Source organism: Hyperolius riggenbachi, chromosome 10, assembly GCF_040937935.1.
Source record: "Hyperolius riggenbachi isolate aHypRig1 chromosome 10, aHypRig1.pri, whole genome shotgun sequence".
Taxonomy (NCBI): domain Eukaryota; kingdom Metazoa; phylum Chordata; class Amphibia; order Anura; family Hyperoliidae; genus Hyperolius; species Hyperolius riggenbachi.
Window position 1 is genome coordinate 235,372,484 of NC_090655.1, and position 122,120 is coordinate 235,494,603.

General features: G+C 44.3%; 5 protein-coding genes across 12 annotated transcripts; all 5 read right to left on the bottom strand.

Annotated features, from left to right (window-relative positions):
* Positions 1–7,552: 7,552 nt before the first annotated feature.
* LOC137536443 (zinc finger protein ZFP2-like) lies at positions 7,553–21,373 on the bottom strand. Its single transcript, XM_068258645.1, has 8 exons — positions 21,336–21,373; positions 17,047–17,164; positions 15,735–15,869; positions 15,046–15,123; positions 14,791–14,953; positions 13,208–13,305; positions 12,963–13,101; positions 7,553–10,062 (listed from the first exon to the last, which is right to left on the bottom strand). The coding sequence occupies exons 2-8, from the start codon at positions 17,140–17,142 to the stop codon at positions 8,666–8,668; spliced, it is 2,106 nt and encodes a 701-aa protein (XP_068114746.1). The 5' UTR covers positions 17,143–17,164; positions 21,336–21,373; the 3' UTR covers positions 7,553–8,665.
* Positions 21,374–28,451: 7,078 nt separating this feature from the next.
* On the bottom strand, positions 28,452–42,673 carry LOC137534884 (oocyte zinc finger protein XlCOF6-like). 5 transcript variants are annotated; one of them, XM_068256563.1, is made up of 8 exons: positions 41,325–42,673; positions 39,499–39,604; positions 38,545–38,679; positions 37,749–37,841; positions 33,576–33,717; positions 33,362–33,459; positions 33,096–33,240; positions 28,452–30,427 (listed from the first exon to the last, which is right to left on the bottom strand). In XM_068256563.1, exons 2-8 carry the CDS (start codon positions 39,574–39,576, stop codon positions 28,656–28,658), a joined length of 2,463 nt encoding a protein of 820 aa, XP_068112664.1. In that variant the 5' UTR covers positions 39,577–39,604; positions 41,325–42,673; the 3' UTR covers positions 28,452–28,655. The 5 variants fall into 5 exon arrangements, with proteins under 5 accessions (XP_068112664.1, XP_068112666.1, XP_068112667.1 ...); XM_068256565.1 differs by having other exon boundaries at positions 38,554–38,679; positions 39,499–42,673; XM_068256566.1 differs by having other exon boundaries at positions 28,452–30,325; positions 39,499–42,673.
* A 2,637-nt stretch (positions 42,674–45,310) lies between these two features.
* LOC137536940 (zinc finger protein 271-like) lies at positions 45,311–79,813 on the bottom strand. Its single transcript, XM_068259111.1, has 10 exons — positions 79,782–79,813; positions 75,471–75,593; positions 75,120–75,300; positions 57,578–57,682; positions 56,396–56,530; positions 54,890–54,958; positions 54,642–54,795; positions 53,881–53,978; positions 53,579–53,792; positions 45,311–48,444 (listed from the first exon to the last, which is right to left on the bottom strand). The coding sequence occupies exons 1-10, from the start codon at positions 79,811–79,813 to the stop codon at positions 46,601–46,603; spliced, it is 2,955 nt and encodes a 984-aa protein (XP_068115212.1). The 3' UTR covers positions 45,311–46,600.
* A 2,554-nt stretch (positions 79,814–82,367) lies between these two features.
* On the bottom strand, positions 82,368–108,795 carry LOC137534891 (oocyte zinc finger protein XlCOF6-like). 3 transcript variants are annotated; one of them, XM_068256578.1, is made up of 5 exons: positions 108,723–108,795; positions 92,288–92,407; positions 89,099–89,233; positions 87,499–87,709; positions 82,368–84,263 (listed from the first exon to the last, which is right to left on the bottom strand). In XM_068256578.1, the coding sequence occupies exons 2-5, from the start codon at positions 92,363–92,365 to the stop codon at positions 82,723–82,725; spliced, it is 1,965 nt and encodes a 654-aa protein (XP_068112679.1). In that variant the 5' UTR covers positions 92,366–92,407; positions 108,723–108,795; the 3' UTR covers positions 82,368–82,722. The 3 variants fall into 3 exon arrangements, with proteins under 3 accessions (XP_068112679.1, XP_068112680.1, XP_068112678.1); XM_068256579.1 differs by lacking the exon at positions 108,723–108,795 and adding an exon at positions 100,640–101,133; XM_068256577.1 differs by lacking the exon at positions 108,723–108,795 and adding an exon at positions 93,841–94,490.
* Positions 106,793–120,151, bottom strand: LOC137534892 (gastrula zinc finger protein XlCGF26.1-like). 2 transcript variants are annotated; one of them, XM_068256580.1, is made up of 8 exons: positions 120,065–120,151; positions 118,886–118,992; positions 118,246–118,377; positions 113,722–113,805; positions 113,473–113,626; positions 111,927–112,024; positions 111,679–111,817; positions 106,793–108,875 (listed from the first exon to the last, which is right to left on the bottom strand). In XM_068256580.1, the coding sequence occupies exons 2-8, from the start codon at positions 118,961–118,963 to the stop codon at positions 107,611–107,613; spliced, it is 1,950 nt and encodes a 649-aa protein (XP_068112681.1). In that variant the 5' UTR covers positions 118,964–118,992; positions 120,065–120,151; the 3' UTR covers positions 106,793–107,610. The 2 variants fall into 2 exon arrangements, with proteins under 2 accessions (XP_068112681.1, XP_068112682.1); XM_068256581.1 differs by lacking the exon at positions 118,246–118,377.
* Positions 120,152–122,120: the final 1,969 nt, after the last annotated feature.

A 122,120-nucleotide genomic window follows, 5' to 3' on the forward strand; every position in this document is an offset into this window, starting at 1 on the left:
AAGCCTTGAGTCAATTTCTAACTAGTTTGCACCATTAGGCCATCCTAGAAGCATTATAAACAACAAAATATACACTTACCAAGTGTAATTTTCTGTCCCTTCTGTGCACAGCCCCATAATGTGTTGACTTTCTGTTTCTCAACTCTTATAGCACTAATATTGTATAAAATCTTGGGGTGAATTGGCAGCAGGTGTTTTCCAATCTATCAATCTACAGGCGAAAGATCCACCCCTAACGTGATGCTCCAGGGGAATTCTGGCAGGTAAGCATTAGGCCTCCTGCACACTACATGCAATTCTGATTCCGACTTGCGATTTTTACACGATTTTACATGCAATTCTGATTTTTAATCGGTACTGCATACTGAGTTTTTTCTGCATTTTTCTTCTTGTTTTGATAGCATCCAAACAAATCTGATTTGCAGTGCTCAGGGGGCCTTAAACTTGCTTCTTCCTCCCACATAGCTTTCTAGTGGCCCCATGGATCTCCTCCTGATCCCAAAGTGTGTCTGTTTCCAGAAGGCAGAAAACTGAGATAATGTCAAGGGGAGGAGGCAGCACTTTTTATTTAATTGATGGGGTCACACTTATTTGATGGTCAGGGAGGGTTGGCTATGGTAGCTTCCATTCATATGAGAGGGGAGTTGTCCTGCCCATATTTATTATGGTGGTGGGTCAACTGTGGCAGAAGTTGCTATGGGAGGGATCTATGGAGGGTTTAAGGTGGCCACCCTTCTAATAGAGGGGAAGGGGGGGGGGGGGGGGGTGTTATGACCACTTAGAGGTGGAAAGGGATAAAATGTAGGCAGAGGAGCCCCACAAAAAGTCTTAGTGTGGGAACCCATGCTTTGTAGTCAGGGATGGATTTTCCATAAGGCACTGCAGGCGCATGCCTACAAGCACCTGCTGATGGAGAGGCGGCTCCCTCCTCTCCCCGTGTGCCTCCTTCTCTGTGCAGAGTTCTGAGCGGAGCATAAGTAATAGGTTACTCTGGATTCCTAATACTAAGGGACACCTGAGGCTACCTATGTCGGGCAGGGGAAGTAGGAAAGAGGTGACAGTTGGGCCAGCCTGTACAGTTGTGGTTCAGGTGGGATTTGTGGGTCCGAGGAGGGTGAAGTCTAGGGTGCCAGAACATCTGTGCCTATAGGCTTATATAATGTAAAACCAGGCCTGTTTGTAGTCATTACACCCCTGTTCCACAGAGAGAGTACCTGCTCTGAAAATTGTGGAGCATGCCCTGCATCACATGATCTCCATCTTGTAAGGATGTCATAAATCAATCAATGGATAGCTGGTTGGGAAGTGCTGCTTAACTAACAGGTTCACCATGTGGGCCAGGCAAGATACATTTGTGAACTTTCCCAGGCACAGGGATGCTGGTAGGTTTGCCTCACTGTCATGGTTGTGTCTAGTGTAAGTTTGTGAAGGGTCAGCTTTGTCATCCTGAGCCTGCAGAGCCGCCAGTAGCCTCATCATTTCTCTGTGACTATAGTTGCCTAGGCAGACAAGCTTAGGCACAGCATAGCACTGAGTTAGATGATATGTGGGACTTAAGAGGTCCTGATGGTGGTGCTGACAATGTAGAGGAGTTGTCTCTGGAAAAGGAGAAGCACAAGAAAAAGAAGACAGCTGCAGTAACCGGGAAATGTTCACATGGTCATGCAAGACAGAGGTGTTTTTTGGGGGAACATAGTGGTACTGAGGGAAAGCACAGGAACAAAGTGACAGAAATGAGCTGTGTGCACCAATTGGCTGGACAGTAGTTGCATACAAAACTAGCAATGAGGCACTGGGGTAGGGGGTAGTTAATGAGAGAGCTTGTTCCAGCTCCTTGGCATGGATGGATGGTTGAAGAACAGCAATATAAGATATACGAGGAAGATTGATGGTTCCACTTCCAGTTTCTCACCCCTGGCTCTGCCCCTCATCACTACTAGGCAGAGAAAGGAAGGGTCCTACTAAACCCTCCAGGCACACCTGACCCCTGAGTAGAAGCAACAGAAGCTACTTCTGTAGCATGAGTAGGAAGAAGCAGCGGCAGAGGGGGAAGGGACAGCCAGCTACTCTGTCCTCTAGACCTAGTGGGTCCTCCAGTGAACTAAATCTCTTTTCGTTTCAAGGGTGTTTATTGAGAAAAATATTTCACATGACAAAACAAGTAACAGCAACTATTCCCCACATGTGGGGAGTTTCACATAATGGCTTATCACATGAACAAACAAAAAGCAGATCAGAAGATACAATATGGAAACATATATTGGTAGATCCTTATGCTGATCGTATATTGCAAATGTTTATATCATTTTAAAAATAGGGGAAGGGAAAAAGGATAGGGGTAAAAGAAGGTAAAGATAGGAAAAGGGAATGGGACTCATGGACATGCCCAGGGTGGAATATCCACATCATGCCAAAGGTAGCATCCAGGGGAAAAAGAAGGGAAAGTAGGGGAAGGGAAGAGAACGAGTTGAAATGGCATATGGAAACAACAAGAAGAAATCAGCCATATCGTTATCTCTTAAAGGGAAGGTTCAGGGAGGGGATTAAAAAAATAAAAATAAATTTCCACTTACCTGGGGCTTCCTCCAGCCCGTGGCAGGCAGGAGGTGCCCTCGCCGCCGCTCCGCAGGCTCCCGGTGGTCTCCGGTGCCCGACCCGACCTGGCCGGCTGCCAGGTCGGGCTCTTCTGCGCTCCATTTCCTGGGACTTCTGCGTCCCACGCCGGCGCGCTGACGTCATCGGACGTCCGCCGGGCTGTACTGCGCATGCGCAGAACTATTGCGCATGCGCAGTACAGCCCGGCGGACGTCCGATGACGTCAGCGCGCCGGCGTGGGACGCAGAAGTCCCAGGAAATGGAGCACAGAAGAGCCCGACCTGGCAGCCGGCCTGGCCAGGTCGGGTCGGGCACCGGAGACCACTGGGAGCCTGCGGAGCGGCGGCGAGGGCACCTCCTGCCTGCCACGGGCTGGAGGAAGCCCCAGGTAAGTGGAAATTTATTTTAATCCCCTCCCTGAACCTTCCCTTTAAGTCAAAACAGTAACTCAAGATCACACAGTGCCCTGAATCTGGGGGTAAGAACCATTTTGATAATGAGGTTGTAGGCCAGAGAGCTAAAAAGTGTGTAATACATGAGAGAGACCTAAGTTGTCTTGCCAATCAATCCAGGGATCCCAGACTTTATAAAAGTTATCCAAACTATCAAAAATTTTGTCCCGAATGTGCTCCGATGCCATAGTGCTATTGAGGTCCCTAAAGACTGCTTCAATCGAAAGAGTTTCTTTCCTCCAATTTCTTGCTAAATGTCTCTTGGCTTGTGCCATAACATATTGGATAAATTTATGTGTGGGGTATTTTAATGATGTGGGCCTATTTCCTAGTAATATGACTGAGGAATCTAGATCATTTTGCAATTTCATTATCAGTTTAGTCTTAGTCCAGACTCCGTTCCAGAATGTTTGTGCTTTCGGGAAAGCCCACCATATATGCCATAGGTCACCAATTTGGTTGCAATTGCGGAAACAGAGATCAATGGAGGAGGGATTGATGAGATTCAATTTCTGAGGAGTCAAGTACACTCTGTGAAGCAGCTTTAGGGAGGTCTCAATTGATGAGTAGAACAGGGAACCTCTTGTCAATGATGTGCAGCAATGGGCCCATTTGGTGTCTGTTATCTCAAAACCGCAATCTCTCTCCCAGTCAATCTGAGCTTTAATTTTGCCGTCAATTGAGGGGTGAGAGAGAATGGCGTATACCTCTCATATAAATCCCCTATCTATAGGACGGTTTTTGCACCTGATTTCAAATGGTGAGTAGGTGAGAATTGTCCTACTGGGGTCTAGGCTGCCCAGGAATTTGAATATTTCATCAAGTCTACCCATCTCCCCCCTCGGAACATTGTGTTTTTCGCAAAAGTGTCTGGGGGTGCTGATTTTGAAGGCTAACAAGAATTTACCCACTCGTGTTAACCCATTTTGAATCCACCATTTAAATTGGGCAGTCTTTAGACCCAAGGGGAAGTCAGGGTTACGAAAAATATGTGTGCGTATGGCTACCTTTATTGGTGGTCTTTCTTATTGTTATTCAAGCATCAGATTGTAAACAACATAGTTGAGTCCAAACAGCAGTGTGCCGTAATTCAGATGAGGATGTCTTGTTGTAGGTGCTAAGTGATGGCCCTTTAGTTATGTGTAGAGATGGCCTGAACGGTTCTGAATGGCCGGCGAAGTTCGGTTCACCCCCATAGTGCATCATTAAGGTCAACTTTGACCCTCTACATCACAGTCAGCAGGCCCATTGTAGCCAATCAGGCTACACTATCTCCTGGAGCCACCCCCCCCCCCCTTATATAAGGAAGGCAGCGCCAGCCATTATAGTCATTCGTGTACCTGTAGTAATTAGTGAAGGGAAAACTGCTGGCAGGCTCTCATAGGGAAAGATTAGTTAGGCTCTTGTAAGCTTGCTCCTGACTGATTCTTATTCCTAAAATAGCACCCCACAACAGCTCTTTTGAGAGCTGATCTTGTTTTTGTGCTTTTTTTCCACCCTTCCTCCCTCCTCTCTTGTCTTCTAGGTATCTTGTCTTCCAGGGATTTATAGGATGTCAAAAGCCAGCTCACATACATTGGCCAAGAATCGAACCCAGGTCAACTGCTTTGAAAGCAGCTTTGCTCACCACTATACCACCAACACTATATGCCGAAGCCAGCCTAGCATGTACCATTGTGATATACCCAAGAGAAAAATTAGCTTGCTTAGGGATTTGTAGGATGTCAGAAGCAACCTCACATACATTGTCCAGGAATCGAACCCAGGTCAACTGCTTTGAAAGCAGCTATGCTCACCACTATACCACCAACACTACATGCTGAAGCCAGCCTAGCATGTACCATTGTGATATACCGAAGAGAAAAATAAACTTGCTTAGGGATTTGTAGGATGTCAAAAGCAACCTCACATACATTGGCCAGGAGTCGAACCCAGGTCAACTACTTTGAAGGCAGCTATGCTCACCACTATACCACCAACACTACATGCTGAAGCCAGCCTAGCATGTACCATTGCAATATACCCAAGAGAAAAATAAGCTTGATTAGGGATTTGTAGGATGTCAAAAGCAACCTCACATACATTGGCCAGGAATCGAACCCAGGTCAACTGCTTTGAAGGCAGCTATGCTCACCACTATACCACCAACACGACATGCTGAAGCCAGCCTAGCATGTACCATTGCGATATACCCAAGAGAAAAATGAGCTTGCTTAGGGATTTGTAGGATGTCAAAAGCAACCTCACATACATTGGCCAGGAATCGAACCCAGGTCAACTGCTGTGAAGGCAGCTATGCTCACTACTATACCACCAACGCTACAGGCTAAAACTTCTTGGAGCAGACTTACTTCCTTCCTCCAAAAGACACACATACATCTCCATAAAATAATTCAACAGCAACTGCATGCATAGTCTCTGTGGCACAATCGGTTAGCGCATTCAGCTGTTAACCGAAAGGTTGATGGTTCAAACCCACCTAGGGACAGCCTTGCCTTTTGCATTCAACAGTTGTCCAAAGAGAACCCCAGATAGCCATGTAGAATCATCACTTTCTCTCTCTGGGCTTGAACCACCAACCTTTCGGTTAACAGTCGAACACGCTAACTGATTGCACCACAGAGACTGTGCACACAGTTGTTGCTAAACGATTTTATGTGGATGCATGTGTGTCTTGTTGAGGGAGGAAAAAAGTCTGCTCCAAGAAGTTTAACACCACTTTAATCAAAACCTGTATATATCAAATTTCTACATATATTTCTATGATCCTTTCATGATGACAAAGGCCAGAAAGAAGTAGGCAAAGGAGTGCCTATTTTTCCGTACGGCTAAGCGGTCGCACTCACTTTTTCCTACAACGAAGCATCTGCTGTACAGCAGCAGAGTGGCGCAGCGGAAGCGTGCTGAGCCCATAACCCAGAGGTCGATGGATCGAAACCATCCTCTACTAGGTGTACTTTGATTTTTACACCTTGCTTTACCACATGGGCCAATCGGTGGCCATAGCCCCGTAAGAGAAAGTGTCATTAGGACCTTGCTGTAACTATTTCAACTAATGTACCCTTCTTAAACCTGAAGGTTATATACAAATGTAAGCAGAGTGGTGCAGCGGAAGCGTGCTGGGCCCATAACCCAGAGGTTGATGGATCGAAACCATCCTCTGCTAGGCATAATTACATTTTTGCACCTCGCTTTATCGCATGGGCAAAACGGTTTCCATAGCACTGTAACTGTTCGCGCAAACCAAACTTTCGCGGTAGGTTCACGAACTGTGTTCGCGAACCTAAAATCAGAGGTTCGGGCCATCTCTAGTTATGGACACCCTCTCCCAGGGTGTTGCTGCTATACAACTTTTTTTTCTTCATTTTTTCTGCCTGTCACTTTGGTGGTCTGTGTCTTCAACCCTTGCTGTGTCAAACAAGTCATCATCCACCCCCTTCTCCATCTGACAGGACTGAAGACCTCAGTATGCACAGAGTGGTGGCTTACCTCTTTCTGAGTGCTTGTAGCACATTTCTTGGGCATGACCTGTAGAGGGCAGAATTACAGCACTGACAAACCCAGGTTCTTTATCTCTTGGCTGGTCCTCCACCTCTCAGGAAAGTATATTGAGTTGATACAATACCCAGGTAGCTCATGGTGACCTAGAACCACTATGAAAGTATAAAGGGCCAAAATACATAGAAAAGTCATCTTACTAAAAAAGCAACACTGAATATAACTTTGCCTTGTTAACACAGAAGGTATTTGCGATAATTCAGCTTTAAGTGAGCAACGGTGGTTTCCCATTGTGTATCACTCCCGAATATGGAAATTGTCTCTTTATGGCCCTGAAAGCCATGTACACACCCAGAACCGGTGTTTAGTGTGCCTATAGTGAATACATTTTACAGAGTCACATCAATCCAACAAGCACACAGCCTGTTTCAGCCATTCTGGTCCTCATCAGTGCCTGGCATGGATTGATATGGCTCTATGAGGACCAGAAAGTCTAAAACAGGCTGTATGTATGTCAGATTGATGTGACTGTAAAATTTTAAGCTATAAACTTGCTATATACCAGTGTATACCTCCAACCCCTAGTTTCACATCCCAAGGCCCTACACAGCCCTCTCACATCACCACACCCCCTTCTTATGCTGTCTCACTTGCCTAAACCAGAATTCACTGCTTGTCAGAGAGGAGAGTGATCTGTGGCTATAACAGCCTTGCCTCCCCTCCAATCAGAAGCAAAGGGAGGGGACAAGTGTGCCATACCCCTTCCACACAAGGCAGAAGGAGGCTGGACTGCTGCCCTAGTGCGGTGGCCTCCAGGAGAACAGCAATCCACAGCCGATTGGGAGAAATGGGAAGGAGAGGGTCTAAGAAAGTGTAAATAAGAAAGCGTAGATAGCAACAACAAAAAATTGGTGTGGAAAAAAAAAGAAGAAGATAAAAATAAAAATTATTTTAAACATTATAAAAGCAAACATATACTGTAAATAGATAACGAAAAAACACAACGTACTTTTATTATTTAAATAGGATATAAATATGTTTCTGGTTTAAATAAACACAAAATGTTTCTTTTCCCATAAGACAAGGACGTAATGCAGGAAGTAAAAGATGACCTGTCGCATCTCTAAGGCCCTGGGAAACTCTGTGCTTCATGTATGGTATGTATCAGGTGGTGAAAGCTTCCTTATCTTGAAGAAGGTTGAAACTCAAATGTCATCTACGGTCTATAGGATTAAACACAGCATAAAACTAATAACTAAAAACATGAGTGGTTTCCACGTAACTGAAAGGGTTAAGCATTGAAACGTTTACCTCATTGAGAAGCTAATTGGCAAGATTTCCATTGGGTTCCAAAATGTTTTGATTGCGTTGGGCTGTATTGAGCTGAGTAAACGAAGCAGAAAAGCTTCTGCTGTATCCAGGGGGGAAAGGAAAGGGGGGCAGATAGCTCTCTATGGTTTGCCATTCAGCAATACGTACGAGGCACGTCACCAGAGAGGGATCAGAACTTGAGGTTGTAAAGGCGCATTCTGCCGCTATGTGAATGGGGAGGAGAGCCGATGGAGCGGTGCACATGGAGTGTCACAGAGTAGGCAGGGTGAGTGTGCTGAACAATGCCCTCAGCTGAGTAAATCCACTAGGTGGATCACATGCCGACTCATTTGGGGACATGCAGGCACACATGCTAGACTAGGCAAAGGCAAGTTTAAGCTAGCGTGTGTATGTAGTTTAACTACAAGGCAATCTGATCATTTGTCCTGCAAGCAGCAATGTTATCAATTAGCTTCAGTGTAGTGTAACTGTGCCTTCCAATGACATTACACCAGCCCTTTTCTGTTTTCTATTAGTTTTTTGCTGTGTTTAATGTTTTAGAGCAAAAATGCAATTTTGGGTTTCATTACACTTTCATTATACTATTGGAAGACAAAACAGTCCATATTGTTAAGCCTTGGTTTGCACTAATACAGATGCACTGTGTATCCCACAAACCCAAACAGGTAGTTAAAAAAGATGTGTGATTGGGTCCTTAGGAAAGCATGGGGTCTGCTCAGCATGTCTGTTGGGCAACGGTATGGCAACAGAACTAGTGTGAACCGACTCTAAGATGTTTGCCAGCAGCATCATGCATGTAATTGCTGTTGAGCAATTTGGCTTTCTTCCATCTTTGCCACATTCTGAATATAAAAGGAAGCCTCGCTGGTGTGGCTCCTTTGGTGTCTAAGAAGGGCTTTTTTCCCAGAGAACCCTATCCCACACTCTGAACACTTAAAAGGACGCTCGCCTGTGTGGGTTCTCTGGTGCTTCAGAAGGTCTCCTTTCTTGATGCAAGATTTTCCACACTCAGCACAGGAGTAGGGCCGCTCACCAGTGTGACTTCTATGGTGCATCAAAAGAGTTCCTTTGTCAGCAAAACATTTCCCACACTCGGAACACAGAAAAGGACGCTCGCCTGTGTGAGTCCTCTGGTGTATTAGAAGACCTCCTTTCTGACTGAAGCGTTTTCCACATTCAGAACAGGCAAAAGGACGCTCGCCAGTGTGGATGCGCTGGTGCCTCCGCAGGTGTTCTTTCTGATTAAAACATTTCCCACACTCTAAGCATGAAATATAACGCACAGAGGTGTGGGTCCTCTCATGCTTCAAGAGGCCTCCTTTCTGAGTGAAACCTTTCCCACACTCTGAACATATAAAAGGCCGCTTGGCAAGATGGATTCTTTGGTGTATACGGAGCGTTCCTTTCCGAGGGAAACACTTCCCACAATCTAAACATGAAAAAAAATGCACAGGAATGTCACTCTGCTGACGTTCAAACTCTTCCTTTTCAATGGAAAGTTTCTGACACTTTGAACATTGAAAAGGGTGCTCATCGGTGGAACCGGACTGGTCATCTTCCTTACTGAAACTCTTCCCACACTCTGAACACACGTTGGGGTGGATTCGCTGGTGCACAACAAGGTTTTCTTTTCTGGTAAACTGTACACCACACTGCGGACAGGAAAATGGTTTCTCGCTGCTGTGCTCCTTCATGTGGGCCGTGAGGCTTTCTGCATCTGAAAACCACCGGCTGCATACTGAACAGGAAACAGTATTTTTGCCGGTGAGAATGTTCTGGGGTCCCGAAAAATGTAACCCTATCGTCAAGGATTTCCCACCCTCTGAAAACAGACCTTCAACTTTGTTGGTCCTTCGAGGATCAGTAAGAGATGAGTTCAAGGCAAAAGTCTGATTAAGTTTGAGGTAAGGAACTATATTATTGTTCCCAAGTGTGACCTTAGCCACCATAGCCGAATTGTCTGCTGATCTGTCCTGACACTGATGATCGATATCTGTGAGAGCAGTATCACAGGATTCCTCTGGATTACATGGATCTGATGATCTATTTGTAGCAGAAGATATGTATGGCTCATGTTGACTGATGGTAACTTCTGTAAAACATTGTGTGACATCACTTTCTTCAGTGGCATCCTCTGGCTGTGACATGTGGTGACCCTCCAAAGTGTTTTTGACGTACTGTCCATCTGTTAGGAATAACAGTCTTATTAAAAGCATCCATTGTTTTAATATGAGCTCAGACATTACCTATATTGGATTAGTAGATACCAGTTTCACTGAAAACTTTCATAGACCTCAGCTGCTGAAACCATTCTGAAAAATGAAGATGGACCTTTCATATGGTGTAAGGTATCTCCTCATCATTTGTTGGTGCTATGATATTATACTGAGGAATGGAGATGAACCTTTCATATGGTGTACATTATATCCTCCTCATTTGTTGGTAGTGTGATGTTATACTGAGGAATGGATATTGTGTACAGTATCTCCTTCTCATTTGTTGGAGCTATGATGTTATACTGAGGAATTGAGATGGACCTTTCATATGGTGTACAGTATCTCCTCCTCATTTGTTGGTACTATGATGTTATACTGAGGGATGGCGATGGGCCTTTCATATGGTGTACAGTATCTTCTTCTCATTTGTTGGAGCTATGATGTTATATTGTGGAATTGAGATGGACCTTTCATATGGTGTACAGTATATCCACCTCATTTGTTGGTACTATGATGTTATACTGAGGAATGGAGATGGGCATTTCATATGGTGTACAGTATCTCCTCCTCATTTGTTGGTACTATGATGTAATACTGAGGGATGGCGATGGGCCTTTCATATGGTGTACAGTATCTCCTCCTCATTTGTTGGTACTATGATGTTATACTGAGGGATGGCGATGGGCCTTTCATATGGTGTACAGTATCTTCTTCTCATTTGTTGGAGCTATGATGTTATATTGTGGAATTGAGATGGACCTTTCATATGGTGTACAGTATATCCACCTCATTTGTTGGTACTATGATGTTATACTGAGGAATGGAGATGGGCATTTCATATGGTGTACAGTATCTCCTCCTCATTTGTTGGTACTATGATGTTATACTGAGGGATGGCGATGGGCCTTTCATATGGTGTACAGTATCTCCTCCTCATTTGTTGGTACTATGATGTTATACTGAGGGATGGCGATGGGCCTTTCATATGGTGTACAGTATCTTCTTCTCATTTGTTGGAGCTATGATGTTATATTGTGGAATTGAGATGGACCTTTCATATGGTGTACAGTATATCCACCTCATTTGTTGGTACTATGATGTTATACTGAGGAATGGAGATGGGCCTTTCATATGGTGTACAGTATCTCCTCCTCATGTGTTGGTACTATGATGTTATACTGAGGAATGGAGATGGGCCTTTCATATGGTGTACAGTATCTCATCCTCATGTGTTGGTACTATGATGTTATACTGAGGAATAGAGATGGACCTTTCATATAGTGTACAGTATCTCCTCCTCATGTGTTGGTACTATGATGTTATACTGAGGAATGGAGAGAGGCATGTCATATGGTGTACAGTATCTCCTCCTCATTTGTTGGTACTATGATGTTATACTGAGGAATGGAGATGGGCCTCTCATATGGTGTACAGTATCTCCTTCTCATTTGTTGGTACTATGATGTTATACTGAGGAATGGAGATGGACCTTTAATATGGTGTACAGTATCTCCTTCTCATTTGTTGGTACTATGATGTTATACTGAGGAATGGAGATGGAACTTTCATATGGTGTACAGTATCTTCCCCTCATTTGTTGGTACTATGATGTTATACTGAGGAATGGAGATAGGCCTTTAATATGGTGTACAGTATCTCCTTCTCATTTGTTGGTACTATGATGTTATACTGAGGAATGGAGATGGAACTTTCATATGGTGTACAGCATCTCCTTCTCATTTGTTGGTGCTCTGGTGTTACACTGGGGAATGAAGATGGTCCTTTCATATGGTATGTTTCTAGTCACAGGATGGTGAATACCACATGAAATTGTGAGAGTGAAACCCATAATCACTTCAGATTAGAATAGACAGAAAATTTGCAAACCAAAACACTATAATGATTTATGTATAATTCAGCTGTTACATTTGTTTTAATGCTAAGAGATATTTTTAAAGTAAAAAGGAAATCTCAAGTGTAAAAAAACAAACAAAATAGTTTAACTTACCTGTGGCTTCTTGCAGCCCGCTGGAGTCATCCTGTGCCTGCACCATCCTTCCAAGCCCTTCCGGCAAGCAGCGGTGACCCCCGAAAAGCTAGTCCACCACATGCCTCCTCACCACACTCCTGATGCTGGGGGCAGTTTGCGCATGCGCAGTAGACAAAAATCAAGAGCGCAATCAGGGTCCATGCAGCTCTGGGCCATGCATGCACAGTAGCCGCCGATTGGCCAGTTTTGCGGGGGGCGCCGCTGCTCAATGGAGGGGCTCGAAAGGACGGTGAGGGCACAGGATGACATCAGGGGGCTGCAAGTAGCCCCAGGTACATCAAACTGACTTTTTTTTGTATTCTAGTAACCCTTTAAAGAAAACTTGTAACTAAAAAAAGTTAACCTGGGGGGTACTCCCCTCCAGTGGGGGAAGCCTCCAGATCCTATTAAGGCTTCCCCCGTCCTCCTCGGTCCCACGGCGGCGGCGATAAAGCTCCCCGAACAGCGCGGATGTAAATATTTACTTTCCCGGCTTAAGCGCAGGTGCAGTATCGGCTGGAGCCAGGAAAGGTAAATAAATCAGCGCTTATCAGGCTTGTCGAGGGAGGATTCTAGGACACTTCGGGGGAGCCAGCGCTGGACTGCCTGCAGCTACAGGGGAGGGGGAAGCCTCAGTGGGACCCTGAGACTTCCCCCTCCCGAGGTGAGTACCCCTAGGGGAACTTTTTTTTGTTACAGGTTCTTTTTAAGTCAGCAATTAAAACTGGATTCATGTTGCAGTTCTTTGTATGAAAATATTATTAAATCTTCACCACTTTCTATAATTTAGCATAATTGGAACTTGGGGAATCATTTCCAGATTTACTGTTTATTACATACCTATACCGATATCCAGAGAAAATTCCTTCGCTTCCATTTCCTCCATCACGTAACACTCTTTCATTGGCCGCTGATCTTCCTTCTCATGTCTTTCCTCTTTTTCTTTAAACCGAGTTCTCATATGGCCAAGTTTTTCACCCTAAGTCCATAAGTTCGTGATAACATTTTAATCATATTAATAATGAATTTTCAATACAGAGCAGAAATTCATTTCATAAAGGTGTAGATCCCTCAGTTCAGCCTACCTGAGAAGACCGAGCATAGCTGTGATCTTCCTTTGGACACCCCTGGGGATGAAGAGGACCTTCAGGCCCCTCTGGTGGGTTCCTGTTACTGGATCCATCTGTAGGAAATGCACACTGACTGAATACATTGTCTCTAGGGGGTTGATTCATTAAGCTGCGCTGCTAAAGCAGTGCAGCTTAATGACAGCTGAGTGAGGTAAAAAACTCCAGAGCACGCTATGCTGCGGTAGTGCAGCATAGAGTGTGCTGCTAACATAACAAGTGATCCATTAACTTAATGTGCGCTCAAAGATGTTTGCACTTTGATTGGCCCAAAAGGCTGCCCTATTGTGCCAATCAATGTGCAGGAATCTAGTCCTTTGAAGCCACTGGACCCGCTGGGGCTCAGGGCGGGTTAAGTGGAGCTCTTCTTAAGTGAACGGAGTGCTCATTAAGTTAATGGAGCGCTTGTTAAAGTGAACCTCCGGACTAAAAATCTACTCAGCAGAACTGAAAAGGCTTGGTGTTTCTTTAACAGTTTCACAGCATCAGAACTTTGTTTTTCTTACCAAAGCATCATTTTTAGCTGCATTTTTATCTAAGCTCCACCCATCAAAGAAAAAAAGCCCGGGCTTTTTTCCCCTGATGCTGTGCAGAGCATGATGGGATTTCCTATGTTGTTATTCACGTTGCCTAGCAACTGGGAGAGGTGATCAGCACACAGGACAGTTGGAACTGTGTCTCATGCTCCCTGTCACCCCCTTTCAACCAAAAAGATGTATGCCATCATGAAATCAAACATTTGCCTGTTTTTTTTTAAAACAGGGTGGATGAGAGATTATATTACCTATCTATTTTAACTAACATAACTAATGTAACTTAATGACAGTATGTTTGTTTAGGCTGGAGTTCCTCTTTAAGTTAATGTACTACCGCAGCATAGCGTGAGCAGGACATTTTTACCTTGCGCTGCTGTTATGCGCAGCTTAAAGAGAACCCGAGGTGGGTTTGTGAAAGCATATTAGGACACAGAGGCATATTGTGTGTACTGTGACCAGCCTCTGTGTCCTGCTATAGTGCTTCCAGCCCCCTGCGCTCTGCTGTCCCCCTTATAAAGTGTCAGGCTAGCGACATGCAGATTGTCGCTAGCCTGGTATTTACCTTTAGGCTGCCACTCACCGCTGCTCCCCCGCCTCCTGTATAGAGCGGCTCCCCGCCTGTGTACCTTGCCTCCCCGCTTCCGTAAGCTTCCTCCAATTAGCTTACAGAGGCAGGGAGGGAAGGGACACAGGCGGGGAGCCGCGCTATAAAGGAGGCGGGGGAGTGGCGGAGAGTGTCAACCTGAAGTTAAATACCAATCTGCGTGTCGCTAGCCTGGCACTTTTTATAACGGAGGACAGCAGAGTGCAGGGGGGGCTGGAGGCACTATAGAAGGACACAGAGGCTGGTCACAGTACACACAATATGCCTGTGTCCTAATATGATTTCACAAACCCATGAATGAATGAACCCCTATGTTTTTATCAGTTGATTGGGTGGGGAAAGGGGGGGGGCAATCTTGGTGGAGTGTCCATACTTTACAGTAAATAAAAGTCTCCTTTTACCCGGTGATGTGAGGGGCGGCTGAGTCACCGTCATGGTGTCCTTGTACCATGGATGGCTCTTTTGTTCTTCTAAATCTTGACACGCCTCTATCTGAATTTCCTCTTCTTCAAGCTTTATCTCCTCCTTGATTATTATATTATTAGCATCAGTCAGACTTTCACTCTGAAAGTATAAGCGATAATTAATTGTGGCAACAAGGAAGCTATTGTGTAGATCATAACAAAGCCAGTACTGATTATCCATGGAGCTTCAACCTTAGGGTTGGGTTGGATCTTCTGATCTTCCATTAAAATTTTGTCCTGATTCATTTGTCCATCCAAATGCTCCTCCTCCTGCAATATAGGAAGGTTAGCATGGTGAGACACAAATCAGAAGGATATTATATAGAGTAAACTGTAAAATAAGTCAGTTTAAGGTCGCACTTTACAAAAAACACTTTAACTCTGCCCACTATCTATCACGATTACATATTTCTCAGAATTACTGTCAGACCACCAGAAGGAGATACTTTAACCAATATACTCAAAGTTGTTTGTATAGCCACATAGAGGCAGAGCTAATGGGGTCTCACCTAATGGTCTTCTAATCTGAATAGCCTAATGTGTTTATAAGATGAAAAATTAAATCATGGACCTCAAAGGGTAAGGATCTACTTCTAGCATTGGCTGCATTCACCCTTCTTGTCCTGTCATTATTCAGGACCTCACTAGAAGCTTTTATTTAACCAGACATTCAAGTTGTTGGTGTATGTCCTCCTCATCTGGAGGCTTCATCCCATCATCTACAGCCTCATTATCTACACAAAGCTTCTACCACCTTCATTATCTCTTCAATAGAGGAACAGACACTCTCCAAGCCATTACAGGAAACCAACACACCCCGATCACTAGACACTTCCCTTCCTGTTACTCGACAATTTCCCATAATTCACAGCACTACTCACCTCTCCTGTCAGCAGTTCCATCATCTTTCTCATGACTTCCAGAATCTTCTGCTTGAGATATCTCTTGCATACAATGGAGTGAGGTGGAGACACTGTGATGGTTACATGGTCACCAGACTTCACCGGAGGAAAACTCTGTATGGAAACAGCAACAATGATGTCATGTAACATTCCCAGGATCACCTTCAGCTTTCAAGTGAGGTGTGTGTTTTATTAAAAGAGATGAGAGTGACATTATGTGGCCTCCCAGAATCCTTCTCAACTCTCTGGTCAGGCATGAGCTTTATAAATAGAAGTAAGGCAATATCATGTGACTTCCCAGAATTAGGGCTGCACGATTTTAGGGAAAGATCGAAATTGCGATTTTTCTCTCAGAAATTGCAATTTAGATTTTTCCCCAAATTTTTTCAAATCCTGGGGGGGGGGGTCCGCACTGCCCGGTCCGCTGTCTGTAATACCTTGCTTCTGGCCCCGCTGTGCGCGGATTGGCCAGAAGCAGTGAATATGTATGAGTGTTAATGAGCGGGGGGCGGATCCACTCGAGCAAGCGGCCGGGCACTTACAGCATTACCAATCACTGGCTAGCGATGGAATGACGGCAGCGGTAGGCGGAGCTGTATGCTCTGTACAGCTCCGCCTACCACTGCCGTCATTCCATCGCTAGCCAGTGATTGGTAATGCTGCTGTATGTGCACGGCCGCTCGCTCGAGTGGATCCGCTCCCCGCTCATTAACACTTATACATATTCACTGCTTCTGGCCAATCCGCGCACAGCTGGGCCAGAAGCAAGGTATTACAGACAGCGGACCGGATTGGCCAGAAGCAGTGAATATAGATAAGTGTTAATGAGCAGGGGGTGGATCCACTCGAGCGAGCGGCCAGGCACATACAGCAGCATTACCAATCACTGGCTAGCGATGGAATGACGGCAGTGGTAGGCGGAGCTGTACAGAGCATACAGCTCCGCCTACTGCTGCCGTCATTCCATCGCTAGCCAGTGATTGGTAATGCTGTATGTGCCCGGCCGCTCGCTGGAGTGGATCCGCCCCCGCTCATTAACACTTATACATATTCACTGCTTCTGGCCAATCCGCGTACAGCGGGGCCAGAAGCAAGGTATTACAGACAGCGAACCGAAAAACCGAAGGTACTGACGATCAGCAGATCGTCTTGCCACGAACCGCGGTTTCGGTTTTAAACCGAAAAACCGTGCAGCCCTACCCAGAATCCTCCTCACCTTTCCAGTTACATATGTAAGTTTTATTATTAGAGATAAGTGTGAGGTCATGTGATCTCCCAGAATCCTCCTCACCTCTCCAGTCAGCAGGCAGAATATCTCCAAATTCAGGTCTAATATCCTCTCAGTCAGGTGACTCCAGTCCTCCTCCATCCTCGGTGATGTAGGCATGTGATCAGCTGAGGATGCTCTTCTGTGTACAGGAGGGATAAAGTGAAAATTATTTAGATGTTAGAAATTTAATTTAAGGAAAATTACTTGCTAAACAAAAAGAGGCAGACGTAATAAAGTTGTTCAAAAGATTGGATAAAGGGGAAATAGGCGCCCAGAGAAGATAAAATGCGTTAAAAACAAATAAAATGAAAAAAAGTGAGGTGGATTACCTCAATGAAGACAAATTCACGTATTAATAGAATTTTATTGCACTGGCAACGCGTTTTGTGGGTGCATACCCACTTCCTCAGGCCAAATAGCAGTGCCTAATAGTGCTTGTAGCCACAAATAAGGCAACGGCTACAAGCACTATTAGGCACTGCTATTTGGCCTGAGGAAGTGGGTATGCACCCACAAAACATGTTGCCAGTACAATACAATTCTATTAATACGTGAATTTGTCTTCATTGAGGTAAGCCACCTCACTTTTTTCATTTTATTTGTTTTTAACGCATTTTATCTTCTCTGGGCGCCTCTTTCCCCTCTATCTTGTGCCTTCACCCTCCTTTTGTAAGGGGCATCAACCCTCTTTGACCAATTTAGGTCATCTGAGGTTTGCTTTTTATCAAGAGTGTGACCATCACCAGCTCTGTCTGGTCACCCGAGTGGGGTCGGGGTTATACATCTCCACCTGCTTCTAGTGGTCGGTTGCCCTTCTGCAACCCACCTTTGTGAGTATAATACATCACCGTATTTTACATACTTCTGGTACTGCGACATACTGCACCATTTGGGCTCCTGTTGTCTCTGTGTTTTCTTTCTGCAGGGTGCAATTTTTATTTTCTCTACTTTTCATCTGTTCAAAAGATTAGTGATCTCTGTACTGAATTGTATATGCAATGTAAGCCATATAAGTATACAACAATATCGTGGCTGTGATTAGAGTGTAAGCTCCTCTGGTGCAGAGACTAATGGGAAGGGATCAGTGATCTCTGTACAGCGCTGTGGAATATGACATAGAGGTACTTATCCGTTAGCCGGGCGCATCCTCTAGGTGGCGACAAAACTCCACCAGAGTTACATCTTTCCCTACTATCCATGTCGGCCTGGAGAGGGAATAGTAATTAGCGCCACCTGCCGGATGCGCCCGGCTAACGGATAAGTACCGACATAGATATAGAAATGTATAATAACATTAGTAAAATTAATAATAATAGTGTAACTAATATTATAATAATATTAGTGTTTGTTACTGTATGTCCCATCCCACCTGACTGTACACGAACCAACTGCATGTTACGAGAATTGCCTGTATATGTCCCTTATTAACAGCCTTAACCATATTTATCAACTGCTGAGTTGCATACAGTGATTTTCACTAATAACGGTGACTTGTATTTGTGGCATTCACTTGCTTCACAATTATTATTTAGTGGCTTTACTGTAGCTAATTTCTAACAGCATCTGTTAGCCTTACACCCAGACTAATATGCATGAGCCTTGTAGAGATCACTCCCCACTGCTTAATATGCTAATTCACTCAGCTGAGTAGGCCAGCCTGATTTACTCTGGCTGTGTATATAAGAAGGCCTGGAGTCAGTTCGGCTGTGTATATAAGAAGGCCTGGAGTCAGTTCACGGCTGACGTCAGTTCGTGTTCAAGGGTAACATTGTAAGGGTGAAGCAATCAAATCAAATTTACCAGAATTTAGAAAAAAACCTTTTGAGATGAACAATGAGGCAGGTATGTCTTGATTGAATACAAATTAGTTTAGAAAAATACAAAACTTTAATATTAACTTGCAAAGAGAAACTACATATAAAATCATGCATAACAGCGGATACCCTGGTTCCCACTCCACCCACAGTAACCCCTGCCTACTAAATATGTCCCAGGACCAATGCTTACTAAACACATGTGCACATGGGTCTAAAACTAGCTACGCAGCCTCAAAACCAAAACAAAAAAAATCAAAATCCATGTATATAATCCATGTCAAACCAAGGTCAGCCAGCAACTTCAGCCTCAGTGTCCCACACCTAGACTGATCAGGTGGATGAAACTGTCCCTTTAAAAGGAATCACTGCATGGGAAATATAGCACTAATGTTGGTTAATGTATTGCCCAGAACATATTCAGCAGCTGTCCATACAACCAGCCAGGTACTCTTCAGCATATAGACATATTCCCATTAAACAGTGAGTAATGGCAGCACTAGCATGGATAAATTTAAATAATGTTCATGCAGTAAACAAGCACACTTTGACAGTGATGTAGCAGTTCATGTAGTAAGCAAGCATGGATGTGCTCAGCAACCGTCCATACGATTTGCAATAATATATTCAGCATATAGACATTGTGCACATAGACTTGAAGCACATGGCAATGTAGGCATAGATAAGCGTAAAGCCGTGTTCATGCAGGAAAATAAGCACAGTTCAGCTGAGCAGCAGAGCAAGCGTTGGATAAGTGCATGAATTAGCTTGCAGTAATGAAAAGCACGTCTGTCAACATAGCAACTGCATGGCAGGATCAACCCTGTCAAATACCAGATAGCGGTGCTGCGTATACTGGAACTCGTGTCTATGCAGTGGTGAACTGAAGAGAGTGCCCAGTTGGGCTCTTACTGTCCAATGAGCTGGTAACCCCGCTGTCCTGGGGGATAATGGCTGGAGGAGACGGCAAGGGGTCACTGCTGTGAGGCAAGGCCTGGGCAGAGCGCTGCCATGCACGAGGACGGCGTCCTCGATCGATTTCGCCGGCAACTGCCGGCTTCTTCAGGAGGCGTGTCCTTACTCTTCTAGCACGCTCCCTATATGCCAGCCGCCGGCCAATCCGGCCGCGATACAGACCAGAATTTACCATCAATTCTCCACAATTCGACAACTTACACCAAGGTAATTTCATCTCAGCCTCCTCCCTCTGGATTGTAAGCCTTCGGCCGGGCCCCCAAACCCCCCCCCCCCCCCCCCCCTTCTTGTGTATCTGTGCACTCTGCTCACAGAGTAATGTGTACCTGTGTAATGTGTATGGCATTGTGTACCTAATTTCTTATTGTTTGTTGTGTGTTGACCGTCACCCCTATTATCAATGTCCGTAACCTTATTTATTGTACAGCTCTCCATAATATGTTAAGCCCCCTCTACACCATTCAATTCCAGGCGTGATCGTTCAAATTTGATTGGATCCAATGCTATTAGATCAATTAAATCCGTCATGTCCGATCGGGATTCTATCGATGGTGTGATGGATTTTGGCTAGTTTTCAATGCAAACTGATCACACGATTGATCGAATCCCGATCAGACATGTCGGATTTAATCGATCGAATTAGATCGTGCCTGGAACTGAATAGTGTAGAGGGCTTTAGTGCTATATAAATCCAATGAATAATAATAATGTGTGACTGTGGTGAGGACATTAGAGTGTAAGCTCCTCTGGAGTAGCGACTAATGGGGATAGATCAGTGATCTCTGTACAGTACTGAGGAATGTGTCAGCGCTATATAAATGTATAATAATAATAGTGTGTGACTGTGGTGAGGATATTAAAGTGTAAGCCTCTGTGGTGCAGAGATATGATGGGATTGGATCAGGGATATTTGTACAGCACTGGTGAATATGTCAGAGCTATATAAATGTATAATAATAATAGTGTATGACTGTGGTGAGGACATTAGAGTGTAAGCCTCTGTGGTGCAGCGATATGATGGGATTGGATCAGGGATATTTGTACAGCACTGGTGAATAGGTCAGAGCTATATAATTGTATAATAATAGTAAGTTTGTAACTGTGTTGAAGACATTAGAGTGAAAGCTCCTATGGTGCAGGGACTTATGGGAATGGATCAGATTCAGTGATGATCTCTGTACAATGTTGTGGAATATATAAGAGCTATATGTATAATAGTGTGTGAGTTTGGTGAGGACATTAGAGTGTAAGCTCTTGTGATGCAGAAATGTTTGGGAATGGATAAGTGATCTCTGTACAATGCTGTATATCAGAGCTATATAAATGTATAATAATAATAATAATAGTGTGTGACTGTGGTGAGGAGGACATTAGAATGTAAGCTCCTCTGGTGCAGAGACTGATGAGAATGGACCAGAGATCTCTGTACAGCAACATAGAATATGTCAACACAATATAAATGTATAATAATAATATAGAATTTCAAATAAAAATACATAATATAATGTCTTCTCTTCATACCTCCTCTGCTGCCCTTCCCAACAATGTCTTCTCTGAATTTCCTCTTTCTACACCTATATTCTGGCACTTCCTGAATGTAGAATTCTGTGTATACATGTGATCGCCATCTTGTGGAGAATAGAGGAATGTCAGGCCTTAGCCAAATATAAATGTATAAACGTCATGTTCACTTACAGTGTTGCTATTATTATTGTCATTAGTATGCATTTACTGCTGACACTTTCTGTGAGGGTGGATTCTATGGATTCTGAGATGAGTAAATCAGAGGTAGGGTAACAATCCGACTGCATCTTACAAGTATTGCCTGTGAACAGAGCCGGGACAAGGTCCTCCAGCACCCAAGGCTGAGACACCAAAGTGCACCCCTCTATCCTTCCCACTGTCACACACTAAATACTATTAGAATAATAGGCGCCCCAGGGCCCCCAAACACCTTCATCTCTAGTTTTCTGGCTTGCAGTCAAAGCCATGCATCCCCTTTTTTTATTTCTCTCTGCCTCAAACACAATAGGGGAATGACAGCTGAGTGAGTTAGTGTACCCTCCTACACTGCGCCCTGAGGCCGGAGCCTCTCTTGCCTCTGCCTCGGCCCGTGAATATCATATTTCATGTGATGTGATCTGCCTTCACCTATTGCAGGATTGCATATAGTGATTTTTATTACTGCGGTTTGTATTTCTGGCCTCACTTGTTTTACACCTATTACCTGGTGCCTTATGCGTAACTTCAAACAGGGTCTGTGAGCCGTACATCCTGATTGATTTGCATTTGTAGCGACCACCCCCCCTGCTGGTTAATATCCTAATCCACTCTCAGCTGAGGAGGTCTTCCTTTTTAGACATTGCTCTGGCTAACTATATAAGAAAGGCCTCTAGTTAGCTTTGTGTGATGTGTCAGCTGGGTGCTCTTTTTAAAGGGAAACGTTTTTAAGGATGGAACAATCGATTCAATTGACCAGAATTTACCAGCAAATTAACACAATTCTACAACACACCAAAGGTAATTTCCTCTGTTTTGATAACTTCAGTTTGATTGCTGAACACCATTGCAGGCTTGATAGACCATCATGGAATCTTGATGCAGCCCCCTCCTATTATGTCACCACGCCCTCCCTTTAGACTGTAAGCCTTTAGCAGGGTGTCTCCCCCCCCCCCCCACCTCGTGTATTGTACCTGATCGTGCATCTTGCTCATAGATTAACATGAACTAGTATTATTGGAACCACTACTCCAGCGCATGATCTGGCATTGTGTGTCTTATTGCTTATAACCTGCATTGTGTTGTCCGTCACCCCTATTATCAATGTCTGTAACCTTAATTTATTGTACGGCCCTGCGTAATATGTTGGCGCTATATAAATTCAATTAATAATAATAATAACGTTCAGAGTGTGTATACATACTAATCCTGACTATCTCCCGACATTCTGAGCCTTCCTGCTTCTGTGCATTTTGGGGCTTACCTAAATTCCTAGCAGCGGTGCCCTGATCCTGCTACAGCTATACATATTCATGCTTCGTTATTTCCTATTTGTGTCTAGCTAGGTAGAAGGTAGTGCAGCACACCATCTTTCCGCAAGCTGAGGTTGGCTGACAGACTCAGGTAACGTGAATTAATATACTGTATGCTGCGCCACATCACCCAAGGTTCAATATAGTCCCAGCATGTGGGAAGCTGGAACATCTCCGTAAGATGGAAGGGCAAGCGGTGTCTTTACTTACAAGTGCAAGGGCCAAACAGTCATACTTCTCCTCCCTTATCTCCTTACAGTCCTACAACCTGAAACAGCTCATTTCTAGCTTCCACCCCTTCCTACCACCTATACCACCTACACCCCAACCTCCTGCTTGTTGCATTTCAGCTAAAGGCTTCAATGACAAAATAAGCAACATCAGGAACAGCTTCACATGGCAGCCTAGTCTTTACACACAGATCCCAAATCTCACAGCCTATTTGACCATCTTGTCTCCTCTAACTGAAAACACTTTCTCCTCTCTAAATGGTGTCCCAGTGCCTGCCCCCTTAATCCTCTTACCTCTACACTTCACCTTCATTATTCACCTTTCCTTTTTCAACATACTTGCCTCAGACTCTCTCTTCAACCTTTCTCCATGTACTTTTCCAACCACATTCAAGCAAACCCTAATAACACCTATACTCCAGAAACATGCTTTGGACCTTACCACCCTCAACCACCACCGACCTATCTCTCTCCTCTATTTCTACTAAACTACTTGAACAACTTAAAGGTTTCTATTCTCACCCTTTTTCAACTGTCTTCAGCTTTTGACACAGTGGACCATCCCCTGCGTCTCCAAATCGTCTCCTTTCTGTGAATTTGGATTGTTGCTCTTCTGGTTTTCCTATCTCACAGATAAGAGGTGCACATTCCAGAACCACCTCATCCCCATGCCCCCTCACTGTTGGAGTACCGGAAGGCTCGGTCCTTGGGCCCCTTCTCTTCTCTAACTATACTTATGGTATTGGACAGCTCATCAGCTCATTTGGTTTTACAGTATTACCTAAATGCTGATGACACCCAAATCCTTACCTCTATCTCTTGGCTCCTGATTTAGCAACATTAACCACTTGCATCCACAACTGTCTCAATGCCATCTTCAATATCATGTCTTTAAGATTTAGCTCCCTTACCTGACATAACAATCACTGTGGATAACACTCCAATAACCCATCCCCCAGACTCACTGCCTTGGTGTGTTCAACTCTTTCAAACCACACATCAACACACTATCTAACTCCTGTTGCCACCACTTAAAGAACATCTCCAGCATTTGTACCTTGGTTACAAAGAACACAACCAAATTACTTGTGAAAGCCCCGATTACTTCACACCTTGAAAACTACAACTCCCTCCTCTGTAGCCTACCTGCTAGCTGATTGGCCACTACAACTTCCTCCTATGTGGTCTACCTGCTAGCTGATTGGCCCTGCTCTAGTCCCTCGTGAACTCTACTGAACTCTTTTACCTCTCCTAATTCTTAACTAATGCTAACCAACTCAGTCAGTCCCTACACCGAATCAGTTCATTTCGGTTCCCTGCGCTAAGCTGGCCACAGCCATAGCACTAGTGCTTTTCTGCGTGGGGTGCGTAAGAGTAATTCGGGGATACAGCGATAGCCAGACCCCAGATTACATCTCCCTCCAAGTTACTACAACTCAGAGGGGGAATAGTGTTTAGCGGCAGCAGGGTGAGCTGTCATTCAGCTCGCTCTGCGCATAACACACCGGTGCTCATTCAAAACACTTATGCCCCTACACTGGCTGCCAGTCACATAAAGGAATAATTCAAGATCCTAACCATCACCAAAAAGCACTCTACTGTCTCACCCCTCCCTACTTAACTACACTTGTCTCCAGATACAACCCTGCAAGTAATTATCATCCTTTCTAGTCACCTCTCATTCTTGTATAAAAGAATTGTCTCAATTGACTTCATTCCCCAGTATGTTCGTCACACACCCACACTTACTATTTTTAGGCACCCCCTGAGTACTCAACTCTTTAAGCAAGCATATAATCTTACCTAAGACACTTTAACTGGCCTTTGACCGCCAGCATGCCATCTTTTACACCACTTCCCTTTACCTACTGTAATATCCCTTAACCCATGTAAGCTCAAATGGCCAGGGCTCTCTCTCCTTGTGTTTTTAATTATTTGTTTCTACCTCTATATAGAATCCATTAGCTGACCTGTTTATTATCGGTTTTGGGTACACTCTCCCTATTTATGAGGGGATGTGCTGCCCAATTATGTTGTTGAAATCTATTGGAAATCTGTGAAGCCGTCTCTGTCTGTTGGGCCCCCCAGGTCTTCCTTATTTATGTTCTTCCCCGGGCTGTGCTGAGTGTTGCAGCAGAGCGTACGCTCATATATGTGCTGGTGCGCCTCCTCCTGCATCTTCTCTCCATCGCCTCTGTGATGCCTGTACCCTGTGATGTGCTGGCACATACATGACTCTGTAAATGCCATAGGGGTATGGGGTGCTGGTAGCGATGGAGAGAAGACACAGGACACAGGAGGAGTGCAGCAGCAGAAGTGTGAGCCCCTCTGCAACACTCTGACCTCAATGTTATTGAGCATTTGTGGGATAAAGTTTGTTGGAAATGCCACTATCCAATCTGACCCAACTTAGAGCTATCATTATGTCAACATGAACCAACATTCCTCGGCAACGATGTTAGCGTCTTGTTGAGTCCATGCCAAAAAGAATATCGTCTGTGATCAGAGCTAAAGGTTGACCAACTCATTATTAGAGAGCATATATCCGAAAAAATAAGCAAAGGATCGGCACTAGAAGGCTGGCTGTACCCCTGAGGGAATGGTGCAGAAACCGTGCCTCCGGAATGAAGGTGTCCAATAGCAAAAAGTAGCAAGGTAGAATCCGGGCATGATACTTTTTGCCTCCGAAGAAGCAGATTGTAAATCTGCGAAACAGGCTGTCAGGCTTACATCTTCTATTTTAATCTGTACTGAGGATGAAATAAAGGTGTCTTTTTGCTACGGTTACTGGTGCCCTGATTCTACCTTGCTACTTTTTGTCATTATTAGAGTGTGTTGTTATGTTTTGGCCACTCTTTGTATATTTCCTTACATAAAAACCTGGCTAATTTTGTAATATTCATAGTGCATTACATAACCAATGCTTGACGCATGTTTCACGGCCAAAATGCTGCTTCCTTAGAGACTCCCAGATAATATAGCTTCATATACACTTTTTTTCTACAACCAAGCGACCATACAAATGATATACAGTTCATATGTAAAGCCATCATGATCTAGTGTAATACAGTTCAATAGTAGATTTCCCCCAAAAAAACCTCAGAGTCTAAATTCAAAATGAATCTCCAGTGTAATGATTTAATTAAATTCATATACACTCATAATTTTTGTGTGACTCAGTTCTAAGTTCAGGTAGAGAAAGAACATACTGTATGCAGGTCTCTTTCTGTGTTGCGGAATTTCTTCACAAAAAGGCAAATGTCAGTTTTAATATTTTAGCTCTAAATAAATCATCTATAAAAGAAATCATAATTTTTTGTTAAGGAGGAAATGTAGTGAAAACAACATAATGCATAACATTACTTATTTGTTTTTATAATATTCATTTATGCATTTTTTAGTCAGTGTTTGCCCATTGTAAGATCTTTCTTCTCCCGATTTACATTCTGAAATGTATCACAGGTGGTGACAGTCCTGTCAGGTGATCTCTGCAGAATGTCTGTTATCCGAGAGCTCTAAAGGCAGTAGAAAATATTACTAGAATGATGCGAGGGGAGAATTCCATATAGATAATTAGCCTAGGCTAATCATTACTGGGAGGGCAGAGCTAAATGCAAATATACAGCAATAGATATAGGAGATGTTTTTGATGCTAAAACCAGGAACATTACAGTAAAAGTGGGTATCCTGAACAACGTACTGCATTCTGCTATATGTCACTGCAGTAGAATACAGGTTTAGTTAAAAATAATATGCATTGTGAAGGTTGCCTGGAGTCCAGTTCTTTGTTTATTTAGCCAAAGACATCAAAGTGATTTTCACACAAATTTGTTTCCACTTTTTAAAACAATAAAAACTTTATTATTTAAAGGTAAACACAAAAAACAAAGCCGGTCTCACCTTGAAGTGAATATGTAGTGAGTTTTGTGTTAATTATGGTATCTTTTAACGCTCTCTTGCCTTCTTCAGCTACTGCCTGGTTTCTCTTCTCCTCTTCTCATCCAAAGTGCTGGAGCAACCACATCCATGCAGAATTAGCAGATATCACCTGTTTTATCATCTTTAGACTGGCTTTAGCTCTAACCAACCCATAGAAACAGCTCAAACCAAATCTGATATCCTACAAGCTAAATCCAAGCACCAACATGTCCTTATTATATGTCCTCCACATTCGGCTATGTAGACCACTATCTGCTCTTATCTTTAGGTATAAAGGGTTGGACTCTTGCTTAAGCCACATACATACGCTCAACAAAAGTCTTTTACTATAAACAACTTTACAAACAACCACGATTAAAAAAGTTGGAAAGATACATCTTGGCGTGCAAACAACTATTATACACAAAGAACAACTTAGATGAACAACAGCAAATTTACATATTGTTACTCAACTGGTAAACGACTAATATGTTCTAGTTAGTAATGGAAGTCATTAAAAAGTCATAGCAGACTTCTGTACACGTTGCCATGTTGGACACAACTTCTCTCAGTTGTTCGTCAAGTCAATCCAACAGTTGGATTGACTTGAGCTGCGTCTTATCAGTTGTTGGTCATCACCTCTTATCAGTGACCACGCCCTGACAAAAGCTGTCCAACTTCTTCAAGTTGTTTGATAACTGTGCATTGAAAATACTTTTGTTGAGTGTGTGTATGAGCCTGTAGATATCTTCCTATCTCTCTGGAAGTTTTTTTACTGTCTCTAAAGCCCCATACACACACTCAACAGCAGTCATTTATGCAGCACAATTATTAACCACCCTTGTGTTACGTTTATTTGTGGCGCACAGTCGCGGGTGGGTTTTTTCAATTTTTTTTCTTTTAATATCATGTAGCTAGCCTAGCGCTAGCTACATGATTCCCCCCCCCTGCCGAATCCCTTCCACCCCTCCGTTCGCCGACGGCAATCATACCCAATAGGAAATCCCGCTCTGAACAGGATTTCCTGTATGGGCTTCCCTCGTCACAATGGCGATGATCAGAATGACGTCATCAACGTCATGGGGAGTCCCGATCCACCCCATAGCGCAGCCTGGCAGTGATTGGCCAGGCTGCGCAAAGGGTCTGCGGGGGGGCCCTCTTTCGCGGCGGATCTGCGGCGATCGATTACAACACGCAGCTAGCAAAGTGCTAGCTGCGTGTTTTAAAATAAAAATGATTAAAATCGACCCACCAGGGCCTGAGCAATCCACCGCGGCGGTCATGGACGAGCTGAGCTCGCCCATACCGCTAAGGTGGTTAAACAACTTTTGTTGTGAAACAACCAAAAAAAAAAGTTGCTTGCTATTGTTCACACAACTGATAAGGCGTCAATCCAACTGTTGGATTGACGTCTTATCAGTTGTGTGAACAGTAGCAAGCAACTTTTTTTTGGTTGTTTCAACTTGTTTCACAACAAAGGTTGTTTGATAATTGTGCTGCATAAAAGACCGCTTTTGAGCATGTGTATGGAGCTTTATTCGAGCCACAGTTCCTACCCATATCCTGTCTGTTGTGGTACCTTGTGGCTCTGTCTTTGGTGCCCTACTTATCACCATCGTAGCCTCTAGAAATGACTATATGACTTTGATTCTCAAGTGACACTAAGTGACTAAGTGACTTTTCTGGTGTATCACAAGTGTTCCTTTCCGAGCAAAAGCTTTCCCACAATCTGGACAGGAAAATGGCCGTTCACCAGAATGTATCTGCAGGTGCTGAAGAAGGTGTGCTTTGTGCATAAAACATTTCCCACACTCTGAACAGGAGAAAGGACGCTCACCAGTGTGGGTTCTCCTGTGCTTAAAGAGATGTCCTTTTTGAACAAAAGATTTTCCACATTCTAAACAGGAAAATGGACGCTCACCAGTATGGGTTCTCAGGTGCTTGAGGAGGCCAGCCTTTTTAGCAAAATATTTTCCACACTCTGAACATGACAAAGGACACTCAGCCACATGACTTCTCTGGTGTATCACAAGGCTTCCTTTCCGACTGAAACATTTTCCACAATCTGGACAAGGAAAGGGACGTTCACCAGAGTGGGTCTTCTGGTGTTCTAGAAGGTGTGATTTACGCTTGAAACATTTCCCACAATCTGAACAGGTATTAGGCTGCTCACCAGCATGGATTTGCCTGTGCTTATGGAGATCTCTCTTCTCAGTAAAACATTTCCCACACTCTGAACATGACAAAACGCAATCAGCCAAGTGACTTCTCTGATGAATCACAAGGGTTCCTTTACGAGTGAACGATTTCTCACAATCTGGACAAGAAAATGGGCGTATGCCGGTGTGTGTTCGCTGGTGCATGAGGAGGTGCTCTTTCTGCACAAAGGATTTTGTGCATTCTGTACAGGAAAATGGCCGCTCACCTGTGTGGGTTCTCTGGTGTCTGAGGAGGCCTCCTTTCTCAGTGAAGGTTTTCCGACACTCTAGACATGACAATAGACGCTTGGCCATGTGACTTCTCTGGTGTAATACCAGCGTGCCTTTCCGAGCGAAAGATTTTCTGCAATACGGACAAGAAAAAGGATGGTCACCAGAGTGAGTCTGCTGGTGTTGAAGGAGGTGTCCTTCATGCATGAAACATTTCCCACACTTTGAACAGGAAAAAGGCTGCTCGCTGGTGTGAGATCTCTGGTGTTTCAGAAGTTCTCCTTTCTTGGTGAAACTTTTCCCACACTCTGAGCACGTGCGATAATGGACTCTCAGGTGTTTAAGGAGTTGTTGCTTTTCAGTAAAACATTTCCCACACTCCAAACATGTAAAGGGTGTCCCAGATATGTGGATTTGCTGGTGTGTAAGAAGGTCTCCTTTCTTGACAAAGCTTATTCCGCACTGTGGACAGGAAAACCGATTCTCCTTAGTGTGGACCTTCAAATGATCAGCAAGGCTTCCTCCATCTGGAAAACATCTGGAGCATTCTGAGCATGAAAAGGAGTAAATGTTTTGCCCTCCAACCAATATTGTATCTGTCCTCAAAGATTTCCCACCCTCAGTATTTAAAAACTGTTCCTCATGTGTGTTGGTTGTCTGACGTTTAGCTGGGGAAAGTTCAGAAGTAAATTTCTGATCAATCTCAGACCATGGAAATATTATATCATTCATAAGGGTTGCACTATGTAGCATAGCAGGGGTTCCCTCCAGATTAGAGTTAGTTGATCTGTACAGAGATGGAGGATGAACATCTGGATTAAAAATAAATGATACAGAAGGCTCCTCGCCATTAGAGGGAGTTGTTCTTCTATCTGTACTGTATCCTCCATGATGGGTGCTTTCTGTAATAGGAGAACACTGTGTGACTTTATTATCTTTTGCAATATCATCTGGATACAACATAAGATATCTCTTCAACGGGTTCCCAATAACCTGTCCATCTGCTGGGAGAAACACTTTGTTAATCAAATGTATTTTTTTTCCAGGTTTTCTAAGCAGGAACATATATGTTGATTGTATCTCCTATTAATGTCCAGTGTATGTAAGCTGCCTGTTCTCATAGATACAGGCACCCAAAACTGGAGTTCTCCTTTCATAGGCACAATACTCGACCTGAGGAAGCGGCTCTCGACGCAAAATGCGTTGTCTTTTTTTTAAAAAAGCTAAGAAAAGATTATTTTACTCTTATCAAAGGACTACTCATTTAAGGTAGGACTGATTAACTATTCATTATGCTGCTGTTAACAAAAATATTAGCAGTGATGCACACCATATCATTTGTTTGAAATACCCCGAGCGCCTCCTACCTTATTTCGTCTACCTTACCCCCCCCCTCCCCCCAACCAGGGGATCCCACCAGTTATACTGAGGAATGGAGATGGGCCTTTCATATGGTGTACAGTATCTCCTCCTCATTTGTTGGTGCTATGATGTTATACTGAGGAATGGAGATGGGCCTTTCATATGGTGTACAGTATCCCCTCCTCATTTGTTGGTACTATGATGTTATACTGAGGAATGGAGGTGGGCCTCTCATATGGTGTACAGTATCTCCTCCTCATTTGTTGGTACTATGATGTTATACTGAGGAATAGAGATGGACCTTTCATATGGTGTACAGTATCTCCTCCGCATTTGTTGGTGCTATGATGTTATACTGAGGAATGGAGATGGACCTTTCATATGGTGTTCAGTATCTCCTCCTCATTTGTTGGTACTATGATGTTATACTGAGGAATGAAGATGGGCCTTTCATATGGTGTACAGTGTCTCCTCCACATTTGTTGGTGCTATGATGTTATACTGAGGAATGGAGATAGGCCTTTCATATGGTGTACAGTATCTCCTCCTCAAGTGTTGGTGCTATGATGTTATACTGAGGAATGGAGATGGGCCTTTCATATGGTGTACAGTGTCTCCTCCACATTTGTTGGTGCTATGATGTTATACTGAGGAATGGAGATAGGCCTTTCATATGGTGTACAGTGTCTCCTCCACATTTGTTGGTGCTATGATGTTATACTGAGGAATGGAGATAGGCCTTTCATATGGTGTACAGTATCTCCTCCTCAAGTGTTGGTGCTATGATGTTATACTGAGGAATGGAGATGGGCCTTTCATATGGTGTACAGTGTCTCCTCCACATTTGTTGGTGCTATGATGTTATACTGAGGAATGGAGATAGGCCTTTCATATGGTGTACAGTGTCTCCTCCACATTTGTTGGTGCTATGATGTTATACTGAGGAATGGAGATGGGCCTTTCATATGGTGTACAGTATCTCCTCCTCATTTGTTGGTGCTATGATGTTATACTGAGGAATGGAGATGGGCCTTTCATATGGTGTACAGTATCTCCTCCTCATTTGTTGGTGCTATGATGTTATACTGAGGAATGGAGATGGGCCTTTCATATGGTGTACAGTATCTCCCCCTCATTTGTTGGTACTATGATGTTATACTGAGGAATGGAGATGGGCCTTTCATATGGTGTACAGTATCTCCTCCTTATTTGTTGGTACTATGATGTTATACTGAGGAATGGAGATGGGCCTTTCATATGGTGTACAGTATCTCCTCCTCATTTGTTGGTACTATGATGTTAAACTGAGGAATGGAGATGGGCCTTTCATATGGTGTACAGTATCTCCTCCTCATTTGTTGGTGCTATGATGTTACACTGAGGAATGGAGATGGGCCTTTCATATGGTGTACAGTATCTCCTCCTCATTTGTTGGTACTATGATGTTATACTGAGGAATGGAGATAGGCCTTTCATATGGTGTACAGTATCTCCTCCTCATTTGTTGGTGCTATGATGTTATACTGAGGAATGGAGATGGACCTTTCATATGGTGTACAGTATCTCCTCCTCATTTGTTGGTGCTATGATGTTATGCTGAGGAATGGAGATGGGCCTTTCATATGGTGTACAGTATCTCCTCCTCATTTGTTGGTACTATGATGTTATACTGAGGAATGGAGATGGGCCTTTCATATGGTGTACAGTATCTCCTCATTTGTTGGTGCTATGATGTTACACTGAGGAATGGAGATGGGCCTTTCATATGGTGTACAGTATCTCCTCCTCATTTGTTGGTACTATGATGTTATACTGAGGAATGGAGATGTACCTTTCATATGTTGTACAGTATCTCCTCCTCATTTGTTGGTACTATGATGTTATACTGAGGAATGGAGATGGACCTTTCATATGGTGTTCAGTATCTCCTCCTCATTTGTTGGTGCTATGATGTTATACTGAAGAATGGAGATGGGCCTTTCATATGGTGTACAGTATCTCCTCCTCATGTGTTGGCACTATGATGTTATATTGAGGAATGAAGATAGACCTTTCATATGGTGTACAGTATCTCCTCCTCATTTGTTGGTACTATGATGTTATACTGAGGAATGGAGATGGACCTTTCATATGGTGTACAGTATCTCCTCCTCATTTGTTGGTGCTATGATGTTATACTGAGTAATGGAGATGGACCTCTCATATGGTGTACAGTATCTCCTCCTCATTTGTTGGTACTATGATACTATACTGAGGCATAGAGATGGACAAAAAATACAACAAGCTTATTATTTAATTCTCAATAGTCACCTGTGCCAGTATCCGGAGAAATTTCTTCTTCTTCTTCAGCTGTCCTCAACCTGTCACCCTCCTCTGTAGACAGATGGCTGCCCCTCTCAAACAGGTCTTCTTTTTCATTTTTAAACTTCTGTTTCATATTAGCCAATTCTTTACTCTAGTCCCAAAAGTTGATAACATTGAAAACAACAAGTGAGGACTAATAAACATTTCACACAGAAAATAGTGTCCTATAATATGGTAAGATTTCTGAGCTCTAGTTCCTCAGTAACACCTACCTGATTATGGTGAGAGGTGATGAGACCTTCCTGAGTACAATCCTGGGAATAAAGAGGACCTGTACATCTCTCTGGTGGGTTTCCGTTACTGGATCTATCTGTAGGAAACACACACTGACTGAATACATTGTCTCTATGTGTTTATCAGATGATGGGTGATCTAGGTGGACCCTCCGTACTGATGTCTCTTTTACAAGAAATAGTATTCTCTTACCCCACGATGAGAGGGGTGGCTGATTCTCCATAATGGTGTCTTTGTGCCCTTCTAAGATCTCCCACTTTTCTATCTCTACTTCCTCCTCTTCATCTTTTATCTCGTCTTTAACAGTAATATTGATAACAGTCAGGCTTCCACTCTAAAAGAATAGTTAAAATAGTAAGAGCAACAAGGCAGCCAAAGTCTATAGACCGTAACAAGAGATGATCCATAAGATCCATGAGATGGTTCTGACTTGATAGAACTTTCAATGCGATTTGCATGCAGCTTAAATCTGGGTCAATGAAGTAAAAGTTGCTGCTGATTAGGACTAACCTCATTAAAGCTGTATACAAATTGCAACAGAGTTAGCATCAAGTCATAAAAATAAGCATCTTATTGAACATATCTAAAAAAAACAGCATGACTACCCTATTTCCTTGAAATTAAGACATCCCCTGAAAGTATATGTAAAAAAGAGAACCGAGAGCCCAATACAGTGTAGTAAGTATTGACAATTGGGTAAATGAAACGAGTATTATATATATTCACAAACCAGGGTTACCTCCAAGTAACCACTGTACAGGCAGGTGAGGAGATTAGCCTGTCCTCACTCAGGATTAAGAAGTCGCTCTCTGTAGACAGGAGAAAGAAAGGGGTATCCCCCTCCACCAGGGGTAAATATTAATTATAACGTAAAGAAGAACAGAGGCGCCAACAGGATAAAATCAATTCTTAAAACTTTTAAAATTGCTTGGGAGGCAGTGATGGACTTACCCCCCACAAGCAGACACAGAGGCGCTTATCGTGACCTTGAGACTGTACTGTGTGTACTCCTATTTTTTTATTGCCTGAGGAAGCAGGAATATACCTATACCTGCGAAACGCGTTGCGAAAACCAGTGTACCAATAAATCTGATCGTTTTGAAGACACAGTTTTTGTGTCTGCTTGCAGGGGCTAAGTCCACCACTGCCTCCCAAGCGATTTTATAATCCGCTTTGTTTACATTCGTACAACGCTGCTAACAGTAGCAGCGTTGTACCAGATCAGCGATCCCCGGCCAATCAGCGGCCGGGGATCGCTGTCACATGACAGGCAGGAGCCTGTTAGAGGCTGCACAGGACAGATCCGTTCCTGTGCAGCCTCAGATTTCCGGGGAAGGGAGGGAGGAGAGGGAGGGGGGGAATTTCGCCGCGGAGGGGGGCTTTGAGGTGCCCCCCCGAAACACCCAGGCAGGCAGGAGCGATCAGACCCCCCCAGCACATCATCCCCCTAGTGGGGAAAAAAGGGGGGCGATCTGGTCGCTCTGCCTGCACCCTGATCTGTGCTGGGGGCTGCACAGCCCACTCAGCACAGATTAGCTAAAACAGCGCTGGTCCTTAGGGGGGGTAAAGGGTGTGTCCTCAAGTGGTTAAAATCGCGTATGCGATCGCAGTGATTATTACGCGATTTTTACCGCAATTTTTAATAAAAGTGAATGGGAGTGATTTTTAAAAAGTGCTCAGAAAGCGCTAATCGATCACAAAGCACTCAGAAAAGTGCTTATAGTGTGGCTGAGCCCTAACAGAGCCATGGTCCCGCCTATGAGATCATCGGCTGTACTTCTTCCCCATAGGCTGTAGATTGGGGACACAGCAGCATAGAGGTGGGGGAGGGAAGAAGAGGATTAGGAGGACCTCACAAGACATGGGGGACAGCACAACATGAAGCTAGGGGTAAGAGGAGGATGCAGGGGGATATCGGAGGACACAGGGGAAACCAGGAGGACATAAGGTTACATGGGACACAGGAGTTTAGGGGATAGAGGAGGACACGGGTACAGAGAGGGACACCAGGAGGACACTAAAGGTACAAAAGGGACACACAAGAGGTGGATCCAGCAGAGGAAGAGGTGGCTCAGTGGGGAAGGCAGGGGGGGGGGGGGGACACAGCACAGGAACTTGTGTTTATAGAAATATAAGACATCCACTGAAAATAAGCCCTAGCAGAACATTTGGAGCAAAGATTAACATAAGATACCCTCTCATTTTCAGGAAAACACGGTAAATGCAAATTTCCCAGCTTAAAACAGAAGATATTTGTGATAATTCAGCTTTAAGTGGGTAACTGTGGATTCCCATGATGCATCACTCCCAAATATGCAAATCATCTCTTTTTGCCCCTGAAATCCAGGCACACATCCACAACCACTGGTGTATAGGAAGCCTATGGCTTATAAATGTAACAAACCCAGACCAACCTAACATACATACAGCCTGTAACTGACTTATTGGTCCTCATCAGTGCATGGCAGAGATTGCTATGGCTCTATGGGTAGGGCTTGGACCAGAACTAAGGCCTAGTGCACACCAGAGCGGTTCGGCTGCGTTTTGCGATCCGCTTGTGGCTGCGGATACGCTTGGGTAATGTATTTCAATGGGCTGGTGCACACCAGAGCGGGAGGCGTTTTGCAGAAACGCATACTCCCGGGGTGAGGCATTTTTTGGATTGTGTATGCGTTTCTGCCTCAATGTTAAGTATAGGAAAAACGCAAACCGCTCTGAAAAACGGCAGTTCAGAGCGGTTTTGCAGGCGTTTTTGTTACAGAAGCTGTTCAGTAACAGCTTTACTGTAACAATACATGAAATCTACTACACCAAAAACGCTTCCCAAAACCGCAAAATGCTAGGTGAAACGCTACAGAAAAATAAGAAAAAGCGTTTCAAAATCTTCTAGCATTTTGCGGATCTGCTAGCGGTTTTTGGTGTGCACCGGACCTGAATGAATACCTAGGCAGCTCTTGGTGACACAGAACTACCAGGAAGGTGTAAAGAGCTTAATTCATTCATTCGCAGCTTAATATGAAGGAGCAGCCACTATGGCAGCCTTACAGAATCAAGCCCAAAGAGAAGAGACCAAAAAGCCCTCTATTTAAAAGCAATGCTAAATGTAATTTTGCCTTCTTAAAGTGTACCAGAGACATCAGCAATTAAAGATTTTTTTCTTACCTGGGGCATCCTCCAGCCTCATAAGCATGGATGCGTCCCTCGCCGTCCTCCCGCGTGCCTCCGTTAAGTGGCAATCAGCTCCGGTATTCGGCTCAGTGACATGAGCAGAGGGCCTTCTGCGCATGCGCAGGCCTTCTGTGCAAGCAGAGAAGACCCCGGCTGACGTCACTGAGTCAGACTGGACCTGAATATTGGAGCCGAATACCGGAGCTGATTGCTGCCTTATGGAGGCAAGCAGGAGGATGGTGAGGGATGCATCCATGCTTATGGGATTGGAGGAAGCCCCGGGTAAGTAAATAATCTTTCATAACTGACATCTCTGGGTCACTTTAAGACAGAAGTTATCTATAACCTGCATCAGTGATCTAAGGAGCTTCTAACAGAGTAGGAATCCTGTGCTGCTTTAATGAACTGATGGTACTGTATATGGTTAGTGGCTCTGGTGCTGCTCACAATGCTGGGTGGTGCCAGTATCCAATAGAGAGAGGTTCGGTGGGCGGGGACTGGCCACATGACAGAGGGGTAGCTATGGGTGGGCAAGGGGGAACACATGTCCCCGGGCGGAGCACTGTAAGGGGGCGGAGAGCATGGCCACCACACCCCCAAGTGAGTGAGAGGTGGCTCGCTGGCTGCCCGAAATGCCCCTGCTTCTCTTCCTCCCTCTGCAGAGAAGTGCTGAAATATTAACAGCAGCAGAACAAGGGGGGCACATCTGGCTAACTATAGGGGGTACATCTGGCTATCTAAATGGGGGGAACGGAGGCACATCTGGCTATCTAAAGGGGGCACATTTGGCCATCTAAATGGGGAGAAGGGGGGCACATCTGGCTAAACAGCATTTGAACAATTGGCTCCACCCATGACCACATTCTTATGCATGGCCATGCCCAATTTGTCCACGGGGGGGGGGCAAAAACTGTCTTTGTCCCCAGGCGCTGAAAAGACTAGTTATGCCTCTGCACATGGATGACATCAGACGGCATCCACGTGGCCAGGCCCCGCCCACCGAAGCTCACTCCACGCTTCCAACTCTCCTGTAGCTCTGGCCAAGCTCAGGGGCTGAGAGAGTACCTTCAGGCAGCCCTGAAACACGTTTCTTCCACCTACTAACTGTAAGTGCAACTTAAAGAGCTATTCCATTGAATAAAAGGTTAATGCACCATTAGAGCAATCCTCTTCTTTTCGTATCCATGGAGCTTCTACCTGATTATGTGGTGGGGTCTTCTGATCTTCCACCATCGCAATGCTAGCCTCCTGAACCTTCTGTCCACCCAGACACTCATCCTCCTCCTCTTCCTGCAACGTATAGAATTTGCTACCATTAAAAATAATTCAAGGAAGAGGGAAAATCCAGAACAATTAAGGATTATCACCTAAGGGAAACCCACTTTCATAGCTGGTCACACCAATTCAGTAGAACGTTCAGGCGTCCCTGTACAAGTTTCTAAAATGGAGGGATTAAAATGTAGGTGGGACAGGAGTGTGTGTGTGTGTGTGTGTGTGTGTGTGTGTGTGTGTGTGTGTGTGTGTGTGTGTGTAGGGGGGGGGGGGGATGGGAGGGTTTAACCATTTACCTAAGATTCTCTAGTGTACCAAGTAAAGTATGTTACAGAAGTTAGGAGCACACCCAGAGGTTCAGGACTCAATGATCAGCCTGAAAGACATTTCTGTCTATCAAAAGGGAGTTGGAAGGACAGGTCTGCAATGGAGAGTAACCACTAGTTATACTAACTTCAATCACCGTCTGTCATCACTTGTGACTACAAGCTAAAAGCTTTAATTTTCTCAAAAAAGTTGTTTTTGACTTTCTGATTCTGCAAACCTGAAGGATGCGTCCTATTCAGCCTAATTACGTACACAAATGTTTTATTTACCTCCGTTATCACTTTATTGAGCAACAGAGACACCCCAACACATTATAGGAACATGACACATCCCAACCACCAGACATTCTCTCACTGCTACTGGATAATTTCCCAGAATGCCCAGCACTGATCACCTCTCCTACCAGCAGCTCCATCATCATCCTGATGACTTTCAGAATCTTCTGCTTGGGGTTCTTCTTGGAAGTAATGGAGAGACGTGGGGGTACCATGATGGTGACCTGACCTCCAGATTTCTTTGGGGGAAAACTCTAAATGAAAAAAAACAACAATAATATGAAACAACTTATCCCAGAATCCGCTTCACCTCATCTTAAAGGTCTGCCTAATTAACCGAAACAAGAGTGATGTCACCTGACCTTCCAGAACCTACTCAACTCTTTTCTTCAGGTGTGGATTTTATTAACATAGATAAAACTGACATAATTTGACCTCCCAGAATCCTCCTTACCTGTTTCCTTCACGTGTGTTACACAATGGTAGGGAATAGCCAGCACCATCCAAGATAATTTTTATGCTCTTTTATTGAATCAGTGCATTACAACAATAAGATGCAATGTTTCAAGGTGAATACCTCTTTATCAAGCTGTTGCTGCATATGAAATACATATAGCAATTTCACATTCATATATATATATATATATATATATATATATATATATATATATATATATATATATATATATATATATATATATATATATATATAATTCAATCGATCTGCAAGTAGCCAATGAGTTTAAACTAGCATTACACCAATCAAAATGGCCCTTACTGATGTTGACCTGATGGGGAACTATATGCTCACCTGCTGATAGGATCACCTCTATTGAGCCCCTCCCATCCACATACACCCACCTCGGCTCGATTCAGTAAAAGAGCATACAAATTATCTTGGATGGTGCTGGCTATTCCCTACCATTGAGTGACTGATCTGGAGTGCTGCTGGATCCTATCCGAGGCACATCCCTAACCGGCAACTGGTTGGACGCTCCACAATACTTTTACTTCACGTGTGTTACATTAATAGATGAGAATGACATCATGTCACCTCCCAGAATCCTTCCCACCTCTCCAGTCAGCAAGCAGATGATCTCCAGGGTGAGGTTGAATATCCTCTCAGTCATGTGACTCCAGTCCTCATCCATAATCAGTTATGTGGTCATGTGATCTTCTCTGTGCATGAAACATAAAGTCAGAATTATTTGGACAGTAAGATTCTGGATTATGGTTAGCACATAAAGTGCTTGATGCACATAACAGCGGTAAAATGGCCATGCACAGACAGCACACAGCAATATCACCTCTTACTTCTGCCAGTAAGTATAGCAAGTTACACTATTAGTTACCCGCGGTAACGAGCAATAACGGTAACACTTGTTAGTAATGCATGTTAGCAACGGTCACACTATGGTAATAGCGTAATGCCAACAAATCTACTTGTATGTTAGTATTGAGTGATGTGATGTATATTATTAGTGGTTATTTGAAAGCTATGGTGCACTGACTGATGAGAAGGGATCAGTGATCTCTGTACAGTGGTATGGAATATGTCAGAGCTATATAAATGTGCAATAATAATAGTGTGTGGCTGTGATTAGGACATTAGAGTGTAAGCTCCTGTGGTGCAGAGATGAAGGGAATGGATCAGTAATCTCTGCAGAGCACTGTGGAATATGTCAGCTCTATATAAATGTATGCTAATAATAGCATGTGACTGTGATTAGGACATTAGAGTGTAAGCTCCTGCGGTGCAGAGATGATGGGAATGGATCAGTGACCTCCGTACAGCGCTGTGGACGGTGGAACGTGTCAGAGCTATATAAATGTATAATACTAATAGTGAGTGACTGTGGTGAGTACATTAGTGTGTAAGCTCCTGTGGTGCAGAGATGATGGGAAGGGCTCAGTGATCTCTGTACAGTGTTGTGGAATATGTCAGCGCTATATAAATGTATAATAATAATAGCGTGTGACTGTGGTGAAGATATTAGAGTGTAAGCTCCTCTGGTGCAGAGACTGATGGGAAGGGGTCAGTGATCTCTGTACAGCACTGTGGAATATGTCAGCGCTATATAAATGTATAATAATAGCGTGTGACTGTGGTGAAGATATTAGAGTGTAAGCTCCTCTGGTGCAGAGACTGATGGGAAGGGGTCAGTGATCTCTGTACAGCACTGTGGAATATGTTAGAGCTATATAAATGTATAATAATAATAATAATAGCGTGTGACTGTGGCTAGGACATTAGAGTGTAAGCTCCTGTGGTGCAGATATGATGGGCATGGATTAGTGACCTCTGTACAGTGCTGTGGAATATGCCTGTGCTATAAAAATGAATATTATTATTATTAATAATAATATAGAAATGTAAATAAAAATACATAATATAACATCTTCTCTTCATACCTCCTCTGCTGCCCTTCCCAACAATGTATCCTCTGAATTTCCTCTTTCTTCATCTATGTGTACAGTGCTGTGGAATATGGGGTGAATACATTTGAGTGTAAGCTCCTGTGGTGCAGAAACTAATGACAAGGGATCAGTGACCTCTGTACAGCGCTGTGGAATATGTCAGAGCTATATACATGTATAATAATAATAGTGTGTGATTGTGGTGAGAGGACATTTGAGTGTAAGCTCCTGTGGTGCAGAAACTAATGACAAGGGATCAGTGATCTCTGTACAGCGCTGTGGAATATGTCAGAGCTATATACATGTATAATAATAATAGTGTGTGATTGTGGTGAGAGGACATTAGAGTGTAAGCTCCTCTGGTGCAGAGACTGATGGGAAGGGATCAGTGATCTCTATAAACAGCTGTGGAAAATGTCAGCGCCATATAACCTTATAAGAATATTACACGATTACAGATAAATAAGTAATCTCTCATTACCTCCTATGCTCATGCTGCCAGTCACAGTAATGTCTCCTATATATTTCCTCTTTCTTCATCTATTCTCTGGCACTTCCTGGATTCAGGATTCAGTGTTTATGTTTATCGCCATCTTGTGGCAAACAGATGAACTGCAACTCATAGTCAAACATCTATCAATCTTGTTTTCTTCATTTACAGTACAGTGTATATTAAAACTGGGACATGGAATTAAGACTGGACAAGGAAATGTGAGAAGTAATTGGGATGTGATGTGACTGCACAGTATGCCTGTAATGTGCCTCAAATGATTATTTGCACCTCACTGATGCAACTGATTATTTGGATCGGGATGCAGGGGCACCTCTAGACATTCTGACACCCCAGGTGAGAAAACCAGTGGCGCCCCCCCCCCAAAAAAAAATAATAATAATAATCATAATGCAGCAGTGTTTCACCATTAAATAATCGTAATGCAGCAGTGTTTCACTCGAAAATAATCTTATGCGACGTTTCACCCGAAAATAAACGTAATGTGGCAAGGAAGCACAGGGAGACAGAAGGAGGCAGAGGGGGACAGAAAGAGACACAGGGAGACAGAAGAAGGCACAAAGGGGCACAGAAGGAGGCACAGGGGGACAGAGGAAGGTGCAGGAGACAGAGTTAGGACATGGGGACTGAAGAGGAGGCAGAGTGGGACTGAAGGAGGAACAGGGGGGCAGAGGTAGCACAATGGGACAAATAAAGTCAAAGGGGACATAAGGAGGCACAGGGGGACATAAGGCACAAAGGGGCACAGAAGGAGGCAGAGGTGGAACAGGGGGACTGAAGGAGGCACAAAGGGAGACAAACAGGGGGTCAGACATGGCACAAGGGACTGAAGGAGGCACAAAGAGGGAAAGAAGGATGCACAAGGCACAGAGGTGGCAGCTGCCTGCAACTTACACTAAGTAAATGCTGCAGAAGCAAGTAATAGAACACCCACAGGGGAGGGTCTTAGTCCAGGGGGTGGGGCTTAATTTGAAGCGGAGTTTAATCCAGCAATATGGCGCCCCCCAAGACCAATGGCACTCCAGGCAATGGCCTGTACTGCCTATGCCTAGAGGCACCCCTGTTTGGATGATCTCATTGACCACCATTGAACACTATTTTGAGTAATTACTTTTTTGGGCCAACTCAGCCAAGATGACTGTCAAGACAAGACAAATAACATTTATATCACTCTTTTCTCCTGGTGGACTAAATGTGCCAGAGCTGTCAGTGTCAGGGAGTCTTGCCTGAGGTCTACTACTGAATAAGTGCAGCTTACTAAACCGGGAGAGCCGAGATTCGAACCCTGGTCTTCTGTGCCAGAGGCAGAGCCCGTAACCATTACACTACCTAGCCACTGTCGACTGCTAATACACAGACGGAGGTTCCCAGTGATGTCATGAAGAACCAGAACCACTTGTAGAGGGACAGAGGATTTGTATATTTATTCACAGCCCGGAAGTGATGCAATGAAAGGGTACATTTTCCCTCATGTGATGCTGAATTCTTCGACACTCCATTCCTCATGCAGCCTTCGAAAGTACTACCATCAGTGACAAGTGCATCCATACTACTCGCTTGCAAGTCAGGAGCTTGTGCATGCAAAAAACGGATGTGCTTGTCTACGGGCTGCAAGTACTTCTGAAGGCTGCCTGAGGAGTGCCGGAGACCTAGAACACAGGTGTCCAACGGCAGTCCTAGAGGGCCATATCCATGCCGGTGTTGAGGATGGACTGAGAAATAGAGACATTTGTTCTACTCAATGGACTACACCTTTCCTGACTCAGTCCCATCAATTAATTCAAGCTGTGTGAAAAATGTGTGAGGACCTCAGCCCTCGAGGACTGGAGTTATACATCCTTGCTATGGTATCCACAGCCTTCCCACTATATACAGAACTCCCTTCTGTCAGGCCTCTCCTTGAACTGCATCATCCCCGTTCAATCCGTTATGAATGCAGCAGCCAGACTCAGCCCCGCACTGGCCTCCTGTCCACTTTAGGATAAGTTGCAAGAATCTGTGCCTAGCCTACAAATCTGTGCACAAGACCTGCCCAACCTACATTTCTGATCTTGTTCACAGATATATACCCAGCCGCCCCCTCCAGTCCTCCAATGACCTTCGCCTAACAGCCCCGCGCATTTATCACTCCATTGCCTGTCCGCAGGACTTCTCTAGAGCTGCTCCCACACTATGGAAAGTCCCCAAGGAAAAGGATCCCTTCCACCGCGCATCAGACATGCCCCTTCCCTTCAACAAGCCCTCAAAACAATCCTTTTAAACAAGCCCTCAAAACACACCTTTTCAAGATGGCCTACCCACCCTCTACCATGCCTTAACGCTTAAAAACTGAACACTTATTCTGCAGCGCTACCTAGTGTGTCGTCGCCCCCCTCCCCTTACATTGTACACTTTTGGCAAGGTCTTCCCTTCCCTAGTGTATCTTACTTATCATGAGTTCTCATCATTGAGCACCTTTCCCATGGACTGACTTGGACTTGAATTGCTGGGTCTCTGTAAACAGCTCCCAAATTGCAGGATCATGTATCTTGTATCCTGTTTGCCTTGTATACTCTTGTGTTCTGTCGTATAACCTTGTGCTATGTTTGTCTGCTATCCCTGGTCACCATTCATTGTATCCCTATTTATTGTCCTGCTCTGTTATATGATGGTGCTTTATAAATACAATAAAAATAATAATATCTGGTTGCTCTTTGTTGAAGTAAGAAACCTAAATGGTTAATTGTGTTTAACGGTAACCCGTGGTGAAAATTATATGGAGGCTGCCATATTTATTTTCTTTTAAACAATGGCTGTCCTGCTGATTCTGCATCTCTAATACTTTAAGCCATAGACCCCAAACAAGCATGCAGCAGATCAGGTGTTCTGACTCAAGTCTGACTGGCCACATACTTGTTTCAGAGTTGAGACTCAAACACTACGGATGCCAGAAGATCAACAAGACTGCCAGGCAACTGGTATTATTTAAAAGGAAATAAATATGGCAGCCTCCGTATTAGTGATGTAGGCGAACAGCTATGGCCCTGTACTACTTTCAGGTCACTATTTCTCAGTAGTACGCATGGCCTGGCCCGGTGGTGCGCGTCCTTGATTGCGTGCCTGTGGCCGGGCATGCTTCGTGACGCCACCCACATGTGCAAAGCGTGCCTGGCCACAGGCGCGCAATCAAGGACTTGCACCGCTGGGCCAGGGCATGCGAACTACTGAGAGACAGCGACCTGGTAGTACAGGGCCATAGCTAGTCGCAGGCGAGCTGTTCTCCTATGCAGGTGAGCTGTTCTCCTATGCAGGCGAGCTGTTCTCCTATGCAGGCAAGCTGTTCGCCTACATCACTACTCCTTATCACTCTCACCCTGGGTGGTTGGGCTCACCCAGCTATGTATGTTGTCTATATATGTCTTTGTGGTAGTCCAGAAGGCCATGCACTTGAGAAAGGGCACTGAGGTTGATTCATTAAATGGTGGTAACAGCACAGCGCAAAGCAGTATTACTGTTATTTCTCCATATAAGTAACACAAGATACACTAGTAGCAAGACCCGCAGTACTCTAGTAGCGTGCCCACTAATACGATAATGGGCAAGTTACTGTAGTATCTCACAATACTTACATATGGAAGTAACAGTAATATTAGTGCGCATGCATGGTGATATTACAGCTATTTAATGAATCAACCCCTGGTCACTACAAGAAAGGTGTCATGGTACTGTTATGTAGAGCTCCCCCTGCTGGTGTGAATGGCAAGCCTGGTCACTAGAAGAAAGGTGTCATGTTACTGTTATGTAGCACTCCCCCTACTGGTGTGACTGGAGAGCCTGGTCACTACAAGAAAGGTCTCATGCTACCGCTATGTAGAGCTTCCCCTGCTGTGGTGACTGGCAAGCCTAGTTACTATAAAAAAAGTGTCTTGTTACTACTAGTAAAGATATAATAACTCCACGTCAGAATTATATAGAGGTTCATTACTAATTTTTTTATTCACAATTGCAACGTAAACCTCAACAACTAAAACATCAAAAACACACTTTCCCTTCACATAACAATATAATAGTACACTTGGTAGAGAAGAAAACAATGGAAAAATCAGCCACATCTCTGAAGCCCGAGCTCTTCTCAAGAAGATGTTGAATAAAGCCTTCATCATTTACGTTGTTCTGAGGACAGTCAAGGGTATGAAAAGCCAACAAAATGCTTGCTGGCAGCATTGGGGGGGGGGGGGGGGCAGATGTGATTTATGATGTACAACTTTCTTCAGTTGTAAACTATCTTGCTTGTTTTGCTCCTCCAATTTCCATTAAGGCCTCCCCACACTCTGTATCAAAGGATGTTCTCCGGCCTAGGTGCCTATTCTGAAAGCTGAGCATATATGGTACCATTCCCTACAGCATGAAGATAAACTTGTTCAGCATAACATTTCCAGCACTCTGACCGTGCAAAAGGATGATCCCTGTGTGAGGTCTGCTATGAATGAAGAGGATTTAATCAAATGTTTTCCTTTCTCTAAACAGGGCCACTCATATCTGTGGATTTTCTGGTGTTTAACCCACTAGCAGCTTCGATAGAGTTATCTCGTTTGAGATAAGTGCACTGCTTTTGTCCTCAGTTGGCAGAACTTGTCGTGCTGTAAATTCTTGGAGTGCTTTGAAGTCTCTCTGCTAGCAGAAAATATAGAAACTGAAAGCAGAAGTTCTCTGTTATTGTCTCACACTGCCCCCTAGTGACAAGTGGCCATAAATACACATTACATAAGTGCTAATTAGAGGCAAAGAAATGTAAGAAATAATAAAGAAAAAATGTGCTAAAATAAATTGGCCTGGAACACTTGCAATGCTATAAATAAACTGGCTGCTAAAGGGTCAATGAGATTTCCTTTTAGTACAAAAGACTTCCCGCAGTCTAAACCGGGAAATGAACTCTCACCAGTATGGTTTGCTGGTGCTTTCGGAGGTCTCCATTCTCAAAAAAAGGCTTTCCTGCACTGTGCACAGGTAAAAGACCTCCCACCAGTGTGCGTTCTATGGTGGCTGAAGAGACTTCTTTTCATGGTGTAACCTTTCCCACATTCTGATCAGGACAAAGTACGCTCGTCCAAGTGACTTTTTTAGTGAACCAAAAGGGTTCCCTTCAAAGCAAAACATTTTCCGCAATCTGGACAGGAAAAAGGACGCTTGCCAGTGTGGACCTGCTGGTGTTGAAGAAGGTGTTGTTTCAGCCTAAAATGCTTCCCCCACTCTGAACAAGAAAATGTCTAGTCACCAGTGTGAGTTTGCTCGTGCTCGAGAAAGTGTTCATTCTGAGTGAAGGATTTTCCACACTCTAAAGAGGAAAGATCTTGTTCACTAGTATGGGTTTTCTGGTGTCTGAGGAGGTCTTCCATCTTGGTGAAGCATTTCCCACACTCTGAGCACGACAAGGAATGCTCCGCCATATGGCTTCTCTGATGTATCACAAGGGTACCTTTCCGAGTAAAACATTTCTCACAATGTGGACAAGAATATGGTCTGTCACCAGTGTGGTTCTGCTGGTGATTTAAGAGGTGTTTTATCTGCATGAAGCTTTTCCCACACACTGAACAGGAATAAGGCCGCTCGCCAGTGTGGGATCTCCGATGGTTAAGCAGGTCTCCTACCTGAACAAAGGATTTCCCGCATTCTAAGCATGAATATGGTCGCTCACCAGTGTGGATTCTCTGGTGTCTATAGAGGCTTCCTTTCTCAGTGAAACCTTTCCCACACTCTGGACATGAGAAAGGACGCTCACCTGTGTGACTTCTCTGGTGTGTTACAAGGGTTCCTTTCCGGGTGAAAGATTTCCCACAATCAGGACATGAATAAGGCCTCTCACCAGTGTGCATTCGCTGATGCAGGAAGAGGCGATCTTTCCGCATAAAAGATCTCCCACACTCTGAACAAGAAAAAGGCCGCTCACGGGTGTGCATTTCCTGGTGTCTGAGAAGGTTTTCGTTCTCAGTGAAGCATTTCCCACACTTTAAGCATAAAAAATTGCATTCAGCCCTATGATTTCTCTGGTGTGTCACTAAGGTTTCTTTTTCAGCAAAAGATTTCCCACAATCAGGACAAGAAAAAGGGCCTTCACCAGAGTGGATCTGCCGGTGTTTAAGGAGGTCGTCTTCATGCATAAAACATTTCTCACAGTCTGTACAGGAAAACGGTAGTTTGTCACGGTGGGTTTTCTGATGCCGAAGAAGATGGTCTTTCTGAATGAAGGATTTCCCACACTCTAAACATATAAAAGGCCTCTCACCAGTGTGGATTCGCTGATGCAGGAACAGGCGATCTTTCCGCATAAAGGATCTCCCACATTCTGAACAGGAAAATGGCCGCTCACTGGTGTGTGTCCTCTGGTGTCTGAGAAGGTCTACCTTCTCGGTGAAGCATTTCCCACATTTCGAACATGACAAAAGAGCAAGTTCATTGCTGTGGGTTCTTTGGTGCTCAAGGAGATGTTCTTGCTGAATGAAGGATTTCCCACACTCTAAACATGGAAAGGATGGTCCAATAGGGTGGCTTTGTTGGTGTATAAGAAGGTCTTCTTTCCTGACAAAGCTTATTCCACACTGTGGACAGGAAAACCACTTCTGAGTGTGGACCTTCAAATGATCAGCAAGACTTTCTGCATCTGGAAAGCATCTGCTGCATTTTGAGCATGAGAAGGGCTTCACATCTGTCCTCAATGATTTCCCACCCTCACTACTTGAAGGTGTTTCCTCATGTTTGTCAGTCTTCAGATGTTCAACTCGAGAAGATTCAGTGGCAAATCTCTGGTAGAGTTCCGAACATGAATACATCTTATTGTTTCTGGGTGTACCACTATATGTACCAGGGGAGTCCTCTAGATTAGAAGAGTCAGGTGATGTATGCAGAGATGGCGGATGGATATCTAGGATAACACTACAAGACTCATCAGAGGCTTCCTCAACACTAGAGGGAGCTGCACCTCTATCTGAACTGTGACTTCTGTGATAAATTCTTGCAGTAGCAGGAGAACATTGTATGTCGTCATTCTCTTCTGCAGTATGATCTGGATGTGACATAAAATTTTCTATGGTATTGTTCCCAATGTATCGTCCATCTGTTAGAGAAAATAATTTATTCAAAATATGTTTCATGTCTATTATTTTATGTTTTATTAACATAAATTATATATACTGCAGTATGCTAGTAAAGAAGACAACAGAAATCAGATGAAATGCAATTTCAAACCACCTAGGCCAGAGAGCACACAATGATGACATTATTCTTGTCAGGAATAGGGATAAGCCTTTCATATGGTGCACAGTATCTCCTCCTCATTTGTTGGTACTATGATGTTACACTGAGGAATGGAGATGGGCCTTTCATATGGTGTACAGTATCTCCCCCTCATTTGTTGGTGCTATGATGTTATACTGAGGAATGGAGATGGGCCTTTCATATGGTGTACAGTATCTCCTCCTCATTTGTTGGTACTATGATGTTATACTGAGGAATGGAGATGGGCCTTTCATATGGTGTACAGTATCTCCTCCTCATTTGTTGGTACTATGATGTTATACTGAGGAATGGAAATGGGCCTTTCATATGGTGTACAGTATCTCCTCCTCATTTGTTGGTAGTATGATGTTATACTGAGGAATGGAGATGGGCCTTTCATATGGTGTACAGTATCTCCTCCTCATTTGTTGGTACTATGATGTTATACTGAGGAATGGAAATGGGCCTTTCATATGGTGTACAGTATCTCCTCCTCATTTGTTGGTACTATGATGTTATACTGAGGAATGGAGATGGGCCTTTCATATGGTGTACAGTATCTCCTCCTTATTTGTTGGTACTATGATGTTATACTGAGCAATGGAGATGGGCCTTTCATATGGTGTACAGTATCTCCTCCTTATTTGTTGGTGCTATGATGTTATACTGAGGAATGCAGATGGGCCTTTCATATGGTGTACAGTATCTCCTCCTCATTTGTTGGCACTATGATGTTATACTGAGGAATGGAGATGGGCCTTTCATATGGTGCACAGTATCTCCTCCTCATTTGTTGGTAGTATGATGTTATACTGAGGAATGCAGATGGGCCTCTCATATGGTGTACAGTATCTCCTCCTCATTTGTTGGTACTATGATGTTATACTGAGGAATGGAAATGGGCCTTTCATATGGTGTACAGTATCTCCTCCTCATTTGTTGGTACTATGATGTTATACTGAGGAATGGAGATGGGCCTTTCATATGGTGTACAGTATCTCCTCCTCGTTTGTTGGTACTATGATGTTATACTGAGGAATGGAGATGGTCCTTTCATATGGTGTACAGTATCTCCTCCTCGTTTGTTGGTACTATGATGTTATACTGAGGAATGGAGATGGGCCTTTCATATGGTGTACAGTATCTCCTCCTCATTTGTTGGTACTATGATGTTATACTAAGGAATGGGGATGGGCCTTTCATATGATGTACAGTATCTCCTCCTCATTTGTTGGTACTATGATGTTATACTGAGGAATGGAGATGGGCCTTTCATATGGTGTACAGTATCTCCTCCTCATTTGTTGGTGCTATGATGTTATACTGAGGAATGGAGATGGACCTTTCATATGGTGTACAGTATCTCCTCCTCATTTGTTGGTGCTATGATGTTATACTGAGGAATTCAGATGGGCCTTTCATATGGTGTACAGTATCTCCTCCTCATATGTTGGTGCTATGATATTATACTGAGGAATGGAGATGGGCCTTTCATATGGTGTACAGTATCTCCTCCTCATTTGTTGGTACTATGATGTTATACTGAGGAATAGAGATGGACCTTTCATATGGTGTACAGTATCTCCTCATTTGTTGGTGCTATGATGTTATACTGAGGAATGGAGATGGGCCTTTCATATGGTGAACAGTATCTCCTCCTCATTTGTTGGTGCTATGATGTTATACTGAGGAATAGAGATGGACCTTTCATATGGTGTACAGTATCTCCTCCTCATATGTTGGTGCTATGATATTATACTGAGGAATGGAGATGGGCCTTTCATATGGTGTACAGTATCTCCTCCTCATTTGTTGGTACTATGATGTTATACTGAGGAATAGAGATGGACCTTTCATATGGTGTACAGTATCTCCTCCTCATTTGTTGGTGCTATGATGTTATACTGAGGAATGGAGATGGGCCTTTCATATGGTGTACAGTATCTCCTCATTTGTTGGTGCTATGATGTTATACTGAGGAATGGAGATGGACCTTTCATATGGTGTACAGTATCTCCTCCTTTGTTGGTAAAATGATGCTATACTGAGGAATGGAGATGGGCCTTTCATATGGTGTACAGTATCTCCTCCTCATTTGTTGGTGCTATGATGTTATACCGAGGAATAGAGATGGACCTTTCATATGGTGTACAGTATCTCCTCCTCATTTGTTGGTGCTATGATGTTATACTGAGGAATGGAGATGGGCCTTTCATATGGTGTACAGTATCTCCTCATTTGTTGGTGCTATGATGTTATACTGAGGAATGGAGATGGACCTTTCATATGGTGTACAGTATCTCCTCCTCATTTGTTGGTACTATGATATTATACTGAGGAATGGAGATGGGCCTTTCATATGGTGTACAGCATCTCCTCATTTGTTGGTGCTATGATGTTATACTGAGGAATGGAGATGGGCCTTTCATATGGTGAACAGTATCTCCTCCTCATTTGTTGGTGCTATGATGTTATACTGAGGAATAGAGATGGACCTTTCATATGGTGTACAGTATCTCCTCCTCATTTGTTGGTGCTATGATGTTATACTGAGGAATGGAGATGGGCCTTTCATATGGTGTACAGTATCTCCTCCTCATTTGTTGGTGCTATGATGTTATACCGAGGAATAGAGATGGAACTTTCATATGGTGTACAGTATCTCCTTCTCATTTGTTGGTGCTATGATGTTATACTGAGGAATGGAGATGGGCCTTTCATATGGTGTACAGTATCTCCTCATTTGTTGGTGCTATGATGTTATACTGAGGAATGGAGATGGGCCTTTCATATGGTGTACAGTATCTCCTCCTCATTTGTTGGTACTATGATATTATACTGAGGAATGGAGATGGGCCTTTCATATGGTGTACAGTATCTCCTCCTCATTTGTTGGTGCTATGATGGTAAACTGAGGAATGGAGATGGGACTTTCCTTTGGTGTACAGTATCTCCTCCCCATTTGTTGGTGCTATGATGTTATACTGAGGAATGGAGATGGGGCTTTCCTTTGGTGTACAGTATCTCCACTTCCTCATGTATTGTTACTGTTGGGCAATGATTATAGTGAACTGAGCATTCTTTTTTAAAAAAACTTGTCAAACGACTCTTCCCTTAAGGGAGGTTCATAAACTGTTTGGGCTTTGGGGGTACAGTATGCATTAACTTACCTATGGGAGGATGCTCAGTAGCCCCCCATCTCTATGGAGGCCTCTACTTTCTATGTCCCCATTCCAAAGAGGTGCAGGTTCCCGCAGTGTAATCCTATATGCCTGGCAGCCGCAATGCATGCCGGGAGATGTAGTTTTCATTGATGTGATTATATCTACTGGCCAGGAGATGTAACAACATCAATTAACTATACCTCTTAGAATGCATCATGGTAGCCAAGAGCAAGACAAGACAAATAGCATGTATATTGCACTTTTCTCCTGGCAGACTTAAAGTGCCTGAGCTGCAGCTACGGGGTGCACTCAGTAAGCAGTAGGAGTGTTAGAGAGTCTAGCTCAAGGACCTAACTGAACAGGAAGAGTCAAGATTCTAACCCAGGTCACCTGTGTCGGAGGCAGGTCAATTAACTATTACAATATCCAGGCTATCACCATGAGAATTTTAACTTGAAAGCTTCCATATAGATGGGGGGCTATGGAGCAGCCCACCATAGGTAAATGTCTACTGCCCCCCCCCCCCCCCCCCGAAGTCCCCGCAGTTTACAAGTTTTAAAAAAATAGTGCACATTTTGCTTTAATGACCTGTGGTCCGCAACATGTTAGCCATTTAAGCATTTCTGAAGTTGCCTCAATTAAAGATTATGCCTTCTAAAGTGTGCGTATTCTGTTTGAACATATGATTTTATACTGACCTTTAGGTGTGCTTTAACCACTTAACGACCAGCCAACGCCGATAGGCGGCGGCTGGTCGTTTGTGGATTTCCATGGAAGTTCCATGTCAGTTCATGGCGGGGGGCTCTGTGAACAGCCTGCGAGCCTCCGATTGCGTCTCGCAGGCTAAATGTAAACACGCGGGGAAATAATCCCGTGTTTACATCATACGGCGCTGCTGTTACAGCAGGGCCGTAAAAGGAGATGAAGCCTATCAGAGGCTTAAGCCTATCAGAGGCGGTACAGGACGGATCGCTGTCCTGTACCAACCACAGAGAGAAGGGGAGGGAGGGAAAGAGAGGGAGGCAGAATATCGCTGCGGAGGGGGGCTTTGAGGAGCCTCCTCCCCCCCCCCCCCCCCCCCCCCCGCAAGGCACAAGCAGGCGGCGATCAAACCCCCACAGCAGGACATCCACCTAGTGGGAAAAAAGGGGGGGGGAAGTCTGATCGCCCTGCCTGAAATCTGCTCTGTGCTGGGGGCTGAAGAGCCCACGCAGCACAGATCAATCAAAACTCACCTGGTCCTTATGTGGTTAAAATAAGTATTGAACTACACACACACGTCCAACTAAACTGCCTGATTATCGTCTGACTTGTGTTGGGCAATAATCAGACGTATTTAGACGTGCAAACAACTTGACGAGCGACTGATAACAGGCGTTGCGCCCGATCCAAGTGTCGGATCTACAGCATGTTGGCCTACGGTCGTCTGATATTGTGCAGTTGGTCCGTGAGTACAAGTCGTTTGAACGACTTGTACTAGTTTTGAATGCGTAGTCCGTCATACGCATTATGTAAATGGGTTGGTCGTTTGTCCATCTGTTGTCTGTCTAGACATGTGGACATAAAGGTCGCGGAGATCATCAGGTTGTGCGTGCGGTCGTGTGCAAGTTGTGCTCTCGTTGGGCGTGTGTATGAGCCTTTAATCCTACAATTTAAACCTGGACAGTATTGAGCTGGTCGCGTGACCAGATTTATCTTACTGGACAATATGAAGATCTCCTGCATTCAGTTTCCATCACACTGCATCATTAGGACTTGGAGGTATAAGAGATAAAAAAAAAGTTTCTTTATTTACTATTGATCAATTACCTGTGCTGATGTTTAGATCCAATTCCTCATCTTTAATTGCCACCATCATGTCACCCTCCTCCACAGACTGCTGATCACGCCTCACATAGGTCTCTTCTTCTTCCTGTTTAATTGTCACCTTCGTATCACCTTCCTCCATAGAACGCTGATCACTCCTCACATACATCTTTTCTCTTTCTGTAAACGTTTGTTTTGTATCAGCCAGTACTTCACTCTAAGCCCGAAAATAAAACAAAATATAACATGAAAAACGAGGATTAATTAAGGGTTCTTTTGAGATCTAATCTCTAGATTCCACCTACCTGCAAATAGTGGGGGATGGTGGGATCTTCTTGTGGACAATCCTGGGAATAAAGAGGACCTGTACATTTCTCTGGTGGGTTTCTGTTTCTGGATCCATCTGTAGGAAACACACAGACTGAATATACTGGGCCCAATCCAATTCACTTTTTCTCCCAAGTTTTCTCCTAGGTGATAGATTCAAATCACATTAATAAAATGCCTGTTAAGCCACCAGCAAGCAAGAAAATATTTAGAATAATTTTGACAGTATTTTCCATCTACTGTTTGGTACTTTTTCAGTTGCTCTTTTAAAAAGAAGATGAAAAATTATCTCCTAGGAGAAAACGAGAATTGGATTGGGCTTATTAGGGTTGATGCACTAAGTCATAGTAATATTGCTGTGCACACACAACACACGGCAATATTACCGTTACTACCAGCAGCGTTTACAGCGAGGTACGCTATTAGCGCAACCCACAGTACTCAAGTAGCGCTAATGTTGCTACGGTAAAGCTAAAGGTAATGCTCATTAGTAATGCACATTACCGTAGCAACATGCACGATGCTCAAGTACCGCGGGTCATGCTAATGGCCTAACTCGGGGTACACGCTGCCGGTAGTGAAAGTAATGTTGCCATGCGCTGTCTGTGCACAGCAATATTATCGCAACTTAGTGCATCAACCCCATAGTCTCTATGTTGATTATCGGATAAAGGGGGGGATCTAGGTGGACCCTCTGTACAGCTCTTTTCTTTCAATTAAAATTAAAGTCTCCTCTTACCCGTTGATGCTTTAATTGTCACCAGCGGCAGCTGATTTTCTTTCATGGAGACCTTGTGTCCTTCTAAATCTTGCCACTTTCCAATCTCTACTTCTTCTTCTTCCTCTTTTGTTGTTTTTTTCAGAATAATATAGATACCGGTCTGGTTTCTACCCTGAAAGAATAAGGAAAAAAAATAGTAATAAGGTAATAGGACAAGGTATATAAATCATAACATAAACCACACTGATTGTCCATCAATATTGTACCTGAGAATGTGGTGGGATCCTCTGATCTTCCATCACTACGTTCTGGCCTTCCAGGTGCTCCTCCTCCTCCTGCAATTCAAGGAACTTGTAAAGATCTCTGCTTTATGACACATCTGAAAGCTTCATCATCCCATCACTTACAGCCTTAATATCTACACATAACTTCTACCACCTTCAATGTACCCGTGTGGAGGAACAGAGACACCCCAACCCCTTAGGATGCCCATACATCAAGTGATCTGTTGCCTGCCCATATGCCGCAGACTGATTTCTGATCAGGAATCACCCAAAAGACTATGCCAGCTTGGCCGCTCCCCAAGTGTTAAATGCCCGCCCCTGCAAATGCTCTGTAATTTCTCACCTGTCCGCTGGCACAATTCCAGGCCTGGCCCATCATCACAGCCAGGAGTTCCTGTACCACATAGTGCATAAGTGATGTCACACACACGCGCCTGGTGCCATGTGATACAGACACTAGCGGTAATGGGGGTGACAGTACTGATTGGGACGACATGTTGTGGCACCAAATTTCATCCGATTCAATATTATTATCAAATCTGATGGACGACTGTGCAGCAAAATCGGTAGGAGCAGGAGCCCAACACAAGCTGACCACAAGATACTTCCCTTACCAGAGCTGGATGAAGACCAGTCAGGACCGTGTTTGAACCGTCTTGCTTCCACTTTATCGATTGCAAGGGTGATCATGTATGTCTGAGAATCTCAGTCACGCCAGCAAAGGGAATGCAGTATACTGCTGCAGAGATGGTTTGGCTTTTACTAGCGGTCTATACTACAAGAGAGCTAAGTGCCCTGCAGCTACCGAAGTGAAGTAGCCAGAGCGAAGTAGCGCCCCCCCAGATAGTAAAATTAAGCTGCCAGGTGCCCTCAGTCAGAAACCAGGATTAAGTGGCCAAGTGCATAAAGGATGTAAATTAAATAAACTTGTGCCACCAGATAGCAGTAATAGGTAGACATTTGTGCCCCACTCCCCCAAACATAAGCATGAAGTAGCCATGTACTCCACCACCCATCCTCCAGATAGTAGTATTCGGTAGCTATGACCCATTTGCGTCCCCTGGATAGTAGTATTAGGTAGTTAGGTGTGCCCCCACAGACAGTATGAAATAGTCATGAGTGTATCCCTTGATGGCAGCATTAAGTAGCTATGTGTGCCCCCCTGTTGTCTGCCCCCAATGCAGAATGGGCAGTGTAGCATGGTGAATTCATCTCACCTATCCTGCACACCTGTGCACTCTCCTTCAGCCCAATCAGAGTGCCCCAGCCGCTTGATATCTTTCCGCTAGTGACACTTCACTGTCATTAATGCTGGCAGGTCACAAGAGCAGTGCTGCACAGAGCCATGCATACAGAACGCATTGACCAGAGAGGAGGAAGGAGTGAGCTTGCCGGACCAGTGAGTCACAGCTCCAGCACACCTCCTGATCACCTGACCCCACTGTTGCCTTATGGGTAGTCCAGCCCTGCCCCCCTACTGTAACTCACCTCTCTCAACAGCAATTCTATCATCTTCTTGGTGACTTCCAGAATCTTCTGCTTAGCATTTGTCTTGGATACAACTGAGTGAGGTGGGATCACCTTAATGGTCACATGGTCTCCATACTTCACTGGAGGAAAGCTCTGAAACAGAAATAACAAAAAATGCAGTCTTCTAACAATCCCAGAATCCTCCTCACCTCTCCAGTCCAGTAAGCGATTTATTAATATTGATAAGAGTGATGTCATGTGACCTCCCAGAATCCTTCTTACCTTTCCAGTCCAGTGTGTGAATTATTAATAGAGATAAGAGTTACCGTATTTTCGGACTATAAGACGCTCATGACCATAAGACACACCTAGGTTTAAAGGACAAAAACCAGAGGAGAACAATATATACTAAACCTGGTGCATCCATGGTAAAGGGGCATCTTGTGGATTACGCCCCCTTTGTACCTCATGCCCCCTTGTACCTCTTGTGCCCCCCATGTGTCTGCCTCTGTCCTCCTTGTGTCCTCCTCTATGCCCCTTTGTGTCTCCCTCGTGTCCTCCTCTATGCCTGTTTGTGTCTCCCTTGTGTCCTCCTCTATGCCCCTTTGTGTCTCCCTGTGTCCACTATATGTCCGCCTTTGTCCTCCTTTATGCCCCCTTGTGTCCTCCTCTATGCCCCTTTGTGTCTCCCTGTGTCCCCATGTGTGTGGCTCTGTCCTCCATGTGTCCACCTCTATGCCCCTTTGTGTCCTCCTGTGTCCTCCGTTTGCCCCACTGTGTCCTCCTCTGCATGGGCAGAGTACAGGGAGTCCCCAACATTGCTGCGGGTTGGAGGTTCCTATTGGCAGGCGTTCACAAGTCCGGAACTCCCTGCATCTGGACTATAAGACGCGGTGACTTTTTCCTCACACTTTTGGGGGAGAAAAAGCCTTATAGTCCAAAAAAATACAGTATACCATGTGACCTCCCAGAATCCTCCTTATTTTCTAGTTCAGTGTGTGATCTATTAACATTGACAAGAGTGATGTCATGTGACCTCCCAGAATCCTTCTTACCTTTCCAGTCCAGTGTGTGATTTATTAATAGAGATAAGAGTTATGTTATGTGACCTCCCAGAATCCTCCTTATTTTCTAGTTCAGTGTGTGATTTATTAACATTGATAAGAGTGCTGTCATGTAACTTCCCAGAATCCTCCTCACCTCTCCAGTCAGCAAGCAGATGATCTCCAGGGTGAGGTTGAATATCCTCTCAGTCATGTGACTCCAGTCCTCCTCCATCCTCAGTGATGTGTGATATGCTTTCCTCTAAGTAGAGAATAGACTGAGAATTATTTGGATGGTTCGACTCTGGATCATATTCCTGAAGGTCATAAAGGAAAGATTCACCTTTAACTGTGGAAACAGAGAGAACATAACAACATCAAGATATAAAGTATAAAGATAACTTTTTCAAAACGTTGCCAGCTATTCTTTGACCTGCACTGGAGACAGTGGGCAACAGATTAGCTAAAGCTGTGTACACATGATAGATAAAACTCAGCCAATTTACAATGCCTCTGTGCCAGGCAAAGTTATGTGAGAATTGAGTAAACAAAGGGTCTTATCTATTTGTCATAAATCAACTAACATCCTCTCAAGACCCTATTTGGATGCCTTGTTTTAATTAAGGCACCATAATGACATGTATTTAGGTTTCCAAAAATACTTATGTATCCCCTTTTGATATTGCATGTATATAGCTTTGTGCTTTAACAACTTGTCAGAAAACAGGGTTCGGGTCTGATGAATGTGGAAATGCTCAAAAGCTTACTCTTATTTTTTTAAGTTAGCCAATAAATGGTATCACCCTAAATATACTAAGCCTGGTTCATCCATGGTGCAGAGGCATCTTGTCTAGTTTCTCTCCTACGCTGTCTATCTCCTAATCTGCACTGCTCCCTGGAGCCCTCCCAGCTGCACTAATCCCCACAAGTTATGGCAGGCACAGTCAGTAAGCTTGTTATGTGCCTTAGCAAACCACCTATTTTTACTTCAATGTAGCCTGTTCTCCCTCCCTCCCTGTAGTTGCATATTAGGTCTCTCTGCAAAGTAGTTTTATGCTGGGAATACACGATTCGTTTTTGCCTTCATTTAAACCTTCGTTTCGATTGTGCCTTTTGTCCTTCTCGATCCCGAAATAATCGATCATACGGTTAATATCACCACCCACGGTTTCGTTTTTTTTCCGATTCTGATGGTTTCGTTTTTCCAATGATCGAAGGCTGCAAAGAAACGAAACGAAAATCCCTTTTTACAGGGACGGACTAACATAAACGAATATATAATCGATCTGAACAGCCATCAAGCCTACCAATGGCTCGATTAGATGGATAAAGAGAGATAATATCAAACATGTTCGATCACTAGTCGTTCGTTTTTGGGGTCTATTAATCGAAACTATAATGAGATTATGACTATTTTCACATACGTTTTCAACACTCGATTCGTTTACCGAATGAAACGAAGGCTAAAACGAAGGCAAAAACGAAACGTGTATTCCCAGCATTAGTAGTAAAAGCATCTCCTTCAGCATGTTATCAGTAACTGTGGAGATTAGAGGTGGGAAAAGCCTCCAGGAAAATGTGTGACTGCTGTGCGTGTCTCACCCGAAGCTGCAAGCCACTCTGATGCTGGCTGCTTCTGTGTACTGGATTCAGCTGTCCATCTCTGGGATCAGTCAGACTGCTGGTTTTTTGTTGTTGCTTTGCTGATGCTGCAATTGCTTGTGCAGTTTATATTACATTGTATTACATTGGTGCCGATGGTCTGGAGGGCGGGACCAATGCTCTGTCATTGGGCCAATCACTGAACTTCCTCTACTACTGAGAGAGTTCAGTGATTGGCCCCAATGACAGAACCTTGGTCCCACCCTGCACACTAATGAAATACAAATTGCACAAACAAGTGAAATAAACAAATAGCCGCGATTGGCAGGTATGATAGCAGCAGAGGGCTGCCGCATGGGAGACACCTTGGCACTGGTCTGATAGTATTATTCAGAATATAAGACACACGGGCCCATATGCAATTCACTTTTCTCCTGAGTTTTCTCCTATGAGATCATTTTTCATCTTTGATTTAAAATACCTTTTTAGCACTTTGCAATGGAAAGTACCAAAAAGTAGGTGAAAAAGTGTAACGATCGGTGTCAGCACACAGAGAGAATCTGATTATTGATGATCTGCAGAATCATCAACAATACAGATGTATACCTGATTATGGATGATCTGCAGAATCACCAATAATACAAGTATGACTAACCTCTGGACACCTTATGAAGTATAAGTTTTAAGTGTAACTGTAGGCTATCTCCCGTGAGGCGGGAGATACGGGCAGCTCGGCCAGGAACCACCTGAGGGGCAGGTGGCCCTGGGCTGTGCAGGGACTATCTCCTTGAGAGAGGAGATAGATAATATCTGGCAGCCAGTGATTCCCTGGTAAACTGGAAATCAGACTGTACTGCAGCCAGGGGACTCCAATGGGAAAGAGGCCACTGGCTGTGTTGCAGGAAGGACTCTCTGATGAGCAAGAGGTCCTTGCAGCTAACTGACACTTGGTGGAATAGTGTCACGGGTAGTACAGACAGACTGAACATTCGAGGGATGAGTGACAGCCAGAAGGGTCGGGCAGGCCAGGTCGACAACACCCGAGCAAATAAGGTACAGCGACAGAAGGCTGATTCGGTAACCGGGTACAGGCAGGGTCTGGCAACAGGAAGGCAGATATGGAGGGGTACCGAATCAGAAGGCAATAGAGAGGTCGACAGAGCAAATAGTCATAACAGAAATAGAGCAGAGTCCTAGTCTGGGGTGTCAAGGTCCGTGGTCTCGACACCCAGGAACTAGTCTAACGTATAACACAGCAATGACACAGTAATCCTAAGCTTGGGTGTGAGGTCCTTGATCACAACACCCCGGAACTAGTCTAAAGTATAACACAGCAATGACACAGTAATCCTAAACTTGGGTGTGAGGTCCTTGATCACAACACCCCGGAACTGGTCTAAAGTATAACACAGCAATGACACTGTAATCCTAAACTTGGGTGTGAGGTCCTTGGTCACAACACCCCGGAACTGGTTTAAAGTATAACACAGCAATGACACAGTAATCCTAAGCTTGGGTGTGAGGTCCTTGGTCACAACACCCTGGAACTGGTCTAAAGTATAACACAGCAATGACAAAGTAATCCTAAACTTGGGTGTGAGGTCCTTGGTCACAACACCCCGGAACTGGTCTAAAGTATAACACAAGCGTAATCTGGCTAAGTGTTTATTCCCAGGTCCACCTGGTTCTAACACACTGTGGGATCTGACTATGATGGTCTGAGTGTTTACACGTATGTATTTGCAACGGCAGACAACCAGCAACTGACAAGCAAGATCTATATATACTTGCAGTGCTGTGCAGCTCCGCCCGAGCCACTCAGCCAATCCAGAGTCCAGCTGGGATCAGCTGATCGGCCTGATCAGCTGATTCCCCTTCTGTTGGTATAAATGTCCTGTCGCCTGGCGCACGCAGGCGTAGCTCTCCATCTGTGTGAACTAGAAGGTCCAGCCAAGCCAGACGCGTGTCGCTGCGCGGAAACCGACGGTCTGAACGCGGAGAAAGACGCCCTGTCACCAGACCACACGGCGGCATCTCCGCTGTTCATTACAAAAAGTACTGCCAAAATAGTTTTGCGTATTTGTTTGCTTGCTGGTGGCTTAAAAGGCCTTTTATTGACAAGTTGTAAAAATATCACCTAGGAGAAAACTCAGGAGAAAAAGTGAGTTGCATATGGGCCACTGACTTTTTCCTTCTACTTTTGGGGAGAAAAAGTGCATCTTATATTCTGAGAAATATGGTAGATACAACTGTCATGTCCGTATTGTATTGACTTTTGTCTGTGCACCTCTCGGGGCTATGTATGTATTGTGCCAAACCCAATTCCGGGAATGACCCTGCTTGGTGAAATAAAACGATTCCGACTTGTTACAGGCTAAAAATAATTGTGGCATTTAAAACCAGGGCTGTGGAGTCGGAGTTGGAGTCGAGGAGTCGGAGTCGAGGAGTCGGGGCAATTTGGGTACCCGGAGTTGGAGTCGTTGATTTCATAAACTGAGGAGTCGGAGTCAGGAGTCGGATGATTTTTGTACAAAATCCACAGCCCTGTTAAGTATTAGACTAAGGAGTCGGAGTCGAGGAGTCGAAGTCTGAGCCATTTTGGGTACCTGGAGTTGGAGTTGGGGTCGTGGTTTCATAAACTGAGGAGTCGGAGTTGGGGTTGGAAGATTTTTGTACCGACTCCACAGCCCTGTTTAAAACCCATTGTACCTGCAGAAGAAATTACATTCCTTGTTAAAACGTCATCCAAAGTTTTGAACCAAAGTATACATTTTGTCTCTTTTGTTTGTCTTTCTTTATACAATTTGAAGCCACCAAATAATACAGTGACAAGAAGATCACTTAAACTGTGTCTACATAAGCAGAAATGTGTGGGCACTGGGATTTCAGTATATAAATTATTATTTTTCCATTTTTTTGCTGATAAAGTGAGTCTGAAGCGTTGAAAAAAACAGATACTCAACGAAGGAGATCCCTGCGTTGCACGACTGGCTCCCCCATTAGTAGTTTCCGACCGATGGGGCGGAGACTGCTCTCTGCCGCTTCGGAAGTCTTGGGCCGCTCTGTACTGCGCATGCATGACCATTTCAGAGGGCGAGTAGAACATACGGGCAGCATAAGTCAGAGCCGGCTGACCTTTCATCTGCAGTAAGCGACGGTGTCATGTTCCATAAAAGAAAATAGGATAAAATGTTCTATCTCTCAGAGAATAGTCACCGTATTTTTAAACTCGGATATATTTGTGTGTACACAGGAATCTTTTCTATACAATAAATAATGTCTATGCTGTAAGTATAAAGCCTGATGTGTAGTTGTGTCACTAGTAGGGATGGTCGATGTCGATGAGATGCAAATAATTCTGCGTTGATGCAGGTTTATGCAACGTTTGTATGCAAATTGATGCACTCCGTTTGCTCATGAAATCGATTAATTTGATATGTTGTTACATTTGGAGTTATACAGTAGTACTACACTCTACATATGCAGTCCCCACAGAGCTGTAGCATAGATCCCAACTGTCCCTCTTTTGGAGAGACAGTCCCGCTTTGGGAACCCTGTCCCTCTATCCCGCTTTCTTCCTCATTTGTCCCTCTTTCAGGACTCATGTACAGATCTATGTAAATATGTGTTTGTCTACCTGAAATATGTGTTGAATTGACTCTAAACTTTATTCCCATCCTTTAAATTGATATATTTCTTGTTTTCAAATGTTAATATGTAGAAAAATGAACCAGGATAGTTTGGATGATAAAACAACATATTTTTTTGAATGAAATCTTTATGGTATATTAATCAGTTGCTCTCAGTTATAACTGAAAGAAAACTGATTTTCAAAGTAATGCCCATGTTTTCCTATGGCACAGTTCACACTTACCGCGTTTTAACTTAAATCTGTTTCACAATGCTCTGCTATGGAAAAAAACACGTACTAACACGTACCAATGCGTACTAACACACACTAACGCACACCGACTGATTAAGTGTGAAAAGGTCCTAAGTCTCCCTCTTTCTTATCTCAAAAAGTTGGGAGGTATGCCGTAGTGAATCCACTGAGGATGTTGTGCACATTGGTTTAGTCTATCACACATAAACCTGGTTTAAATTGAGCACAAAGAATGTGTAATGGAGGAAGAATCCCCTCATTCCCCTGCAGAGTACCTGCGGATCACTCTTACATGTATCCGCAGTCACATTGCCTAGGGATTGATCCATGTTCAGATTGTGCATGAAGAATGTGTAATAGAGGAAAAATCTCCTCATTCCCCTGCAGAGTACCTGCACACCACTCTTACATGTACCCACAGTCACATTGCCTAGGGCCTGATCCATGTTTAGATTGTGCATGAAGAATGTGTAATTGAGCAAGAATCCCCTCATTCCCCTGCAGAGTACCTGCAGATCATTCTTACATGTACCCACAGTTGTATTGCCTAGGGCCTGATCCATGATCAGATTGTGAATGAAGAATGTGTAATAGAGGAAGAATCTCCTCATTCCCCTGCCGAGTACCTGCACATCACTATTACATGTTATTATTATTTATTATTTTTTATTTATATAGCGCCAACATATTCCGCAGCGCTTTACAAAGCACAATAAGACGACAAGGGGAACATAGATACACTAACAAAATGTACAGCAGAGTTCCAAGCAGCACAAATATTGTGACAAAAACAGTAAACATTAGGAGGAGGACCCTGCCCTTGCGAGCTTACAATCTAATGGGTAGTGGGGGACACACTAGGTAAGGGGGTGGAGGATGGATGAGGCAGTGATTCTTTGCCTCTGATTACATTGTGACAGATAAGTCAATAAGGGCTATAGAATGTTATAAGCTTGTCTGAAAAGGTGTGTTTTAAGAGTGCGTTTGAAGATGTCCAGGTTTGGAGCATGACGTACAGGCTGTGGAAGAGAGTTCCAGATAAGGGATGATGCTCGTGTAAAGTCTTGGATGCGAGCATGAGGGGAGGTGATCAGCTTAGAGGCCAGGACAATTTCTTGGGAGGAGCGGAGGTTGCGGGAGGTACAATATCTTGAGATTAGTGATGAGATGTATGGAGGGAACAACTCATGGAGGGCTTTGTATGTTAGAGTCAGGAGTTTGAACTGGATCCTCTGGGTAATGGGTAACCAGTGGAGAGAACGGCACAGTGGGGCTGCATCAGAAGAGCGTGTGGAAAGGTGAATGAGGCGGGCCGCTGAATTTAGAAGGGATTGGAGAGGTGTTAGCCTGTTTTGTGGTAGACCACAGAGCAGGGTGTTGCAGTAGTCTAGGCGGGAGTTGATTAAGGCATATACAAGCATTTTGGTGGCCTCTTGTGTGAGGAAGGGACGGATACGGAATATATTTTTGAGCTGGAAATAGGTGGTGGTTAATGAGGCAATGTGAGGTTTAAAGGAGAGCTCTGAGTCAAGTATAACCCCCAAGCAGCGGTCCTTAGTGGTTGAGGTTATTGGGGTGTTGTCTACCGTTATGGTTGCAATTGGTGGGGGTGTAGATAGCGATGGTGGAAAAATCACAATTTCCGTTTTACTCATGTTGAGGAAGCGGGAGGACATAAATGCAGAAACGGCACGTAGACAGTCGGGGACTCTAGATAGTAGTGATGACAGATCAGGACCTGAGAGATAGATTTGGGTGTCATCTGCATAGAGGTGATACTGGAAGCCAAAAGAGTTAATAAGTTGTCCCAGGCCACGGGTGTAGACTGAGAAAAGAAGTGGCCCAAGAACAGAGCCTTGAGGAACACCAACAGACAGTGGGCGTGGGGAGGAATTGGTGTTAGAGAAGGACACAGTGTAAGAGCGACCAGAGAGATAAGAGGAGATCCAGGAATGTGCTTGTCCCTTGATTCCTAAAGATGACAGTGTCTGCAGAAGCAGAGCATGATCAACCGTGTCAAAGGCAGAGGAAAGGTCAAGGAGTATTAGAATGGAGAACTGGCCTTTGGATTTAGCTACCAGTAGGTCATTAGCAACTTCCGTGAGGACAGTTTCGGTGGAATGGTGTGTGCGGAATCCAGATTGAAAGGGGTCAAGTAAGGAGTTGGCAGAAAGAAAGGCAGACAGTTCTGAATAGATGTGATGTTCCAGCAGTTTAGAAGCAAAGGGGAGGAGCGAGACAGGACGGTAATTGGATAGAGAAGTTGGATCAAGAGAGGGTTTTTTGATAAGTGGTGTGATGATAGCTTGTTTGAATAAGGAAGGAAAAGTGCCAGTGGAGATAGAAAGATTGAATAGAGTTGTTAGAGCGGGATTAAGGGAGGAGGAAAGCTGGGGGATTAGATGGGAGGGAATGGGGACCAAGCCACAGGTAGTGAGATGTGCTTTGGAGATTAGTGAGGAAAGACACTGTTCAGTGAGTGTGGTGAAAGATATTAGAGTGGGAGAGTGGTCTTGTGGATCGGGGAGAAGGCAGTTAGCAGTGGGCGAGGGTGCAGGTGGACAGAAGGAATCTACAGGTGATGGTTGAGCTGGTAAAAGTGGTTGCGTGTTGAAGCTATTACGTATTGCATCAATCTTGCTTGTGAAGTATGATGCAAAGTCGTCAGCTGACAGACATGTGGTAGGGAGAGGAGGTGGGGGATGAAGTAGGGAGTTAAAGGTGTTGAACAATTGTTTTGGGTTGTGGGACTGTGAGGAAATGAGCGAGGAGAAATAAGACTGCTTAGCAGAGGTGAGGGCATCCCTGAGCTCCTGCATAGTTTGTTTGTAGTGGTGGAAGTCCTCTATAGCAGTGCTCTTTCTCCAGCACCTTTCTGCCACCCTGGGGCGCCTTTTCAGCTGTTTGATTTGTTCAGTGAGCCAGGGCTGCCTGTTAGTTTGGCGGGGGCAGGTGGTGGTAAGTGGGGCAGCTGAATTCATGGCAGAGGAGACTACACTAAATAAGTAACTGGATGCTGCCTCCGGGTCAGTGTAGGATGTACCCACAGTTACATTGCCTAGGACCGATCAATGTTCTTTGTTCCTGCCTTCACTCTCTACACGTACTCTAGTTTTGATTTGTATTTATACAAAAACTAAATGCAATTACTCAGGAAAACAATCTGATTCCTCTAGGGAATGAGCCCCTCAGACGCACTTAAATATAACTTTTATTGAGTTATTAAAATGGGGCAACGACACAAAAGTAATATATGGCTGTAGACACAAAAAAACATAGGGCTTGATTCACTAAGACACATAGCATGCCTTATCAGAGATAACACGCCTTATCAGAGTAGCATGGCAAGTGCTACGAACTTATGCCTGCTAATTGGCAATGACGAGAGCTCCAACCGTCCTGCCCTGAGCCCCTGCGGGTCCAATCACTTTAAAGGACATTATCCCCGCACTTTGATTGGCCCAATAGGTTACCTGTGAAGTTTCCTGTCAAGTGACAGGCAGCCTATTAGGCCAATCAAAGTGCGCAAATAATGTCCTTTAAAGTGATTGAAGTTGCAGGGGCTCAGGGCAGGATGAGTGAAGCCCTCGTCATTGCCAATTAGCAGGCATAAGTTTGTAGCGCTCGCTGTGCTACTCTGATAAGGCATGTTAGCTTTGATAAGACGTGTTGACTCTGATAAGGCATGTTATCTCTGATAATGGTGTGAACTGCTTTGAAGTATCACGACCCATTTGAGGAGGCGAGGGAAAAAAGAGTGTCAATTAACCCAGTTATAATGTAATTAACATGGTAACTATGTTAATTAACATAGTAGCGGCCGCAGTCGCAATACTTCAAAGCAGCGGCCGGCATTTAAAGGAATGCACGTAACTAAGGAAGGCACACTATGCTGCAAGACTGAGCGTAGCGTGCAGCCTTGAACTTAGAGTGCGGTGCTGCCATGGAGCTCACGCTGCTATAGCATTGCAGCTTCATGAATCAGCCCCATTGTCACTTGTGGTGTAACACCTAGACTGGTTCAGAGCAACAGGATATGTTATATATACCCCATAGAGTGTGTGTGTGTGTGTGGGGGGGGCTCATGAGGCAAGTATAAGACAAGAGTGAAGCCACGTGTTGGTAGAAGCAGTCACTCACAAACCACCTAACATACAAGTACAGGAAACGTGACTCCACTTCCCTCCCTTCCTCCTCAACAGAGTCCCACTCTATGAGACACTGCTAACAGACACTAGTGAGGACGTGATTCACCCCCCAAAATACACACAAACACCCCTACATATTTCACCAGAAAAGGGCTTCCTCAGGAGTACACATTATTTACAGTGCAAGTTGTGAAACTCAAAACAAAATCAAAATAACCCCCACCAAACAAATGTAAAAGCTGTTAGTAAATAGACCAAGTCTTACCAGTATATTAGTTTTGTGTCATTGCCCCATGGTTTAAATAACTCAATGAAAGTTATATTTTAGTGTGTTTGATTTTTATTTAACAGCTACTCTACAGCTATATCCTAATTTTAGTTGAAATACATCTCTGGTGTACCTAAAAACACAGAGGTACACTAATGCTTAAAAGTTAGAATGTCCCAACACACATTCATCAAAGGCTGTTCAGAAAAAAAAAAAGTTGGGAAAATAAACAGCATTCTGCATTTTAGACTTTTTTTTTTTCTCCAAAGCTTTGTCAGGGTTGAAATGACTTTCATGTTAGACACTTTCAATGAACAAGATTGTAATATGCAAATTAGAGGAGTTGGAGGAATCAGAAACGGAGGAATCGGGGTTAGAGTCGGATGATTGCTTCACAGCCCTGGAAATAAAACGGAACCTAGATAATGAAAAATGTTCCCAATGTGTGGTACCCGTACCCCAGGGGGTACTTCTAATGGTTCCAGGGGGTACTCGGGCTTGATGTACTTAACCAAGAATAACACATTTAGAGTTTTAGAGAATGATAAAGCTTATTTAAACAACACCAACCTAGTATTTTAGCTAATTAAAAGCAATAGTAAATGCTTGGAAACTGTTTATTTAAGTATTTATATAGCACCAACATATTACGCAGCGCTGTACAGAGTATATTGTCCAGTCACTAACTTTCCCTCAGAGGGGCTCACAATCTATTCCCTACCATAGTCCTATGTCTATGTATGTATCGTGTAGTGCATGTATCCTAGTCTAAGGCCAATTTAGGGGGAAGCCAATTAACTTATCTGTATGTTTTTGATATGTAGGAGGAAACCAGAGTGCCCGGATGAAACCCACATAGACACGGGGAGAACATACAAACTCCTTGTAGGTGTTCACCTGGCTGGGATTCGAACCGAGGACCCAGCGCTGCAAGGCGCTTGGAACCAATTATCATGTACTATGATTAAATATATATTTGTCAAGGGGTACTTGTGATAATGTTTACTATGCTAGGGAGTACTTAGTGAGTACAGGGTTTTAAAAGGGGTACATACCAATGCAATCATGGGCGTAACAATAGACCCTGCAAGGCATGCAGCCGCAGGGGGCCCCGTAGGAGGGAGAAGTTTCTTTTGCCTGTCCTGAGAGACTGACAAATAGGGGCACAGAGAGAAAAAGCTTTCTATTTCTCTGCACAATTGTTTTATTGACGGCATCTGCTCAGCCACTGATAATGGGTCATACAAAGTTTTGTAGACAAAGATTTGTAGACAGTCCCTATTCAGTGTGCAGAAGGCTCTTGTGTACAGTGCTGCTCTACTCCCAAGATCTCTACCCCTACTGCAGTGCGGTGTACTGTAGTGATGCTGGAGAAGTTTGCAGAGCCAGTTCTGCTCCATCAGAGACGGACAGAGTGAGTGTAATAAGCTGAAGCTGGGAGTTCACTTGTCTGTCGGTTTTCTGTTCAGTTTTTCTGTGCAGAAAGTATGGGGAGGGGGCCCCATCCAAAGTTTCGCAGGGGGGCCCAGTGATTTCTAGTTACGCCCCTGAATACAATGTTGAGAACTCTGCATTAGAGGACTAAAATCAGAAAATGAAATAACTGTTATTAAAAAATGGGAGAAAGAGTTGAGAGAAAAGAAACTGATGAAGAAAAAAGGTAATGTATATGCAAAAATATATGTTACACACGCAAACCAAGATACCAAGATATACAGTAACAATTAAAAATAATCAATAGACGGGACCTCACGCCTGATAGCAAAATGTTTCCGACATCTAATCAGTAACCAACTCTGCTAGAGACGTAATAAAACAGCAGGTTCATACACAGACACCTGAAAAACAGACAATACAGACAATACTACACCCTTTTTGAACAAGAAAAGAAAAATTCATCTGCCTAATTAACCTCAATATTATTATTAGAACTCCATGGCCCTGTTCAGAGAGACAAACAGAATAACGCTAAAACCATTAGAAAAAAATATGATCACCATTGGTAAAACAGAAGCCAAAAAATATGGTATATAACATTTAAAGTGGACCTGAACTGGACAGAAGGAGAACATATAGAAAATACACCCTGTATGTACAATACTTAAATAACTTAGCCTGTCTAATTCCCCCTCATCTGTGCCTAAGCACAAGTTGCAGTTTGATCCCATAGCCTTGTCAGATGAAAGCACAGGATGTTAACAGGAAGCAGGAAATAGACAAACTGCAGATTAATTGCAGGATTTGTATCAACTGTAACAAAGAAATGTTTTTCTTTAAATGTTATTATGCTGTTGCTTATCTTTCTAGTGCTCAGAGTTCTAAATTCAGGTCCGCTTTAAATGGCATCAACCTACACCACCTGTCTTCAGCGACTGGATTGCAGCTATGTCAGACTTCTTTGACCACAAAACAAGTGAATTACACACATACAAATAAAAAAGGAACAGATCAACTCCTACAAAAAATAGAAACAGATAAAAGAACATTGGCTGATAAATGGATACATTTTGCCTTATCATCACCTCCTTATTCCCTTATATATCACACTCAAACAGTACATAAAACTAAAAGTAGGAAGCTGATTAACTCCACAACTAATACAATAACAAGATGTACTCTATTACCCCACTAGAGACCACTAGTAGGGGAACCACTAGAGCACAGGTGTCAAACTCCAGGCCTGGAGGGCCAGATCCATGCCAGTGCTTAGGATGGACTGAGAAAGAGAGGAATGTGTTCTACCTGATGGACCACACCTTTCCTGATTCAGAACATCAATTAATTTGAGCTGTGTCAAAAATGGGTGAGGATCTCGGCCCTTGTAGGACTGGTTTGACATCCCTGCACTAGAGGCTATGGAACACTATATGATGGAGGGAGGGGTAACCATCCTTTTTTGGATTGTTGAACAAATCAACTGAGTTTCCATGAATCCTTATGGGGAAATTTGCTTTAATATAAATGTGCTTTGGATTATAAGCATGTTTCTGGAACTAATTATTCTCTTAAACCAAGGTTCCACTGTATAGTGTAAGCTCATCTGGTGCAGATGCTGATGGGAAGGAATCAGTGATCTCTGTACAGTGCTGGGGATGTCAGAGCTATATAAATGTATTATAATAATAATAATAATAACAACGGTGTGTTATTATGGTGAGGACATTAGAGTGCAAGCTCCTCTGGTGCAGAGATGGGAATGGATAAGTGATCTCTGTACAGCACTGTGGAATATGTCAGAGCTATATACCGTAGATGTATAATAATAATAATAGTGTGTGACTGTGGTGAGGACATTAGAGTGTAAGCTCCTCTGGTGCAGAGGCTGATGGGAATGGATTAGTGATCTCTGTACAGCACTGTGGAACATGGCAGAGCTATATACAGTGATGGGAATGGATCAGTGATCTCTGTACAGTGCTGTGGAATATGTCAGATATACATAGCACCCTGCATTTTCCTATATTTCTCTAATCTTTTTATAACTTCTATAGCGCTCTTTAGCACAACTTATACCTTTGTTTTCTGTATTCAAAGTCACAGTACTCTATAGTGTAATTTATAGTTTTGTGTTATTTATTTCTGTGCAATTTATATTTCTGTACAATTCATAATTCTGTTCATTTTCATTTCCTCACCCTTCATTGTACCCTTAAGGTAGCCATACACTGGTCGATGTGCCATTAGATCGACCAGCTGACAGATCCCTATCTGATCGAATCTGATCAGAGAGGGATCGTATGGCTGCCTTTACTGCAAACAGATTGTGAATCGATTTCAGCCTGAAACCGATTCACCATCTCCTGAGCTGCTCCTGCCGCCTGTCCCCCCCCCCCCCCCATACATTACCTGAGGCTGGCTCCCGGGCATCTTCTCCGCATTGCACCGCTCTGTTCCGGCTCCATCCCGGCGCTTCCTGTGTTACTCCGTGACCAGGAAGTTCAAATAGAGCGCCCTCTATTTGAACTTCCTGGTCACTGCAGTGACACAGGAAGCGCCGGGATGGATGGAGCCGGAACAGAGCCGTGCAGCGCGGAGAACACGCCCGGGAGCCAGCATCAGGTAATGTATACTTGATAGGATCGGCCTCCGCTAGCGACGCGCACTTTACCCGCGGGCGATCGAGGGTAATTTCCCGCACGGCGCGATCGACGGACCGATCCGATTTCGGGAGGAAATCGGATCGGCGGCTGCGTTTACCGCGAACGATTGGCAGCAGATTCGATCCCAGGATCGAATCTGCTGTCGAAACGGCCGCGAATCGAGCCAGTGTATGGCCTGCTTTAGAGTATATTTATGTAGAGAATTCATATATATATATATATATATACATATATATATATATATATATATATATATATACACACACATTTATGTACACAACACACATATCGTTATTTATTGCCACAAGCATCTTAGGAGAAACATATAATTAGTGAACTTAAAGGCACAGCTACATAATTGTTTTTAGGATATAAAGCATATACTTTTACATAGAAAATGTATTTATGGATGTAATCTACAGTCCGAAATGTGTAGTGCAGTCTGCGACTGACTGATTATAAGGCACTATTAATTGGCCACTGATGGTGGTATGTCTGTCTCCTTTTGTGACAGCCATGTCTTCCTTTGTGACAACTAGAGTCACCACATTATCTGAACATATGTGCAATTTTGCCGGTTGGTCACAGACTGGTACTATATATTATATTTTATTAATATATTATATTATTATTTTATTAGCATAATATATTATGTTAACTTATAGTATATTGATTATTTGATGTATTTTATATTATTATATATTTATATGTGTGTGTATATATATATGGAGCACTGAGCGCCTGTGCTAAATCTTCAATTAAACTTCCTTATCAAAGTGATTTTGTCGTCTGTGAGGTAAGCCACCTTATTTTTGTTATTTTATTGATTTTAGAGTATTTTAGAGAAATTGGACGCCTCTTTACCACTTCTATGTCAGATATATATATATATATATATATATACAGTGGGTTGCAAAAGTATTCGGCCCCCTTGAAGTTTTCCACATTTTGTCATATTACTGCCACAAAAATAAATACATTTTATTGGAATTCCACATGAAAGACTAACACAAAGTGGTGTACACATGAGAAGTGCAACGAAAATCATACATGATTCCAAACGTTTTTCACAAATCAATAACTGCAAAGTGGTGTGTGGAAAATTATTCGGCCCCCTTTGATCTGAGTGCAGTCAGTTGCCTATAGACATTGCCTGATAAGTGCTAATGACTAAAGAGTGCACCTGTGTGTAATCTAATGTCGGTACAAATACAGCTGCTCTGTGAGGGCCTCAGAGGTTGTCTAAGAGAATATTGGGAACAACACCGTGAAGTCCAAAGAACACACCAGACAGTTCAGGGATCAAGTTATTGAGAAATTTAAAGCAGGCTTAGGCTACAAAAAGATTTCCAAAACCTTGAACATCCCACAGAGCACTGTTCAAGTGATCATTCAGAAATGGAAGGAGTATGGCACAACTGTAAACCTACCAAGACAAGGCCGTCCACCTAAACTCACAGGCCGAACAAGGAGAGCGCTGATCAGAAATGAAGTCAAGAGGCCCATGGTGACTCTGGATGAGCTGCAGAGATCTACAGCTCAGGTGGGAGACTCTGTCCATAGGACAACTATTAGTCATGCACTGTACAAAGTTGGCCTTTATGGAAGAGTGGCAAGAAGAAAGCCATTGTTAACAGAAAGCATAAAAAGTCCCGTTTGCAGTTTGCCACAAGCCATGTGGGGGACACAGCAACCATGTGGAAGAAGGTGCTCTGGTCAGATGAGACCAAAATGGAACTTTTTGGCCAAAACACTATGTGTGGCGGAAAATGAACACTGCACATCACTCTGAACACACCATCCCCACTGTCAAATATGGTGGTGGCAGCATCATGCTCGGGGGGTGCATCTCTTCAGCAGGGACAGGGAAGCTGGTCAGTGTTGATGGGAAGATGGATGGAGCCAAATACAGGGCAAACTTGGAAAAAAAACCTCTTGGAGACTGCAAAAGACTTGAGACTGGGACGGAGGTTCACCTTCCAGCAGGACAATGACCCTAAACATAAAGCCAGGGCAACAATTGAATGGTTTAAAACAAAACATATCTATGTGTTAGAATGGCCCAGTCAAAGTCCAGATCTAAATCCAATCGAGAATCTGTGGCAAGATCTGAAAACTGCTGTTCACAAACGCTGTCCGTCTAATCTGACTGAGCTGGAGCTGTTTTGCAAAGAAGAATGGGCAAGGATTTCAGTCTCTAGATGTGCAAAGCGGGTAGAGACATACCCTAAAAGACTGGTAGCTGTAATTGCAGCAAAAGGTGGTTCTACAAAGTATTGACTCAGGGAGCCGAATAATTACGCACACACCACTTTGCAGTTATTTATTTGTAAAAAATGTTTGGAATGATGTATGATTTTCGATCCACTTCTCACATGTACACCACTTTGTATTGGTCTGTCACGTGGAATTCCAATAAAATTGATGCATGTTTGTGGCAGTAATGTGACAAAATGTGGAAAACTTCAAGGGGGCCGAATAATTTTGCAACCCACTGTATATAAATGTATAATAAATAATAGTGTGTGGCTATGATGAAGACATTAGAGCACTGATAGGCAAACTTGGCTTTCCAGCTGTTAAGGAACTACAAGTACCACAATGCATTGCAGGAGTCTGACAGCCACAGTCATGATTCATAAAGGCAAATGCATTGTGGGACTTGTAGTTCCTTAACAGCTGGAGAGCCAAGTTTGCCAATCACTGCATTAGAGTGTAAGATCCTCTAGTGCAGAAATGATGGGAATGGATCAGTGATTTCTGTACAGTGCTGTGGAATATGTCAGAGGTATATGATTGTATAGCAGTACTGTTCCGTGTTAGCCATCAGTAAAAGCAAGAAGTTCTGAGTCAGGGTGACACCATTTATCGCCTAACTTGCTTGCTCTTATTCTTTTAAATTAGCCAATAAATGGTATCATCCTGACTCAAAACTTCTTGATATGATTAAATAAAAATAATAATAATAGTATGGGACTGTGGTGAGGACATTAGAGTGTAAACTCCTCTGGTGCAGAGACTGATGGGAAGGGATCAGTAATTTCTGCAGAGTGCTGTGTAATATGTCAGAGCTGTATTTATGTATAATAATAGTGTGTGACTGTGGTGAAGACGTTGGAATGTAAATTGCTCTGGTGCAGAGGCTGATGGGAAGGGATCAGTGATCTCTGTACAGCACTGTGAAGTAGGACAGAGCTATATAAATACTGTATATTACAATAGTAATATGGATTATATATATATATATATATATATATATATATATATATATATATATATATATATATATATAGACATAACCTTCAACCCTTTACTCAAAACACCTGTTCAGACAAGCCTGTAATTTGCTATAGTTAGCATCGGAGGCTCACGGCCTAATCTACTAACGCCTGTGTCTCCTTTCCTAATGTCTCCAACTCATGACCCTCGTCTAACTTGTAAGCTCACAAGGGCAGGGACCTCCTCCTAGTGTTTCTTATTCTGATGTAATTTACCATATAAATATGCACCAGTATTCATGATGTCTCAAACCACACATCAGCTATGTGTGTATTTGTGTTGCTGGATGTCCTGATTGTACAGAGTTTTGAACCTCTCATCTATCTTTGTTCCCCACTATTTGTTTTGTACTATGTACAGTGATATGGAAGATGGCGCTTTATAAATAAATAACAATAATAATAACAATGTCTTATTACCTTCTCTGCTGCCAGTCCCAGCAATGTCTCCTCTCTTCTCCTTGATACATCTATAGCCTCCACTTCCTGTGTGATGCTTTCATTGTATAGAGATCTTATTGCCATCTTGAGGACAGTAGTGGAATTGCAGCCTACACTCAAGTTTCTATCCACTTTATTGTATTTACTGTTGCTACACATACTTGAAGAAAAAAACTAAACTGACTGGACAAAGGAATGTGAGAAATTATGGGAGAACATCAGCCCCGTCTCTAGGGGCAGGCAGAGCAGGTTAACGCCCACTGAGCGCCGAGGCAGAGTCAAGGGGGGCGCAACAGCGGGGGAGAGCGGACATAGAGGTTAACAACTCACCTTTTGGGATCCACTGCGGTCTCTTTCTTCTTCCTCTCCCAGGCGTCCGTTGCGTTGGTAGCAGCGGCCCCTGTGATGACGTAACCAACACGACGGATGCCTGGGAGAGGAGGAAGATAGAAGCTGCAGGGATCCCAGAAGGAGAGTTGTAATTTTGCTATGCCCTCTCTACCCCGCTGCTACGACTTTGCCTAGCTACTTATACTGGGGGCACCTGCCTTGCTAACCTATACTGGGGGCAACTATACTGGCTACTTATACTGGGGGCACCTGCCATGCTAACCTATACTGAGGGCAACTATACTGGCTACCTTTACTGGAGGCACCTGCCCTGCTAACCTATACGAGGGACAAATGTACTGGCTACCTCTACTGGTGGTACCTACTTAGCTAGCCTATACTGTGGGCAATTATACTGGCTACCTGTACTGGTGATACCTACCTGGCTAACCCTATACTGGGGGACACTATGCTGCCTATCTATACTGGAGGCACCTGCCTGGCTAGCCTACACTAGGGCAACTATACTTGCTACCTATACTGGAGGCACCTACCTGGATAACCTATATTGGGGACAGCTATACTGGCTACCTATACTGGAGGCACCTACCTGGCTATAACTATACTGGCTTCCTATACTGGGGGCACCTATGCCTGGCTACCTATGCTGGAGGACCTATACATGCCTATTTATTCTGGGGGCACCTAGACCTGGCTAATCTATACTGTGGTCACCTATACATGGCTTTGCAGAGGGGGCGCAATTTTTACACACTTGCCCTGGGAGCAATTTAGCCTAGGAACTTCCCTGTATAATTTATAGGTATAGTTACAGGTATATGCACACTAAGGATTGCATAAGTGCACATTAATAGGTCTCACCCCTCTGCTGCATGGACTTACATACCTAACACCTGAACAAACTGACCACATGCTTCTCCACAAGTTCTCCCAGACATGACTATGACCTTCCGGTAAACTCGGGTTACTATAAACAGAGTGTATAATGATAAACTACATTATCAATCAGAAAAATCTGCACAATAAAAATTGATGTCTGTTCCTCCAGAGATATATCAGTAATCCTACAGTTGGTAAGAGTGCCAAGAGGAAGCTGCTCTACTTCGGGTATTCAAACCTAATTATCGGGCTTTTGACATGAATGATGGTATCTCAGGCCATCAGACTCGGAAGCCCGCAGACATTTGCTCTAGTCTCTAGAAGTGCTAAAAAGCTACCCATGTAGCTCTAATTGTACATTATTTATTTTAGCATTATATACTCAGTTTATCTTGCCAAAGCGGTTTCATTTTAAGGGGGCACTCCACACCAAATTGTCACGTCCTCACAACGATGGGTCTTCTCCCTTTGACGCTGCAGCTTAATCATATCCCATCCCATCTGTTCCTCTTTTGGAGGGACAGTCCCTCTTTGGGAGCCATGACCCTCTGTCCCTCTTTCTTCCTCATTTGTCCCTCTTTCAGGACAGATCAATGTAAATATATGTTGTTGTTTTTTTATTGAAAAATGTGTTTAATTGACTCAAAACTTTATTACCATCCTTTAAATTGATACATTTCTTATTTTCAAATGTTAATATGAAGTAAAATGAATCAGGATAGAAAGGACCAGTGCAGTTTGAATTATACTAATACTAAATAGAATTATACAATAACATATTTTTCTTATGAAACCTTTATGGTATGCGTGACTAGGGGAGTGTCCGGGGTTATGATTAGGGGTGTGGCAGGGGGATGGCTTAAAGTGAACCCGAGCCGAAGCGCAAGTTCAAAAGAAGTTACCCTGCAGAGAGGGGAGCCCCAGGATCCTATTGACGCTTCCCTCTCTTCTCAGCCACACATTGCTTCACTTCCACATTAATGGCCGCTGTGTAGCCTCGCGAGCCCGCCTGTTCATGGCTCCAGATTACTGCACATGCATAGGCAAGCTCAGTCGGCTATTGTGCGGCCATGTACATGGAAGGGGAGCTGCGCGGCCCCAATCTGATAAGCGACAATGCATTGTCGCTAATCTTCCGGGGACCACACTTGGCGACGAGGGACAACACAGCAGGGAGGGAAGCCTCAATAGGATCCTGAAGCTTCCCTCTCTTTGGGTAAGTATCTGGTGCACTCAAGGGGGGGGGGGAGGGGTAGGGGGGTGAGGAAAGGTTATGGACTGGGAGTCGGAGCAAAGCTTTGCGCACAAATTTTCAATAGATTTCATGCTCAATGAAATCACAATAGATAAGCCACCTGGTCCAGATGGCATCCACCCCTGAGTATTAAGGGAGCTGAGTTCAGTTATCAATAGGCCACTTGACTTCATCTTATTTTTTAAGATTGTCAGTTCCCTATGACTGGCATAAACCTGATGTTTTTCCCTTATATAAAAAGATCAGAACCGGGAAACTACAGACCTGTAAGGTTAACATGAGTTGTGTGTAAACTGTTTGAAGGTATTCTAAAAGACGCTATACAAGATGTTAGAGCACAGAATAATCTTATTTCAGCTCATCATCAACATGGGGTCACTAAAGACAGGTCTGATCTCACCAACATGCTCTGCTCCTATGACGTAGTGAATGCACATTTACATCTTGGGAAAGCTAGATGTAGTGTACTTGGACTCTGCAAAGGGTTTTGACACTATTTCCCACAATAGCCTGGTGCAGAAGATGAGGATACAGGGACTAGGAGAAAATGTGTGTATGTGGATAGAGAAATGTCATATCTAAACTTAAAGAGAACCTGTAACAAAAAAAAAAGTTCCCTGGGGGTACTCACCTCGGGAGGGAGAAGCCTCAGGGTCCCACTGAGGCTTCCCCCTCCCCTGTAGCTGCCTGCAGGCAGTCCAGTGCTGGCTTCCCCGAAGTATCCCGGAATCATCCCTCGACAAGCATGACAAGCACTGATTTATTTACCTTTCCTGGCTTCAGTGGGGGCGCTGTTGCGACTCTCAGCACAGAGATAGGCTAAAATAGCCGATCTCTGTTGGGTCCGCACTACTGCGCAGACGCAGGAGACGTGCGCCTGCGCAATAGAGCCGGCCGACAGCGATCGGCTATTTCCTCCTATCTCCGAGCGGAGAGCTGTTACTGCGCCTGCGCTGGAGCCGGGAAGGTGAACATTTACATGCCCACTGTTCAGGGAGCTTTATCACCGCTGGTGTGGGACCGAGGAGGACAGGGAAGCCTCAATAGGATCCGGAGGCTTCCCCCACCCGAGGTGAGTACCCCCCAGGGGAGGTTTTTTCGTTACAGGTTTTCTTTAAAATGGGAATACTGGGATATCGCTAATCCCTATAGGATGGCCAAGTGTCTATAGAAGAAAACAATTTTATTAATACACTCAATGCCTGATATGCACCTTCATCTTTAGTTGGCTGTTCACTGGCCTAGTTTACCACTTCCATGTAGGATGAGAGTTTACCTACACAATCTGATTGTAATATTCAAAAGCTGTTGACCCTAATACTACATAGAGGTGGTAAAATTGGTCAGTGATTGACCAACCAAAGTTGAAGGTGTGTACCAGGCTTGAGAGAGCGTACACACATCCAATTTTGATTGGCCAATGAAACCGCCTTCACGAAGCATGAGAGCTTATGTACACAATTTGTATTCAAAATCTGTAGGATCTCATGGAAGTGGTAAAATTGGCAAATCATTGGGCAATCAAAATTAGATGTGTGTATGCTCCCTAACCAAGAACAGTAGTTCCATCAAAGACCGCGCCACTCAACAATTAAGCAATAAATTCATCATCTTTATTCAAAAGGGTTAAAAACACTTAAAAACAATGGGAGCCATGCACAAATAGTGGCAATAAATATAAGTGGTGTATCACACTAATAATAGTATCAATATCCATTGAAACCCATCTTGTGCAAATGGCATGTATAATTATGACATGTAGAGACTAATAGATAAATAAACAGTACAAAAGCAAGGCAACCAGAACGATTGTGGTGATATAAAAGAGGAAAGTGAAACACTGTAAAGTTAAACCAGATAGGTCCCCTAATTGGGAAAGTGACATTGGATGTAAAGTGCAGAGTGCATGAATAGAAACAGCGTAAACGCGCTGAAAAGGTAAGTGCAAAGAAGCATAAAGGTAGAATGTGCAAAGAAGATAGCGATCCGCTGAAGTGTGAGCTGGAGCTTACCTAAAGGAGGTCAATGGAGTATGTATTGGCAGGGCATCCCAGGGCGTGCCATCGCGATTCGCCGCCCTCCGCAATACGGTGGCTTCTACCGGTAGGTAAGCTCCAGCTCACACTTCAGGGGATCGCTGTCTTCTTTGCACTTACCTTTTCAGCGCGTTTACGTTGTTTCTATTCATGCACTCTGCACTTTACATCCAATGTCACTTTCCCAATTAGGGGACCTATCTGGTTTAACTTTACAGTGTTGCACTTCCCTCTTTTATATCATCACAATCGTTCTGGTTGCCTTGCTTTTGTACTGTTTATTTATCTATTAGTCTCTACATGTCATGATTATACATGCCATTTGCACAAGATGGGTTTCAATGGATATTGATACTATTATTAGTGTGATACACCACTTATATTTATTGCCACTATTTGTGCATGGCTCCCATTGATTTTAAGTGTTTTTAACCCTTTTGAATAAAGATGATGAATTTATTGCTTAATTGTTGAGTGGTGCGGTCTTTGATGGAACTACTGTTCTTGGTTAGGGTTTGTCTATAATTTTGAGTTCCTTACTGCACACTCAGTGTACATTACTTTATTGCATGACCTAGTGGTTGATGGTGCTTGCCCGGTTTTGTTGTTCAGTGTGTATGCTCCCTAGCCGCAATGCATGCCAGGAGCAGTGGCACGTAGCTGTGAGTACATCTTCTGCCGGGGAGATGTACGGACTACAACTCCCGGCATGGATTGCGGCCGGGATCGCACACCGTAGGTGGATTCTTTGAACTGCAGCCGCTGATGGCATATCCCATAGGGATGGTGAGGGGGCAACAGGAGAAGCCTCCTGTAGGTAAGTGGGGGTACTGCCCCTATCCCTCCCCCAAGAGGTTTATTTTAGAAAAAAGGGGTGAGGTCATGGTGTGAGTGGTGTAACAAGCAAGCATGCATGCCATCCTAATCATGTCATTAAGGAAGAAGGCTAGGTCACACCCACGTGCTGCATTTTTACACTTCAACCATTACGCATTATAGTCTCATGCAGTGAGAGACCAGATACATGCAAGGCATTGCTCAGGATGTCATCAGTGAGTTGGATAGGCCACTAGCAGTTGATGTAGGCCTCTCCTGACCCTCACCTAGATTTCCATGACTCGTCTAATAAGGGGGATATGGAGGCTGCCATATTTATTTCCTTTTCAGCAATACCAGTTGCCGGGCTGTCCTGCTGATCCTCTGTCTCTAATACTTTCAGCCATAGACCCTGAACAAGCATGCAGCAGATCAGGTGTTTCTGATATTATTGTCAGATCTGAAAAGATTAGCTGCATGCTTGTTTCAGGTGTTATTCAGACACTTTGCAGTTAAATAGACCATCAGGGCTGCCAGACAACTGGTTGGTATTTTTTAAAAAAGAAAATAAATATGGTAGCCTTCATATCCCTCTCTCTTCTGTTCTCCTTTTAGGTGCCCATATACTGGCAGATGGTGAGCAGATTCGACCATCAGACTTTCTCTGATTGAATGTGATAAGAGAGGGATCTATTACCTGCCAATGTACTGCACACAGTATTCCAATAGATTTAAAGGATACAAGAGGTGATACATAAGGAGAAATGGGGGGAGCAGGCATGTCTGGGGAGCTGTCCTGATGCTCACCGCTCCCCCTGTTCTTCTCTGCCCCGCTCCTTTTTTACATAAGCCTCCCACAGCAGCCTCTTCCGGGTCGCTAGAGTCGGGCTTCACTGCGCTTGCGCTGGCCTGGCTGCACGTGTCCTACAGTGCGTGACCGCGGCTGGGAGCGCCCTGTGCATGTGCATGATGTCACAATTATGCCATGCTCATGCGCAGAGCGCTTCTGGCAACGGTCAAGCTCTGTAGGACGCGCGCAGCTGGGCCAGCGCAGGCGCAGTGAAGTCCAATACCGGCGAATTGGGAGGGAGTGGTGGCCATCAGAACAGCTCCCCAGACATGCCTGCTCGCCCCGTTTCTCCTTTTGTTTTCGGCTCTGGTATTCTTTAAGCATGAAATCTACTGGAGATTTGTGGGGTAGGCCCCCTTCCCCCAAACCAGGTCTCCACCATGCAAAGTGTGCAGCAGCATAACTCACACCCACCCTACTGCACCTCCTCCTGTGTATTCTCTCTATTGCTGCTGGGTGCCTGTACCCCATGATGCGGTGGCATGGACGTGATCACACATATGCACAGGTCATGGGGTAGCACACTTTGCATGGGGGGAGTCCAGCTGAGTATCCGTTGATCATCCAAAAATCAATGCTGTGGTATCGATCTCTGGCAGATTTAGTCATAATGATCAAATCTGCCAGGAATATCAAGTAATGTATGGGCACCCTTACATCCCTGTGCTGAATAATTTCTAAATCTCTCATGTTAATCATATGTGACACTCCACTTGCTGAGCCACTTAGTGAGCCTAGTCAGGTCACTACAAGAAAGGTGTCATGTTACTGTTGTGTAGAGCTCCCTCTGGTGGAGCGACTGGTGAGCCTAGTCAGGTCACTACAAGCAGGTGTCACGTTACAAGAAAGGAGTCATGTTACTATTATGTAGAGCTCCACCTGTTGGTGTGACTGGAGAGCCTGGTCACCAGAAGAAAGATCTCATGTTACTGTTATGTAGATCCCCCTCCCTTGCTGGGGTAAATGGCAAGCTTGGTCACTACAAGAAAGGTGTCACATTACTGTTATGTAGTAAACATAAAATAACTCCACAGAGAATGTCAGGGTTACACAGCAGTTCATCTATTTGTAATAGAGATATTATTTCACAAATGAATCTTCAGTGCAGCGTACAACAAAATTCATACAAACACACATATTAGAAAACGAATGAATTAAAATGAAGAGGCACCATATTGTTTACCAGCAGCATCAGAGATGTGACTTCTAATGTAACACTAGAGCTTTTCCAGTCTCTATTCCTACTGTAACATTTCTCGCATTCTGACATCTTTAGAGTGTGGGGAAAATTCTTTGATCATCAAAACACTTCCAGCACTCAGGAAACAGAAAAAACAACCAGTCTCCCAAATGAGTTCCACTGTGAATGAGGGGGGATTCAGTAAAACATTTCCCCTAGTCTGAACAAGGTTGTTCACTAGTATGGATTTGCTGGTGTTTAAGGAGATGCTGTTTTTGAGTGAAGAAATTCCCGCAGTCCAAACAGAAGAAAGGCCGCTCGCCAGTATGGACTCGCCAATGCTTTTTGAGCTCTCCTTTCTGGATGAATGATTTCCCACACTCTGAACATGAAAACCGTCGCTCGCCGGTGTGAATTCGTTGATGTCTAAGGAGACTTCCTTTCTCAGCAAAGCCTTTCCCACACTCTAAACAGGAATACGGCCGCTCACCGGTGTGGGTTCGCTGGTGTCTGAGGAGGTTATTCTTCTTAGGGAAAAATTTCCCACACTCTGAACACGACAAAGAACCCTCCGCCACATGCCTTCTCTGGTGTATCACAAGGCTTCCTTTCCGACTGAAAGATTTCCCACAAACTAAGCAGGGAAAAATACTGTCACCAATGTGGGTTTTCTGGTGTTTGAGGAGGCTTCCTTTCTGTATATAGGATTTCCCACACTCTAAACAGGAAAAAGGACGCTCTCCGGTGTGGATTTGCTGGTGTTTATAGAGATGTCCTTTTTGAACAAAACATTTACCACACTCTAAACATGTATAGGGCCTCTCCCCGGTGTGAGTTCTCTTGTGTCTTCGGAGGCCTCCTTTCTCAGTAAAACATTTTCCACATTCTGAACATGACAAGGGACGCTCGTTTATATGGCTTCTTTGGTGTATCACAAGGTTTCCTTTCCGCCTAAAAGATTTCCCACAGTCTGGACAAGAAAAAGGCAGCTCACCAGTGTGAGTTCTCCGGTGCATGAGAAGGTGTTCCTTCTGAACAAATGATTTCCCACACTTGAAACAGAGAAAAGGACGCTCATTGGTGTGCGTTCTATGGTGTCTGATGAGATTTGCCTTCTGAGTGAAACATTTCCCACACTCTGAACAGGAGAAAGGCTGCTCACCAGCGTAGATTCTCCCATGCTTATAAAGGTCTCCTTTATTAATGGCACTGCTCCCACACACTGGGCGTGTTACCATGTGTACTTGTTGGTGTTTATGGAGCCTTCGCTTCTCTGTGAAAGATTTCCCACACTCCACACAAGAAAAGGACAGTCCACCTCTGTGGCTTTGCTGGTGTGCAAGAAGGTCTCCTTTTCTAAAAAAGCTTACTTCACACTGCAGACAGGGAAAATGTTCCTTGTGTGTGTCGGCTGTCCGATGTTCAGGCGGTGGCAGATCAGCGGCAAGATCAGAACATGGAAATGTCTTATTATTAAGTGTGGCACTATAGAATGTGGTTGAATCTACCTCTGGATTAGAGGAGTCTGGTGATGTGTGGAGAGATGGGGGATGGATTGCTGGGGAAACACTATGTGACTTATCATCATCAGAAGTTTCCTCACCACTAGAGGGAGCTGCACCACTATCTGCACTGGGACCTCTGTGATACATGCTTCCAGTAACAGGAGAACATTGTGTGACACCATTATCTTCTGCTGTATCACCAGAATGTGGCATAAGATATCCATTCGAGGGGTTCGTGACACACTGTACATCTGATGGAGGAAAGAATTCATTATTCAAAATATATTTATCTTCTATACTCTATAAAGTATGTTGGCCAAGAAGACAATAGAAATCGGATAAAATGCAAACTTAAAGTGGATCCGAGATGAACTTTTACTCATTGCATAATTGTGTTCCTTCCTATACTTTATAGGGCATTCCTCAAGCCAAATACTTTATTGTTTTTGTTTTAATACTCTAATTCCCTATAAACTAAATAAGCCCCACCCACAGTTTTCAGAGAGCCTTGGAAGTAGCAAGGGCTCATGGGAGCTCAGTCTGGGCAGGAGGAGGGGGAGGTATTACTAGCCAGAGATTTCAGAGACAGAGGGGAGGAGGGAGGATTAGGTTTTTTTCAGTCTGAGTGCTGATGGTGCAGATAAGCCTGCCTCTGTGTAATGTTTACAAACAACATGGCTGCTGTCTTTATATCACAGGAAGAAATAATCATATTCTATTAAAGCAGTATGCAGTCAGATTTGCTGTTTAAACCATCTAAACTGTACATAAGATATATAGACAAGTTACTTGTAATAGTTAGTTTTTCATCTCGGATCCGCTTTAACCAACAAACCAAGGTAAAGGACAAAGACAAATACAAGACAAATAACATTTACAGTATATTGCTCTTTTCTCCAGGCGGACTCAAAGCACCAGAGCTGCAGCCACTAGGACGTGCTCCATAGGCAGAAGCAGTGTTAGGAAGTTTTGCAAAAGGTCTCTTCAGTGAATAGGTGCTGGCTTACTGAACAGGAGGAAGAGCCGATGTTTGAACCCAGGTCTCCTGTGTGAGAGCACTTAGCCAGTACACTATCCAGCCACTAAAAGAATACAATGATGGCATTAGTGGAAATGAAGTCGGGTTATGTACTTCATCTCCTAGGAGAACACAGTTAAATGAATTACACAAGTCATGTCAACATGTATTTTATCATATTTAAAAGTTTTGGCCCCACCCCCTTTCTGCCCTCAGGAGCTGAGAAATATACTACATTCTATTAGAATGACTTCAGACATAAGGAACATAAACACACCAGACACAGATTGTTATTTCTAACATCTTGCATGGGGAGGGGTCACCAGCTACTTAAAGGACAACTAAAGCAAGAGGGATATGGAGGCTGCCATATTTATTTCCTTTTAAGCAATACCTAGTTTCCTGGCTATACTGCCGATCCTCTGCCTCTAATACTTCCAGCCATAGACACTGAACAAGCATGCATCAGGTGTTTCTGACATTACTGTCAGATCTGATAAGATTAGCTGCATGCTTGTTTCTCCTGTTATTCAGACACTACTGCAGCCAAATAGATCAGCAGGGCTGCCAGGCAACCGGTATTTTTTAAAAGAAAATAAATATGGCAGCCTCCATATCCATCTTGATACAGTTGTGCTTTTATTCTGATATCTGAAATGGGTGAAGGCTTTTCAATTTGGATATCTAGAGGGGGCACATTCTGTTATCTTGGAGGCAACAGGATGCTTGATACTGGTGCGTGTGTGTTTTGTTCTCTGGAGTCCCTCAATAAACTAATTCTAATACTGGGGAAAACATGGCTACTACACACATCTACTTAAAGAGTACCTGAGACGGAAAAAAATAATAATATATATATACATCCCTGGGGCTTCCTCCAGCCCCCTCAAGGCTGATCGCTCCCTCACTGTCCTCCTCCGCCACCTGGTTTATCCACAATTTAGCAGAACGTCCTCCAGATGGCGCAGTCCGGCCACGCGGGCTCCCTCGTCCCTTCCCCATCGCAGGGAGCATTTTGTGCCTGCGCAGTAACTTCAGCAACGGGAGCGAGCGTGCGGCTAGGTCACGCATTCGCAGAACGCCACAGACGGGAGGACTTTCCAGGGTCAAATGCAGACGATTTAGGCATCGGAGGAAGACAGCAAGGGAGCGAGCAGTCTAGAGGGGGCTGGAGTAGGCCCCAGGTAGTGTATATGCATATATATTTTTCTTCACATCTCAGGTTTACTTCAATTCTCATAGTTGGGAGGGGGGCATGGCTACATCAATCTGGTATGGTAACCTTTCATATGGTGTACAGTATATTCTCCTTATTTGTGGTGCTATAATGTTATATGAGGAATGGAGATGGGCCTTTCATACTGTATGTTGTCCAGTTTCTCCTCCTTATTTGTTGGTAGCAGTATGATGTTATACTGAGGAATGGAGATGGGCCTTTCATTTGGTGTACAGTATCTCCCCCTCATTTGTTGGTACTATGATGTTATACTGAGCAATGGAGATGGGCCTTTCATTTGGTGTACAGTATCTCCCGCTCATTTGTTGGTGCTATGATGTTATACTGAGGAATGGAGATAGGCCTTTCATATGGTGTACAGTATCCCCTCATTTGTTGGTACTATGATGTTATACTGAGGAATGGAGATGGGCCTTTCATATAGTGTACAGTATGTTCTCCTCATTTGTTGGTGCTATGATGTTATACTGAGGAATGGAGATGGGACTTTCATATGGTGTACAGTATCTCCTCCTCATTTGTTGGCACTATGATGTTATACTGAGGAATGGAGATGGGCCTTTCATATGGTGTACAGTATCTCCTCCTCATTTGTTGGCCCTATGATGTTATACTGAGGAATAGAGATGTGCCTTTCATATGGTGTACAGTATCTCCTCCTCATTTGTTGGCACTATGATGTTACACTGAGGAATAGAGATGTGCCTTTCATATGGTGTACAGTATGTTCTCCTCATTTGTTGGTACTATGATGTTATACTGAGGAATGGAGATGGGCCTTTCATATGGTGTACAGTATCTCCTCCTCATTTGTTGGTACTATGATGTTATACTGAGGAGTGGAGATGGGCTTTTCATATGGTGTACAGTATCTCCTCCTTATTTCTTTGTGCTATGAAGTTATACTGATGATGAGGATGGGCCTTTCATATGGTGTACAGTATCTCATACTCATTTCTTTGTGCTATTAAGTTATACTGAGGAATGGAGATGGTCCTTTCATATGGTGTACAGTATCTCCTCCTCATGTGTTAGTACTATGATATTATACTGAGGAAAGGAGATGGGCCTTTCATATGGTATACAGTATCTCCTCCTCATTTGTTGTCACTATGATGTTAATCTGAGGAATGGAGATGGATATCCATCTATTTTCATCATACTGCAAGATTAGAACTTAGTTGCAAAAGGAAAGCACAACATGTTACATTATTTAATATCGTTTGATTACCTGTGTTGATATCCAGATAAAATTCTTCCTCTTTAATTGTCCTCATCATGTCCACTTCCTCTGTAGACTGCTGATCAATACTCTCATATGTCTCTTCTTCCTTTTTAATTATCTCCAAGTCACCCTTCTCCATTGACTGCTGATCAACACTCACATACGTCTCTTCTTCTTCCTCTTTAATCTCCTGTTTCAAGTCACCAAGTTCTTCATTCTAAAACCATAAATTTACAATAATGTAAGTAAAATTTCAAAAACTGTGAACAAATCTATGATGGATGCTGTACATTTGTAAAGCAAACCAGTGAGCTCCACAGGTGTAAAGAATACTTACCTGGGTAGAAGGAAACCTCTGCATTGTGCCTCTCCGTTTCAGTCAGCGAGCGCTTGGAGTGGCACGGGAGGAAGCTGAGAGACCTGCAAGGCTATGAGGGGCTAGATCTCCAGGTAAGTAAAACTGAACATCTTTTTTACCCACTTAATGCTTACTTTATGCTCTGCCCAATATTTGAAGCTTCACCTTCTCTTCTTTGTGAGCAGAACAGTTGATATGAGAAGCATGGTAGAAAACAACATGGTAATGCTCATTATGTGCCTGTCTCTGACTTGCCCATGTCTGCCATCTTACAGACAGACCATCACGTCCTATGTCTTTGCTTCACCCCTTACCATCCTATTAGGTCTCCAAAAATAAATGTAATAAGCCACCATTTTCACTGCAAACTCTCTCCCCAAACATTGCTCTGATTCCTAAAGCCTCATCCACACTTACTGTAAACTACAGTACTCTGCTCAACAGGCACTGTACTGTGTCCAACAGGCACTGTATTGTGTCCAACAGGCACAGCCTTGCTCGTGTTCCTGAAAATCCAGGCACGCATTCAGTACCAATGGTTTATAAAATACCTGGAACATATTATTAATTTTACAGAACCCACCCCAGAGTACCCAGACAGCTCATGGAGACCCAAAACCACAAAGAGATTATAAGGGGCTAAAAGAGATTAAAAATCCTTCTAGCTAAAAAATAAAATTATATTGAACAGATTCCACCCAGCAGGTAGGTATTTGCTGGTTTCAGCTATATATTTGAGTTGTTTGTTTCTGACAAATCCAAAAACTCCATCTCATCCCCTACAGCCTTGTTATCTGCACATAGCTTCTACCACCTTCATCATCTCTTCATGGAGTAACAGAGACATTGAGGTTGTATTCACAAAAGGCCGGTTACATTGACAACCATGCGGCAATGTTACCGGCCTGAAAATACTAACGCCAATAGCACGACGGGAGTCACCACAGCAATGCACGTATACAGTGTGTGCGCATGGTACGGAAGTAGCATAGCATGCGCTACACAATGCTAGGTATACTGCTTACGTGCGTTTCTATGGTAACGCTTGTCAAGCTATCAGCGCAAAAAGCACTACTTTTTTCAGTAGAGGCCGGTAACATTGCCATGCAGTGGGTAGTGTTACCAGTCTTTTGTGAATCAACCTCATTCTGACAAGTTATAGGAACCCAATGCATCCTGACCTCCAGACACTACCCCACACCCCTTATTATTACTGGACAAGGTTCCATAATTTTCAGCACTGCTCACCTCTCCTGTCAGTAGCTCCATCATCTTCCTAATCACTTCCAGAATCTTCTGCTTGGGTGACCTCTTGAATACGATGGAGTGAGGTGGGGGCACTGTGATGGTCACATGATCACCAGACATCAATGGAGGATAATTCTGTTTAGAAAGACACAGTAATGTCATGTACATTTCACAGGATCCCTCAATGTTCCAGAAAGGAATGTGTTTTACTAATTAGTAAAGGTTAGAATGACACCAATTATCCTACCTTCTCTTGTTAGGTACGTGTTTTATCCATTGAGATAACAGTTACGTCACATGACCTCCCAGATCTGCTTCACCTCTCTGGTTAAGTGTGTATTTTATTTATCAAGATACGAGTGTTGTCATGTGACCTACTAGAATCCTCCTCAACTCTCTGGTTGTGTGTTTTACTCATTGAGATAAGAAAAACGTCACATGACCTCCCAGAGTCCTTTTCACCTTTCCGGTGAGCTGCCTGTTTTATTTATTGAGATATGAGTGACTTTGTGTGACCTCCCAGAATCCTCCTCACAATTCTGGTCAGGTGTGCGTTTTATTAATAGAAATTAGAGATAATCAGATGTTAAAGTGGACCTGAACTCTTGCACAGGGCAGAAGGAAAACATAGAGAAATGCAAATTGTGTGTATCTACACCTCCACCAATTGCAACCATAACGGTAGACAACACCCCAATAACCTCAACCACTAAGGCCCGCTGCTTGGGGGTTATACTTGACTCAGAGCTCTCCTTTAAACCTCACATTGCCTCATTAACCACCACCTGCTATTTCCAGCTCAAAAATATATTCCGTCCCCGTCCCTTTCTCACACAAGAGGCCACCAAAATGCTTGTACATGCCTTAATCATCTCCCGCCTAGACTACTGCAACACCCTGCTCTGTGGTCTACCAAAAAAAAAGGCTAGCACCTCTACTAAATTCAGCAGCCCGCCTCATTCACCTCTCCACACGCTCTTCTGATGCAGCCCCACTGTGCCGTTCTCTTCACTGGTTAACCATTACCCAGAGGATCCAGTTCAAACTCCTGACTCTAACATACAAAGCCCTCCACGAGTTGTCCCCTCCATACATCTCATCACTAATCTCAAGATATTGTCCCTTCCGCAACCTTCGCTCCTCCCAAGAAATTCTCCTGGCCTCTAAGCTGATCACCTCCTCTCATGCTCGCATCCAAGACTTTACATGAGCATCATCCCTTATCTGGAACTCTCTTCCACAGCCTGTACGTCATGCTCCAAACCTGGACATCTTCAAACGCACTCTTAAAACACACCTTTTCAGACAAGCTTATAACATTCTATAGCCCTTATTTACTTATCTGACACAATGTAATCAGAGGCAAAGAATCACTGCCTCATCCATCCTCCACCCCCTTACCTAGTGTGTCCCCCACAACCCATTAGATTGTAAGCTCGCAAGGGCAGGGTCATCCTCCTAATGCTTACTGTTCTTGTAACAATATTTGTGCTGCTGGGAACTCTGCTGTACATTTTGTTAGTGTATCTACAGTATGTTCCCCGTGTCGTCTTATTGTGCTTTGTAAAGCGCTGCGGAATATGTTGGCGCTATATAAATAAATAATAATAATATGTATTTAGAGAGTTTAGCCTGTTTAACTCCTCCTCATCTGTAGGGATGATCAAAGAGATGCAAATTCTTCCGAGTTGATGCAAATGTATGCAATTTTGTATCCAAACATATACAGTTTGAAAATTGACTAATCAATTTAAACCTGTTTTTAAATGGATTGGTCCTTTTTCAAACTGAATATATTTGCATAAAAATGTGCATAATTTCAGAAGCATTTGCAGCTCAGTGATCATCCCTACTCATCTGTGACTAACCACAAGTTGTAATTTGATCATTCAGCTGTGTTAGCTGACTGCCACGCAGAGCAGCTAATTGGTAAACACAGGATGTTAACAATACGTCTGTTTCCATGAAAGCAGGAAGTAGAAACACTGCATATTTATTGCAGGATTTGTATCAGTTGTAACAAAGAAATGTTTTTCTTGAAAGAGTAACTGTCAGGCTGCAAAAGCTAATTTAAACCTCTATTCTCCTGTGTTAAACAGTTTAGAAGGAAGCCAAAAAGGCAATACTGCAGTTAAAAATCTCTCTTACTTTAGATGTTTGCTGACAGCAAGGCTCCGTATTCCCAGGCTCCTAAGGAGGACGCAAGCCGAATAACAGATACTGCAAAGCATTCTGGGGCCCTCCCCTGGCTGCTAGTGAGGCTCAAGTTTTAACAGCATGTAACAGTCTAGCTCACAGCACTAATAAATCTCGGGCAGAGTACACTGCAGGAGTCCGCTATTGTGCCTAGCCACATGGCTAATTAATATTCACTGCACAGTAGTGTTATTCATTGCCAGCATTTGTGAGAGTGGAATCATCAGGAAGCAGGCAGGACATGACGACACATTTGGCTTCATAGGAGACAGACAAACATGGAACCTGCCATGAGCTGTCAGGAGCATCATTCTCTGCAAATACTATATAAAAATTATGTGAAGTACAAACGTGGACAGTGAAATGCATATGTAATGTAAGTACAGCCAATCTTTAGCTACTGATATATGTGTTTATTTTCTCTGAGACCTTATACCTAACAGCTCCTCTTTAAAGGATATCATGCTGTTGTGTATCTTATAGAGCAGAGAGGAAGTTCTGAGTTCAGGTCCATTTTAAAGGAAACTGAAGTGAGAAGAATATGGGGGCTGCCATATTTATTTCCTTTTAAACAATACCAGTTGCCTGGCAGTCCCACTGATCTATTTGGCTGCAGTAGTGTCTGGGGCCTGGGGTCCCCGAACGGTGCAGAGGACGACCGTGGGCAATGTGGCCGTGATTGACAGCGGCACTTCATGCAGACGCAGTAAGGACAACCTCAAGGTCGTCCTCTGCACCGCGCGGGGACCCCGGGCCAGCGGCGGAGAGCAGAGCTGTCAGCGTGGGACAGTCGTCTGCAAGGGCTGGAGAAAGCCCCAGGTAAGTAAAGCGGATTTTGTTAGATTTGGCTGATGATTCCTTCAAGAATAACAACTTACATTCAAATTTAAAGCACAATGTATAGAGCTTGAAATTGGAAGAATATTTGATTGTTTCAATTCCAAGCTAACTACTAGTGATTAGAGTGATGTCATGTCCCAGAATCCTCCTCACCTCTCCAGTCAGCAGGCAGATGATCTCCAGGGTGAGGTGTAATATCGTTCCGGTCATGTGACTCCAGTCCTCCTCCATCCTCAAGGATAGAGTCAGGTGATCTGTACAGAATGCTCACCTCTGTAAATGGAGAAGGTCATACAGGATAGATTTACCAGATAACTTGATAAAGGAACAACAACAACAACAAAAGATACTAATTTCAAAACTCCAGGAGGAGGGGAGCGAGTTAGGCAAAAACAGCGCTGGAAATTAGGGCGCACCAGGCGCCACCATAGGCTGTAAAGTGAGTTACGGCTATAGCAGCGCTTACTCAGTAATTTGAACAACATCAAAAGACGGAGCCTAAATTACAATAAAAACAGAGCAATCCAGCTGCCAGCAATAGTGACTTACCCCAGTTTCAACAGCAGCCTGGAGGGGGAATAGTAATTAACGCTGTTGGGACTTTTGCAGGAGTAGGGTGCAGGTTTTACAGCTTTACCCAAATTTCCCGGCGCCTTAATTATATGTATGGGAGGGGGGGGGGGGGGGGGGGGAAATTCTATGTACCAATGTCATAGCTCACAGGATGGAGGGGAAGTGGCTCTAGTGTACATACACAGCACTATATAGTCACCCTATTGGACTTCACAAACATGGCTGCTAAAGAAGGGGCATGGGGAAGTTAGGAAAGATGGGAGCAGCATGACAGGACTCATGGCAAAATGGCATCCATCGGTACATCATGCAGGTGCTTGATAGATGTGACTGGATCTCTGTAAAGCACTGTGGAATACGTCAGAGCTATATAAATGTATAATAATAATAATAATAGTGTGTGACCGTGGTAAGGACATTAGAGTGTAAGCTCCTCTGGTGCAGAGGCTGATGGGAATGGATCAATAACCTCTGTACAGTGTTGTAGAATATGTCAGAGCTATAAAAATGTATAATAATAATAGTGTGTTATGGTGGTGAGGACATTAAGAGTATGGTCTCTCTACTACAGTGTTGTGGGATATGTCAGAGCTATATAAATGTATAATAATAATAGTGTGTTACCGTGGTGAAGACATTAGACTCTAATTAGAGTCTAATAATTAGACTCTAATTAGAGTCTAATGTCCTCACCACGGTAACACACTATTATTATTATACATGTATATAGCTCTGACATATCCCACAACACTAGTAGAGAGATCATACTCTAATGATTAGAGTATAATCTCTCTACTAGTGTTGTGGGATATGTCAGAGCTATATAAATGTATAGTAAACACAGTGTGTGTGTGTACACATTGGAGTGTAAGCTCCTGTGGTGCAGGGACTGATGGGAATGGATCAGGGATCTCTGCAGAGCGCTGTGGAATATGCCAGAGCCATATAAATGTATAATAATAGTGTGTGACTGTGGTGAGGACAGTAGAGTGTAAGCTCCTCTGGTGCAGAGACTGATGGGAATGGATTACTGATCTCTGCAGAGCGCTGTGGAATATGTTAGTTACATACAAGTATAGTAACAATAATATGCAATTACATTCATTAAAGATAAATATATAATCTCTATTTACCTCCTCTCTTGCCAGTTCCAGCAATGTCTCCTCTTCTCCGCCTCCTCACATCTATATAGTCTCCACTTCCTCAGTGTATTTACAAATGATCGCCATCTTGTGGCGAGTATAAGGATTGCAGCTAAGTCGTGTAGTTATCTATTTCTCTTTTATTAATAATTTATTTATTAATAATTTAAACACCTCTTACTGGACAAGGCAAAGTGAAAAGTAATAGTGGTGAAGATTAGGTCTCAAAAGTCCCTATTTGGGAACCTAATCCCTCTCTTCCTCTTTTTTGTATCATGTGTCCCTCTTTCAAGATGAAGATCTATGTAAAAAGTACATACAGTAATTATCTACTAAAATGTGTTTCTGTGATTCTAAAATTTATTCCCATCCTTTAAATTGATATAATCCTATCTTCCAATGTTAATATGAAAGAATTAATATAAAACCCATTCTCTCACATTCTGTACATTATGCCATACCTATTACATTTATGAGATGAAGTTTACCATATGTACACATTGGGCTTGATTCACAAAGCGGTGCTAACCCAGTTAGAGACTTTAGGCGTGAAAACCATTGCACCACACTGGTGAAAAGCCAGTTTAGGCGTGATAAGTTTAGGTGTGATAAGTTTAGGCGTGATAAGTTTAGGCGTGATAAGTTTAGATAAGTGTATATAGCGCACAAAGTCCCGCACGCAAAGCAGCGCCATTAAACTCTATGCAAAGTGCACCAGACTTTGCTAGCGCAAAACTTTTGATCAGCTGTGCACTGCGGTGCTAACGCAGTTGGTGCTTAAACTTATCATGCCTAAACTTATCACACCTAAACTTATCATGCCTAAACTTATCACGCCTAAACTTATCACACCTAAACTTATCACACCTAAACTTATCATGCCTAGGGCTCGATTCACAAAGCGGTGATAACTCAGTTATCACGCCTAAAAGACTTTAGGTGTGATAACCTTTGCACCAGCAAAGTTATCACCGCTTTGTGCTCTAACTCGCGCGAAGCGCGCGTCCGCCCGCGCGCAAAGTCCCATAGGGCTTAATGGGCACTTCGCGCGAAGCACGGTGCGCTGCGCGCGTAGCACACCGTGCAAAACTTTGCGCGCGGGAGTTCGTGCGAATTCCTTCAGATCACGCCTAAACTAAGTTTAGGCGTGATAAAGGGCTTTTCACAGGCGTGCAAAGTGTTTGCACCGCTTTGTGAATCAGGCCCCTAAACTGAGTTTAGGCGTGATAAAGGGCTTTTCACCAGGGTGCTAACTGTTAGCACCACTTTGTGAATCAGGCCCATTGGGTGCTCCTAGGACCTTACACAATACAGTCAGCCATATGTGCTCTGGCAAGACACTGTGCATTTACAATCTCACCAGTAATCCATGCCTGCCTAGTGTGCATGGGGACATGGAAGCAGCCAGCTGGAGGAGGAGCAATGAGTGTGATGTCATGATGTGGGCGTTACACGTTCCTAATTCAGACATTTAACGTCCAAGAGCGCGTGCTAGATCAATAGAGAAGCTGACGAGGCCAGGGAGATCACAATGGGGGTTAGAGGCGCCCAGAAGTGTATAAAACGGAGTTAAAAAAAAAATGGGAAAAGGTGGGAGGTGACTTACCTTAATAACGACACATATATATATATATATATATATATATATATATATATATATATATATTTAATTTCTAATAAGCACAGGCAACGGGTTTAATGGGTCTCGGCCCACATCCTCAGGCTAAATAAAGTGCCAACGGTTTCAATAACCGGTTGCAGAGGTGCTCTGCACCTGGCTTTTGAAACCCTTCAGCACTTTATTTGGCCTGAGGAAGTGTGCAGAGACTCATGAAACCCGTTGCCTGTGCTTATTAGAAATTAATTATATTTATTTATATGAATTTATCATTATATTACCTCCCCCTTTTTCTCTTTTATTGGTTTTTAACTCCGTTTTATACACTCCTGGGTGCCTCTTACCCACTTTGTGCTCATTTCCCTCCTCGTGAGGGCTAAGTCTGGTCACCACGTGGCTGATGCCTGCTGTTTTTCCAGTGTGCGACCATCACCACCCTCTCTGGGTACACAAGTGAAGTGGGGTTTGTGCATCTCCTCCTGCTTCCAGTGGTAGCTCCCTATGCAACCTCTTATTAATTTTGCCTAATTTTCATTGTAAACTACTTTGTGATGTTCGCCACCATTTGAGCTCCCGTTGTCTCTGTGTTTTCTTCTTAGGGTGCATTGCTTAGCCTTCCACACAGGCCAGTGAGATGCTATTTTTTGACTTGCATGCAAGTTTCATGCAGATTGTACTCAGCTTAGAATTGCCCAGAATTGGCAGGTGGTACTTTGTATGCAGCTTGGAAGGGGACCAATCAATTTCCTTTTCATTTGCATGCCACACAAAATTAGCATCTCATTGAGCTGTAATGAGGAACAGAAGGTCAGGTCTCACCACCCTCTCCCACAACTATGTTGGGCAGGAGAAGGTGGGTGGTGATGGCAATACCTGACAGGGAACAGTGGCAGCCAGCACACTTGTAATGCGGTTTAGTGGGTGAACCTGTGTGCGCAATTGCAATTTGTGGTTTGGGCAAAGTTTAGGGGACTAGAACTTCTGTGCCTATAGCTTCCTTAGAAATACATCTTGAGGGTCGGATTAACTGCACTGTAGGCACAAGCCTACAGGCATCTGTTGATCAGGAAAGAGTCCTGATGAGAGTGTAAATGAGGGGTTACTCGCCCTGCTCTCAGCATTCCAATGATGAGATCTCCCTTCAGTCAAGAACTGCACACCAGGGAAGGTATATGGGGAGGGGGGAAGAACTGCACACCAGGGAAGGTATATGGTGCTTATACTGGGGCTGGGGTGGGACACAGGATTGGAGGAGGGATGAGAGGGTGGTTACACTGGGACACAGGGGTGGGGTTAATGCCACAGGACATGGGACCATATCTCCAAACCCAGGACAGGCTTAGCAAAATTGGGATGATTGGGAAGTAAGATAACAGGTTTGAAAATAATTGATGTATAATTACTCTTATTTATGCTTAGTACTCCGAGCAAGCATTAAAGAGAACGCGAGGTGTGTTTAAAGAACGTTATCTGCATACAGAGGCTGGATCTGCCTATACAGCCCAGCCTCTGTTGCTATCCCAAACCCCACTAAGGTCCCCCTACACTCTGCAATCCCTCATAAATCACAGCCGTGCTGTGAGGCTGTGTTTACATCTGTTGTGTCAGTCTCAGCTGCTCCCCCGCCTCCTGCATAGCTCCGGTCCCTGCCCCTGTCCCTTCACTCCAATCAGCAGGGAGGGAAGGGATGCAGGCGGGGACTGGAGTTCTGCAGGAGGCGGGGAGAGCAGCAGACTGACACTATAGAGATAATCATAGCCAGCTATGACAAGCTGTTTGTCAGCAGCGTGGCTGTGATTTATGAGGGATTGCAGAGTGCAGGGGGACCTTAGGGGGGTTTGGGATAGCAACAGAGGCTGGGCTGTATAGGCAGATCCAGCCTCTGTATGCAGATAACATTCTTCAAACCCACCTCGGGTTCTCTTTAACCAGCTGGGCGGTATGGACGAGCTCAGCTCGTCCAGTACCGCCGGAGCCTGCCGCTCAGGCCCTGCTGGGCCGATTTGCCCCAAATAAAGTGCAGCACACGCAGCCGGCACTTTGCCAGCCGCGTGTGCTGCCCGATCGCCGCCGCTCTGCGGCGATTCGCCGCGAGCAGCGGCGAAAGAGGGTCCCCCCAGCCGCCTGAGCCCTGCGCAGCCGGAACAAAAAGTTCCGGCCAGCGCTAAGGGCTGGATCGGATGCGTCTGACGTCAGGACGTCGGCTGACGTCCATGACGTCACTCCGCTCGTCGCTATGGCGACGGTGTAAGCAAAACAAGGAAGGCCGCTCATTGCGGCCTTCCTTGTTTATTCTGGCCGCCGGAGGCGATCGGAAGAACGCCTCCGGAGCGCCATCTAGTGGGCTTTCATGCAGCCAACTTTCAGTTGGCTGCATGAAATAGTTTTTTTTTAATTTAAAAAAAACCCTCCCGCAGCCTCCCTGGCGATCTTATCAGAACGCCAGGGTGGTTAAAGGGCAACTGAAGCTAGGGGTACTGTATATGGAGGCTGGCATATTTATTTCCTTTTAAAGAGAACCTGTACTGAAAAAATAGGGCCCCTGGGGGGTACTTACCTCGGGAGGGGGAAGCCTCTGGATCCGATTGAGGCTTCCGCCGTCCTCCTCAGTCCCACAGTGGTCTTTCTAGGCCCCTCCAAAGCCACAGCTGACGAATCGTCAGGCTGTGGCGCAGGAGCGCCAGCAATATTTATTATATTTACCTACCCTGGCTGCAGCAGCTCTGATCAGGCGGAAATAGCCGATCCCAGTCGGATCCGCTCTACTGCACAGGTGACTTGAGCCTGTGCAATAGAACGGACCTAACTGGGATCGGCTATTTCTGCCTGATCAGACGGAGGAGGATGGGATCAATCGGATCCAGAGGCTTCCCCCTCCCGAGGTAAGTACCCCCCAGGGGCCCTCTGTTTCAGTACAGGTTCTCTTTACGCAATATCAGTTGCCTGGCTGTCCTACTGATCCTCTGCCTCTAATTCTATTACCCAAAGAACCTGAAAAAGCATGCAGCAGATTAGATGTTTGACATTATTGGCAGATCTGACAAGATTAGCTGCATGCTTGTTTCTGGTGTTATTCAGACACTACTGCAGCCACATAAATCAGCAGGGCTGCCAAGCAACTGGTATTGTCTAAAAAGGAAATAAATATGGCAGCCTCCATATTCTTCTCACTTTAGTTGTCCTTTACAGTGGCCTCGAACTCTTGCACAGGACAGAAGGAAAACAGTGCAATGCACCATGTAAGTATTTAGAGAGTTTAGCCTGTCTAATCCAACCTCATATGCAGGGCCGGCCCGCCCATGAGGCGGGGTGAAACTTTTGCCTCAGGCGGCACTTCTGGAGGGGCGGCAGCCGCCCGTCTGTGTGTGTGGGGGGCCGCCCGAGCTGGAGGGGATAGCGGGCAGGAAGGGGGTATTGGGCCTAGCGGCGGGGAGGGGGGGTCGGACCCCCCCCTCCCTCGCCTGGGTCCCCCGTCCTCCACTCCCCTCCAGCTTTAGAAGTGAGGTCGCTGGCTGCAGCTATATTGTAAGAGGCAACGGGCGGGGAGGACTCACCTCTTCCTCGTTCCAGCCCGAGCCTGCGCTCCACTGACGTCACTTCCTGCTACGCCGCAGGAAGTGACGTCAGTGGAGGGCAGGCTCGGGCTGGAACGAGGAAGAGGTGAGTGATCCCCGCCCGTTGCCTCTTACAATATAGCTGCAGCCAGCGACCTCACTTCTAAAGCTGGAGGGGAGCGGAGGACGGGGGACCCAGGCGAGGGAGGGGGGGTCCGACCCCCCTCCCCGCCGCTAGGCCCAATACCCCCTTCCTGCCCGCTATCCCCTCCAGCTCGGGCGGCCCCCCCACACACACACGGCTTGGGGGGGGGAGGGGCGGCGATTTTTTTGAATTTTGCCTCAGGCGGCAAAAAGTCTAGGGCCGGTCCTGCTCATATGTATCTAATCACAAGTTGTAATTTGAGCTCTTCCTGTGTCACATGACTGCTTATTACAGACAAGCCCATTTGAAAGCACGGGATGTTAACAATATGTCTGCTTCCACGAATCAGGAAGTAGAAACAGTGCAGATTTATTTTAGGATTAGTATCAGTTGTTACATAGCTCCCAACTATCCCTTTTTTGGAGGGACAGTCCCTTTTTGGGAGCCCTGTCCCTCTTTCACCCTCATTTGTCCCTCTTTCAGGACTTTGTCCCTCTTTCTATGTAAATATATATATTTCTATACTAAAATGTGTTTGACTGACTCTAAACTTTATTCCCAACCTTTAAATTGATATATTACTAATTATAAAATGTTACTATGAAGGAAAATGAACCAGGATAGAAAGGACCAATGTGTTTTGAATTATAAAACAACATATTTATCTTATGAAATCTTTATGGTATGCGTGACCAGAGGCGTGGTGAGGGCATGGCCAGGGGTGTGGCAGGGGCGTGACTTAAGTGTCCGTTTATCTCATCTCAAAAAGTTGGGAGGTATGGTTGTTACAAAGAAATGTTTTTTGTATAAAGGTCATTATGTTGTTGTGTATCTTTTAGAGCAGAGAGGACATTCTGAGTTCAGGTCCGCTTTAATGTGTCAAGAGCTGCATTAGATGAAGTAACCCACAATGGGGGGGGAGGTGCATTTGACAGTTGTTGTCCGTGCTCTAATCTATGAGAGCTGGCCAATGGAATGCAAATAATTATCTTTTTCTTGCAAATTGCATGACGCTTAGACTTGGACCACTCAAAAACTGCCCCTCTTCCGGCTCCCCCTTCTTACTCTCCAGTGTATTGTAGCAGTTTAGCTCCACCATTTTGGGCACCATTAAAAAAGTCCCTGAACTGGAAGAAAATAACAACATTAACCCCTTGCACTCACAAACTACACGCAATCAGGGAACCAGGAAAACAGATGTTTAACAACTTCGAAATGTGTTGGGAATGGAGGACATTAGTTAACCATTTCCAAACTAGATGGCGCCGCTCTGGCTCCTTTTAGGGGGTGTGACTGGCTCAGGAGCCAATGAAATGCCCAAAATACGGAAGTACTACTGTCAGCATGGCAACAGAGCGAGTGGGTACTGGGATGCACACAGGGGCAGGAACACAGTCTTTTGAATCAAGCCGGCTCACTGGGACCGGTCCCTACCCTGCCCAACCCCACCCAGCAGGCAAGCAGATATCATACCTCTATTGCACATGTGTCAAACTCCAGGCCTGGAGGGCTAGATCCATGCCAGTGCTTAGGATGGACTGAGAAAGAGAGAGGAATGTGTTCTACCTGATGGACCACACCTTTCCTGATTCAGACCCAGCAATTAATTTGAGCTGTGTCAAAAATGTGTGAGGATCTCGGCCCTCGTAGGACCGGTTTGACATCCCTGCTCTATTGGCAGCATCCTTCTACTTTACTTAAAGGGGACATACATTTCCCACATCTAGCAATTTAACAAGGAAGCAACAAACTGGCACTCACGCTATTTATTACAAATGGGCTGTAATGGCATAGGCCACGGTGCGGCCTACTATTGTAGGGACCGGTTACAAGGAGTAAACCTTGACAATTGGTGTGCCACTTTGATGAAAAATACTGCAGTCCTTTGTTCACTAATGTCCTTGATTCCCAACACCTATATATGTGGCTGGATAGTGTACTGATTAACCTGCCTGGCGTTCTATTAAGATCGCCAGGCAGGCTGCGGGAGGGTTTTTTTTAATAAAAAAAAAACTATTTCATGCAGCCAACTGAAAGTTGGCTGCATGAAAGCCCACTAGAGGGCGCTCCGGAGGCGTTCTTCCGATCGCCTCCGGCGCCCAGAATAAACAAGGAAGGCCGCAATGAGCAGCCTTCCTTGTTTTGCTTACATCGTCGCCATAGCTACGAGCGGAGTGACGTCATCGACGTCAGCCGACGTCCTGACGTCGGCCGCCTCCGATCCAGCCCTTAGCGCTGGCCGGAACTTTTTGTTCCGGCTACGCTGGGCTCAGGCGGCTGGGGGGACCCTCTTTCGCCGCTGCTCGCGGCGGATCGCTGCAGAGCGGCGGCGATCAGGCAGTACACGCGGCTGGCAAAGTGCCGGCTGCGTGTCCTGCTTTTTATTTGAGCCAAATCGGCCCAGCAGGGCCTGAGCGGCAGGCTCCGGCGGTACTGGACGAGCTGAGCTCGTCCAGACTGCCCAGCAGGTTAAGGGCACTGCCTTTAACATGGGAATCCAGGGTTCAAATCCTGGCTAGGGTCAGTACCTATTCAGTAAGGAGTTCAAGGCAAGACTCCCTAACACTGCAGGGTGGCCTCTTGAGCGCATCCTAGTGGCTGCAGCTCTTGAACACTTTAAGTCCGACAGGAGAAAACCGCTATACAAATGTTCAGATTATTATTAATATAGAGGTTTTCAAATCTGTGTTTCCTGGTTGCCTGTTATTTGTGGATGCAAGGGGTTAATACTGATATTTGCTTGATTTGGCCATTCCCCCAGCACCTGGTTTTGTGTATTTAAGGTTTGATGAGCACACTTCTGTTGGTTTGCGAGTACCTGAATTGGAATGAGTATGATGGTGGAGAGTACAGAAATAAAACATCACTGCTTTCAACAGTTTATATGCTGTTTTAATACAAAATAATAAATAAAATATATATTTCCCTTAAATTATAATAACACTGAGACTCTCTGTCTCACATATCTGAGGGGCCTTCCTCCAAAATCCAGGGGAAGCGGTGAGGCATTCCTTATCCTCAATGTTCTGCGGTAAAGTCTTGTAAAGATCCCCCCCTTCCCCCAATGGTTGCAAGCAGTATCAGGGGGTAGGAAGAGATTTTTGTCATACCATTAGATTTCTTCAATTGTAAACCACTTCCCGCACTGTGAATGTATATATCAAAAAAAATCCTAAATCTCACCTGTGTGCCTCCAATAGTGCCTAATAAGTTCTCCATTCTTCCCGTAGCCACTTCCCATACTCTAAATATGAATAAGGGTGCTCATTGGTGTGACTTCTCTGGTGGGCAAGGAGACCTCTGTGGTGTGTTGGGTAACTTCTCTGGTGGGCAAGGAGACCTCTGTGGTGTGTGGGGAGACTTTTCTGGTGGGCAAGGAGACCTCTGTGGTGTGTGGGGAGACTTCTCTGGTGGGCAAGGAGACCTCTGTGGTGTGACTTCTCTGGTGGGCAAGGAGACCTCTGTGGTGTGACTTCTCTGGTGGGCAAAGAGACCTCTGTGGTGTGTGGGGAGACTTCTCTGGTGGGCAAGGAGACCTCTGTGGTGTGTGGGGAGACTTCTCTGGTGGGCAAGGAGACCTCTGTGGTGTGACTTCTCTGGTGGGCAAGGAGACCTCTGTGGTGTGTGGGGTGACTTCTCTGGTGGGCAAGGAGACCTCTGTGGTGTGTGGGGAGACTTCTCTGGTGGGCAAGGAGACCTCTGTGGTGTGACTTCTCTGGTGGGCAAGGAGACCTCTGTGGTGTGTGGGGAGACTTCTCTGGTGGGCAAGGAGACCTCTGTGGTGTGTGGGGAGACTTCTCTGGTGGGGAAGGAGGCCTCTGTGGTGTGTGGGGTGACTTCTCTGGTGGGCAAGGAGACCTCTGTGGTGTGTGGGGTGACTTCTCTGGTGGGCCAGGAGACCTTTGTGGTGTGTGGGGAGACTTCTCTGGTGGGCAAGGAGACCTCTGTGGTGTGTGGGGAGACTTCTCTGGTGGGCAAGGAGACCTCTGTGGTGTGTGGGGAGACTTCTCTGGTGGGCAAGGAGACCTCTGTGGTGTGTGGGAGACTTCTCTGGTGGGCAGGAAAACTTTTTTGAAATGTGAGGAGACTTCTTTGGTGTCAGAGGAGAGGCACTTGCCATATATAGACCGTTTTTGGAACAGAGGAGACAGTTGAGGATAGGACTTACCTCCAAATAATTTCTTTAATCAAAAGGTACTCCAAAATCATATGCAACGCGTTTCAGGTTGTAGCCAGGAGTACCTTTGATTAAGGAAATTATTTTCAGTGTATATAGACTGTTGAGTCTACTTGGTGCCTCTGTTCCAAAACTGTCAATATTGCGTGTCCACCATCGGTGGAGGAGTGTTAACAGTTTCTTCTACGGAGAGCGATATTCTTAACCTGAGTGGGGTCGGGTCTAATCAACCCACCTGCTTAACCTACTGGGGACCGGCTGCCTAACCCCCCTTAAGGACCAGAGCATTGTATGTGCGGGGAGGGGGGGGGGGCACGTTTGGGGGGATAAGGCGGCCGGATCCCCAGGGTAGATAGCTAGCCATCGGTGTCCCCAATATAGCCAGGTGTCCCCCATATTGCCAGTAGCCTTTACTCACCTCCCAGGCACCTGTGTGCCTCCACTAGTGCCTAATAAGTTCTCCATTCTTCCCGTAGCCACTTCCCATACTCTAAATATGAATAAGGGTGCTCATTGGTGTGACTTCTCTGGTGGGCAAGGAGACCTCTGTGGTGTGTTGGGTAACTTCTCTGGTGGGCAAGGAGACCTCTGTGGTGTGTGGGGAGACTTTTCTGGTGGGCAAGGAGACCTCTGTGGTGTGTGGGGAGACTTCTCTGGTGGGCAAGGAGACCTCTGTGGTGTGACTTCTCTGGTGGGCAAGGAGACCTCTGTGGTGTGTGGGGAGACTTCTCTGGTGGGCAAGGAGACCTCTGTGGTGTGTGGGGAGACTTCTCTGGTGGGCAAGGAGACCTCTGTGGTGTGACTTCTCTGGTGGGCAAGGAGACCTCTGTGGTGTGTGGGGTGACTTCTCTGGTGGGCAAGGAGACCTCTGTGGTGTGTGGGGAGACTTCTCTGGTGGGCAAGGAGACCTCTGTGGTGTGACTTCTCTGGTGGGCAAGGAGACCTCTGTGGTGTGTGGGGAGACTTCTCTGGTGGGCAAGGAGACCTCTGTGGTGTGTGGGGAGACTTCTCTGGTGAGGAAGGAGGCCTCTGTGGTGTGTGGGGTGACTTCTCTGGTGGGCAAGGAGACCTCTGTGGTGTGTGGGGTGACTTCTCTGGTGGGCCAGGAGACCTTTGTGGTGTGTGGGGAGACTTCTCTGGTGGGCAAGGAGACCTCTGTGGTGTGTGGGGAGACTTCTCTGGTGGGCAAGGAGACCTCTGTGGTGTGTGGGGAGACTTCTCTGGTGGGCAAGGAGACCTCTGTGGTGTGTGGGAGACTTCTCTGGTGGGCAGGAAAACTTTTTTGAAATGTGAGGAGACTTCTTTGGTGTCAGAGGAGAGGCACTTACCATATATAGACCGTTTTTGGAACAGAGGAGACAGTTGAGGATAGGACTTACCTCCAAATAATTTCTTTAATCAAAAGGTACTCCAAAATCATATGCAACGCGTTTCAGGTTGTAGCCAGGAGTACCTTTGATTAAGGAAATTATTTTCAGTGTATATAGACTGTTGAGTCTACTTGGTGCCTCTGTTCCAAAACTGTCAATATTGCGTGTCCACCATCGGTGGAGGAGTGTTAACAGTTTCTTCTACGGAGATCGATATTCTTAACCTGAGTGGGGTCGGGTCTAATCAACCCACTTGCTTAACCTACTGGGGACCGGCTGCCTAACCCCCCTTAAGGACCAGAGCATTGTATGTGCGGGGAGGGGGGGGCACGTTTGGGGGGATAAGGCAGCCGGATCCCCAGGGTAGATAGCTAGCCATCGGTGTCCCCAATATAGCCAGGTGTCCCCCATATTGCCAGTAGCCTTTACTCACCTCCCAGGCTCCAGCAATGAGCAGCTCTACCCCCCTCCGCTCTGGCTAGCACCCCTGCTTGCAGCGCCACTAAGTTCCGGGTCACGGCTTGATGACGACACTCAAGGCAGAGTTAGCGGGGATGCGGGCCAGAGCCGAGGGGAATGCCGATCACCGGGGGAACATTAGGAAGGTGAGTCCCCGTCTTCTTCCCCTCCTACCGCCACTGCTTAGGTTAATCACTATGATCAGCTGGCGATCATAGTGATCACGTGATCAGAAGCCAATCGCCAGGGCTCCTGATCACTGAGGGGAGGTATCAGCTGTCATTTGATAGCTTAATCTCCCTTGTCAGGTGCGTACAATCATGTTGGGAGCACTACAAGCAGGCGGCGTGAATCCTACGCCGCATCAGAGTCAGGCAGCCACAAGTGCGCCGTAGGATTTACGCTGCGTAGTCCCCAGAGGGTTAAACAGTGGTTACCTTGGTTACTTTGGTGGTGAACCACATTTGTGAGTACAATTTCATATACTTGCAGTTAACACTGATTATATTGAAATACTGCATTATTTGTGCTCTTGCTTTTTTTTTTTTTTTTACTTCCAAGCATCTCACTGACCATGTGTTTACATTGATGTTTCAGGAGACCTACCTACTCTGGCAATCCTTTCCTATACTGTAAACATTCAGGGCCGGATTTGTACTTACCAGTGCCCTAGGCCTGCTGTCACCAAGCGCCCCCCCCCCCCCCCCCCCGCCACCACCACCACCAAAAAACATTCTGTCCAACAATCTGACTAGCGATCACTGGTTTGAATGGGCTCATTTCAGTTGTGCTGCTGTGTCCCTCATTGAACAAAGAATCAGTGGATGCTCTGTCCTCTCACGATGGAAATTTGCGCTCCTGCTCGAATGTGCACAGCAGCCGATAGTGTTCTGGGAATGCATACTTGAGAAATTACGCTGATGTATGATCGGTACTCGTCAAGAATGCATAACACTGTACCGGCCTTGGTTGCTGTGCACATCTGGGCAGGAGCAGGAAATTACAGGGAGAGCAAGTGGCCAGAGCATGCGCTGCTTCTTTGTCCTCTGTGCGACTGGCTGCAGTCACAGCCACAGACAGGTGGCAGGGCAGTGCAATGGAGAAAAGCCCAAACAAAACAGAGAACAGGTAAGTAGCAAACATCCTGTCAAGACCCACTTTGGATGTTTGGTTGTAATTAGTGTGGACCTAAACTCAGAACTTCCTCTCTGCTCTAAAAGATACTCAACAACATAACCTTTAAAGAAAAAACATTTCTTTGTTACAGCTGATACAAATCCTGCAATAAATAGACAGTGTGTCTAATTCCTACTTTCATGGAAGCAAATATATTAACATCTTGTGCTTTAAAATAAGCTTATATGCTGTGGCAGCCAGGTGACACAGGGAAGATATCAAATTTGTGATTAGACACAGATGTGGAAGAATTCGAAAGGCTCTCTAAATACACACATGGTGCATGTCTCTGCATGGTTTCCTTCTGTCCTGTGCAAGAGTTCAGCTCCACTTTAAAGCATCTGAATGACATTTATTTATATTTGCCGAAAAATCTACGTATCTCTTTTGAATGCTGAATGTACATATGGCGGTGTGCTTTAACATATAGACAGTATACAGGAACAAAGTCTGAAGAAGGCTTATTAGCAGAAAGATTACTCTTTTTCTTTTAAGCCAATAAATGGTATCATCCTGATTCAAAACTCTCTGCTTTTGCTGATGGCTAAGATGGTACAATGCTCTAATGCTACAGGAAAGCAGAAGGATGCCAATTCATACACACTAGCATAGAGGTAGTAACAGCTCAGGTGACAGTGACAGTTTAGCAATGAAAGGGAGGCATACAGCATTTTTATTCCAGGCTGCAGCAGTTCTCATAGATGGTCAGAGATGAAGGACAGAAAATGAGTCAGGAAAGAGTTAACTTAAGCAGAGACCAGATCACTGGCTAAGAAGAAAAGAAAGCAATAAATTAGGCCTAGATAAGAAAGTGTAATTTACAACTGCTGGGGTCAGACAGTGTCACAGCTCTAAAAGAGAAGGCGAAGAAACTAGCAGAAATGTTTGTGAATGCCTGCATTAGAACTCAGCGGAACTTAGTTTTATCTTCTTTGTAATGTAAATCCCTGGTATTTCTCACATCCACTTGTACTGTATGTCGATCCATATAAATAATTGGATCATCAGGTGACAGTTATGATTGATCCTGATTGTTATAACACATCAGGAAGTAAGAGGTGCAGGGATTGGGGAACTCTGGAATTCCTCTATTAGTGCAGAGCAGGGCGCTGGCTGGCTGCGCTGCGGGAACAGAGGAGATGATTTACTTTGACATATGACCTCTTCTCTCTCCAAGTCATGCCGCCCTTCTGATCTTATCTGATTTTATCGCCCTAGGCCGTGGCCTCTGTGGCCTTTGCAGAAATCCGGGCCTGTAAACATTACATGGGACGGTCGGTCATGTGACTTCTTCTGTGCATCAGGACGGTTCCTTTCCGAGCGAAGCACTTCCCACAGTCTGGGCAAATAAAAGGACGTGCTCCAGAGTGGATCTGCTGGTGTTGAAGAAGGTGACCTTTCTGCGTGAAACCTTTCCCGCATTCTAAACAGGAAAAAGGTCGTTCACCTGTGTGGATTCTCTGATGCTTGAGGAGGTGCTCTTTCTGAAAGAAGGATTTCCCACATTCTAAACATGGAAACGGCCGCTCACCGGTGTGAATTCTGTGGTGCCTAAGGAGGCTTCCCTTCTTAGTAAAGTACTTCCCACACTCTGGACATGACAAAGGGGAATCAGCCATGTGGCTTTTCTGGTGTACCACAAGGGTTCCTTTCCGACTGAAATACTTTCCACAATCTGTACAAGAAAAAGGACGTTCACCAGAATGGGTCTGCCGGTGTTTAAGAAGCTGTTCTTCCTGCATGAAACATTTCCTACACTCTGAACAGGAAAAGGGCTGCTTGTTGCTGTGAGTTCTCCAGTGCTTAAGAAGGTCTTCTCTTTTGGTGTAACTTTTCCCACACTCTGAGCACAAGTGGGTGTGGATTTCTTGGTGTTTACAGAGTTGTCCCTCCCCAGTGAAACATTTCCCACATTCTGAACAGGAAAAAGGCCGCTTGCCAGCATGACTTTGCTGGTGTGTAATAAGTTCTCCTTTTCTGACAAAATTCATTCCGCACTGTAGACAAGAAAATAGCTTCTCCCCACTGTGGACCTCCAAATGATCAGTAAAGCTTTGAGCATCTAGAAAACAACTGCTGCATTCTAAACATGAAAAAGTTCCTGAGTAAACACTCTGATGTTCAACTGATATCTCCTCTACCCTCAATGATTTCCCACCCGCAGTACTTGAAAATAGATCCTCGTGTGTGCCAGGCCTCTGATGTTCAGCTGGAGAAGATTCAGAGGCAAATCTCTGAACTTCACTCCTGAGTGTGGTGCTATATAATGTAGTAGGAGATCCTAATTCTAGATTACTGGAGTCTGTTGATCTGTACAGAGATGGTGGACAGATGTGTGAGGTAATAATACATGAGTCATCAGAAGCTTCCTCACCACTACAGGGGGCCATTACTCTATCCGCACTGTGACCTCTGTGACGGGTGCTTCCAGTAACGGGAAAAGATTGTGTGTCACCATTATCTTCTGCAGCATCATCTGGATGTGACATCAGATGTCCCTCCGAGGTGTTCCCAACATCATATCCATCTGTTGGAGGAAAGAATTTCTTATTCAAAATATATTTTATTTACCTTTTTTCTAAGTGATGGAAAATATATCTTAGCACAATGATCAGCAGTAATATAAAACTGTGCTGTGATCGGTCCAATTTTACCCACATTCAAATTCAAGTCAATCCTTTTGTCAACAGTTTTTGGCCCCATACTGTACAGAAGTGATGCTTTTTTATTGGTAGTATGTACTTATACTGAGGAATGGAGATGGGCCTTTCATATGGTGTACAGTATCTCCTCCCCATTTGTTGGTACTATGATGTTATACTGAGGAATGGAGATGGGCCTTTCATATGGTGTACAGTATCGCCTCCTCATGTGTTGGTGCTATGATGTTATACTGAGGAATGGAGATGGGCCTTTCATATGGTGTACAGTATCGCCTCCTCATGTGTTGGTGCTATGATGTTATACTGAGGAATGGAGATGGGCCTTTCATATGGTGTACAGTATCTCCTCCTCATTTGTTGGTACTATGATGTTATACTGAGGAATGGAGATGGGCCTTTCATATGGTGTACAGTATCTCCTCCTCATTTGTTGGTACTATGATGTTATACTGAGGAATGGAGATGGGCCTTTCATATGGTGTACAGTATCGCCTCCTCATGTGTTGGTGCTATGATGTTATACTGAGGAATGGAGATGGGCCTTTCATATGGTGTACAGTATCTCCTCCTCATTTGTTGGTACTATGATGTTATACTGAGGAATGGAGATGGGCCTTTCATATGGTGTACAGTATCGCCTCCTCATGTGTTGGTGCTATGATGTTATACTGAGGAATGGAGATGGGCCTTTCATATGGTGTACAGTATCTCCTCCTCATTTGTTGGTACTATGATGTTATACTGAGGAATGGAGATGGGCCTTTCATATGGTGTACAGTATCGCCTCCTCATGTGTTGGTGCTATGATGTTATACTGAGGAATGGAGATGGGCCTTTCATATGGTGTACAGTATCTCCTCCTCATTTGTTGGTACTATGATGTTATACTGAGGAATGGAGATGGGCCTTTCATATGGTGTACAGTATCGCCTCCTCATGTGTTGGTGCTATGATGTTATACTGAGGAATGGAGATGGGCCTTTCATATGGTGTACAGTATCTCCTCCTCATTTGTTGGTACTATGATGTTATACTGAGGAATGGAGATGGGCCTTTCATATGGTGTACAGTATCTCCTCCTCATTTGTTGGTGCTATGATGTTATGCTGAGGAATGGAGATGAGCCTTTCATATGGTGTACAGTATCTCCTCCTCATTTGTTGGTGCTATGATGTTATACTGAGGAATGGAGATGGGCCTTTCATATGGTGTACAGTATCTCCTCCTCATTTGTTGGTACTATGATGTTATACTGAGGAATGGAGATGGCCCTTTCATATGGTGTACAGTATCTCCTCCTCATTTGTTGGTACTATGATGTTATACTGAGGAATGGAGATGGACCTATCATATGGTGTACAGCATCTCCCCCTCATTGTTGGTACTATGATGTTATAGTGAAGAATGGAGATGGGCCTTTCATATGGTGTACAGTATCTCCTCCTCATGTGTTGGTGCTATGATGTTATACTGAGGAATGGAGATGGGCCTTTCATATGGTGTACAGTATCTCCCCCCATTTGTTGGTGCTGTGATGCTATACTGAGGAATGGAGATGGGCCTTTCAAATGGTGTACAGTATCTCCTCCTCATTTGTTGGTACTATGATGTTATACTGAGGAATGGAGATGGGCCTTTCATATGGTGTACAGGATCTCCTCCTCATGTGTTGGTGCTATGATGTTATACTGAGGAATGGAGATTGGCCTTCCATATGGTGCACAGTATCTCCTCATTTGTTGGTGCTATGATGTTATACTGAGGAATGGAGATGGGCCTTTCATATGGTGTACAGCATCTACCCTCATTGTTGGTACTGTGATGTTATAGTGAGGAATGGAGATGGGCCTTTCATATGGTGTACAGTATCTCCTCCTCATGTGTTGGTGCTATGATGTTATACTGAGGAATGGAGATGGGCCTTTCATATGGTGTACAGTATCTCTTCCTCATTTGTTGGTACTATGATGTTATACTGAGGAATGGAGATGGACCTTTTATATGGTGTACAGTATCTCCCCCTCATTTGTTGGTACTATGATGTTATACTGAGGAATGGAGATGGGCCTCTCATATGGTGTACAGTATCTCCCCCTCATTTGTTGGTACTATGATGTTATACTGAGGAATGGAGATTGGCCTTCCATATGATGTACAGTATCTCCTCCTCATTTGTTGGTACTATGATGTTATACTGAGGAATTGAGATGGGCCTTTCATATGAGAAGGATATGTAGGCTGAAATATTTATTTCCTTTTATACAATACCAGTTACCTGGCATACTGCCGATTATTCATGCATCAGTAGTGTCTGAATCACATACCTGAAACAAGCATGTGGCAAATGCAGTCAAACTTCTGCACTTCATGCTTGTTCAGGATGTACCGGAATGTCTAAAAGTATTATAGGCAGAGGAGGAGCAGCACAGCCAGGCAATGTTCATTGTTTAAAAGGAAATAAATATGGCAGCCTCAATATCACTCTCAGGTCAGTTGCCCTTTAAATTGCAACCTCTAATGTGAGTCACAGACTCACAATATACATACCCCTTCTATAAATCCAAACGCAATTTAGAGCTCTTGGAATGTTTACTGATTCCCATCATGCTGCATAACAGGGATTTGCAGTTTAAATATAAAAATACAACATGATTTATTCTTTATTACCTGTGTCGTTATCCAGAGAAAACGCCTCCTCTTTAACTCTCCCCATCATATCACCCTGCCCTGTAGGCTGCGGATCCCCCCAGAGATGCAGCTCTTCTTCCATTCTAAACGTCTGTCTCATATCAGCCACTTCTTCAGTCTATAAAAAAAAAACTTTATACAATTTTTGGTCTTCACTTTTTAAAGAATAATATAGTTTTGCACAGCATGCTATCTCTTCCTAGCACTAGTCTCTTACTACCACCTACCTGATAATGGTGGGGGCTGGTGGGATCTTCCTGTGGACAATCCTGGGAATAAAGAGGACCTGTACATCTCTCTGGTGGGTTTCTGCAACTGGGTCCCCCTGTAGGAAACACACACATTGACTGAATACAATGGTTAAGCTGTATTAATAAGAGGAGAGTGAGTTGTGCGCATGCTACGCGCTGTAGTACAGCGTATCATGCGCTGATAACTTAGTCGCGCTCCTTGCTAACAACCGCCGCTCCACTCATCCCGCCCTGAGCCACGTCGGGTCCAGTAGCTTTATAGGACGTGATCCCAGTGCTTTGCTTTGCCCAATAGGCTGCCTTTCAAGTGACAGCCTGTGCACAACTCGCGCTCCTCACATTAAGCTACACTGCTTTAGCAGCGCAGCTAATTAACCATTTAAGCCCGCGGGTATTTTTCACCTTATGGACGAGAGAAATTTTCACCTGTTAGCGCTCCTCCCATTCATTCCCCAACAACATTATCACTACTTATCACAACAAAATGATCTATACCTTGCTTTTTCCGACACCAATTAGGCTTTATTTGGGTGGAACATTATGCTAAGAATTATTTTATTCTAAATGCATTATGATGGGAATAAGAAAAACATTTAAAAAATTCATTACTTTTCAGTTTTCTGCCATTATAGTTTTAAAATAATTCATGCTACCATAATTAAAATCCACACATTTTATTTGGTCATTTGTCCCGGTTATTGCAACGTTAAAATTATATCCCTAGTACAATGTATGGTGACAATATTTTATTTGGAAATACAGGTGCATTTTTTTCAGTTTTACATCCATCACTAATTTTTAGCCCATTATTTGCTAAGTATATGCCATCTTGTCACAGATATTATTCCCCCCCCCCCCCCTAAAGTCAGTAGGTGTATTTTACTATTTGGCCACAAGCATACTTTGTACGCTACATAGGATACAATGTGTTGTCACATTGTAACTAAGGAAGTGACGCAGGTTTGCCGACGGGGAGATTATGAATGGGAACATTCCATGGGAATGGGAACAGGCGGCGGAAATCACGGCGGGAGATGTATTTAAAGAATAAACACTGTTTTTGAACAAAAACAGTGTTTATTCTCGGCGGACATGCTCGGATTGGCACAGGGGAATTTTGCCTGATCACCTGCAAACCCTCCAAACTGCAGGGATGTGACTAGTGCGTCCCTGTGGCTCTAGCAGCTCCCGCTGTGGACTTGAAGCTCACGTCCGCATGGCATAAGTGGTTAATCAACGTGATTGCCTCTATGTGATTATCATATGATGAGGGGATCCAGGTGGACCCTTCATACTCATACTGCAGCGTTCTCCCCAGTATTTTTTTCCATCCGGGTGGCGTGAGATGAGAGAATGGAAGGCAGGAGCTTTTCTGCACATCTCTGCTTACAATAGAGGAGGAGATGAGCCGATGACAGTCGGGTGCTCACCAAAACTAGCTGGGTGGAGAACCCGGCTAAAAGAGCCTGGGGAGAACACTGTACTGCTGTCTCCTTTACAAGAAAGAAAAGTCTCCTCTTACCTGGGGATGTGAGGGGTGGCTGATTCTCCATCATGGTGTCCTTGCAGAGCTGCCTGTGTTCTTCTAAATACTGCAACCTCTCTATTTGTGCTTCCTCCTCTTCATCTTTTATCTCTTCTTTAACAGTGATTCTGATATCAATCAAGCTGCTATCCTAAAAGGAAAAATGTGAACAGTAGCAAGGCAGCCAACGTATTGTAACATATACAGCATGAATTACCCAACCTTGTTTATCAATGGATCTCTCACCTGATGATAGGGAGGGATCTTCTGATCTTCCATCACAATGTTCTCCTCCAGATCCTCTTGTCTTTCCAGATGTTCCCCCTCTTCCTGCAATGCAGTTAATTTGGCACCATGAGACACAATACAGGGATGACAAATACTGTAAGTACAAAATAATTCAGGATCATCAGGTTATAAGAAAGCATTTTAAAGGACAACTGTAGGGAGGTGGCCATGTTTTTTCCTTTTGTGCAATACTAGGTGCCTGGCTGTCCTGCTGATCCTCTGTCTCTAATACTTTTAGCCATAGCCCATGAACAAGCATGCAGCATATCAGGTGTTTCCGACATTAATGTCAGAACTGACAAGATTAGCTGCATGCTTGTTTCTGGTGTCATTCAGACACTATTGCATCCAAAGACATTAGCAGGGCTGCCAGGAAACTGGTATTACTTAAGGAAAAATAAATATGGCAGCCTCCTTATACCCCTCCCTACAGTTGTCCTTTAAGAGCTGCACACATCATGTATCAATTCTCCAGATCTGTCAAGTTTCCTTGGAAAAGTTTCTAAAAACCATGTGATGAAAACTATTCCATTAGGATTTTTTAAGCTTTTTAAATTGGCACACTTGAAGGCTTCAACTCATTAACTATAGCCTCATTTACCTACACACAGCTGCTGCCTCCACGGGGAAACGAAAACATCCTGATCTCAACAATATCCTGATGCGCTGATGTCTATCCCAGAGATAATATCCTAATACTGCTCTTGGAATCTCCCCTCACTACTAATCTTCATTGATTACAGACTCTGCAAAAAACTATAACCACCTTCTTCTGACAGTCCTAGTATCCATGCACTCAGTAACATGTCCCGTTGGTAACTCCCTTGTTTGGTTTGACTAGTTAACTGTTATATACAGATTGATAATTTATATAGTCTTATTGGGGTACTCTCTTCATAAACATATCTTCCAAGAATCTACTGCTGTATTTATATATTATACAACAAGCGATGGATGCGACTCCTGGAGACTTAGTAGGGAGGATTTTAGTCCCCCAGTTTCCAGGAGGATCAGTTCCATCTCGAGAAGTTCCACTACAGAGATGTAATGTGATTGTGTATACGATTCATGAGAATTTTCACGGTAAGATTGTTATTTTAATATTTTACTACTACAACTTAAGAATTTGTCTTACTTCAAAGAGTAACTGTTAGGCATTCAATACAAAATTAATTCTCTATTGCAGGCTGTTACAAGGGTAAAAAGGATGCTAATAAGGCAATTAAAAACTTTAAAATCAATCATACTTTTTTCCCAAAAAGGTTTTCTCTCCCCATGCCCCAAGGCTCTATACTGGTACATAGACGCAAAAGAAAAGTGACATGGCATGCTGAATCAGACTGATTGGCTGAAGCCTCTGTCACTCACCTCCCTGCTGTGTGATTGGCCGCCTGGTCTCCCCTTCATTGTCGATGTTGCAGCCGCTGTTAGAGCGCAGGGAGGGGGACCAGAGGCAATCTCCTGTCACTGTCCTCGGTCCCCCTCCTCCAGTGGCATGTCCACCCCCCTCTGCCACCCGCCGAGTTCCCCCTTTTCCTCACGCTGAAAATTGGGGAAGGATAAAGGCGGCACACACAGATTCACCTAATAATGGTTCCAGGCACTGCAGTTCCCGTCTATACTCTCTGCACTATCACCGGCGGGGGGTAGGGGGAGAAATCTAGACGGAGGACACAAGATGGCCACTGCCATCAACAGAATGCTCCTTATTTACTATATAAAATTATATGGAAGCAAAACGTGGACACTACATCTGTTATGTAACTTAAGTAGAGCAAGTATTCATCTACTTACATATGTTTTTTTTTTTTTTTTTTTTTTTGGGGGGGGGGGGGGGGATTATTGCTAATAGTTTCTCTTTAAGCTTTGCCCTTATAATCTGTTTGTCTAATGTAAACCTACTACTTTGTATGTAAGATGAGTCATTAACTTCACTGTTATATTTTTGAAGCCCCAATAAAAAATATTGGAACATGAATCTCCCTCACTGACACTCATACAATGGTGATCTTCCAATGCAGACATACATGTATAAAGAAAAGAAAAAAAGCAGGGGACACCCTCAGTAGTGGATTCAATGCATATGGTGCTTTAATTAAAATCCAAACCACATCCAGCAAAATACACAAAATTTATGAGGGGCCTAACTCCCTTAGGACCCACTGGCAACACTGGTACTTCTTAAAAATGATCAACTTATCTCCAAGTGAAAGTGTCCGCTCTCAGCAGGACTACAGGGGACAGTAAGTGATTAAACGTTTATTACATTATATAAGGGGCACTTTGTTTGCTCGCTTGATCGTTCTTAGCACCTCTGAAGACGGCAATAGCTGAAACCGGTGAAAAAAAAGAGCTGAGAGCGGACACTATTGCATGGAGATCAGGGTGATCATTTACAGCGGTGTGAAAAACTATTTGCCCCCTTCCTGATTTCTTATTCTTTTGCATGTTTGTCACACTTAAATGTTCCCGCTCATCAAAAACCGTTAACTATTAGTCCATGATAACATAATTGAACACAAAATGCAGTTTTAAGTGATGTTTTTTAATTATTTAGTGAGAAAAAACCCTCAAACCTTACATGGCCCTGTGTGAAAAAGAAATTGCCCCCTGAACCTAATAACTGGTTGGGCCACCCTTAGCAGCAATAACTGCAATCAAGCGTTTGCAATAACTTGCAACGAGTCTTTTACAGCGCTCTGGAGGAATTTTGGCCCACTCATCTTTGCAGAGTTGTTGTAATTCAGCTTTATTTGAGGGTTTTCTAGCATGAACAACCTTTTTAAGGTCATGCCACAACATCTCAATAGGATTCAGGTCAGGACTTTGACTAGGCCACTCCAAAGTCTTTATTTTGTTTTTCTTCAGCCATTCAGAGGTGGATTTGCTGGTGTGTTTTGGGTCATTGTCCTGCTGCAGCACCCAAGATCGCTTCAGCTTGAGTTGACGAACAGATGGCCGGACATTCTCCTTCAGGATTTTTTGGTAGACAGTAGAATTCATGGTTCCATCTATCACAGCAAGCCTTCCAGGTCCTGAAGCAGCAAAACAACCCCAGACCATCACACTACCACCACCATATTTTACTATTGGTATGATGTTCTTTTGCTGAAATGCTGTGTTACTTCTATGCCAGATGTAACGGGACACGCACCTTCCAAAAAGTTCAACTTTTGTCTTATCGGTCCACAAGGTATTTTCCCAAAAGTCTTGGCAATCATTGAGATGTTTTTTAGCAAAATTAAGACAAGCCTTAATGTTCTTTTTGCTTAAAAGTGGTTTGCGCCTTGGATATCTGCCATGCAGGTTGTTTTTGCCCAGTCTCTTTCTTATGGTGGAGTTATGAACACTGACCTTAATTGAGGCAAGTGAGGCCTGCAGTTCTTTAGATGTTGTCCTGGGGTCTTTTGTGGCCTCTCGGATGAGTTTTCTCTGCGCTCTCGGGGTAATTTTGGTCGGCCGGCCACTCCTGGTAAGGTTCATCACTGTTCCATGTTTTTGCCATTTGTGGATAATGGCTCTCACTGTGGTTCGCTGGAGTCCCAAAGCTTTAGAAACGGCTTTATGACCTTTACCAGACTGATAGATCTCAATTACAGTACTTTTGTTCTCATTTGTTCCTGAATTTCTTTGGATCTTGGCATGATGTCTAGCTTTTGAGGTGCTTTTGGTCTACTTCTCTGTGTCAGATAGCTCCTATTTAAGTGATTTCTTGATTGAAACAGGTGTGGCAGTAATCAGGCCTGGGGGTGACAACAGAAATTGAACTCAGGTGTGATAAACCACAGTTATTTTTTAACAAGGGGGCAATCACTTTTTCACACAGGGCCATGTAGATTTGGAGTTTTTTTTCTCACTGAATAATAATAAAAACCATCATTTAAAACTGCATTTTGTGTTCAATTATGTTATCTTGGACTAATAGTTAACGGTTTTTGATGAGCAGAAACATTTAAGTGTGACAAACATGCAAAAGAATAAGAAATCAGGAAGGGGGCAAATAGTTTTTCACACCACTGTATATAAAGTACCACTGACGTGGGAAGTGTCACTTGCCGGTGGGTCCTAAGTGAGTGTATTTTGTTGGATGTTGTTTGGATTTTCATTAAAGCACCATATGTGTTGAATCTACTTCTGAGGATGTCCCCTGCTTTTTGCTTCTATCTCCATACATGTATACCTGCATCGGAGCATCACCTTTGTATGTGCGTCAGTGAGGTGAGATTCCAAGAGCAGTAAAAGGATGTTATCTCTGGGAAAGACATCAGCGCATCAGGATATTGTTGAGATTTGGAGAGGCAACACTTGGTACAGTGTCTGTCTGTACGCTGCTGTGGTGTTAAATATCACATTAAGGGCGGTTGGGTTTGTATTCGATTTTATTTTTTTTAAACACCCTGATGTCTTTTAGGAACCCAACCGCTAGACACTGTGCTTCCTGTTACCACTTCCTGAAACAGGAAATTGCTCATCACTGCTCACCTCTCCCAACAGCAGCTCTATCATCTTCCTGGTTAATTTTAGAATCTTCTGCTTGGCATATCCCTTGGATGTAATGGAGTGAGGTGGGGGCACAGTGATGGTCAAAGCACCAGACTTCACCAGAGGAAATCTCTGTTTGGAAAGACCAAAAGTAATGTCATGTAACATTCCCAGAATCCTCTTCACCTCTCCAGTCAGGTTTGTGTTTTACTAAACGACATAACAGATGATGTCACTTAACCTCCCAGAATCCCCCTCACCTCTTCAGTCATTTGTGTTTCATTAAAGGGAACCCGAGGTGAGAGGGATATGGAGGGTGCCCATATTTATTTCCTTTTAAGCAATACCAGTTGCCTGGCAGTCCTGCTGACCTATTTGGCTGCAGAAGTGTCTGAATAACACCAGAAACAAGTATGCAGCTAATCTTGTCAGATCTGACAATGTCAGAAATGCCTGATCTGCTACATGCTTATTCAGGGACTATGGCTAAAAGTATTAGAGATGAGGGATCAGGGGGCAGCCAGGCAACTGGTATTGTTTAAAAGGAAATAAATATGGCAGTCTCCATATCCCTCTCAGCTCAATTGTCCTTCGATACAGTTAACAGTGATGTCATGTGACCTCCCAGAATCCTACTCACCTCTCCATTCAGCAGGCAAATGATCTCCAGGGTGAGGTGTAATATCCTCTCAGTCATGTGACTCCAGTGCTCCTCCATCCTCAATATTGTGTTGAGGAGGTTCTTCTCTGTAAATGGATAAACTGATAATTATTTGGATGGTATGAATAAAGATTATACTCTGACCTTATGGTCATAAAGGATAGATTCAAGATATAACTTACTCCGGAGAGAAATGCTGAATCATTCTGCTGAGTCAGCGGAATACTACAATAGCGCAGCAGAAAATGGGAATGTGGGGCTAGTGCATATGCAGTAGCATAGTAACAAGAAGCCACCAAGCAAATGTTCCATGAGGCCCCCTTACCCCTCTCCCACCCTGTGTGTTGTCAGTCACAGATGTTTTTCCCAGCCTCCAAAAAAAAAAGGCATGGGGAGGACAGGAAATATAGATAGTAGCATGGGGGGGGGGAGGGGGGGGACTCATAGTGGGATGTCATCTATCTGTACACTATGTTAGAGTTATATAAACAAATAATAATACGTGTGCAAGGAATCATTGATCTCTGTACAGCGCTGAAGAGTACATCAGGGCCATATAAATGTATAATAATACTGCGAGACTGTGGTGTGGCCATTAGAGTGTAAGCTCCTCTGGTGCAGAAACTGATGGTAATGGATCAGTGACCTCTGTACAGCGCTGTGGAATACGTCAGAGCTATATAAAAATATATTATAATAATAGTGTGTAACTGTGGTTAGGTCATTAGAATGTGAGCTCCTCTGGTGCAGAGATGATGGTAATGTATCAGTAATCTTTGTACAGCACTGTAGACTATGTCAGAGCTATATAGATGTATAATAGTAATGTTTATAATAAAAATAGTGTGTGTGTGACTGTGGTATGGACATTAGAGTGTAAGCTCCTCTGGTGCAGAGACTGATGGGAAGGGATCAGTGATCTCTATACAGCGCTGCGGAATAAAGTATAATAACAACCACAACAACAATAATAGATAGTATGTGTCTATGGTGAGGACATTAGAGTGTAAGCTCCTCTGGTGCAAAGAGGATGGTAATGGATCAGAGAGGTTTGGTACATCACTATGGGATATGTCACTGCTTTATAGTAATAATGATTTAGATTGATTATAAAAACAACAGAATGCAAATAAATAAAATATATAATCACTCTTTTACCTGATTAGCTGCTAGTTCCAGTAAGGTAGAAGTTGCTACATCCTGGTTTCCCTCAGGACCTTGGTGACATCACAGTCATGTGACTACCGCTCATGTGACAGCCTGGTAGTGAGCAGGAGGAGTGGAAGGGACATGGGAAGAGAGAGGGGGTGGGAGTAATATGTGTGTGCTGTGTGGTGGAGCAGTCAGTGATGATGATGATGTGTGCACTGTGCAGCAGAGTGCAGCACACACAAGCAGCTCAGAGCAGCACTATATATCAGTGGCAGCTGTGGCACTAATCTCCAGTGCATTAATTATTTTGTTATGACCAGAATGACTGACTGCATGTTAAAGTGGCTATACATCAGGCGACTTGGTGACCAATCAACCATCCGATTCGATCATAATAATTGAAATTGGATGAGAATCGGTGCCACCAAGTGCTGCACGAGTGACGATGCGACCGATTTCGGCTTGGTCGCATTAATCGGCCGGACATGCTGCAAGATGTTTGTGCCAAGGTCGAACATGCTGTGCCACCACCGCTGCCTACTAGTGTGTCCGCCTGCTGTGTCCCATACCTGCTGCCTATCATGTAACAGGCAGCGTCACTCAGACCTGCGATTAGCTGGCGAACAGTGAGAGGTGGGCGCTAATACCTCGCAGACACTGCACTGATATGTAAAAGTGACATATGTCACTTCTGCATATGCAGCACGGGTTCCACAGGGGGTACCTTGTGCCCGCTTTTCACTGGTCGCTGGATGATTGGAGGTCTGAGTGATGCTGATAGGCAGCGAGGACGGGACACAGCAGGCAGGAGGCGCAAATCTGAGGTCTGACATCACGGTGAGTGGGGCGGGGGTCCCTGTCACTACCTAAACTAGGAGGGTCCCTGTAAATTAACTTGACGGGGTCCCTGTCACTACCTAAACTTGGGGCACCTGTCACCACCTAAACTGGGGGAGTCCCCGTTACTAAACTTTGGGGCACCTGTCACCACCTAAACTTGGGGGATCTGTCACCACCTAAACTGGGGGGTCCCTGTCATTAAAATTGGGGGGTCCCTGTCACTTCCTAAACTGGAGGGCACCTGTCACCAACACGTGTCAGAGGCGCTCACAATCTAATCTCTACTTCTAATGGCCCACCATTGCTAAGTTAATCTAAACTTGGCTCCACCAGTGACCACACCCACATTATGGTCCATGGGCATTTTTTGGCGCAGCACACTACACGCACTGCACGCACCCACACACACACCCCGGAAATTTTCTGCGGACTCCCATGGCAGTGGTAACGGCGATATCAGGATGAGCGACGAACAGGACGAAACCCCCGGCACAGGTCCTGCAATGTGTATGTATGTATGTATGTAATGTGTAAATGTGCGTTTATACATTACCTCTCCTGTGTCGTGGTGTCCGTCTGTCTTCCATCGCTCTCCTATGTGCCACATACATGCTGCCAGCGCATAGCACAGCAACGCGACGCCACATGCTCCACGCTGCCAGTGTGTATCCGAGTAATAGAATAGTGGCGGAAGGCAGACGGGCACAACGCCACAGGACAGGTAATGTTTAAACGCACACTTACAGCACATTTACACATTACATACATACACACAGCGTTGGGCTCAGCCGATTCCTGAGAGATTTCATGCTGAAACTGATCGGGAATCGGCCTGCGGCGTATGGGCAGCCAACAGATCTCTCTCTAATTAGATTCGATCAGAGAGAGGTTTGTTTCTTGGTCGAATCTGGACATCATTGCTAGATGTATGGCCACCTTTTAGCTCGCTCCACACTTGGTCGGGAAGATGTCAGGTGACGAGTCGCTGTGTGTTGAGTTGAATTGTTGATGCCAAAAGTTAGAATATCAGATTTGTCTGCTAGATATCCTAAATAAAGTGGATTTTATCCTACCACTTTGTATATATTGCCAAATTGACCAGTTGTATTGTATGCGATCAGGTGTCAAGTAGCGTTCTCTATATATTTCGAAAACGTACTATTCTGAAGTGGCTGGATAGTGTAATGGTTAAGGGCTCTGCGTCTGACACAGGAGACCTGGG

What these genes read in the sequence shown, in the direction of transcription:
- LOC137534891 (XM_068256578.1), bottom strand. Translation starts at nt 92,365, where the DNA reads ATGGAGGAGGACTGGAGTCACATGACCGGAACGATATTACACCTCACC. An exon ending in TGGAGCTACTGACAGGAGAG is followed by an intron (nt 87,710 to 89,098) that starts GTGAGCAGTGCT and finishes TTATGGTTTTAG; the next exon opens with AATGAAGAACTTGGTGACTT. An exon ending in TTATCTGGATATCAACACAG is followed by an intron (nt 84,264 to 87,498) that starts GTAATCAAACGA and finishes TTCCTCCATCAG; the next exon opens with ATGTACAGTGTGTCACGAAC.
- LOC137534892 (XM_068256580.1), bottom strand. Translation starts at nt 118,963, where the DNA reads ATGGAGGAGCACTGGAGTCACATGACTGAGAGGATATTACACCTCACC. An exon ending in CCAGCCCCCACCATTATCAG is followed by an intron (nt 111,818 to 111,926) that starts GTAGGTGGTAGT and finishes TTTTTTTTATAG; the next exon opens with ACTGAAGAAGTGGCTGATAT. An exon ending in TTCTCTGGATAACGACACAG is followed by an intron (nt 108,876 to 111,678) that starts GTAATAAAGAAT and finishes TTCCTCCAACAG; the next exon opens with ATGGATATGATGTTGGGAAC.
- LOC137534884 (XM_068256563.1), bottom strand. Translation starts at nt 39,576, where the DNA reads ATGGATGAGGACTGGAGTCACATGACTGAGAGGATATTCAACCTCACC. An exon ending in TCACCTCTCACCATAATCAG is followed by an intron (nt 33,241 to 33,361) that starts GTAGGTGTTACT and finishes TTTTGGGACTAG; the next exon opens with AGTAAAGAATTGGCTAATAT. An exon ending in TTCTCCGGATACTGGCACAG is followed by an intron (nt 30,428 to 33,095) that starts GTGACTATTGAG and finishes TGTTTCTCCCAG; the next exon opens with CAGATGGACAGGTTATTGGG.
- LOC137536940 (XM_068259111.1), bottom strand. Translation starts at nt 79,813, where the DNA reads ATGAATAGAAACAACGTAAACGCGCTGAAAAG. An exon ending in TCTGCTTGCTGACTGGAGAG is followed by an intron (nt 56,531 to 57,577) that starts GTGAGGAGGATT and finishes TTTCTGTTTCAG; the next exon opens with AGCTTTCCTCCAGTGAAGTA. An exon ending in GGATCTAAACATCAGCACAG is followed by an intron (nt 48,445 to 53,578) that starts GTAATTGATCAA and finishes TTTCTCTAACAG; the next exon opens with ATGGACGATACATTGGGAAC.
- LOC137536443 (XM_068258645.1), bottom strand. Translation starts at nt 17,142, where the DNA reads ATGCCTACATCACCGAGGATGGAGGAGGACTGGAGTCACCTGACTGAG. An exon ending in AGATCCAACCCAACCCTAAG is followed by an intron (nt 14,954 to 15,045) that starts GTTGAAGCTCCA and finishes TTATACTTTCAG; the next exon opens with AGTGAAAGTCTGACTGATGC. An exon ending in GCCGCCCCTCACATCACCGG is followed by an intron (nt 13,306 to 14,790) that starts GTAAAAGGAGAC and finishes CATTTCCTACAG; the next exon opens with ATGGATCCAGTAACAGGAAC.